The 143732-nt window shown below is 49.1% G+C and overlaps 1 protein-coding gene and 1 long non-coding RNA gene across 2 annotated transcripts; one reads left to right on the top strand and one right to left on the bottom strand.

Annotated features, from left to right (window-relative positions):
- Positions 1–27768: 27768 nt before the first annotated feature.
- LOC139079214 (uncharacterized) lies at positions 27769–84854 on the bottom strand. The gene is made up of 4 exons (XR_011532591.1): positions 84746–84854; positions 47880–47959; positions 38947–39771; positions 27769–36580 (listed from the first exon to the last, which is right to left on the bottom strand). It is a non-coding gene; the product is annotated as an uncharacterized lncRNA (long non-coding RNA).
- Positions 84855–84860: 6 nt separating this feature from the next.
- Positions 84861–92720, top strand: GSC (goosecoid homeobox). The gene is made up of 3 exons (XM_008534054.2): positions 84861–85395; positions 85831–86090; positions 86409–92720. The coding sequence occupies exons 1-3, from the start codon at positions 85041–85043 to the stop codon at positions 86562–86564; spliced, it is 771 nt and encodes a 256-aa protein (XP_008532276.2). The 5' UTR covers positions 84861–85040; the 3' UTR covers positions 86565–92720.
- Positions 92721–143732: the final 51012 nt, after the last annotated feature.

The raw sequence follows: 143732 nt of genomic DNA, 5'->3' as shown, positions 1-143732 counted from the left end.
AGAGAAACGAAGATGGGTTTCTCACTCTATGAGGTATTGACATCCTACAAAGCCATTGTCCCATGAACAAAACAGGGCTGATACACCAGCGAGGCACAGAGGGAGCTCAGAGAGAGATGCATGTGTGTATGGAACTTAACATACAATAAAGGGGACCCACGTTTCAAGGGGGAAAAGAAGAGCTGTTTAGGTGTTGGGAAAACTGGTTCACCACAGGGAGAAAAATAAAATTATATCCCTACCCAGTGGTATAAACAAAGTTAGACTGTAGGTGGATTAAAGGCCCAGATGCGAAAGACGAACACAATAAAGGAAATTGTAGGAGATTATCTTTGTGACTTGTGGTTAAAAAAGGACTTCCTGTACAAGACCCCTAGAATGCAAACTATGGTTTGAATGAAGGATGGGAAAAGAATGGATGGATTTTGAGTACATCGACATTAGGGATTTCTGCTGAGTGAAAGGCAACCTGTAACAAAGCTAACAGATAAATGACATGAAATTATGTGCAAGATCTAAAATTAATTAGGAACAAATATCCTAGAATATGTGCAAACTGCTATAAATCTATCAAAACAAAAAATAATACAAGAATCCCAATAGAAAAATGGTCAAGGAACATGAACCAGTAATTCACAACCAAAGGAGCCCCAAATTCTAACAAGCATATGAAGAAAGTATATGAAGTTACTAAAGAATTGTAAATTAAATCAGCAATATGATATCACTTTATGTCTTTGAATTAGACAGCAGGATGTTGGGGGGGGCAGGTGGATGTCACCTTTGGAGGGTCATCCAACAGGACTCAATCAAACGAATCATGTGCATCTCCTATGACCCTGCAATTCGACTCCTGAGTGTTTGGTCTAGAGAAATGCTCTCACATATCCCGATGGGATATTTATGAGGATGTTCATCACATCGTTGGTTAGGTCTAGGGGCTTTGGAGGCAACTTATATGCCCATCACTGGGAAAATGGATAATTTAAACATACTGGATGCATACACTGTGGAATACTGATACCGACCCTGATATCGGTTCCCCCACATTAAAGCCAGCATATGTGGAATTAAAACCAAAACACTGGTTCCCTGCTTGCTCCCTGCCTTCCTGGCTCCAGAATCCACTAACCTCCATGGAGGCAGACACCACCAAGGACAACAACCTGGATTCATTATCTCCTCCCTGCAAAGAGATACAGGCTGGTGGGAAAGTGCTGACCAGCAAGGTCATGGGCTCCCTTCTCTCTGCAAGTAGTCTCAAGGCCAAAGACAGGCTGGTGGGAAATCTCCGACCAGCAAGGCCATGTACTCCCCCTCCCCTACCTAAAATCCCAAGTAAAAACCTTTCCTTTTAGCTTTTCGGGGAGTTTGGGATTTCAGTGCTAGCTGCCCTCTCTCCTTGCTCAGCGCTGTGCAAAAATAAAATTTCTACTTTCTTCCACTATACCCAGTGTCAGAGATTGGCTTGCTGTGCAACGGGTGAGCGAACTCACTTCAGGTTCGATGTCAATGCCACGAGCAGTTAGAAAGAAGAACCAGCACATCTATAGCACTGCCATATTTACATGTGCTAAAATTGCATGCACTTAAAGCAATAAAACATGTTTTACAATAAATGGCAAGGTTGGGAGTGGGGAATGGGAAGAAGGGGTTACATGGATTCCTCCACCAATCAGTCAAGATGGGAAGCCAGCAGGGGCCAACAGTGACTTTAGCCGTGGACAGAGGAGTGTGATGAACTCGGCCCTCTGCACCTGAGGTCCCATGACAATTCAAAGCTGGGCCTGCAAATCTCAAAGCATGTGTCCTCAGGCAAGGTGGCTAATCTCTCTGGGGGTGGCAGGACTGCACGGCAGGGCTGTCACAAGACTCAAAGTTAAGGTATGTGAAGGCCTTAGTCCATAGCCTGGCACACACAGTAGGTGCCTCTTCAATGGATACAAGAGGCGGGGTATCACGGAGGGGGTGACCAAGCATGTGGATTCTGGGACTGAACAGAGCCTTAGCTACTGTGTGAACTTGGCAGGTTACTTGACCCTTCTGTGCCTCAGTGTCATCATCAGTTACTCAGGAATGACAAGAGGCCTGCCTCGTGGGGCCATGTGAGGATGAACTGAGTTGATATACATAGTACTTAGAACAGTGTCTGCCACAGACTAAATCCCCAATCCGTGTTTGCTTTTATTTTTATTATTATTCAACCCATTGTTAAAAGAAGGGTCCTCCTTGGGTTTCTTCCAAAATCAAGAGTCTATGCTTTCAAGAGCCTATGAAATGCTTGTAACATGCTCAACAGATGGAATATTAAAAGTGTGACTCAGCAGGAGAGAGTGAATTCCCAAGCAGGGCAAATTTTCTCCCATCTGTCATTCCAGAAACCCGAGCGAGATGGTCAGTGCTTCTGAAAGAGGCCCCGGCTGCGTGGCTGGAGGCAGGGAGATGCGGCGACAGAGGGTGGGGTGGGAGGTGCTGCCCTGACTCGGCAGGTGTGTGCACCTGACGTGGGGCCAGCCCCACCCCACCCTCCCTAGACCGGGCAGAACCTCCGGGCTCTACCCCTGCAGGCCCTGGAGAGAGGCCTCGCCCCCATCGCCGGGGGCGTCCAGAGTGTCTCTCCGTCATATGGGAATGATTTAAGACTCTGGGTTGCAGGGTTCTTGGGGCAGGAGCAGGCTAAGATTTCCATAAACACGAGCACCGAGCCATTTATGGGTTTTACTAGAAATTTTATTGGCATTTGGTCGTGTTGGCATTGTGTGTGCCTTCAAATGTAAATTAGATTACTGGCAGTAGATTCAATTTAGTGGTAAAAACGTAAAGGGAGTCGAATCAGGCTGACGATGAAACAATGCAATGACTGTTCTTGGGTCGATGAGCGGTGAAATCACCAGGCGAGCAGCCGCACCGGAGGGGAGAGATGCGAGGACCGGAAAGACCACGTGCTCTCATCCCCGGAAGTGAGACGTACTCTGGCTAAACGGCCACCTGAGTTCCCTGTTCCCCTGGGAGTTTCAAGGCTCGGTGTAAATGCCATCATTTTGTCCCCATAAACGTGAAAAACAAACTGCACAGAATCTTGAGGAAATACGGTAATTGCGAATTTGGAAAGGGGCCTGCACATCCAGGGCTCAGAGGTCTGGTTCATGAACTGTGCCTCTGAGAGCTGGTGTGTGTCGAGGACTTCGCATGTGCCATACACGGTGCCGAGGGATCCTCACACAAGCTTTGAGAGAGGGGCTGCTGATGGCTCCATTTCACAGATGAAGAAACCGAGACAGGGTGGCAGTGATTTGTCCAAGAGTACCCAGTTAGTGACAAAGCAGGACTCGAACCCGGAGCCTGTGCATCTAACCGTTACATTTCAACTCTCACAGAGATTCAGTGTACTCTGTCCTCTTTACAAGGGCTTGCATTTGTGTGTGCAAGTGTGTGTGTACTTGTGTGTGTGTGTGCTGGTGAGTAGGTGTGTGTGCACATATGCTCAGGTAAGTGTGTATGTGTGCAGGCATGTGGGTGTGTGTGTGTGTGTGCACGTGCACGGTGCTAATGGTACTAGATTGGGGTGTTTGGGTGGGGGTGGAGCTGTGGGGTCTTTGCTGCAGGCAGCTGGCCCTTGATGCCACGCCCACATGAAGGTGGGTGGCATCGTGGTAGAGTCATGGTATCTGACCTTGAGCTTGGGGCTGTTGGTTCTGGCCCAGCCGCATGCTTGTGTTGTGACCTCAGCTAGGCCAGCTCGGCAGTCCAGGCCTCAGCTAGAAAACTGGGGGGAGATGCCATTTCTGGAGCCAAGATGCAGGGACTCTGTAAGAGAACCGGGGCCTGGAAAAGCGGAGAGCGCGTCTCTGCCCGGCCCCCTCCCTTCCGCGCTTCCTCCCTCCGGGGGCCCCTCTCCTCCCCATCGGCAGGGACGCCCTGCGGTCTGTGCTTTAGTTCCTCTGGATTAATTCCAAGATGATGACTAGTGCGTTGAATAAACACATCGGTGCTTGTGGAGCAAGGCTGGAGGGGGCACCCGGGCTCCACTCCGCCCCTGTTTTCCTGGGGTTTGGGGGAACGCTCCAGGCTTGATGGCCCAACATGTGGTCTTTCTGGGGTGAGGGCATCGCTGTTGCCAGCAACCCAGGCCAGACCAGGAAGTTGCCTCCACCCCTCCCTGTCTCATCTCCCATAGTCTAAGTTCTGTCCACCCACCTTCATCCCTGTGTCCATCCCAAAAGCTCCTCCATGCCCAGGAATTTGCCCTCCTCCTGGCCCAGCTGGATTCCTGGGAACACAGGGCATGTCCCAGGAGTGAGGCTGAAGGGGCCAGCTAAGACCATGTCATTGTTAACTGCCTGGATGTCAGGTTGAGGGACTTGGGTTTCCTTCTAGGGGCCTGTTCAAGGCATGATGAATACAGAAGGGGTAGAATTTTATATCCACTTCACTTTTTTTTTTTTCTTTGCTGAGGAAGATTTGCCTTCAGCTAACATGTGTTGCCAATCCTCCTCCACTTTATATGTGGGTCACTGCCACAGCATGGCTGCTGACAAAGTGGTGTAGGTCCACACCCATGAACCAAACCTGGGCCACTGAAGCAGAGTGCACTGAACTTAACCACTAGGCCATGGAGCTGGGCCTTGGCTTCATTTTTAACTCAATTCAGAGAATGTTTGTTGAGCACCTACCACCTGCCAGGCTTTGGGAGCAGAGCTGTCATCCTCACTGAGTGTGAAATTTAGATTGAGCAGTCAGGGGAGTCTTCCCTGAGGTGGTGCCAGCGAAAGTGTGCCCTGAACGATAAGAAAGTACAGGTCCATCTTTGCCTACCTGTGTGTGCGTATACTCGATTTTATCCATCAGGCACTGTCCTAGCCACTTATCTTCACAAGGACCCTGCAAGGTGGGTGTTATCCCTGCCTCACTGAAGAAGACACTGAGGCTCAGAGTGGTGCAGCGATGCATCCAAATTCACACAGGCCTGCAAAGCCTCAGCCCGGGAAGCCTGAGGACTTCTAAGGAGCTGCCTGCCGGGGAGAGCATGGCTTCCCAAAGGCAGGGCCTGCGTCTGTCTTGTTCACCACCATTTTCCCACGGCTGAACCAAGGGGAGCTATGGCCGTTGGGGTTGCAGCTCACCCTAAGCCAAGAGAGAGCTAATAAATGGCTGCTTATAAATCTATGGCAGTTTCCAAAGATGTGGCCTGAGGATACGGTGCCTTGAGCCCCCGTTCTCTCTAACGGTAGACCTCAGGCATCATGCAGGCCCACGGGAGCCGTGTCTGCAGGCAGAAACCTTTGCCAGAACCTTCAAACCCCCTCCGTTGTGTGGCCTTCCGTCCCGAGCCCCCTCTTTATGAAACGGGTGTGTCCAAAGGAGGTCTGACGTCAAGTTGCCGGTCTGCAGCACACCAGGAAGTCCGGGTTTGGGTCCCTGCTCTAGCGCAAATGACCACATGACCTTGGTTGGGTCGTCTTCCCACTGGGGGCCTGGACCAGCTTCCCGGTACCACGGAGGCTTACATGTAGACTCTCTGAGTGTTACCTGGAACCAACAGAGAAGTAGACGTGTCCAAACCCTGAGGACAGGACCAGCTACATCATTCACGGGGCCCAGGGAGAGTGAAAACGCAGGACCCCTTGTGCAGAGATTCTTGAGAATTTCAAGATGGCGGCAGCTGAGCCTTAAGCCGAGAGCCGGGTCTTTCTGTGCATCACCCGGGAGTCCAGCCCTGCAAGGACATGGTTCGGAAGAGGTCGCTGGCGGCCCCGTTGCCGTGGCAGGCAGAGACTCGAGTTTTAGCTGGTCAGCATTCTCTTTTGCCTCTTCTCTCTTCCGGGGTAGGCTGAGCCATTCCGAAAACCAAAGTTCAAAAGACAAGAGGCAGTTTTAGCCCTCAGTCTTTGGGAGAACAAAACTGCTTGCTGGCTAAAGAAAAAGTAATGTAGAGATGCAACCTCCATAGGCATTCTCTTCAAGGCCCGCCTGCGGCCGAGGCAGAACCCTGCCCCGGCATCTGGATGAGCTACTGCCCTGCTGGCCAGCGTCCGGGGTTCAAGTCCCACCTCAGGCACTTCCTCGCCTACAGTCTTGGCCAAAATACTTCCCTCCTCCAGGCTCGGTTGTCTCATGTGCAGAATTGGTGGTGCTGGGAGGGTCACTGTGGGTGGACTAGATCCTGACCTTTTGTTCCAAAGTGTCTCTCCTCCTCTAAGTGTGTCCTAGACTGATTCAGTTATCAATACACCAATTCGCGTAAAATTCCCCCTAAATTCATTAAAGCTTTTTATTATTCTGTTGTGGGTTTTTTTTTTTTTTCCCAGCTTGTGCCCCAGGTGGGAGTTCATGACATTTTCAAGATTAAAAATGCATCAGTCATCCTGCATACGAGTGTGGGAACCTAGAGAAGCCATCACTCTGGGAGCAGCCAAATGAATTCAGGTTTCCCCACAACGCACGGCTATGGGGCGGCAGTAACTGATAGAGGAGAACAATTAATGGCATAGAAAGATGCTGAGGAGACGTGGACGAGTACAAAATAGGTTTAAAATGGTGTGCGTGACATAATTCTGTTTGGGGAACAAAACATTTACCTAACATTTATAAATTTCCACTATATATCACCATAAAGAATAAGCCCCAAATATTAAACATGGTTATTTCTGGGTGGGGGGACTTTGTGCTTGTAATTTTTTCCCTCCTTTTGTTATCTATATATTTTCTTAATTTTTCACCGTAAACATGTATTACCCTTGTAATGAGCAAAAACCATCAGCGTTTGCTTATTTTCTTTGCGAAGTCGGGCGCTGTGGGTCTTCATCTCAGCCTCCACATTGTGCCGTTCTGTCTGCGGACTCGTTTTCAGAGCAGACCGGGGTTGCAGAGGGGGGAACGCTCCACGGTCTGTTAAATAGCTTGATCTCTTTTATGGGGTTCCTGCACACACCCTGGCTTGGCTCGACGGGCCCCTTGGCACTCGTAGGGCACCTGCTGCCACAGACGTCCCGGCCAGCCTTGCAAGCCTCACGGCTGGACATGCTCCAGCCACTGGCCCCAGGCCCCCGGCTCTGAGACAGCTCCGGGTCACGGAGGCAGCCCGGCCTCCCCACCGGGCCTCCACCTGAAAGAGATTAGCTGGGACCACCAGAAGCCTGCCACCCTAATCACAGGGATTTTGTTTCTTGTTTCCTTCGACCAGTTCCTCCAGGTGTTTCAAGTGATTAGGTGGGGGCCGGACTGCCGGTCACTGTGCCACCATTGTGTCCCCAGCCCTGTTCCCTTGCCACGTGGCCTTTGGGAACGACCCCAAATAAAAATGGCAAAAGCAGACTGCCAAGCGGCTGGACCATTTATAGGTGGGACGTGTGAGGACAGGGGAGACACCCAGAGGGCTTTATGGCTCCATCTCATGCCCCCACGGTGGGGACGCGCCGGCTCCCAGGGGCCTCGCCGTTCTCCTTTATGGGGCGGCGACACCTCGGTGACGCAGGCCTGGCTTTTGGACGCTTTTCTTCTTTGGGCGGCTTGGTTTTCGCTCTCCTGCTGGGATGGCCTCAGTAAATCCCCGCTGATTGCCACCGAGCGATGAATGAGATGGTCTGTTGCACAGGCAGCTGGCCCCCAATCCACAGATAAAGACGGACGCCTTCTCAACATCTTGGGTTTCTCGTGCTGCCTCTTCTGTTGGTATGGATTACGCTGTTTTCTCGTAAACATGCTCTCCCCCGGCCCAGCCAAAGAAGGCTTCTTCTGAGTGGTGGAAAAGACAGAGAAAACCTCAAGCAGAAATGGGGGTGGGTGTGTGGGGGGCGGTCCAGCCTAGGTCACCCTCTGCCCTGAAATGGGGACTTTTTCTAACCTCACGGTTGCAACAGGGCTTCCAGAAGCAGGACATAAAGAAAGGGAGGAAGAGACAAGACAAAGGCAGCGAGGAGGCACTGGGAGCCAGCCCTGGCTCCCACCACACCCGCCACTTCTTGCCAGAGCTGGTTGGCAGCTCGGGAGACCACAGACCCTGGAGCCTCAAACTGAGGCTCACGGGCGGGCTTTGGGCCTGACGAAGGCTCAGCCCACGTGAAGAAGCTTTCTGGACAGTGTGCATGGCTTCCCTCGCATTCTCAAAGGCTCCCAACTCCTTAGGGTTCAGAATCACGGACCCAGTTCAACCTCATCTTATATATGAGGAAACTGAGGCAGAGAGAAGGGGGGTGACCGTCCCCAAAGTCACATAGCGGAAAAGTGACAGAGCCAGGGTGCCCAGGACCATACAACCCAAAGTCAGGTTAGGACTTCCTTGGGGGGTTGGCCCCCAGTTGGAGGCCATGCCTTACTTAATAACAATAAAGATCAGAGCATCTGCTGTGCATCAGACACTGCTGGAAGCATTTTTCATGGACTAATCTGTTAATTGTTGAAACAGCCCTAGGAAGTAGTTTAATATTTTTATCCCCATTTTATGGATGAGAAAACTGAGGCATAGAGGGACTAAGAACTTATCCAAAGTCACAGAGCTAACGGGATATGGAGCTGGGACCCTGGGCCGGGCAGTCCGGCTACAAACACCATGCTTTCAAGAACCACATCGGGGTGCCCACGTGAGGGAGCCTGAGCCAATGAAGGGAAGAGCGCGGGTGTGCTTGGGAGATCCAAAATCTGGTTCCGGTACTTACTTTGGGACATTCCTCCCCGTCTCCGAGCCTCAGCTTCCTCATCTGGAAAGAGTACCATCATCTCTACCTCTCGAGCTTGTTGGAAGCATGGAAGGAAATAGAGACTGCCCCTCGCTGGGTGCTGGGAGCATGGGAGGTCCTCAGAAATGGACCCTTGAGTTGAAGGAAAGTGAAAGCACAGCGCTGCCAGCATTTCCCAAACTGGAGATGTGCCCCCGACAACATAGGGCGGGCACCCAGGAGGACAGAGAGAGGAGACTGGGGGGTTGGAAGGTAGAGTTGGCCTCTTATCCGACCCCTAGGGTCTCCTGGAGGGTTTTGGGCAAAGAGGCAATAGGATTTGATCACGTTCCACAAGGGCATCTCATGAGGATCCGTGCTTGGTGTAGTCCCACCCACAGGCTGACACTGCTGTATAGACCCTCCGTGGAGCTGTCAGTCAAGTGGAAATCTTTGTTCTGGCATCTCAGCGGCACTTTCCTGCAACCTGAGTGAGTGCAGGGCTTGGCTGTCCTGGTGCAGGAGCCCCTTCTTGTTGGCGGTGGTCTTCCTTCCCCTTGGCCAGCCTCCCTCTTGCCAACCCAGAGATACTGGCCTGTGGGTGACCCTCGTCCCTCGAAGAAGTCTGGAAACAGATCAGTAGCAAGCTGGTTAAGATCCGAGCAGAGGGCCCAGCACAGTGACACTATTCTGTAGGCACAGGGTTGGAAAGAGCTGTCTTCAGATCTAAGGGGAAGGGCAGCTTGAAAGTCTGCAGGCAGGTTTTAACAATCAGCTGCTTGGTTCTGCTTCAAGCAGTGAAGGTGGGACCAGCCCGGCCCTCCTGGAACTCCCCAGCAGCCAGGGAATGTCCAAACCCCTGGCCTTCAAGCTCTTTGAGGCCTCACCCCAGCCGACATCCTGCCCTACGTGCCCATCACATCGATGGAGCTGCTCTCACCTGTCCCTGTTCAGAGCCCAGACTTTTCCATCTCCAAAGGCTGTCCTTCCTTAGCATCCCGGAAGGTCCAAACCCAAACCATCCTTCAAGGCCCTCACAAACGCCTCCTTGCTCAAAGCCGTCCTTGACCCCTCCTTTCCAATGTGACATCATCTCTTATGAGCAGTTCTCGTGGCATTGACCGTTTCTCACCCGTGTTAGAATTACTCGTCAATGTCCCCTAGCTAGAATTACTTATCAACTCCTGGAGGGCCAGGCCGTGGATTGTAAACTCTCAGAGGTTCAGGGGCCTCTGGATTCACTTGTTCAGTGCACGGACTCTGTCCATGCCACCCAGGCACACATTTCCCCTGTCCCTCTGTCCGCACATTTCCAGGAGCAGAATGTTCCCTGCTTAAGGAGGGCCATCTCACGCTAGACACTCCCACTAGACCATACTAGGAACGTCCTTCACAGGTGAGGACACTGAGGCACAGAGAGCTTCTGAGCTTTCCTGAAGTCACACAGCTAGTAAATGCGGGAATGGAACTTGAGCCCGGGTGGCCTGGCTCTTAACCAATATACTGTATCCTCTCCGCTAAGGGAGGCACCCGGATCAGAAAGTTCTTCTGAGGATTCAGTGCAAACCTACTTTCCATTCATCTGGTCTCTTTTATCCAAGATCCTCGAAGGATAAACTTGATCCTGAGTCAATCTTTGTATCTCCTACCACTAAACCTAGCACACAGTAGGAGAGCAATCATGTTTATTGAGTAAATTATTCATTTCATGCCAAAACTCAACTTTTTTTTTTATTGAGTTATTGATAGGTTACAATCTTGTGAAATTTCAATTGTACATTAATGTTTGTCAGTCATGTTGTAGGTGCACCACTTCACCCTTTGTGCCCACCCCCACCCCACCTTTCCCCTGGTATCCACTAAACTGTTCTTGGTCCATAGTTTTAAATTCCTCATATGAGTGAAGTCATACACAGATTATCTTTCTCTCGCTGGCTTATTTCACTTAACATAATTCTCTCAAGGTCCATCCATGTTATTGCAAATGGAATGATTTTGTTCTGTTTTGCAGCTGAGTAGTATTCCATTGTATATATGTACCACATCTTCTTTATCCATTCGTCTGTTGATGGGCACTTAGGTTGCTTCCACGTCTTGGCTATTGTAAACAGTGCTGCAATAAACATTGGGGTGCACAGGACTTTTGGGATTGCTGACTTCAGGCTCTTTGGATAAATACCCAGTAGTGGGATGGCTGGATCGTATGGTAGTTCTATTTTTAGTTTTTTGAGGAATCTCCATACTGTTTTCCATACAAAACTCAACTTTTTAATAGCACCTTAAAGTCGGTGGAGTGCTCTTACATACCTCAAGCACCCAGTGGCCTGAGAAGGAGCCAGGGTGGGGGTGGTGGACCCATCCGGTACTTGAGGAGACCCAGGCTCTCAGACGTAAATGACTTGTTCAGAAGGCGGCGCTAGTGAGCGAGGGAGCTGGACCGGGCAGCGTCTTCACAGTCACCACTCGGCTCATCCACTCGATTTTAGACATGACCATGGGGATGCTTTTTTATTGGCCACCGTATTAGTTTCCAAGGACTGATGTCACAAAGTGCCACCAACTAGTATTGTTTCACAGCTCTGGCGGCTAGAGGTCTGACATTGAGCGTCAGAGGGCCGTGCTCCCTCTGAGCGGTCCGGAGGAGAATCTCAGCTTCTGGGGTTCACCGACAATCTGTGGCCTCCTTGGCTTGTGGCTGCATCCCTCCAGCCTCCGCCTCTGTCATCACGTGGGCTTCTTCTCTGTGCCTGTCTCTGTGTCTCTTCTTCTCTCTCATAAAGACACCAGTCATATTGGATCAGGGACCCACTCTGTATGACCTCATCTTAACGGCCCTATTTCCAAATAAGTTCTCATTCTGAGATGCTGGGGTTAGAACTTCAATACGTCTTTTTGGGGGGACACAATTCAACCCATAACAGACACATTATTCGAAACAAGTATTTGGTCATATTCTTATTCAAATATAGATGCAACACAATCAAGAAGAAATAACCAACAAAAGACATGGACAGACAAGTCACACACAAGGGAACCAAACAAATATATCCAGAGGTATGTTTACTATTATTAAAAGTAATGCAAATTCCCAATAGAGTGGCAAACATTCTTAAAATGGTTATATCCATTGCTGGTGTGGTTGGAACAAAGACAGCAAGTGCATTTATTTGCTGGTAGCTTTCTAAATCACTCTAAAGTTTTTGCAAATCCATAAGTCACTATGTAGCAAAGAGAGCCTAGAACTGAAAAGAGACATGCACAAAGATACCATCACAGCGTTCTCTGTGATAGAGAAATCTTGGAAACTACTTAAGCACCCAAAATTAGAGAGTTCCTTTAATAAATGATGGTGCACCAAGAAGATGGCCATAAAAGTAACTGTGAAAACTAGGAAACTATGAAAATTAGGAACGGAACACTCTTTTATTTTGTTGTTGGTTTTTTTAAAGATTACACCTGAGCTAACATCTGTTGCCAATCTTTTTTTGCTTTCTTTCTCCCCAAAGCCCCCCAGTACACAGTTGTATATTCTAGTTGTAGGTCCTTCTGGTTGTGCTGTGTGGGACGCTCCCTCAGCGTGGCCTGATGAGCCGTGCCATGTCCTTGCCCAGGATCCGAACCAGCGAAACCCTGGGCCGCCAAAGCGGAGAGCGTGAACTCAACCAACTCAGCCACAGGCCAGCCCCAGGAACATTCTTGATATAAAGCATGTGCAAGTGGCGGTAACAAAATGCATGTCTCTTGTTACAGCAGGTGGCTAATTACACCTGCGGCAGAAGGTAATAAACAAGAAATAAAGAGAAAAGGGAAAGTTGTGCTTGCCGTAGCACCGTGAAATTACGGAGATTTTTAAATATTGTTTTCACTCCAAATTTCTTGAATTTAGTGTGTTTTAATTTGAGCTCCCCTCAAATCAATCTGGGGCACGCACTTGGGTGCAGGTGACTTATTTGGGAGGTGACCCCAGGAAGCAGGGCTGGGGAGGAAGGGAGTGTGAGACAGGGTGGGGGAGGAGCCAACATAAGGACGCCCCACCCAGGTTGCTGCTTAGACTAGGGGCCCAGTTCCACTGCGACGTCCTGCGAAGTGTGAAGAAGGCCTTCCAGAATCACCCACGTGGAACACGGGAGGTGGGGGTGTTTATCCACTCGTCCCCGTCCCCATGGGTGGAGGGCTGGACCAGGGCAATCACTCCTGGCGGGCAGCTCCCCCTGCACCTCTGTGAGGCCGGAGGGGCGATGCACAGTGACCCTAGAGGGCCGCCTGGAAGGGAAGGGAGTCTGAGTCATGGCGGGGATGAAGATCAGAGGTGGGTAGAGGGGATGTGAGGTGTGCACCAGACGCATCAGCGACAAAAGGAAAAAGAAGAAACCACCACAGTGGAAACACCAGTGCCACGAGATATTCACAGTAATAATCAACTCCATGACAACAATAGCCAAGGCTTGCTGGTGTTCACTTTCTACCCCTTCTGGGCTAGGCGCTTGGCATCATTGACTGATTTCATCCTCACCATGGCTCTGCGAGGTGGGGACAATTATTATCTCCATTTCACAGTTAAGGAAACTCAAGCACAGCGAGGTTAATGTCCTCGCCTCCATTCCTCCAGCCAGAAGGGACACGACTGGGATGTGGACCCGGGAATTAGATCCTTTACCCTACGGCGTCCTCTGGACAAGTGCTGTCACTGTTTCCATCTTCCCCTGGGGAGTGAGGCTCAGCCAGGGGGCCATGAGCTCGAGATCCCAGCAGAGAACTAGAAGAGCCGTTCGTTCTGTGCTCTGTGCATGGTAAATGATGTGGCTTCGGTAAGGCACGAGAGCTCTCAGCACGACCATCCCCCGCCGCACTGTCCCAGGAAGCCAAGGGGCCAGCAGGCTAACAGGGGTGGATGCTGGGCTTCCCAGAGGAAGGGCAGTGTTTTAGCTCCTCAAAAGGGCGGGGCGTGCCTCGCAGAGGGAAGAGTGGAAGCAAAGGCAGGGAAGAGAAAGCCAGCCTGGGCGTTCACAGGAGGGCCTTCCAGTTTGGAGGGGTATTGGGGGGCATGGGGTCGGGGGTGGGGCTGACTCTGGAGGAGCCATATGTGTAAGGCATCCAGCTCAGCATTTGACCCTTCGCTGTGACCACTGGGCAGCCCAGGGTGTCCAGGCCACCCTCACCAGCATCTCCGAGCTCCTCTCCAGGCCTTTCAGGTGAAGCCCCTCTGTGGACAGGATTATGCTATTAGGTGTGGGAGGAGCAAAGATGACTCTGTTGTGCCAGCCAATTGTGAGCCTATGTCAGGCTGGGTTTAATTTGGGGAGATGTGTAGCTGGCTAATTCTTCTCTAGTAGCTGCCACATGTACTTGACAACTCCCTGATGCACAAACTCTCTGTGCCCTGCCCGAGCCTGGCACTGAATCGGCCTGTGCCTCAAAGGATGGGGGTGCTGCAGCCTCTTGAGGTCCTCCTGCTGGCTGGGTGTGGTCATACCCCTGGGCACTGGGGCCAGCCTGCCTGGGTTCAAATCCCACCTCTGCCTCTTGCAAGCTGTGGCCCTTGGGAAAGCTGGCTTAATCTTTCAGAGTTTTATCCCCTCATCTGCAAAATGATGATAATGATGATATGCCCATCATAGAGTCATTAAGATTAAATGAGCTGCTATGTGCAAAATGCTTAGCACAGTCTCGAGCATTCTATGTGTTTGTTTACTATTATTTTTATTGTCGTTTTAAGCCAGCGGAAGTAAGGATGAAATGGAAGAGACACATCTGAGAAAGAGACACATTTTGAGAGGCCTCGGGGTCTGCCTGGATCTCAGGATTACAAATACGGCCCGTGGAGGAGAGGAAAGTTTGGGGGTGGGGGGTGAGGCTGGCTCCGTTTTGCCCATGTTGGGTATGAGATGCCTGACACGGTCCATCAGAATGGAGACCCAGGGGGCAGGTGGTCATGGGCTGTGTGTCCGGAGCCGAGAGCTGGAGATGGGAACCACTGGCATCTTGGGGAAGCCAATGGCCCACAAGCTGCCTCTTCTGTTTATGGCTCATTTGGCTTATGACTCCATGTGTGTTTTGTTTTACTGCCTAACATGACTGTGTTTGATTTCATACAAAAATATCACGCCCCTCACCCCCACCAGCCTGGCCCAATGGGAAGGGGAGCAGATGTAGTAGGAAGCTGTGCTCCCTGCCTCCCGGAGCGCGCACCTGTCCCCAGGGCCTTCCTTCCCTTTGAGGAGCTCCAGTAGTCCCAATCCTCCCCGTCCTTGAGAGGCCTGTGTCTTTGTCCCCATTTAGAGGTGAGGGGATGGAAGCTCTGAGAGGACCGTCAATCACTTAGAGTCACAGCTGGCGAGCGGTGGGGCAGGGGGCACGGCTGGTTCTTTCTGCCACAGAACCTTTGCCCCTTCCGCCGTAGTGTCCACCTCAGACCACCTAGAGAGGGACCTGCTTATTCTGTTCGGTTTGCTCTGCCTGAAGAGGCAGGGAAGCGCTGTTCCTCTTCTGGATATGCGCGCAAGAGAAGACCCCGCTGGTGGGTGACAGGGGCCGAGCAGGCGATCGTTGAGAGCGGCACTGATGGTCTGTGTCCCTGAGTCCATGTGCTGAAACTCTAACCCCCAGTGTGATGGCGTCCGCAGGTGAGGGCTCTGGGAGGGGTTTGGTCATGCGGGTGGAAACCTCAGGAATGGGATTAGCAATCTTACAAAAGGGACCCCCGAGAGCTCCCTCGCGCCTTCCGCCATGTGAAGACACAGTGAGACGACGCTGTCTAGGAAACGGGAGCGGGCCCTCACCAGACACCAAATCTGCTGGAGCCTTGATCTTGGCCTTCCAGCCTCCAGAAATAAATGCCTGTGGTGTATAAGCCGCCCAGTCTGTGGTGTTCTGTGATAGCCCAAGTGGACTTAGACAAGTGACTTCAGCAGAGCGGACGCTGACAGCTGCCCAAAGCCGAGCACAGAAGCTCGGGTGAACAAACGGCAGGACGCGCTCACTGTGGAATATGATGCAGCCAGGAAAATGAGCAAATGCAAAACATGAACGGGTCTGAACAACAGAATAAGAAGTTTAAAAAGGTGCCAGAAATAATGTTAAGTAAAAAAAAAAAACATAGTCCCAAAGATTGCATACAGTGTGATACCTTTGAATACAAATAAATGCAAATCAAATAAAGACATTTTTTAAGAAATCGTATACACACAAGAAAACTGTATAAAACGGAAGGCAAGGTAACGGTGAATATAAGCCTGGGGCTGATTGTTTGGAAGGACCAAATTGTTAAACGGTGGTTATTGTTAAGATCTTAGCTGTGTTTAGGGTAGTGATCAATGGGTGCTTATTATGCTATTAAAAATAACTAGTTGAATCAATTAAATAAAAGTGTGCTGTGCCTGGACTAATGATGACAGGTGTATGGTTATTTTTTGATGGACAATAGAAGAAACAGAGAAGTGGGGGAAAATGGACCTTGCGCCTGAACTGGGGCTCTGTAGGCAGGGGGAGGGCTGGCTCTGACCAAGGCCGGGTAGTGCGGCCCCGGGGGGAGGGGGTGGGAAGAGACGGGGCCAGTGGGGGCTCCCCCTCACGGATGAAGGTGGAAGGGGTGTGGCGGTTCTGGCCTGCAAGGACACTGACCCCGGGACTGGGCCCGCCCCGACAGTCTTGATAGCAGGCGAGGTTCTGGGAAGCAGTCGTGTAAACGAAGCTGGGTGCGCAGGCCTGTCATTGGCGTGCAGCACGTGGGGCTGAGCAGAGCACAGAGGGACGGCAAGTTCCTCTCTGCAGTGTCAAGGAGCCCTCCATGGTCTGGGCCCCCTTCGTGGTGACACCTCTGGGATCGCTCAGCCTGCACCAGTCTCCTCGCCCTGCTGGGGTGACTGTGTTGGGGAGGTGGAGGTCGCATCCGTCCAGCCACGAGTCTCGGCCTCTGGCTTCAGGGACAGCACCATGGCACGTTCTGGAGAACCAGTTCTCCACCCATCAGACTCAAATCTGCCTGCCAACAATCAGTTTAACCTCGCCTTTTTCCTGAAATAAAAATTCCTAGATCCCATACCGCGACTACACATATAATTCTACAAATCAATATAATGCCCTAAATGTTAGATGAAGAAGAAATGGGAAGATAGTGATTTATGATAGAAGGAGCATGCACTCCAATAGGTAAATGCGTGGACTTGACTGCACTGGAAGACAGGATGAGGTGGGGGGTGCTGGCATCTCCTGGGCTGTTGATGTGAGAGCCGCCCTCAGCAGAAGGACACATGGACACATGGCTTTGGGTTGGCAACTCACAGAGCAATAGCTTTGGTCCCCAGGTAGGTGATTTTCTGAAAGGAGAACAATTCTTAATCAAGTTCCATTGATTTAGGTGATAGTTTCATTCCAGAAAAATTTAGGACATATTACAACCTTGCAGAAAAGACTGAGTTTGTTCATGAAACAGAGTAAGGCTTCAGATCAGGATTTGTCAGCACTGTTGACATTTGGGGTACAACCCTTCTATGTCATGGGGCTGTCCTGTGCATTGTACGATGTTCAGCTGGATTCCACCCATTAGATGCCAGGAGTACCCCCACACCCAGTGTGACAACCAGAAATGTCCCCTGACACATCTAATGTCCTCTAATGAGCAAAATCGCCCTTGGTTGAGAACCACGCCTCTGAGCTCGGATAACTGCATAAAGATTTTTACTTTTATTCATTTACATGAATGTCTGCTGGGGAAATGCTTTGCTGTGTGAGACTGGCCTGTGCCTTGGCAGGGGCTCCATCCACCCAAGAATGCCAGTCATGCCCCCTCCTCAACTGTTGTAACAACCAACCCCACTGCACAGAAATCCAAAGGGGTCCTTTAGAGGGATGGGCGCCACCTCCTGGATGAACCACTGACTAGAGCGACCGCAAGCTGGGGGCGGTGTGGAAGTCTCTGGTCCCAGAGGTTCTGGTCCAGATTTGCATCTGTGGCTTGGCAAGGGCGGCCGGGATTGGCTCTTGGTACATGAAGGAGTTCGCCTGAAGATTCTTGGGCATATTAGGGGAAGGGGCTCCGGGAGATGTCTCTGTTCTCTATTGCTGAATAACAAGCCACACCACACTCACTGGTTTCAACGGCAGTTTAGTGACTGCTCAGCCCAGTGGCTCTTCTGCTCTGCTGGGGCTGGAAGTCCAAGATGGCGCCACCACTCTTGGAGCCTCAGCTGGGCGCTGGAACCACAGGTGGCCGGCTGAGCATCTCTCGCCACATGGCCGGCTTGGGCCTCCTCACAGCATCGTGGTTTCGAAGTAGCGTTACATGGCAGCTTCCTTCCAAGGGGGAAGACACTGCCAGTCCTCTTAAAGGCTGGTCCTGGAACTGGCACACAGGATCACTTTCTCTGTCCCCTATTGATCAAAGTGAGTGGCAAGGCTATACCCAACTCAACTCAGCAGATGTGAGGAGCAGCGTGTATGTACAGGGAGGGAGAACCCATGGTGGTCGCGTGTCGAGAACCGATGGAAGTGACCACAGGGACCTGGAATTTCTCACTGCTGTGGGTTGGCAGAGGCCTAGGTTCTGCCATTGGATGGACGGGTACATGTGTGTGATATATGCGAGAAACACTTCCATTAAAAGGCATGTTTCCAAAGAAGGGCTGCTTAATAGCAACTTTTATTACACGTGTAGCACGTGCTGGACCCTGTTGGTATCATCCCATGTCACTGTCCCACAATCCGAGGACATGGGCAGTGCTATTATCCCATTTCATAGCTGACGAAACTGAGATGCAGAAAGAAACTTGTCCACTAATCCCACCTCTGGGCACTTATTCTAAGGGAAATGATTCTGACTTAGTTATCAGTGTTCATTGCAACATAGTTTATAATAGGAGATTGGCTCAATAAACCACGAGATATCCATATAATGGAGTACTGTGCGGCAGGAGGAAAATATTGACGTGCAATGATCTTCTCGATGTAGTAGTGAAAATATGGGTTCTAAAACATTGTGTGTAATATGTTCCCATTTTGGACAAAAATATATGCAAAGTCTTAAAAGAGTTCATGTCCAGAGAGGGATTATGAATAGGAGAATTTCGTCTTTTTGTTATCTTGTGGCTTCTTCTCTTTCTACAATGAACACATATTGCCTTTGAAGGAAGAGTCAAACAGTTCAAGTTGTCACCTTTAAGCCTTGAAAAAGAAAAGAATTAGGTTGTCTGCTTAAACGAGAGAACTTCAGGTAACTGGAAAAGTCAATGAAGCAGAAAATCACCCTTGGCAGATGGACTCCCCTTGACCTTGCTGAGCAAATTCAAGTTCTCACAACTGAGCAAATGTGGCTAAACAAAGTCCAGCCACCGCTGGGGTGGGGATTCTCCCCAACACCGGCTTCTATGCCTCTTCGTCAGCTGTGTCCACTTGGCCAGTTTCGTGTGCCGGGTGCTGGACTTCGGCTGTGGCTCCCGGAAGCCTGCATGGTGTGCAGGACCCATCAGTGCCTCCATGGCAGGGATCCGTGGATGCAGGAGGGTCAGTAACAACCCTCCCCCTCGCCGCTTTCAACGACAATCGAATTTATGGACCTTCTGCTCCATCCTCCATGACAGCCATTTGGCGGCCTTTCAATCTCTCTCTCTCTCTGGTGGCGGAATTCTAAGTGTCCCCTCCCCACCTAAATTCCTGACCCCTGGTGTACACATGCCTTATCCCAGTTATTCAGTCAAACACGAGCCCTGGTGTTGCTGTGAAGGGCTTTGGCAAATGTAATGAGGGTCCCAAGTCAGCTGACCTTTGGCTAGGGAGAGACCTCGGTGGGTGTGCTCTAATCACAGGGGCCCTTAAACCTGGGTTGAGAGGTCTGAGACAGGAAAGCTGGAGCCTGGAAGCACAGGGGAACGTTCTCCGTTGCTGGCTTGAAGGTGGAGGGGCCACGTGGCAAGGAACGTGGTGGCCTCCGGGAGCTGAGAATGGCTCCCCATCAACAGCCAGCACAGAATCAAGGATGCAAGGCACCGAATCCTGCCAACAAGCAGAATGAGCGTGGAAGAGCTCCAGATGAGACCACAGCCCGGGCCAGCACCTTGATTTCTGCCTCGTGAGGCCTTTTGCTGACCCATGCCCAGACTCCGGACCCCAGAAACTGCGAGATAATAAATTACGTTGTTTTAAGTTGCTAAATTCGTGGTAATTTGTTACGCAACAATAGAAAACGAATCCACTTTTCTCATACCCTCCCTCCCTCTCGTCCTTCCTTCTTCACTTTCTTTTTAAACATATCATGGAGCTCTTCCCCTGTTATTAAGGATTATGCATAAACAAGTCCCAGAATAGATTTTTGTCTGTGTTCTCTGTAAAACGAGCGTTGGTGGAATTTCACTCAGAGGGGACTGTTAGCCTGGCCTTGGAGCATGTCCAACATGGAAGGCGCACGCTCAGCCCAGAACTTGGTTCTTTCAGATAGCCATAAGACAACTTTTCCCCCACCAGGGCATTTTTGCCACATTCGTGTCCTTCGATGGTGAAGCCAGCTTACTACCTACAATCAAAGAGAAAAGCTCCCAAGAAAAGAAACGATCAGAGATGTGATATACCCGGAAGGGCCCACCCTGTTCCCAGGAGCGTCTGTTGCCTTAACTTACAGCCTTGTTCTGGTGCATTGCGTATGCCTTTCCTGTTATGCGTGTGTGTGTCTTATCTCCCTGCTGGTTTTTAGCTCCGTGAGGGCAGGGAGCACATCTTGAGATCTCTCTGCCGTCGGGCACCAGGCACATGGTGAGCTCATGGATGTGTTGGCTGAATTAAAGAAACTCGATCCGCCACGATAACGGGGTGTGTAAGCCAAGTCCCAAATTCCATCAATCTGTACTCCGGTCCTGTTTTCATCTGGGTGCCCAGGTAGCAAAGAGGAAAAATATTGCAGACAAACAAGTTTGATTTGATTCCCAGCCTTCCGGCTAAACATTCAAATTTCGTGACCTCAGCCTCAGAAGGCCCCTCTGTAAAATGGTTCACCGGAAAGTGAACAGTTGTCAAATCTCCGGGTACACAGTAGGTCTTCAGTGTCTGTTAAAGCTTTCCTTTTTTTTTCTGTCCTTTGATCTCATTTTACTTTTTCCCCCCTCTTTAAAAAAACCAAACAGGTTTTTGGCCTCCTGTCTAAGACTCTTCTAGAAAGAATTCATGTTAGAACCGCAATAATGAGGTTTGGCGTTAGCCTTGGCGGCTGTGTTTGGATGTTTTCAGGCCGTGGAAATTCACTCTGACAGTCATTTACGACCAGTTTCTGGCCTGGGCAGAGACCAGGCTGGGATAAGGGGGGAATCTGATGAGAGCGGGTGGGAGAAACAACCCTTAGGAAGAAGGGTGAGGGTGGCCCGGGGGCGGGAATGTCACATTTCCTAGCATTTGTCACAAACTCCAGGCACCTGTCCGAGTGACAGTGCTTCTGGGGCACACCAGCTGGTTAAGTCAAGGTGAGTCCCTAACCTCCATCATAGCCCAGACATTGGAACGAAAGCCCCCCGGAGGCGTCAACCCCGTGCAAAGGATCCATCAGGCGAGGTCTGAGCGGAGGGGTGAAATGCCCTGGAAGTCAGGAGGATGCTCAGCAAAATGGGGAAGTCAGAGAAGCTTATTCTTACAGACTGACGGGAACCTTGGAGACTTGCTGGATTTTCAGCTTCTTAGGGCGCAAGGTGTATCTCACCCATCTCACTCCCCAGCACGTGGCGGGCACAGTGGGCACCCAGAGTTGTTGAATGAAAGAGTAAAGGGTGGGGAAGAGGAGACAAACCCTTCCACTTTACAGAAACAGGCCAATTCGGAGAGCGTAACTTGCCTAAGTTTTAGTCTCAGAAACTCTGTCCCATGCAGGAGTCAGGAACTGAGAACAGGTTGAAAGGAGACCTCTCTTGGGTTGATTTTTCCTTCAAAACTTACACGTGCCTTTGGGGAGGGAGTCCGCTTCTAGGAATGGATGTTGAGGCCTTCCCAGGCGACGGAGGGTCTCAGGTCTGTCTAGCGCTCTGTTAGCACTTTATGTAGGTGACCGCTGACTAGGCCTGTGTTAAAAGCTGACAGCACCCATGGCTCCTTGGTCAGCCTGATGTGGCCCCAGAGTTACCTGATGTCCAATAGGGTGGCTTGGACAAGATGCCATGAACATCCCTCCTGGCTTCATTTTACACCCTTATCCTGGTGTCACTCATCATCCTCTCTCCTGGACTACTGCAAGAGTCCAATCATGCTGCTCCGCTGCCTCGCTGTCTTGAATCCATTTACAAATGAGAATGGGCTCCTGGGCTCCTGGGACCCTGTGCCCTCTATTTGCCTCGACTTGTAACTCTTCAGTGGCTTTGATTTAGAACAAAAGGAAAACAGCTCACTGTTTCCTGCTCCAAGCCCAGCTCCTGCCGCTGTCGCCCTCTACTTCAGCCTTCTGGTATTTTTTCAGTCCCTTCTAAACAAAAAGAACTCGCCCATCTCAAGGACATGCTGTTCCCTTTGCCAAGAATACTTTTCCCTCAATCATCCCACTCTCATTCTCATTCTTCAAGTCTCAAATTAAACACCACCTCCTCCGAGAGGCATCCTTGCCCACTTCTCTGAAGTAGGTCCACGGGTGGTTTCTAGCACAGGGTTCTATTTGTGTCCCTGATGGGGCATATAAAACTTTGGTAATTACATATTATTTTGTTTGTCTATAGCCTATTATGTAGCTCCACCACCAGCCAATAAGCTCCATGAGGAGAGGGACCATGTATGTCTCGGCCACCTCTGTGCTTCCCACTGTGCCTGGCATATAGTAGGTAGTCATTATATACACATTGAATGAAAAATGAATGAATGAAGAGATGAATGAAATACTCAAGTCCCTGGTGGCAGACTTTATGCAGAGAATATTCAAGGAGAACACCCTGCTTGGTAATACACTTAATAGGGCCTGAGTTTAAAGGGATCTCAGGCGGAAACTGTGAGCAAAGATGCTAACCAAAGAAAGTATCTGTGCCAGGCAGCCCAGTGTGGAAGGAGAATGCAGACTTTGAAAGGTGAACCATCCAGATGGGGCCAGCCCCACAGTCAGCCCCTCAGTCAGCTCTGGCTGAGAGCAATGGCTGGTTCCCTGGGAAAGAGGGAACTAGCATAAATGTGGCAGCCCCAGCGGTCCCTGTGTGGTATGGATCACTCGAGAGTGCGCCCGGAAGTGTCCATCCCCACTCTGCAGTGTGGGGACCTGCCATCCTCAGCCAATCACGTTGTTGTCTTCATTAAAGGAGGTTAACCAGCTCTTTGGGAGACATCAGGGAAGGGGTCTGGTCTGGCGGGTTCCACGTCCCCACTACCCAGGTCGTGATTCTAAGACCTACTCTCACATGTTGCTGGTGGAGATGCACCATGTCGCAACTTTCCTGGAAGGAAGCTGGGCAACATGTATTAAGAGCTTTAAATATAGTCACACCCTTTGACCCAATAACTCAACTTTGAAGAATCTACCCAAAACTTAGGGTCAGAAACATGCACTAAGACCTAATAGTAAGTTTCTCATATAAGCATATTTTTATTTTATTTTATTTTTGAGGAAGTTTAGCCATGAGTTAACATCTGCTGCTAATCCTCCTCTTTTTCGCTGAGGAGGACTGGCCCTGAGCTAACATCCGTGCCCATCTTCTTCTACTTTATGTGTGGGACACCTGCCACAGCATGGCGTGCCAAGCGGTGCCATGTCCGCACTCAGGATCCCAACCAGTGAACCCCGGGCTGCTGAAATGGAATGTGTGAAGCTAACTGCTGCGCTACTGGGCCGGCCCCATAAGTGTATTTTTAATGGCATAAGAATGGAGAAATGAAATCATCAAATATCCAACAGTAGATTGGGTAAGTAAATAATGGTCTATCCATATCACGGAATATTATTTACTGATAAAAATCATGTTTCCAAGGAAAATGCAACAGCATGGCAAAGTGCTCACAATGTAATTTTGGGGGGAGGTTACGATTTTTTTTGCCTTCTATTAAAAATAGGAATGCTAAAATAGTAAAAGTTTATGACATAAGAAACTTTTAGTTCAAAGCAACGTAGCCGTGCACACATTATCATTCATGAGTCCGGAAGACTCATTTGTACGGTCTTGAAAGTTCTCAGGAAAGACACATCCATTGTAGGTCCAGATCTTTTCCTATTATAATCTCATTCAGACTTGGTAGGCACTGCGTGGATTTATTTTACATCCAAATGTGTGTACTAATGGTGACATTTAAAACATACACACCATATAGCATCTGTGCTTCCTTTGTTCAAAAGATAGGTTTCACAATGTGATTTTAAGTGAAAAAAAGTTCATGAAATACAAAACCGAGTATATAGTATAGTCCTCTTTCATAAAAGGAACATAGAGACACGATTACTACAGGGATATATCATCAAATGCTTAATGGAGATTACCTACCTCTGATGAGACTGTAAATTACTTTTATTACTTTCCAAAGTTGCTACCATGACCAGGCACTACACTTATAATTAGAATAAAACAATAAACAACTTTTAGTCCCAAGAGAAAAAACTCCTGTTGCTCTAAAGAGACACATGAGGGGAAACCACTTCCCAACACCCCCGTTACAGAGATGGTCTGAGCAAAACTGTCCCCTTGGGTTGGCCTCTAATGCTACACTGTCCCTGTGCATGAGTTAGGGTGGCGCTAAGCTGCTCTAACAAAGAGACGCCAAAGTACGATGGCTTAAATGAGAGAATTTTATTTCTCTTTGTGGTACTGGTGCAGAGGTAAGTGGGTGGTCCAAGGCTGGCAGTTGGTTGTATTCCACCAAGTCTTCAGTAACCAGCTGGTGGGACAGCTCTGCCGTCCTCAACACACGATTCCCTGCCCTCTATTGGCTGTGGCTGCTCCACTTGTTGCCAGTAGAAGGGAGGAAAAGAGGCCATGAGGACAAGCGCCTTCCTTTTTAAGGATCTGCCTGCAAGTTGCATACCTCCATTCATATCACATTGCCCAGAATGTAATCACAAAGTCACATCTAGCTGCAAGGGAGTCTGGGAATATAGAGTCTGGTTGAGTAGCAATAGCTGTGCTGATGGATAGGTGAGTGTGTGTGTGTGTTTGTGTGTGAGCACATGTGTGTGTCTAGGGGAGGGAGTTGTAGTACTTATAATTACCAAAGAAAAGAAGGAGAGAATGGATGTCAGGGTGTAATTAGCCATTTAAACAAAGTAAGGGAAACAGCCAGTCAATGAGCACTGAACACTCAGCTGTCTTTTCTGAGCATAAAATATACAATATCCATCCACTTGGGGCATTCCCTCAGGATTCCAGGCACAGCCAGCCTGGAGACCGTGGGCCTGTCGTCTTCTCTCCTCACAACTGCCACAAGACTGACCACAGAGAGCCTACGGGAGGCCCTCCCAGTGGCCGTGGCAGCCATTTTGAATTCAGAGATTTTCTGCATTTTTCTCACATTCACAGAGCTGGAAAAGCTCCTCTCACAAATTCTTCCCCAAGACTGTGTGTACTTGTCTGATGGTTTCCAGTTCAGTAAACACCCCTGAAGCACCCCTCTGAGGCAGGCACACCATCTCGCATGTTATCCTTTGACTCCTTACAGTAACTCAGGGTCAATGTGTTATTATCTGCACTTCGCCTATCAGGAAACAGAAGCCAGGTAGCGAGAGGCAGAGCTGGGACCCAAAGCCAGGTTTCCAGGCTGCAATGCTGGCAGGCCTTGCACCACACCACAGCTGCCTTTTTGCTTCTAAGCCTGGAAAAGTTGATGAGCCCTGCACCCTTCTGTGAAGCTCTGCAGAAAGGAGCTGCCAAGCCTGCTTGTCTGAAATAGTTGTGGTCCTCAGCTTCCTGGAACAAAAGTACACTCTTTCCTGAGTGGGGACCAGCTCATTAACCCATCCTTTATTTCATGCAAGGCAACTCCCCACCACCCATAAATCATTTTCCAGGCCTTTCCATGAGGCAACTCTACTTTGGAAATGCAATGTCCCATGCAGGGCGAATGCGTCGTCTTCTGGACCCCATTAGTCAGGCAAAGCAAAGCAGAAGTGTCATGTGGAGCTGCAAACTGAAAGTAGATTACGAGCAAGACCCAAACACACAACACGGAGAGGAGGGGAGGCAGACACACAGTCTCAAAGTGCAGTTTTAAAGTTTCCAGGCCTTGCCAATGATGTAAACAGTGCTACGACCCACTGGGCCGTCCATGAGATTCCCTGCTGTGCGAGCTGGTTCACAACAATGACTTTTTTCTTTTTAATTTTTGATCAAATTCTGGATGGGGCATGGAATGGATCCAGAGAAGCTTCATGCTGGAAGTTTGCCTGGGCCAATCACCAGACCCCGCATTGATGAAAAGGATGCCTTCACTGGAGTCTTGATCTCTCTGAGAAACAATGCAGGAGAGTGGGGATGTTTCGTTTGATGAAACACAACATCTCTTGATCCCCGGAATAGATGCTGAAATAGCAGGAAGGAGCAGCAGAGGAGGATAATTTGCCATTTATTCAGGGCCTGCCGTGTGCCACACATAGTGTTAGGCATTTTACGAATATTGTCTCATTTGTTTGTCAGAATCGATATCGTCATTTTACAAAACAGGGACCAGAGGGTTGACAAGTAAAAGGCCAGGCTCGCCTCACATGGAAGGAGTGGAATGTGGATTGTGTAATAAAAATAATAGTTGCTATTAATTGAGGGCTTGCAGCGCGCCAGCCCGTGGTCTAAGCCTTTTTAGGTGTTAACTCTGTTATTCTCCTCATCAACATTGTGAGATGGGTACTCTTATTACATCTATTTTACAAATGGGGAAACCAAGGCCCAGCAGAGAGGTGCAGCATCTTGACCCAGGACACACAGGTGATAACTTGCAAGGCTGGATGTGAACACAGGTAGTCCACCCCAGACCGTGCAGCCTTGACCCCTTCACTGCCTCCCTGGAAGACAGTTTATAATGCTGCTTTAACTGGGGAAGGAGGCAAGGTCATGTCAGAGCCACATGTCCTTTGAGACCTGAGAGAGGCCTTTGGTGACACTCTCCCCCAACCTCCCTGATATCTAGGTGAACTAACTCAGGTCTGGACAGGGAAGAGACTGGTCATAGGTCTCTAGGCTGTTCCGCGACAACACTGGGACTTGACCTTGGGACCAAATTCCACGCCCCAACACCATCTCTTGGTTCTTGAGTCAGGTGCCACTTAAACGTCGATAGCCAATAGAAATATAACGTGACCCATGTACGTAATTCAGTCCTTTGTTACTGGCCACATTTTAAAGAAGTCAATAGGAACAGGTGAAATTAATTTAAATAATATATTTTATTGAACCCAATACATCTAAAATATCATCACTGCAACATATAGTCAATATAAAATTTATTAATAAGATATTTTACATTTTTTTGGTGCAGAGACTTTGAAGTCTGGTATGTAATTCATAGTTACAGCATATTTCAATTTGCATGAGGCACATTTCAAGAGCGCAGTGGCTACATGTGGCCAGTATCTGCCATACCAGGCAGCTTAGCTCTGGATGCTTGTTATTCAAAGGGTGGTCTGTGGACCAGAGCATCAGCATCCCCTGGGAGCAGGTGAGAGATGCAGAATCTCAAGCCCCACCCGAGACCCACTGAGTCAGAATCTGCCTTTTAACAAGGTCCCCAGGATATCCGTGCACATACTCGTTTGAGAAATGCTGATCTCCAGTTCTTAGACTTTTGCAAGAAGAGCTGCAAGAGCCCTTTGCAATAGTTGAAAGCCATGGGGTCTTCTTCCCCCCAAAATAGAAATATGCAAATGCACACAAATTTCTGCTTAGGATTCTAGAAACGTCCTCCTGCTCTTGGAAGCCCAGCCAAGGACCCCATGGATTCCGCGTAAAGAACTCTAGCTCTGGAGCAGTGGTTTTCAAAAAGTGAAAATAAAAATTGTAAGCAGGGCAACCTTTTCTCTTGTTCACCAATGAAACGTTGTTCAAAGCCCCACGTACAAAATGGGCTGAGAGCAAGCCACAGTGGCTGAACAGGGAGGCAGCCCCAGTTCCATGTGTCTGTCTTTCCTCCATCTAACCCTGAAGACTGAGGGTACCTCAGACCCAGGGTAGGATGCCCACCCCGACCCCACCCCAGCCCCGCCCTGAGTATGCTGACCATGGCCCGCTGGCTGCACACAGGTCATCTGGAAGTAGCTTGCTTGGTTTGTTTGTTTTTGTTTTCAGACTCTCTGGGGACATTCTGAGGACCAACTGGATTTTGGAACACTGGGGCATCTCATCTGCCAGGCATGTCATGTTATCATGAGGTCACTTCCAGCACAAAAGTCTTGGAACCCAAAATGGCCTTAATTGGCTTTCTCTGCCTCCTTAAATCACCAAACGACAGAGGTGGAAGGACTTAGTAGACCATGTCTTCTTTCCTCTCTCTAGAGGAAGAGATTAGGACCCAGAGGGCAGATGTAACTGTCCCAGGCCATACCCCGACACCTCCATCCCACATGACCTCCTTGAGTGGCCAAGGAATTCTCTTATTACCACACGGACTGTGGAAGTTTCTGATGGAGCACAAGATGCAGTTTCCCATTTTTTTTCCCCATGCTTTGTCATCATCCCATTTCCCATCTCTCTCCCTCACATGGAGAGCTCGTGCCGGGGCCACAAGAGCTTCTCTAAGACTGGTTGTGACCAGCTCACTTCTCTGCTCAGCGGAGGTGACTTCCCCCGAAGCTAGTGAAGCTTACACTCATTCTGGCTTGAATGGACCCTTCCGGGACTCATGAAATGGGATTCTTTTTTTCTTAAAGAGGGTCCCTCCAAATTGCATAAACTTCAGAACCCACAAAACCTGTGTCTGACCCTGCTGTTCAGACCCTTTGAGGTCTTCAGGACAAAGTCCAGATTCCAAAAAGCCAGCCTCAACGGCCCTCCCCTCGCTGGCCGTCTCCTCCCGTCCTTGTACACAGCATTCCAGTCTTAGGATGTGAACATCTCCAGCTCAGGCTGGGTCCCCATCTGGTGCACCCTTCTCACCTCCAGGTCTTGCTTAATTGCCTCCGCCTCAGTGAAGTCATCATGGTCTCACGAGCCACCCCTCTCTCTTGTCCTCCTGCCTCCTTACCACTTGCTTGTGATCACTTCTGGGTTAATATTTCTAAAGCTGTGACAACAATGCCTGGTACAGAGCAAGCATCCCGCATTTGTTAAATAAAATACAATACAAATAAAAATGGGAGCTTCAAGTCCTTTTTCACCCTGAGCTCTTGCTGTGGAAAAGGGGTCCTTGTGTTCCATTTTGCCCAGGGGGCAGAGCTGTTTTAGGTCCTTTGTCCCAGTCATCATTAGCAATGCCCACTGTCACTCTTGATGGTGTCCTGGTTTCGATGCTAAATGACTGGCCATCCCTTCCATGGAGTTTCCTCCTGGGTTAATTCTCCAGCATCCCTGAAGACTCAGCTAGGGAATCTGGTCCTTTGAGAATATAAACTGAGATGTCTTTGCCTGCAGGTAACCGAAGGTTTATTAGGGCACGCAACCAGAAGGCCAGAGAGGAAGTCGTTCTGGGTCAATTCTGCCAGCAGTTGAATGAGCAACAAGACACAACATCACCTACTCATAATGAAGATCAGAGGCAGAAAAATTGGATGATTCTTCCCAAGAGAGTTTTTTTTTTTAATCCAGTGAGGAAAATGTTCCCCAGGAGCTCTGCTCCCCACTGACCCCAGGTGACTTCCTTTCACATCTAAGTGGCCAGAATGGATCACATACCCACGGCTAAACCGATGACTCGCGGGGAGCAGGAGCCTCTTGATTGGCTTGGACCAACCAGGAGTCATCCTCTGGAGCTGGGGGGAGGCTCAAACGTCCGGCACACATGGCCACCATTTTGAAAATAATACTGCCCAGGACGGCTTGGCTGAGGGGAGGGAGGGAGGAACATGTGTCGGCCAGGCCACCAACAATGTCTACTGCACCTTCCCTGAGCCCTCCGGCTGGAAGGGTCCTTCCCCGTCTGGATTCCATAGGCTGTTGCACTTGCTCTATTATAGCACTTTATCACTTTTCAACTTGTCTCTTGTCCGCCTGCCGCCAGATATTAGCTTCACAAGAGCAGGAAGTATGCTTTATCACCTCAGTCTCCTCGCAGCTCCTAGCCCAGGACCTGGTGCCTTGGAAGAGCTCAGAGAGTATTTAAATGAGTACATTTCCTCCCTGGCAGTGTTCCTATCAAGCATAATGTACTCCTTGTTTGGGATACACTTGGTGAGACGCTTTAGGTTGGGGAAACGTAGGATGTTTCACAGCTGCTCTTAAACTGTGCACTCCCTGAGCACAAAGCCTGCGCTGGGCACATCGCTGTATTCCCTGGGACCTGGCACAGGGTCTGATCCACAAGCCGTACTCATATTTTAAGATATAACACATAGGAGACAGGTGTCCATGCAACACAGCAATGAAAGAAGGAACTCTGCTATATGCAATAAGGATGGACCTCTCAGACACAAGGTCAAACGAAAGAAGCCAGACATAAAAGAAGAATGGTGTAAGATTCCATTTATATCAAGTTCAAACATGGCAAAACTAATTCTTGATGATAGAGGAGAGAAGAGTGGCCACCTGCAGGGGGTATGACCAGGGGAGCCTGGTGTGCACCAGAGCTGTCCTATCTCTTGACTTGGGTGATGGTTACATGTGTGTGCACATGAAAAATTAATTGAGCTTTAAGCTGTGGTACATCTAGACAATGGAATATTATTCTTTTTTATTAAAAAGAAATGAGCTCTCAAGCCATGAAAAAACATGGAAGAAACTTAAATGCACATCACTGAGTGAAAGAAGCCAGCCTGAGAAGGCTGCATACTGTAGGATGCCAACTATGTTTCTGGAAGAGGCGAAACTATGGAGACAGTAAAAAGATGAGTGGCTGCGAGGGATGGAGGGAGAGGAGAGAGATGAACAGGCAGAGAACAGATTTTTAGGGCAGCGAAACTATTCTTGATGACACTATAATGGTGAATATATGTCATTATCCAAATCCACAGAATGTGCAACATCGAGAGTGAACCCTAGTGTAAAGTATGGACTCGGGGTGACGATGTGTCAGAACAGGTTCATCGACTGCACAAATGGACCCCTCTGACGTGGGATGATAGGGCGGGAGGCTGTCCATGTGTGGGCCAGGGGGTATATGGGAAATCTCTGTACCATCCAGTCAATTACGTAGGGAACCTAAAACTGCTCTAAAAAATAAAGTCTATTTTAAAAACCATTATTGAGCAATTTATTTTATGTACTGTACAGCATATCTCAATAAAATAGGAAAAAGTGTTCTCCTTCAAAATAATATCAACCAGCGTTTACTAAAGGCTTGTAGGAAGCCAGACCCTGCCCCAGTTCTGTGCCCGTAGGATTTCTACAAGGCAGGCGGTGGGAAGGCAGGGGCTTGCCTGGCTTGATCTCCATCCTGTCCTCAGTGCCCAGTATACAAGAAAGGTTTGTCAGGTGGAGAAATGTGCTCCTTGAAATGTCACAAAAGTCCCACGCTGTAGAAACAGGTACTCTCTCCATTCCACAGAAGAGGAAACCAAACTCGGGAGAGACAAGTGACTGGTCCAGGGCCACCCAGCTGATAAGTGCCAGAGCCAGGGCTTGTGCCAGGCTGTCTTGATGGAAAAGCCTGCATTCTGAACCCCTGTGCTGTGTCATCTCCAATTTTCAAGGAAGTTGAACTCCAGAGAGCTCGAGGTGTTTGCAAGTTGTGCTGGTAAAACTATTCGTAGGAGTTTCCACTGTGGTTGGGTTTTCCCTAAATTAATTGCTATTGTCTCTGGTGTATGGTTAAAGCCCTGATTGTAGCTCTGATAAAGGGACAGTCCAAGCCCACGCTCAACCGGTGAGCCTGTCAATAACTTTGACACCCTGAGTCTCTGTCACCTGATAACTACTAAAAGGTGTAATATTCTGAAGCCTTTAATTTTACCTTCCATGGGAGAGGAAAATTGATGGGGAGAGGTAGGATGCAATTTGAGACGTGCAAATTACCTTTTGACTCTCATGAATATCTATTCTGCATCTGATGCCCGCCTGGGCAAGAATCTCTGTCCCCAAGACGAGCCAGGTTGACGGGCATCAGCGCATAATTGCTGGGTTCAGGCCCGTCTCCCCCGCTGGGGAGTGAAACCTTGCTCAAGGTCAGCAGCGAGGTGTCAGTCTGAAAGTTTCCAACGCCACGTGAGCTGCATCAGGAACAAAAGAGTCTTCAAAGATGGCAGCTTATCCCAAATGCAAAAAGATGTGTGTGTGTTTGTGTGTGTGTGTGTGTGTGGTCTGATGATACCTTCAGGCCAGGTAGGATGCAAAGTGAAAAGGTGACGGAGTGGGGCAATTTCGGGGGCTTCAGGTTGTGGCTGAGTGACACGGAGGGAGCCTATGCGGACGGCTCTTCTGAGAAGTTCGGCTGTGCCAGAGTGGAGAGAGAGAGAGGGTAGAAAAAGCAGCATCCTGAGAAATACATTGACGATTTAAAAGAAATATATTTTTCGTTGTGGTAAAACACACATAACACACAATTTGCCATTTTAATGCATACAATTCAGTGGCATTAATGCATTCACAATGACGTGCAACCGTCACTGTGATGAAGTTCCCGAACTTTTTCATCACCACCGAAGGAGACTCCATGCCCACTAGCAGCCCCTCCCCGTTCCTCCCGCCCCCAGCCCCTGGCAACCACCTGTCTGCTTTACGGTCTGCTTTACGTTGCTATGGATTTGCCTATTCTGGCTATTTCAAGTAAATGGAATCATACAATATGTGGGCTTTGTGACTGGCTTCTCTCACTTAGCACTATGTTTTCAAGGTTCATCCATGTTGTAGCATGTGTTGGTACCTTATTCCTTCTTACAGCTGAATAATACTCCACCGTATGGGTGTAACACACTCTGTTTATCCATTCATTCCTTGATGGACATTTGGGTGGCTTCCACCTTTCGGCTACGTGGCTAGTGCTGCTATGAACATTCACGTCCAATATTTTCTTGAACACCTGTTGTCAGTTCTTTCAGGTAGATTCCTGGGAGCAGAATTGCTGGGTCATGTGGCAATTCTGCGTTTAACTTGTTGAGGAACCATCCAACTGTTTTCCACAGCGCCTTCGCCATCGTACATTCCCACCAGCTGTGTACAAGGGTTCCAATTTCTCTCCATCCCTGTCAACAGTTGTTACTTTCCATTTTTTTGGATTTGAATTGTTTTCAAGTGAAGACTCATTCTTCTCTGACTGCGTGCTCACCGTGGGCTCACGGGCTTGTGAACTGGGGTGAGCGGACAGCCCCGACCCCGCCCTCCAGGGGCTCCGCCTGGTGGGACCCTGGGAAAGTCAGGCCCGGAAAGAAACTTCCGAACTCTACCCTGGCCTCTCAGAGCTTCCCTTCAGCTGCTTCTCTCTCCAGCTGCCGACAGGGAGAGCTGAAATTTAGACACAGAATTCCAAGCCCCTTTTAGAGAAGCAAGAGGGGAAAGAGCAAGATTTTGGTGTGAGAATCCTTTAGGTTCAGACCCCGGCTCTGTCACCTGCTCCCTGTGACCTTGAGCAAGTGGTTTAAACTTCCAGAGCCTCAGCTTTCTTGTCAGTAAAATGGGATAGTACTATTTACCTTGGGGAGTTACTGTGAGATTTACGTAGGTAAGTGACAAAAATGAAGGCCTAGCTCGGTGCCTAACACTTAGGAGATGCCCCATAAAAAGGCTTTTCCCCTCTTTGGGTCAATGGAGAAAAAGGGATGTCAAAATAACAGGAATGTGTATTTTTTCGTAATCCAGCATTACCCAAGGCAGACCCCGACCAACAGACGGGGATGTTTGCAGACTGAGGAGCCATCTCAGTTGTGGGCCAGGGACATGCCACCAGCGTGCTCTCTCCCATGGATCTGGGCCCTCACTCACCTACCAGCCTCCTGCTGGCCACCCTGGCCTCCCCAGTAATTCCAGTGCTCAGCAAGCTTTGGGGTTCACTGGCCGTATTGGTTTCCTAGGGGTGCTGTTACAAAATGACACGCACCGGGTGGTTTAAAACAACAGCAATTCATTGTCTCACGATTCCAAAGTCTAGAAATCTGAAATCAAGGAGTCCGCGGGACCGTGCTTTCTCAGAAGACTTTAGGGGAGCTTCCTTCCAGGAGCTTCCTCTAGTTTCTGGTGGTGGTTGGCCATCCTTGGCATTCCATGGCTTATCGTTGCCTCACTCCAGTCTCTGCCTCTGTCTTCACATGGCCTTCTCCCTTGTGTGTCGCTCCCCCCGCCCCCAATTTCTCTCTTCTTATAGAGACATCAGTCATGGGATTAGGGCCCACCCTAATCCAGTAGGATCTCATCTTAACTGGATTGGTATTTGCAAAGACCCTTCCAAATAAGGTCACATTCACGGGTACTGGGGGTTAGGACTGCAACATATCTTTTTAGGGAACACAATTCAACCCACAGCACTGGCTTATGGTTAAATGCAGGCATGAAATCAGGTTTTATGACACAGAGACAGTTTTGGGGGCCCTCATTAGGGAAAAGAACACAAAATTATAAATACCAGTTTAGGTACAGGGCCCTGGAAGGGGGTGAGCAAGTGGGGGGTCCTGTAGCTTAAGCATCATTAGCTTCATGGAAAATCTACCTCTGAATAAACCTTACTTTATAAACCCAATTCAGTTTCTAAACTCATTACACGGACCCAAAGGAATAAAACAGTTAAAAATGACAAACCATTAAAACCTAAATTTCATACACAGACATACATGTCTGCATGTATATTGGAACAGATCCGAAAGGAAACACATCCAAATTTCAACTGATTATTTGTGACTGATGGAGAAGCGAGTGCTATTTATTTTTTCTTTTTGCTTATCTAAATGTGCTAGTCTTCCTACAATGAACATATATTGCCTTTATAAAAACCATAACCATCTTCTTGCAGGCTTGATGTGTCGATTAGAGCTGGGATGTGTCTGCCGCCCTCACAGAGAGCTACACTGCTGGCGTTGTCATAGACAGCTTTCCCGGGAAATGCTATTTCCTCAAGGGCTCCACGGAGCCCACAGGACCTCCCCTTGGGTTTCCTAGGTCCCCCTATCCCACCCCCAGAAGGCTGCCTGGCTCAGCTTGGGAAGGTACCCAGAGAGCCACTGGCCAGTCCACACACAGGAGAGGCCCCACCACGGAGAATGAGGTGTCGTGGCTGCCGATCTGTTTCCCTGATTTACATCAATTTACATTCGGCTCTGAGTAATCTACATGAAAATCAGGCAGCTTCCCTCTATTCCACTGAAATCAGATGAGGCCGCCTGGCCCGAGGATGATACAAGGAGATGCTCCCTCGCTTCCCAAACCCTGGACAGATTAATTTTTCAACCAGAGCAAGGGCTGGCATTGTAATCATGGCCACCTAGCACTGTTTTACGTTCTCCAAATTGGATAGATAAATGGATATTTGAGGTTTATTAACCTGAATGCTTTGTCTAGCTTCATTTTCCATTCCTTTCCCTTCTCTCAGGAGCTGGTAGGTTTTTTCATGTGATTATCAATGCTATTCACTCATTCACTCCTCTCACAATAATTTACTGAGGTCTTCTATGTACCAGCAATTGTGCTGGGTCCCTGGGTGAGAGGTGACCGCCTTTGTCCCTGTCTGTATTTGAGGTCCCTGCTGTTGACTTGTTTTTTAAAATAAATTTTGATGTAGGTATCACCTACATACAGTAAAATGCATACACAAGTGTACAACTTGACAAATGTTAACATATGTATCAAGGAACCTCCATTATGATCAACATATAGAAGATTTTTAATTCTCCAGGAAGCTCGGTCAGGCCCCCTCCCTGTCAATATCCTTCTACCCCACCCAAGGTAACCATTTCTGACTTCTTTCCCTATCAGTTAGTTTTGCCTGTGTTTGATCTTCCTGTAAATGGAATTAGCCAGTATAAGTTCAAACTCCGGCAAAACTTATTTGGATCATCAGTACATTGGTGAAATTCACCCATGTATCAATAATTTGTTCTTTTTTATTGGCATGTAGTATTTAATTACGTGTATACACCACAATTTATTCATCTATTCTCTGCTTGATGGACCCTTGGGTTGCCTCCAGTGGGAGAAGCTTATGAATAAAGGTCCTATGAACATTCTCACACACGTCTTTTGAGGCTCCTGTGTGCTTGTTTCTCTCGGGTATATACCCAGGGGTGGAATTGCTAGGTCAAAGGGTGAGCCCATTTAGCTGTAGTAAATACTGCCCACTCTTGTCTTTTAAATTCAGTCCCCTTGGTCCATTTTCCCCAGAGCCTCTTCTCTATTTTGTTTGTGCCGTCCCTACCCGCCCTTTATTGCAATCACAGGATGTAATTCAGATTTCTGGCTTGCAATTTAGGACTGGTGCAGCAACAGCCCTCAGCCGAGAATCACGAGATCCAGTCCATTCCCAGCTGTCCCAGGGATTCACTGTGTGTATCCAAGAACACTGGCTTGTCTCCCTTGAGCTCGATTACCTATATTAGATACATAACGTTTGAGGTACTTTCCTGTCCTGACACTTACAAAGACCGGGCTCAAATCTGAGCTTAGCCAGTTTCGTGACCTTGGACAGGTTACTCCACCTCGCGAAGCCTCAATGCATCTTACCATGACATGGGGACAATAATGTGCCCACTTTCTAATTCTGTTGAGAGAATTAATGAGTTGGTTAATGTACGATACCTGGCACAAAGAAAGTGCTCAATATATCAGGGTATCTACTGTGGCAAGACCGCCAACAAGCTACTCTCTGCAGAAGCAAAGACCTTGCCCACCTGTCTTGCCGGTGTTCCCATGGTTCTGTCGCCTCGCGCCCAGGTGGGGTCTTCCTTGGCTGGGTGTTGCCATGAACCCTGGCTTACATGTTGATCTTCATCTCTACTTCTTTCTCAGTTGCTGGGAGGGGGTGTAAGGACATTGGGTTAAAAACACATTTTTTCCCCAAAGTAACAATATTTTAAACAGGTTTCCTATATTTGTCAGAGGAAACATCAAACTGCACTTTGCAAGACTTTGAAGGTTGATAGTGCACCTGAGCTCGTCTAGCTAATAACGTGCTCTGAAGCAGCAAAGGCATTATTTTTGTCGGTTCAGTAGACAATGTGACACATTGCCACAGAAAAATGCCATTTGGAAGACCACGGAAAGTGTTTCCTAGAATTTCATGAAACTGGTTTTCCTACTTTCATGCAATGTTTAATATAGAAAATAGAGCTAAGTTTGATCGTATAACTCACACTTGATATTTTTCTCAAGATGGAGACAGTTTTCTTACGATTTCTGATTTATTGAGGTGTGGCAGACACTACTGTTTACCTATCCCAAAGCCTTCTCCCTAAAGAGACTGGACAAGGTCACCCCGCTCTTTCGCATCTCCCTTCTTAGAGGATCCTCCCAAGGGCATCGCCCAGCATCACAGTCCTTCTACAGAATCTGCTGAAGCTAGTCCGCAGTTTTCCCAACACACTCAGAACCCCTTCATTGTGCCTCGCCCTCCCCACAGACTCCACAGGAGCCCTCCTCCGAGGTCTGGGGCCCAGGCTGCCTGGACCCAGCTGTGAACCTGTCGGCTGTAATAATTCCAAACTCTTTCCTGTGTTCCCCCACCTGAGAGGTAGTAGCTGCTACCTCCATAATGTCTCCGAGTTCTCCTTTTACCCTTTCAGTTTCCCAGGGAACAACTTCATACCTGGTTAGCCATCCTGTACACCAAATTCTCTCTGCTCACCTTTGCCTGGTGTGGTTTCTGTCCCCTGACTGGCCCCCGCTGACACCCCCACACCAGGCTGTCTGCTCCTCAGTTCCAGCCTCCAGTGAGTTGCTGAGCATCACTGAGACTCAATTTTCTGATTTTTAAAGTGGGAAGAATTTTAACAGAACGCCCATTAGCACAGAGTGGCTTCTTACGTTCAGCCCAGGAGTCCTCGCTTCTGGAAGCTTCCTGCACCCTCCAAGCTGGTAGGGTCCTCCGAATCCTGATCATATGACTCTTGACACTTTGCCCTTCCATGCGTTCAACAAGCATTTGTTTGCAGTACTATGGACCGAATTGTGTCCCCCGAAATTCATGTGATGAAGCCTTAACCCCACAATGGGACTGCACTTGGAGATGGGGCCTTCAGGGAGGTGATTAAAGTTAAGTGAGAAGGCGGGTGTCTGAAAGCCAGGAAGAGGGCCCTCCCCAGAAACACAGCCCTGCTGGCACCTTGCCCTTGGACTTTCAGCCTCCAGAACTGTAGAAATAAATGTCTGTTATTTACGTCATGCAGTCTGGTGTCTTGTTATGGCAGACCGAGCAGACTATAACAAGCACCTACTATGTGCCAGACAGACGTAGGTGTTGGGGATTCAGCAGTCATCGAAATAAACTGAAGGCTCTGCCCTTGGTTCACTTCCATTCACAAGTGGGGGGAAAGGAAATAAAGAAAAGGATGCCAGTAAACGTGTCACAGCAGATGGCACTGAGTTCAAGAGGGGAGAATAGAGCTGGGTACAGAGTAAGGAGGGGCAGCGTGTAGTATTTAGGTGGTCAGGGGAGGTGGCATTTTAGTAGTGACCACAGGAAGAAGTAAAATAAGAAGAAGCCATAGTATAGATATCTGGACGAAGGGTGTGCCCTGAAGAGGGAACAGCATGTGCCAAGGCCCTGCGTGAGAAAACACTTGGTGCAGTGGATGAACAAGGAAGAGGGAGCTTGGCGGTGGTGGAGAGGGGGACAGAGAGCACAGGGCCTGGGGACCATTGTAAGGACTTGGGCTTTTATTCTGAATAAGATAGGGGGCTTGCATCAGTTAGTGTTCTCCAGAGAAACGACCAATAGGATGTATGTGTGTGTGTGTGTGTGTGTAAAGAGGTTTGTTTCAAGGAATGAGTTCATGTGATTACAGGGGCTGGTAAGTCCAGATTCCATAGGGCAGACTGTAAGGCTAGACCCTTAGGCAGCAGCTAATGCTTCAGCCTTGAGGCAGAATTTCTTCTTCTTCTTCAGAAACCTCAGTGTGGCTCCTAAGGCCTTCAATGGATTGGATGAGGCCCACCCATATTATCCAGGGTAATCTCCTTGACTTAAAGTCAGCTGATGGTGGATGTTAATCACCTCTATAAAATACCTTCACAGCAACACCTGGATTTGTGTTTGATTAAATAACTGGGTACTGGAGCCCAGCCAAGTTGGCACATAAAACTCACTATCGCCAGGCTCTTGGAAGGTTTTAGGAAGAGGACATCCTCTGTTTACTTACCTGGGGTAGTTTCTGACTTACTTTGAAAAGGATCCTCCTGGCTTCCTCGTGGAAAACCATCGGTAAGGGCACAGCTGGCTGCCACCAGAGAGACAGGCCAGGAGGGCGCTGCAGGCATCACGTGACACCGCAGAGGACGGGGGCCTGGCCCCGGTGGTGGCGTGCAAGCTGCACACTCGCAGGCTCTCGTCTGCAGGTGGAACTGGCAGAGGCTGACTGTTTCTGTTCTCCCAGAAACAAATCCGTGTGGGTGGCACCTGGCACGCCGCAGGTGCACAGTCAGCGTGTGCTGACACGGAACGTACGAAAAAACGAATAGCAAACTGTAAAGCACTGTCCACAGGTTCTCTGTTAGCACCCTTAGGCCTTCTCTGCCCTGGCCTCTCTCCTTGGGCCGAAGCACAATGTGTGAAAACCCCAGTTGTGGCCCAGATCCCAAATCCTACTGCATCCTGGAGCCCAGCTCGCCCGGGCCCACATCCAGCAGTTCTCTCTGGCTTCCCCAGACCACCTTGGAGTGCAGTGGAGCAAAGGTTATCTCCCAGGGGAACTTCATGCTGTGAAGGCCCCGTGGATGGGGCAGGAATTACATTCTCTACAATGCCCCAATTCTCATCCCCTTTATGCCAGAGAATTTGTGAGAAAGTCACATTGCCTTCTGCGGTGTTTCTAGAATCTGGGAGCTGAGTGGACTCCATCCTTCTTATCTCCTTGGAGTTAATTGGAGCATGAGGAAGAGCAGTGGGGTCTGGCAGAGTCCCTCACCCCCAGATCCCAACACTGAACCACACAGGGGGTGACCAGCCCCTCATGTTCATGGTGAAACGGGTTCTTCTTCAAAGAGTGCTAAAATTAAAAAAAAAAAAAAAGTATGAGAAAGAAAAAGAGAAGAACCCAGTGTGTTTACATGGAAAGTGGTTCCACATTCCCGCCTTAGGGAACACAGAGTGTCCTGGAGCCGGCAGCCACCTGGCTCCGTTCCCCACCGTATTGTAGAGTGGGGGAGCCAAATTTCCTTCGGGATGTCTATAAATAAAGTGCTTCGTCCACAAGCAATTAGGTGGAAGCATTTTTCCAACCAGTGTGCATATGAGTCTCATTTCTCCACAAGAGGCACAGCGGATCAGAGCTGTTAGTTTAAGCCCATTGCTATGTGTAATAATAATAATTTTTTCACAGCATCTACTTCCCTTCTTTCCAACCTTCCCCTCCCCCTGCCTCAGTCTAGGTTTTATGTAGAAATTCTATTTAGAAACAGGCAGGCACAGCATTCCAAAATTCTTCCAAATTTAAGAAATTCAGAAAGGTATGGGATTTAATCTCTTCTGTTACAGGTAGAAGGCTCTTTTCTGATAAGAAGAGGTATGCAACTGATCACATTTCCCTTTTCACTTTATCTGCCAGGTAGCTCAGTGCCAGCAACCGCTTATGCCTTATGGTTAGTGCCTCTGAGTCCTCTATTTTTCTAATTCCTGATTTCACCTGTGATTATCCTTACTGAAACTAAATTTTAACATACGCTTACCCACAATGTCTTCAGAAAGAGGCAGGATGCAAAGAAATAATATTTTTAAATAGTTTTTATTTTTAGTGGCTGCTGCCCTAAGAATGGAAGCTCAGGATGGAAGAAGCACAGAACGTGGACTGACAGAAAAAATCATGACGGAGGGAAGGAGAGGAGAAAAATGACATTCAATAGGAATGGACTATCTGTCTTACATTATGTGAGCACTTAAATTTTTAAAATTTAAGATGCACAGCAGATGCTCTGAGGCAGAATGGCTGAGTCGAGCTTGGACCCAGGTCTTTCTGATTCCAGGGTTAGTGCGGGCTCCACACTATCATGCTACTCCTCAAGCAGCTAGTGGGGAAAAGGCTGGCCAGGGACAGAATATGCCTGTGAACAAAACGGTGCCATGTACTAAAGGGCAGAGAGCAGGTTAGGCTGATGTCAACAGGGAGGACCAAAGAGAGTAGACTTCAGGTGAACAGGTTAAATATAGCAAGCCCAAGGCATTCCTTCATCCATCCATCCATCCATCCATCCACCCACCCACCTATCCATCCATCCATCCACCCACCCACCCACCCACCCATCCATCCATCCATCCATCCACCCACCGACCCACTCACTCATCCATCCATCCATCCATCCACTCATACACCCAACCATCCATCCAACCACCTGTTCATCCACCCATCCATTCATCTATTCATCCATCCATCCATTCATTCATCCAAGACTTTTGGACTCCACCACACAACAAAGGCCTCATACCTTCCCACAAAGAGCTCTGGAGCTGGGATAATCCTTCAGAATTGTCCCAAATTGAGCCAAGGCCTTTTTACCCCCACATCAACCAGTCATTGGATGCAGATTCCCCCGGGAAGTGATCATGACCTCGCATGAGGTGGCTCTCTCAGGTGAGGGCAATTGGTAGAGACAGGCTCTGCTGAGAGCTGTTGGCAGCCGATGCCCCCAGCGGGTGGGGGAATGCAGGTGGTCATGCTGAAGAAGGGGCATCTGGGTGACACAGCACGAGCCCCACGGCGCCCTGCTCTGCTGTTCTCCATTTGACTATTTCCCCAGAGTCTCCCCCTCCACTGGAACGTACGCTCCACTCTCCTGTTTGTTCACTGCTGTGTCCACAGCCTAGAACAGCGCCTGACCCAGAGTACGTGCACAACCAGCATTCGAGGAATGAAATGCAGGATTGGATAAAACAGCAGCCAATGTTACTGAGCGCTTACAATGTGTCAGATACTGTGCTACACGCTTCGTGTGAAGTATCTCATTTAATCCACAGGATGACCCAAGAAGTGGGTACTGCTATCTTTGTCCTACAGAGTTAGGAAATGGGGCTTAATGAAGCCGAGTCATTCGCCCAGCAGCACACGGAGAGCAGGTGAAGTCGGGATTTCAAGGATTCTGAAGGGTGGCTGTTTGGCTCTGGAGCCTCTCTCTTGTTCACTAAGTGACACCCCTCAGGGCAGGTCCAGAGAGAGTAGACTTTAGAACCTGGATAGCTGCTGGGAGTTCAGGAGGACGGAGCCAGAGGGGCCCCTTCCGGCCCAGCCATCGGTCGCCCTTGGGGTAGCTTGGGGAGTTCCAGGGGGCATGCAGACAGGACCCAGCTCCTGCCCGGGAGGGGCCCGCATCCCATCCTCTGCAGCTTTCCATATCACGGGCCTGCTGATAACTCCCAAGTCCACACCTCTAGCCCAGGCCTCGCCCCAGACTCTGGACCCTTTGACTCTCAGTGGCTGTCTCACAGGGATCTCAGATTTAACACGGCCAAACTACAGCTCATCAAATGCTCCTCCAGCAGTCTTCCCTCCTCATGGAGTCCCTGCCATCCACACAGCTGCTCAGGCCACACACCCGAGGTCACCCTTAATTGCTCTCCTTCCTTCATCCCCTACATCCCTCAGCAAGACCTAACAACTCTGCCTCCAAAATAAATCCCAGGTCGGCCCACTTTATTCCATTTCCACAGTCAGCCTCCGAGGCTGACCCCCCCCCCCCACACCTTTCATCTGGACCAATGCAGGAGCCTCCTGACTGGTTTTCCTGCTGCCCCTCCATGTGTGCTGTGTCTGCCCACCTGCCAAAAGGCGTCCTGTCAAGATCTGTGAACAGGCCGAGATTTCACCCCACTCGGAAGCTAACAAATCAGTACACCAGTTTCATGGATGCTGGTAGAAGACATGAGACTCCTGGGTCAGAGACAAAAGACTCTGTCACTCACAGCAAAGCAGTGGGCAGAGTGTCAGCAGGCTCACCAAAGGTTCCTTAGCCCCAGTTCCCAAGGGCCGACATGGGTGGGCCTAGATGACTGCCTGTACACGCAGTGGGTCTGCATTATAGGAGAGGGACTCTGAGCTTGGGGGACTTGCCATTTTATAGCAAGCAGGAAGTAAATCTGCTCCTCCTTAGGGAGGGGACATTACTTCATCTCTCAAACTTGCTCACTGCAAACACAACCTTGAGAAATGGCTCAAGTAAAGAGTGGTCAGAGCCTCGCATTCATGGGATACTCGGTAAGAAGATGGCCCCCACCTAGACCAAAATTCAAACTACTTTACTTGGCCTTCAAGGCCCAGAGCGACCTGGCTTCTGCCTGCCCCTCTGACCTCACCTCCTCACCCCACTCCCCTCATTCACTCTGCTCCAGCCACACTGGCCTCCTCAAGGCCTTTGCACCTGTTCTTCTCCATGTCTTCATGTGGGTTGGTCCTTTTCACCCTTTGAATGTCACCTCCTTAAGGAAGCCTTCCCCACCCATTCCAGCTAACGTTGCCTCCCACCCACATCATTATATCAGATACACCATATTCTTTTCAAATGCTATCACATTGTGAAATGAGCTTTCCTTACAGTCTTGTTTCCTCTACTTGTATGGCAGCCCCACGAGGGCAACGACCTCCTCTGTCTTGTTCCCTGCTGTACCCCCAGAGCCCAGAACAGCATCAAGGTGCTAAGCAAATATTTGGGGAATATATAAACGCAAGGCAGGGAGAATCCCAAGCTTAGGAGGCTGGAGGCTCTGACTGGGTCCCGGGGGGTGGGAAATGCCAACCAAGAGCTTCTCAGTGCTTTGGAAACATAAAACCTGGCGTGACTCAGCCTAATACCAGGGTGCAAGTGCTGTGGACTCAATGTTGTGCTTCAAACATGAGGCTTCTCTTTGTAGTGGCCTCTGAGAAAATCAACAGAGACCCTGTGGCATGACTGTATGGGAAGCCAAGTGATGTGTGGCCAAGTGATGGAAAGTCTTCCAAATATATATATATTTGTTGTTTAAAAAAACAACCAACACTCTCGTAATGATGCATCTGTCACTCTCATGGAGTGATTAAGAGCTTAAGTCCTTGAGCTCTGGACTCAGACCAACCTGGGTTCTGGTTCTGGCTCTGCCTGTCCCCCATCCCCATTGCTGTGAGTAAAGGGAGGGAAGCTGTTAGCTAATAGCACTTTCTGGAAGGTGAAGAAGAGGACAGACTTTAGTGGGAAGATAGCGAGGGAGCTTTCAGATACAGTTTCCAAGGATGACGGATCCCTCCAAGGATGTTGCCCGGGAAGCAGCTATGAGTTCAGGGCTTGGCCAACAACCAGCCAACCAGGCTGAAGGCAATGGTGGCTCAAGTCATCAAGATGGCGAGGTGCCCATGGGAGGGTTCGCAGCCTGCCTCAGAGGGCCCACAGCTGGAGGTGGAAGATAACCCAGAGCCAGAAAAGAGGACTGAGGAGGAATATTATGAAAAGTTGAAGACAGAGAGAGATGGTGGCTTCTCAGAAAAAGATGACAGAGGAACCAAGGGACAAGAGGGCTGGTCAGTGGAGGGTGGGGGTGGCGGTGGTGGCGGTCAACAGTGTGTGATGCTGGAGACGCCACAAAGAATGAGGCTTCTCATTAGCTGAGTGAGCGTGGGCAAGTCCCCTAACCTCTCTGAGCCTTCGTAAGTGATAACTATTAATAGCTGTGATAGTAACAGCAGGAGGAACAATAAACCCTGAGGATCCCTTCTCCTGGACCTGGTTTGGAGGGTAGGGGAGGTCTTTTAACTCAGCTGTTGCCCTTCTCAGCCACTAGAGGATGCCTGAGAATCGGCTACAAAATGGTGGCTGGGTTTCCATTGGCTGGTGGGGCAGGTGGGTGGACTCTGTTGCGGGCTGGATTCAGGTCAGGGAAATAACACGTAGCTGTTCTCAGGGGCTGGCAATACACAAGGGAGGTCCAAGCAGACCTTGTGTTTGTCTATTTGCCAAATACAGCCTGATCCCCTACTGGGTTCCAGGCTTGTGTGGGGCTCTCAGGATAAAAGATAAATGAGACCCAGTGACAGTGTATGGAAGACAGAGGAGGCCAGCCCTGCGCTCACATCCCGGGGCCCAGGGCTCCAGTGGAAGAGGGAGCGTTCCTCTCCTGCTGCTCTTGAGGCTTGCTAAGGGCCGTGGGGCCTGGAGGCCTCTTGGGAACACAGTCTCCTTCCTCCTGGAGGTCATACCTGGGTGCCCCCCCAACCAAAGCAAGAGGAGCCAGGCAAGTCTCCCCAGGGATTACAGGCTGTGGCTCATTATCCTGCCTGCACCCTTTGCCACGGAGTCCTGGTGGGCGGGGTGTGGATGCATCATGAATCCATATAAACTCATCCCTTCCTCCAGCTTCGCTGCCATTCGTCTTGCGTTCCCAACATCAGTGACCTCCATCAGGAGGATGGTACAGTTCACAGACCAATCAACACAGAGGGCAGCCAGGCACCTTCGGGCAGGTTACTTGATCTCTCTTGGCCTCTGTCAGCTTCAAAGAGCTGAGGTTTGTCAGGAGCTGAGGGCCTGGACCGTCACTCCACAGCAACCCCCATCCTCCCTCAACCGCCCCCAGGGCTCAGGTAAGAGTTAACGGGCTGGCTGCTGGACCGGCAACTGCACACGGTCCACTCAGGTCAGGAGGCCCCCCGACCCTTCTGTTTACTGATGGGGAACTGACACCTGCAATGTGGAAGTGTCTAGCCCAAGGCCACGTGGTGAAACTGGGAAGGGACCAGTTTCAGACCTCCCAGGGACCTGAGAAAATGGCGGCCCCAAAGAATGCCGGAACTGTGCTGACATCGCTCTTAAAAATCACCCCGAGCACTGAGTTTCAAAAAGCAGATTCTGGAGACACACCACAGGCCTAACTCAGAACATCTGTGGTGGGGAAGGGGCCAGAGGATCTGAATTGTGAAACTCAGAGGCACCCTGGGGGTGACTTGTATGAGGGGTCAGGGTGGGCCTCTGCTCTACTGGAAGCCCGAGTGCTGGACTTTCTCCACTTGCCTCCCAGCCCCCACCCCTCCTTCTCCATCCTTCTCGGCACCCCTGAGGCTGACCTGTGTGGAGCACCTCACCCAGGCTCAGTGCCCGCCCTGTGGGTTTGGCTGCCCAGAGGCAGGGCTGAGAGGCCAGGAGGCAGAAGCGGTGGAGGGCGGTGTTTCCCGCTCATGCACCCTCCCTGCTGGGCAGCAGCCGATCAAGGCCACAGCTCCTGCGGGCAGCCCTTGCTTGGAGCTGCTCCCCCACCCCGTCCCCTGAGACCTGGCAGTCGTAACAGCTCCCCTCCATTGCTAGCCCTGGGGTGCCCCAACACCCTTTGGAGGTTCCCCCGCCCACACCTCCCTCCTCCATCCCTTCACTCTGCAGTCTTCAGTGAAGCCCCGTGTGTGCCATCCCTGTCTGCGCAGCCCTCAATCTCTCTCAAAGTGTAGTTCACCTCCTCCTCCAGCCTCGGGGAGAAGGTTCTGGAATCTGGTTGTGAAAGGAGTACAGAGGAAGGTTGCCCCACCTGGCCTATAGGGTCAGGGGAGCTTCCTGGACAGGGTGACTCGTGAGCTGAGCCTCACAGGGACAAGTGGGGAAGAGGAGCAGGCCAGGGGCCTGGCATTCTACCGGGGGGAGGGCCTGACAAGCAATGCAGACCCTCAGGAGTCCCAGAGGGCTGGGCACGAGGAGGAAAGATCAGGGTGACTGGGAAGGGGTCCTGAGGATGACTTCATTAGAATTCCCAAACCCCTGGAGGGCCAGTTCTGACAGCCCACCCACTAGTAGGAAGGCAGCGCCTGCAAGTGGAAAGCGACTCTAAAGATGGCCTCGAGGGATGGGAAGATGTGTGGCAGGTCACCACCGGGCTGCCTTGCGTGAGCCTGGGTTCCCTTATCCACACCACTGGGGTGACAATCCTGCCTGACCCCTCCCGGACACGCAGGGAAGACTTGCGAACACAAAAGCGCTTTGCAAACTCTAAAGTGCCGGACCCCAGGGAACACCGATGACCATTATTTAGGCAAAAGAAACAAATGGGGTTGTCGGCTTTCCCGGAAACGAAGGCTTCCTCAGCACCCCGAGCTTTCTCCACTGCTGTGGACGCCCCTGATGGAATAACCAACTCTCCAGCTGCTCCCCAGACAGACGGACACCGGCTGATGTCTCCACCAGGCCCCGTCTCCCAGGGCGGCTGCACCACTGTTCCGGAGCAGAAGCGGAAGGTGCTGAAAATCTATTTGCAGGCTCTCTGATTAGGTGATGACAGCTCTGGTTTTAGCCAATTAAATGCCATTTTCATTCACATACATCAGGCCCTGGAGTGGGGGTATTTGGTTTAGGAGGACTTCTGCCCTGGGTTTCTGTGTCCTCCACATTTACCTTCCAACCGCTGCTTTAAGGGCGTCAGTCTCTCTGTGCTACACCTGGGGGCCAGGGACAAATCCTGATGGCACAGGGTTCAGAGTCTATCGGGGAGACAGAGCCATGTGACTGTTACCCTAATGGTACTGAGCTCGTCCTCACCAGCTATGGAGACATAACGCTCGACACCCGGGTCTGGTCCCGGACCTCAGGGAGGCTCCATTCCAGCGAGGAAAAACAAGTAAGTGAAAACCGATCATTACTCAGTGCGCCGAGAGATGAGAATGACGACGTAAGAAGAGCATCGCAGCTGGACAATCCCACTCGAGCCGTGTGCAGAAGCTGCGGCCCATGGCCTGTGTCCCTCTCAGAGGTTCTTGCAGCAGAACAGGACACCTGAGACGGTGAACTCTAGCCAGACACAGCTGCATTGAAAGCCCCAATTTATAGGATACTAATAATAGTCGTTGCTTTAGAGAGCTGTGATGAGGATGAAATGAGGTACTTCGTGGACTCGCTTTGCACGGGCCCTGGCACCGAGCAGATGCCCAGTCAACGTTCCTTGCTAGTACTGTTTTTATCCCTCAGCTGCCGTGGCTTCCCCAGGTCTGCCGGGCTGGGCACGGTCTCTACAAAAGCTTGGCTTGATGAGAGGACCAAAGAGAACGTGCTGAATGGCTCCCAGGGTTTGACAGCCCAGCACTGAGGTCAAGAGCACAAGCCAAGAGCCAACTTATGTCACATCCCAGTTCCACTTCCTCCTGGCCTCTCTGAGCCTCAGTTTTCTTACCTGTAAAATAGGATGACGAGGGTCCTTGTCTCCAGTCTCTGCCTCCATCTTCACATGGCCTTCTCTCTCCTCTTCTGTCTCTGTAAAGGACATTTGTCATCAGATTTAGGGCCCACCTGGACAATCCAGGATAATCTCATCTCGAGATTCTTAATGTAATTACATTTACCGAGACCCTTTCACCAAAGATCTGTCCAAAAGATCTGGACATGCCCTTCTGGGGACCAGCCTTCCACCCGCCAGCGTTGGGAGGGCAGAGTGGAGGCCTGTTCTCCGGAGGGCCCTCATGCAGCGCTGGCTCTTAAGGGATCCTAAGCACTTACTGAATGAAGTTGGCAACAAAGTGTAAGCACAAGAGGTGCGAGTTGGGGCTTCTGCTCTGCCCTGTTGGGTGGCCTTAGGGTAGCGGGCCACTGTCCTATCAAGGTCTCAGCCTTCCTTTTGTAACATCCCGAAGCTGGGTGCCATTCCCTCTAGGTGACATTCCAAATTCTAGGCCCAGATGTGTTTCCGGAGATAGACCTGCTGGCCTACAGGTGCCAGTGACCAGGCACCTGGGCAGCCTGACTTTTCTCCTCGCCAGACCCCGGATTTCCTCAGAGGAGGAAAGACAACTCCTGACCAGAATGTGGGGAGAGGAAAGGAATGAGTGTGAAGCCGCAGGCACCTCGCTGAAGTTTTCATCTAATATAATTTTGCCAACAGTTTTTGAAGATAAGTATTCCCATTTTACAGCTGTGCAAACTGAGGCTCAGCGGGATCAAGTCATTCACCAGGAGCCACCCGGCTGGCAGCTGTCTTGCCTCTCAAAGCCCGTGCTTTTGGAGAAAAAAAAATCTGGCTGTGCCAAGGATACTGGTGGAAAGTTAGCCTTTGGGGCTCCCATGCCTGCCCTTCGTGCCAGGCATTGTGCTAAGTGATTTATTTCGCTAGATCATCTCATTTATCCTTAGGAGACCCTGAGAGGTTTGTGCTATTATGATGGTCCACATTTTACACATCAGCGACTGCGGCTTCAGCAGCTTCTGGAAGTTGAAGAAGCCGGGGGGCAGCTGCTGAACCAAGGAGCACTCTGAACCCGGAGCCCAGAGCTGAGCTGTCTGCTTGCTGCTCCCTGAAATGTGGGGGTGCGAGGAGTGAGGAAGGAGGAGCGGAAGGGGGAGGAAGATGCACCAAAGGGGAGGCACCAGCTGGCACCTCTGTGCCCCCTCCTCAAAGCGGACTCCCGTGCCGGGCCAGCACTGGGTCAGGGATGCAACAGTGGGTGACACCCCATCCCACTGGCAAAGCTGTGTCAGAGTCAAAGACTAGAATGAACCGCGTGATGATGTCCACGCCACTTGTTTGATGCAACACTGTGGAAACCGACCAGCAGCAATGCTCTCAGCTTAGTTATATTCATTCCAGAACCATTCTGCGCCACCATATAAAATTACCTACACCTGAACAAACCCTTCCAGTTAAGGCACACCCTCCCCTATCCACATTCTCTTTTGGGGTACCATTAGGGGGTCTCAGCAAAGGTCAATCAGGTGCCTTTGGGTACGGGGGTCCTGGCGAGGGACCCAGAGCCTCCAGCCAGCCTCACCTTGCAGCGCCAGGAGGAGAGGCACGCACCCCTGCAAGGGTCTTTGAGCTCTTAAATCTGGGGATCTTCATACTGAGGGAAGTCTAAGGTGTTGGTCCTCAGGCTGATTGCTGCCCACACTAACTGCCACCCCCACCTGTCGACCTGTGGGGACATCTACGCAAATTTGGCAAACCTATTTGCTGATCCTAATAAGATGCGTGTGTGTGTATGGGGGGGGCGTGTATTAACTGGAAGGTTCAGTCTAGAAAGATTAGATCATTGAACATTGCTAAGTGGAATAACTGTAGCTCTGGTACCTCTGGTTGCCTACACTGGGCACAGGCAGCCCTCCTGGGTTGGCTCTGATAAAACCTGGAGCCAGATTGGGGCATTAAAGGTTTTAAACAAGGAGCCATTAGGCTGGGGTGGCTCTAACTCCTTGGTAGTCTCTGTAAGCCAGCCAAAACCTAAGCCAGGGTCGGTGCATGCAAACCCAAGAAAATGAAGCTGAAGAACAACTAACCACAACCGCCAACGAGCCTTTTCCAGACAAGGCAGCCACTCAAGCTACTGCCAATCCAATAATTGCGTTGCTTCAGCGTCTCCTCTGTACAAACCTCACCCCAGCTCCTGTCGGGGGAGAGCTCCTTAACACCTTCGGTTTGGCGCTGCCCGATTCAAATCGACGTATGTGCAAATAAATTCTTGAAAACTTTAACGTGCCTCGGTTTATCTTTTAACAGGGCTAGAGCCAGTATTCACATACGCCTGGGGCTCTCAGCCAGGCCTCTGTTAGCATTTCGGCGTGGGTAATTCTTTCCGGCGGGGGCTGTCCTACACGTTATAGGATGTTTAGCAGCATCCCTGACCTCTACCTTCTAGACACCAGGAGCACACTGCATCCTGCCCCCAGTCGTGACAACCAAAAATGTCCCCAGATGTTGCAAATGTCCCCTGAGGGCAAAATCACCGTGGTTCAGAACCACAGGTCTGTGCAAATGCTTTATGCCTATGCTCCAGAAATTCGCTTTAATTTGGAGGACTTTAGGTGCAAGCACCCTGCGTAGAGGGTTTTAGAGCTGGGACCTGTAGTAGCTTCCTTAACAAAGTACCACAATCTGGGGGGCTGAAAACAACAGGAACATGTTCTCTCCAGCTCTCGGGGCTGGGAGTCTGAAGTCAAGGTGTCGGCCAGGCCCTGCTCTCCTGAGGGCTCCGGAAGAGGATCCTTCGGGTGTTACCAGCAACCCTTGGCTTGTAGCCGCATCACTCCAGCCTCTGCCTCCATCGTCGTGTGGCCTTCTCCCCTGTGTGTCTGTGTTTCCTCTTCTTGTAAGGACACCACTCCTATTGGATTAGGGTCCCTCCTACTCCAGCATGACCTCCTCTTAACTTTTTACACCTGCAACAACCCTATTTCCAAATAAAGCTGCACTCAGGTTCCAGGAAGGACATGAATTTGGGGGGGCCACGGGGGGACAGGCCACCCTTTAACTCAGTACAAGGCCTTGAACAGATAATGGAGTCCATCCTCATCTTTACAGAAGGGAACTGAGGCCTGGGAAATCAGGTCACTTCTTCCAGGTCCCAGCATCAGACGGAGGGCACAGCCAGGCAGGATCGGTGCCAGGATTCCTGACACCACATGCAGCCTCCAACGGTACACGGAGCAGTTGGAACCCAAGTCCTGTCCACGGGAGTTGGCAGCTAGCCCACTGCCCAGGTCCCTGGGCCGCGCCCACACACCTGCACATCCCAACCTGATGGCACCTCCTAGGACGGCCTCTCAACACCGGCTCCAGCTCTGCCTTCCCAGGAAAGTCTCACTCCTTCCTACTGCCAACTGAACCCAATCACCATAGGAGACAAGCCTTGTTGGTTAATTTTTTTCCCCCTTCCAAAAAATAAATTCATAAATGGTCCTTGGCAAGCTGTTTACTACCCGGCTTTAATGGCCTGTTTATTACCTCGAGCCTGCGTCTGTTAACACGCCCCCTAGTCATTTTCCCTCATTAACTGTCAATTTGGAGGCCAGTTTTGGCATTAACCATGCCTGGACCTAAATGGCTGCGGACAGTTGATTTTATGACGGTGGCTTGTCTTGGAAACGCGGGGCCTGTCATCAAAGACGGAGGCAGCAGGCGGCGGGGATGTGGGCTGCTGGCGGGAGGGCCAGGCCAGTGGGGATGTGGGGGCCTCATTCACAGGAGCGTGCGGGTCCTGAAGATGGACAGCCCTTCTTTCGGCTGCTGAGGGCTAGGGGCATATTTAGGAGGAAGTTTAACTTCTAAGAGGGATCGTAAAGAACCTCTGATCCAGAAAAATTGCACTCTTATGAGGGCAGGAAAGAAAACACGTCTTTGGAATACAACCCTGACGGCTCCACCCATTGGCTCTGAGATTGATTTCTCAGGCTGCCCACTGCTTGTCCCCATCCACTCTGTGCACTCCTTGCCAGGAGAAATGAAGGACGGATGGTCCTAACCCCAAAGAGGTCCTGTACAAGAGAGAGATGGATGTATCCACAGGTCATGACGAGCCATGAGCTGGGTGAGCACTGGGAAGCTCAGGGCCTGGGGGCCGAGCAGGGACCGGGCAGTGAACTCCTCAGGGCGGGTCGCACATGGCTCTGTAGAGGGACTGACGTGAACCTGGAAGGATGGGATGTTCATCACAGGCAAAGAGAAGTGTAGCGATATAAAGACGTGTTGGAGTGGCGGCAGCATCGCTGTCATGCTTAAAACCCTCCACAGGCGGAGAGTAAAGTCCAAATAGTGTGGCATGGGATCACAGCTCTCCGCCTGCTTTCCAGCATCTTCTGCCACCCTCTCTGTGTCACCCCTGAGTTCCAGGCACATTGTCTATAGCTTAATAGCGTACCCCCAGGGGCAGGCCCCATAGCCTAGTGGTTAATTTTGGCACAGTCTGCTGTAGCGGCCCAGGCCCAGTTCCTGGGCGCGGACCTACACCACTCGGTGGCAGCCATGCTGTGCCAATCACCCACACACGAAATAGAGAAAGACTGGCATAGATGTTAGTCAGGGCTGATCTTCCTCAGCAAAAAAAAAAATAGTGTCCCAGCAGAATTTGCGTCTAGTCAGAATGTGACCTTATTTAGAAATAGGATCTTTGCAGATGTGATTAGTGAAGATGAGGTCATATTAGAGTAGGGTGGGCCCTAACTCCAATGATTGGTGTCCCTATAAGAGGAGGAGAGGACACACAGAGAGGCAAGGAAGAAAGCCATGTGACGATGGAGGCAGAGATTGGAGTGACGCAGCTACAAGGCAAGAAACCCCAAGGAGGGGCCGGCCCCGTGGCCCAATGGTTAAGTTCATGCGCTCCGCTTCGGCAGCCCAGCGTTTCACTGGTTCGGATCCTAGGCGCAGACACGGCACCGCTCATCAGGTCATGCTGGGGTGGCATCCCATATGCCACAACTAGAAGGACCCACAACTAAAAATATACAACTATGTACTGGGAGGCTTTGAGGAGAAAAAGGAAAAAGAAAATCTTTAAAAAAAAAAAAAAGAAACCCCAAGGATTGCCAGCACCGCCAGAAGCCGGGAAGAGACAGAGCAGGATCCTTTCCTGGAGCCTTTCGAGAGAGCAGGGCCTGCTGAGACCTTGCTTTCAGACTTCCGGCCTCCAGAACTGGGAGGGAACGCATTTCCGTTGTTTTAAGCCACTGGCTGTGGTTCTTTGTTACGGCCACCCCAGGTGACCAACACGCCATCCTTCTCTCCTTGCACAGCTCCGGCCCTACAGGAACGCTGTTGCCCAGTGCCCTTCTGAACCTTCTGTATTGTCCAAAGTCCTGGCCAAGGAGCTCTGGGTTGAGAGGGCAAGCTGAACACACTTCTAATTTCACTCGCCTAAAAGATCCCACCAATTACAGTAGAGGGATTTATAAAGAAGATGTTTCCACAAGGATGAGAGGAAAGAGGAGAAAACCATGAAAGTTCGAGTCACACTGTGCTAATCTGGCTGGCTGTCCCTTTGACCTGACACATGAGCTCCATCCTGGGGCCTCCAGAGTAGGCTGTTGAGGGTGTCATCCTGGGACCCGGCCCTCTCGGTCCTGGTGTGGCCAGCCTGGCTGACCTTATGCTTGCTCTTGGCCAAGAGCAGACAGAGTTCCTGCCCTCCCTGGCAGGGTCCAGATCCAGCAGAGACTCATTCTTACCCCCCCCCCACCCCCACCCCCCCCCACCCCCTGGAAGAGTCTGCTTTGACCTACTTCTGACTTTGTGAGCAGAAGATACAGGTCAGAGGCTTGCTGACCCCCTACCTGGTTCACATGGCGGCCTCTCCACATGCCCCACAGGGGCCCTCATCCCAGCTTCCCTTCCAGGGGACCCACGGGGAAGCTGTACTGAGCTTGTCCAGAGACCAGGGTCAGCTCTCAGCCCGCAGCGAACACACCGCCCTCCTGTACACAGCCAGATTCATGCTGTTTTTCAAAACTAAACAATATTTTGGGGAGGTACGGACACAGGTGGTAAAGCTGACTACAGGCTGGTTAGAGAATCTTCTGGTGTGGGGGATGGAGGTGGGCACAACTGAGACTTGCACGTGGGACTCAAAAGCAGGCCTTCTCCAGCTCTGAGGTGCACACAAGTCACCTTGTTCCATCGGTCTGGGAGGGACGGGCTGGAGATGCCGCATTTCCAGCAAGGCCCCAGGTGAGGCCGATGCTGCCGGTGGGGGCACCATGCTGAGTACCAGCTCTCCGAGTCACGGGTGATGTTCAATTTCCCAGCCTGAGTCGGAGGTAAATCGGTGTGCGTTTTCTTATTGTTCTTTAAACTAGGTAACTCATTTTATGCTCTTCAGTACAGATGCTACGTCTTATAATTTTTTTTAAAAACTGCAGAAATGTCACCTTCTCCTTGAAGCCCTCCGTACCTTTCTCAGACCATACAAGTCACACCTTCTGTGTTCCTGGGGCACTTCCTCCAGGGTTTACAAATTCCAACGCCCTAGGGACCAGGCAAGTGACAGTCCCCCACTGAGGCTGGCAAGAAGGACCACATATGCCAGCTATAAAGAGATGACTAATTGTCACCTACAGGAATATCGGCCCAGGACTGCCAGACGTAACTTTTCAAGAGAAACTGGCATATTCAGATTTTTGTGTAAAATCTGATTCTTTTCCCCCCCATCCATGGGCTGGACGGGGTCTGGGTGTCACCGAAGCTCTGACCCAGATCAAGATTGATTCATATGATCCCCAACAACACTGTGGGGCCTTGATGAGGGCTTGTCTCTAATCTGGATGGTCCTAGCATCAACAACAACAATAATAATACCAAGCACATAGACAGCGGTTACTCTGTGCCGGGCTCAGCTCCAAGGACTTTATGTGTATTAACTCATTTAATCCTCACAAATCACGTGCCAGGCACTGTGCAAAGCAGTTTAGGTTTTTTTATCTGATAGAATTCTTGCAAAAATGCTCTGAAGCCGGTGTTAGCCTCATCATACACGCAAGCACAGCTGAGTCTCAGAGCTGTCACTTGCCTGAGGTTCCAAAGCTGTTTGGGGGTAAGGCTTGAGCTGGGAATGTCAGCCGAGGGACAGCCTCCCAACCACTCCACCAAATCACACACAACCACTGAGCACAACTACTGTGCTACGCTGACCAAAGGGTCTACAGGAAAGAAACGATTTCCACTCCTGCAAGCCTTACGACCTTGGCAAGATATGCAACCTCTCTCTAGCCTCAGTTTTCACATCTGCAAAATGGGCTTGACAACAGCGCCTGGGTCCTAGGGACAGAATGAGGATTAAATGGGAGAAAGTCTGCAGTGTATTTAGCCAGCCCCTGGGCACAGTTTCATTACAAATGGCAGCAAGTGTCATCGCTGTGATCATTTATTTTATTAATCTTCATTTTTATCACGACCGTAGCCCCTAATTCCACAGCGGCCCCTTCCTTCTCTCCTAGCTGCAATGGCTCTGTGCACTGGCATACGTTCACTCGCAGCCCCATTTGGGGTCTGGAAATCAACATAGACGGGGAAACTGCTGCTTAAATGTTGATGGAAAGTGGGAAGGGGAAAACTGGGGAGCAGAGGAGAAGCAAAGAGTGGGGGGTGGGGAAGGAATTGAAAGCTCAGCAGGAGGTGTGTTGTTGGGTCTCCCAAGAGAGAAGGAGCCCTCGGAACTCGGAACTCACTCGGCGGAGCTCCTCCTGTGTGCTACCCAAGTGACACAGGTCACATCTCATCACAGCCTGGGAGGATGGTGTTGTCACCTCACTTTTACACAAGAGGAAGCTGAAGCTTAATGTTCCCAACTGCCCGAGGTCACCCTGCTGGCTCCAGGCATTGATGCCCTTGGGTCCCACCACCCCGGCTTGCAGGCTGGACTGCTGCGAGCTGGTCAATGCTTCCACCCCAGCACTCACTTCACGGCTCCATGACCACTGCTTCTCCAGGGCGTCTAGCTCACATTAGGACCAAGTCACAGAAGCCGAGAACTCGTCCCCGGGGAAGGGACCCCACCCCACCATTGATAACATCGCCCTTCGTTTCCAAAATCCTTGCCCATATGGTAATCCCATTAATCTAATTATTCTAGAAGGCAGTAATAAAAGGAGAAGTTTTATTTTCCTGTTTACCAAACAGTTTGCTTTTCTCACTAATCCACTCAGCAACACTCTCTCCTCAACTGATGGTCCTCTTCGGTCATGGTCACATTACTGGCAGCCTCCTGGGAATTTGAGTTTGCTGTCCCCGCTACAAAGGACTCCTCAAAAAGCAGGAGTGACCCATTTCCTCAAGTCAGAGGACTCATGTAAAACATTTTTCGCTTTCTCCTAGCCCAAAACTCAGAGACCACGGAAAAGCAAGAGAAGCAACGCCACGCTCTGCTTATATCTTGGGAGATGGGAGGGTCCCTTTTCAATACCAAAATTGTTTCTATAAGTTGTTTGCTTTTTTCTCATTGGATTACAGGCATTGTCTCTGCATCCTGGATGGCACTCCTTTGTTAAAGTATTGCTATCGTCTTCTCCCAGTTTCCGGTTTGTTTGTTGAAGGTGAATCTGAGCAAGGGATCTTGATTTTAATAAAGTCACATTTACCCATCTTTTCTGACTGTCTTTTTCGAGGGTTGCTTAGAAAATACTTCCTTACTTGGAGGGCATAAGTATATTCTCTTGTACTTTCTTCTAAAAGGTTTTCGACTGTGCCTTCTTATTTACATATTTAATTCACCTGGATTTAGTGTTAGTGTTTAGTAAGCAACAGAGTCAGGGAAGGACCCAATTTTGGTTTTTTCCCCTAAGGATACTGGTGGCGCGAGCATCGTCTGTAGACTAGCTCTTTCTCTCTTTGGTGGCCTGAAACGCTGCTGCAGTCATGTATCAGGTTACCAACTGTGCTGGGTTTGTTTCTGAGCTTCTTATTCTGCTCCACTGGTCAGTTTCTCAGTGCCAATAACACACTGCCGTTAATCCGCAGGCTCTCTAATAAATCTCAACATCTTCTGGGCAAACCGCCCTGCTTCATGCTTCTTCAGGAATGTCTTGGCGACTCTTGGACCTTTGTTCTTGCATATAAATTGTAAAATCAGCTTGTTCCGTTCCTTAAAAAATCCAGTTGGGATTTTGAGTGGCATTGTATTAAGCCTACGGCTCAATTTGGGGATATTGCACACCCTCAACATCGTAAGTCTCCGTAGCCAGGAACTAAAACTATTTCTCCATTTATTTATCACCTCTTTAGTAATTCTAACATTATATACTTTTCTCTATAAAAGCCTTCCACATTAGAAAATAATCTGTAGGTGCCTCATACCCTTTATTTTTTTGCTATTACAAATGGAATCATTTTTGAAGTTACATTTTCTAATTGCTTGTTGTTGCTGGTACATAGAAATGCAATTTTTTTTTTTTGAGGAAGATTAGCCCTGAGCTAACATTGGCCACCAATCCTCCTCTTTTTGCTAAGGAAGACTGGCTGTGAGCTAACATCCGTGCCCATCTTCCTCTACTTTATATGTGGGACGCCTACCACAGCACAGCTTGCCAAGCGGTGCCATGCCCTCACCCAGGATCCGAACTGGCAAACCCCGGGCTGCTGAAGTGGAACATGTGAACTTAACCGCTGCGCCACCAGGCCAGCCCCAATTAAGTTTTTTATTATTGACTTTATATCTAGATATTTTCTTGAACTCTCCTTAATCTTAATAGTTTGTAGAATCTTTTGTATTTCCTATGTAAATAATCATATCTGTGAATAATGACAATCTTATTTCTTTTTTTCTAATCATTACATCTTTAACATCTTTTTCTTGCCTTATCGCACCAGCTAGGATCTCCGGGGCAATAGTGGTGACAGAATGCACTCTTGTCTTAGCTCTAATTTCTAAGGAAAAGATTCCAATTTACAACCATTAAAAATGATGATTTTGGGGTCAGCCCAGTGGCACAGCGGTTAAGTGGACATGTTCCTCTTTGGTGGCCCAGGGTTCGCTGGTTCGGATCCCAGGTGCAGACATGGCACCACTCATCAAGCCATGCTGTGGTAGGCATCCCACATATAAAGTAGAGGAAGATGGGCATAGATGTTAGCTCAGGGCCAGTCTTCCTCAGCAAAAAGAGGAGGATTGGAAGCAGATGTTAGCTCAGGGCTGATCTTCCTAAAAAAAAAAAAAAAAAATGATGATTTTTATACATACTTTTACGTCGTTAAAGAAGTTCTTTTCCATTTCCATTTTGGTAAATATTTTTGTGTTTGTTTACTGATTGATTATAAATGGGTGTTAAACTTTCCAAATTCTTGTTTCTATACATATTGGGATGGCTTGTTTATTTCAGTCTGTTAAAGTAGTGAATATTTATAGATTCTTCCCAATATTAATCACCGTTGCATCTTTGGGATTAAGCCCAACTTAGTTCTCACGCATTACCTTTTTCATATACTGCCAGATTCAGCGGGGTAATATTTTAGGTAGGACTTTGGCATTCACGTTAATGAATGAGATTGACCTATAACATTCCTTTCTCATACTGTCCCTGACTGGTTTTGATATCAGGGTTATATCACCATCATTGAATGAGTTAGGCATTTTTTGTGTAAGATTGAAATGAGGTTGAAAGTTTGGCTGAAATCTCTTGTTTAAAAAAAAAATCTGGGACTTGTAATTATTTTTTCCTGTTGGAAGAGTTAACCTCTTAGTAATTTTTTAAATGGATATAGGAAAATTTAGGGGCCAGCCCCAGTGGCCTAGTGGTTAAGTTCGGCACACTCTGGGTTTGGCTCCCAGGTATGGACCTATACCACTGTGTGTCAGTGGCCATGCTGTGTCAGCGGCTCACATAGAAAAAGAGGAAGATTGGCAGTAGATGTTAACCCAGGGCAAATCTTCCTCAGCAAAAACAAAAACAAAAGAAAAAGAAAAATAGGGAAAATTCGGGCTTTTAAATTCTTATTGAATCAATTTTGGAGTTATATTTTTCTAAGAATTTCACTATTTAATCTAAGAATTCAAATTTTTGGTATAAAGATTTTTACAATATTCTATTAAATTTTTGTTGTACCTATAACTTTGATCCATTTTCATTCCTTATATTGTTACATGTGTGTGCTTTCATTTTTTTATTGTCTTATCAGAAGTTTGCCTACTTTATTAATCTTTTGAAAGAACCAATATTTAGCCATTATCTGCCCTATTAAATATATATATTTTTTCTATTTCATTAGTTTCTGTTCTTATCTTTATTATCTCCTTCTTTCTACCTTCTTGGGGAAAATTCTGTTCTTTTTAGTTTATGCGTTTTCAGCTTTTCCTTTATTCTAGTATAACATTTAAAGCTATGGATTTCTCTTGAAAATACCACTTTTGCTGCATAACTAAAGTACTGACGTAATATTTTCAGTATCATTCAATTCTAATTATTTCAAAGTTTAAATTATTATTTTTCTCTCATTCATGAGTTATTTTGAAGTGTACTTTTAAATTTCAAACATGGAAGATTATTAAAATTTGCCTTTGCATCATCTCTATCTACCTTCTTAATTCCATTGACAATTATTTTAAATACAATGACAAATGTTTTGTGGCTTAATAAAGTCTGTATATTTAAACCATGTTTTCTGACCACAACGCAATTAAATTAGAAATCAATTTTTAAAAAGGGTAAGAAATCTTAAAACACAGGTTAAAACGTCCACATTGCTTGAGAAGAATGGGCATTATTTGTTGGGAAGTTTTATATACGTCCATGAGATCATGGCTGCCAACTGTAACCCAAACTCCTGTGGCTTTACTAACTTTTTGTCTGTTTGACCTCTCGATAATTAACAAGGTGTGTTGAAATTTCCTGCCATTGTGGTAGATTTGTCCATTTGTTGCTGTAGTTATTTCCATTTTTGTTTTATATTTTTGAGGCTGGATTAGATGCACGCAAGTTTACAACTGTTATATCTTACTGGTGAATTGAACTTCTTATTATATATTGACTCTCTTTATCTTTAACAATGCAATTTTTTCTTAAAAATTATTCTATTTGATGCTCCTTGTTACTTGCCTGGTGTATTTCTTATCCTCCTTTTACTTACAATCTTCCTATGTTTTTAGTTTCATCTGTTTCCTATAATTAATATATGGCTGAATTTTTAAAAAGCGAATCTGACAATCTTTGTCTTATAACTGGTAGCTTTAGTGCACTTAAATGTATTGTGATTATTGAAATAATGGGACTTTGTTTACATCACTTTGTACTGTTTCTTTGCTAACTTTTTTCTTTTCTTGCCTGTTTTGAGAGAATCCAGGGCTCAATACAGATGTCTCATGTTTAGCTCCCCCGCCTTTCTTTTTCTTTTCTGAGGAAGATTAGCCCTGAGCTAACTACTGCCAATCCTCCTCTTTTTGCTGAGGAAGACTGGCCCTGAGCTAACATCCATGCCCATCTTCCTCTACTTTATATGTGGGACACCTACCACAGCATGGCTTGCCAAGCCGTGCCATGTCCGCACCTGGGATCCGAACTGGCCAACCCTGGGCCGCTGAAGTGCAACCTGCGCACTTAACCACTGCGCCACCAGGCCGGGCCCTCCCCAGCCTTTCTAACAGCCTGAAATTTGGTTTCTTGTTGGTGATGCTGATCGAGATCTCTGACCTCAGGGCAACCTGTCTCATAGTTGTTGCTCAATTTACTGGCTGCTATTTACTACTCCTTGCTTTGGTTTCAGCTCTCTGATCTTTGTTTATTTATTTACTTACTTGCTTATTTATTCATCATGGTCCTTGAGTTCCCTTACTTCCATGAAGCCCATCAATGCATTAAAATGTATCTTTGCTATAATTTAGCCAGGATCTAATTGTGATCAAGAGCCCCTCAGAGGATCTAGAGTGCCATAGTGCCAAACTGGCACATTTTGAAGTCTTTACCATATTTCCTTAAAGTGGAAGTTATGGGTCCACAGAGCTAAGGCACATGTCTGAGCCCCGACGTGTGTACCAACAGGTGCCCACCAGGCGAGCATGTGACATGGGCCCATGAACAAGTAGGACTATTTTCCAAACGGTTGTGGGTAAACAATGTGTTGAAGGAAGTACACGTTCCTTCCTCAGGGTTTCTGAAATCATGGTGATTTTGTATCACACGCTATTTTGGTCAATCAATATTTACTATATACAAACCTCCTAAGGTGTGAGGACCATGAAAATTTTAGAAGTCCCACATCCACTAATGTGAACATTGCTTTGCTCTACATGTCGGGTGTGTGGGTGATCTTTATTATCTTCTCTTGCTTTCCCGTGTTTCTTGAGTCCCTCTGTGAGCATGTATTAGTTTCAGGATTAAAGGGAAAAAGTTATTTTATAAAGGAGTCCTCATACTTCAAAGAGTTGGGAACCACTGTTTTGAAGGATTATTTAGAGCACTAGAGCAAGAAAAGCAAATTCAAAGGCTGACGGGGCCGGGCCTGTGACGGGAAGTTAGGAAGTGGGCCAGGTGGGCTTAGAGCGATGGGATAGCAAAGGCCAGATCTAATGAGAGCAAACAGGAGTCAGCTCCAGCCAATTTTTGCCTGTAAAAATGCAGGCCTGATGTTGCCAGATCTTTGGGTTACGGGAAAATAGATATCTAAATCTGTTATTTGAAATCTTTATAGAGATTTTTTAAATGTTGGCAACTAATTTCAAAAAAAATGATTAAACACGGGGCAGTTCAAAGCAACCATCTGTGTAGAGTGGATATGGCTCCCAGGTGGCCCCTTTATAGCCTCTGTTTTAGGATTCCGTCTCCTTATCTTTTTCACTTCCACTTGCAAACTGCACAGTCAGTCACTAAGATCAAATTCAGCTCTGAAATATTTCTGAAGTAGGACTACACCAAAGAATATTTCCATCTTCAGTTCAGATTATGGGTAGCCTCGCCATGGCCCCTAGTTTCAATCACATTGAAACAGTCACTAAATTTGCCTATTCATCCACCCATCCATCCATCCATCCATCCATCCATCCATGTATTCACTCAGACAACAACTATATTTTGGACATCTACTAGATGTCAAATTCAGTCCCAAATGGTGGAGAGAGAACAGGGAACAAGACTAAGCCCTACCCTTAAGGAATACATTACATTCCAGGGGAGGAAATAGACAACTACCAGCAAATGACGTGATTTTACATGGTGGGAGGTGCTGCCTAAAACCACGATGAAACAGGATAACAAGTTGGAGTTGTGAGGAAAGAGGAGATGAGAAGGTGACAGTGCTACAAAGTGTGGTCAGGAAAGGCCTTTCACAGGTGGTGTTTGAATAAGACCTGCTTGCTGAGCAAGGGCAGCTGCGCAAACATGGAGACTGAGCTTACCTTCTAGGTCACAGACGGGAACAGCAAGTGCGAAGGCCTAGGCACAAGAATGGAATGATCTAGATTGCTTCAGGAAATTTGCTAATTCTCTCCTTGAGGACCCACCCAAGCAGCCCTCCTCCCTAACCCCAATGTCAAATAGTTTGGTCTTCTGTTATCTCTTAAATTTAGATGGAGGGCCAAGCCCCTTCTCCACTGGTCCATCCCACAGGGCTGGTTTCCAGGAATCTGGTTTCCAAGAAGACAGAGCCTGGTTCTGGTTCTTACACTCCCAGCTGAGTCCCAGGGCAATTCTGGTTCATCTTCCTCTTTGATCCTTATCCATCGGCTATCTCCCCCTGACAGTGGCCCACTTCTGCCGAAGGGCCTCCTTCTTGCTCCCGCAGGGCAGAACCATTTAACTCCTTTCTAATGCCATCTGATAAAAGTCCAAACTCCCTTAATACCTTTATTGGGCCCTTCAGAGTCCAACCAGCCTCCAGCTCCGACCACTCCTACCTTCCCCCAACCCACCCTTCCAGCCTTGCCCAATCCCCAAACTCCCCAGGCTCTTTTCCGATATTTGACCTTCACAAGAGTAGGGTTTTTTTCTCCCAGAAAAGCCGTCCACCTCTCCTTTACTCTTACTTGTGCAAGACAGCACTCAAATGTCCACTCACCCAAGAAGGGAGCTGCTTCCTCCGTCCTTCCTGGTCCTTTGGTCCTCGTGTGTATTGTCTCCCATCTCCTCACCGAGGGCCTCATGCCATTTCCCTGCCTCTCTCCCAAGTCTTACCCATCCCCAGAGCCTTTCCCCGCCTCCCACATCTCCAAGCTCCTTGCCTGGCCCACCTTCAAGCTCTCCTACCCTCGTCTTGTCATCTCTTCTACCTGCTATTTCCTCCCACAGTTCTAGGCAGAACTACTCAGTGCAGCAAATGCTTGTAGGGTGAAGGACTGTCAAATAATTAAGTCCCTAGGCTCATTAAGGCGCTCAGAATGGTCCAGCTTCGAGCTAGGAGTCATCGCAATTTTCAGGCAATCTCCGAGAATGCTGCTCCTTCCCGGCATCTTTAACACACACTTATCAACGGTGGGGCATTGTCAGCTTTGGTCCTAATCTTCACTTGCTTAGTATAAACAGAACGATGCCTGGAGTGCTTGCTGCCTGCCGGCTGCCCCACCTGGAATGAATGGGGTGAATGGACGAATTACTGGTTGAATGAATGAATGAATGAGCACACTCCATAAAGCACTTCACACAGATCCTTACCTAAATCTTCAAAACAACCCTAAGAGAGAGGTTCCCTAGTCAGATCCTATTTTACACTTTAGGAAACTTTAAGACTTCAAGTGATTAAATGACGTGCCCAAAGTTGGCAAAGCTAATAGGTGGCGAGGCTGGGATGTGAACCCACCACTGTCTTCTTTCATGGTCTAATCCTCTGCTCTTCTAAGTGGTGGCCACCAGCCACAGGTGACTACGGAGGACTTAAAATGTGGCTGGTCCAAATTAAGATGTGCTGCAAGGATAAAACACATCCCAGATTTCAAAGATGTAGTATGAAAAAGAGAATGAAAAATATCTCACTAATGATTTTTATATTGAATAGATGTTGACATGAAAATATTTTAGATATATTGGGTAAATAAAGTATATTATCAAAGTTAGTCTCTGGGCCAGCCTGGTGGCATAGTGGTTAAGTTCACGTGCTCTACTTCAGCAGCCTGGGGTTCACAGGTTGGGATCCTGGGTGGGGACCTACACATCATTCATCAAGCCATGCTGTGGAGGCATCCCACATACAAAATAGAGGAAGATGGGCACAGATGTTAGCTCAGGGATAATCTTCCTGAAGCAAAAAGAGGAATATTGGGAATAGATGTTAGCTCAGGACTAATCTTCCTCACCAAAAAAAAAAAAAAAAAGAGAGAGAGAGAGAAAAGAGTTAATGTCATTGTTTCTTTTTACTTTTTTAATGCTGCTAATTGAAAAATGAAAATTGTATTGTGACTCACACTATAACATTATCTTTCTATTGGACAGCACTATCTAAGCTCTTAGCAGCTATATTCTACTGATTCTCGGGCAGATGCCTTCATCATTAATTAACATCCTGAATAAGGTACACACAGGACTGTTAGCCCGAGGCTCGGTACCTTGTTCCGGGTTCTGTCTTCCACCCACTGGTATGATTCAGCCTCAAAACGCCCCAAACCCCAGGGCTGTTGCCTCACTTTTTGGCTGAAGGTTGTTGGCAACACTTACCCTGGAGATGCCTCCTATGTGAGGAGAGGTTCTAAAGTCAGAACAGGAAGCAAAAATCTTTCTAGGTGAAATACCCCTGAAAACCCCTTACCTTGGTGTGAAGTAGTGTGCGCCTGGCATTGTGTATGGCAATATGTACGCAACTGTGTGTGATACACTCAACAACAGACAACAGTACAGAGCAAAAAGGATGTCTACATACTTTTCTCGCCTATTGTGACAATTTTGATTAACCATTTGTGAGTAAGTTGAGCTATTATGACTTTTTACTCCTGAATATTTCAGGAGGATGTATTTCTTAAGAACAAGTTCATTCTCTCACATAATAGTTACAACCATGAAATTCAGGAAAGTTAATATTTTTACAATACTATTATCTAATATGCATTCCATATTCAAATTTCTCTGATAACATGCTTTATAGCAACTTTCCCCTGGTCCAGGATGCAAACCAGGGTCACATATAGCATTTGTAACTATTATGTGAGAGAATGAACTTGTTCTTAAGAAAGACATCCTACAGAAATGATACTGGGTCCCTCCCACCGCATCCTGCAGAGGGGCTCGTGGTGTCAGTCAGACCCATCCTGGTGAGGGTAACTGATCACTGAATGAGGTGGTGTCTGCCAGAATTTCTCCTTTTAATTATTAAGAAATTGGTGATCCCCTTTTGTAATTGATAAGTAATCTATAGCGTGAGGTTTTGAGTCTGTATAAATATCATGTTTCTCAACAATTTTCACCCAAAGATTGTAAAATCCACGGATGATTCTTGCCCTGAATCAATTTTTTTTTAACGACTAGCTCTTTTTTTTTTAAAGATTGGCACCTGAGCTAACAACTGTTGCCAATCTTTATTTTTTTTTCCTGCTTTATCTCCCCAAATCCCCCCGGTACATAGTTGTATATCTTAGTTGCTCGTCCTTCTAGTTGTGGCATGTGGGGTGCTGCCTCAATGAGGCCTGATGAGCGGTGCCATGTCCGAGCCCAGGATCTGAACCAGCGAAACCCTGGGCAGCCGCAGCGGAGCGCATGGACTTAACCGTTCAGCCACGGGGCCGGCCCCATCCCTGAATGAATTTTTATTACAATGGTTGCAAATTCTTTTTAAAGATATAAAAGAGAGAGGGCAGAAACGCAGGTGAAGGATTGAGTCTGCTTAAGACGAAGATCTGGAAAATGTTACTACATTGTATTGAGAACTTTGAATCTGCAAAGCATGGTTTGGGAGGAGGGGACAAAGATAACCAAACTTGCCACCAGAGCAGCTCGTGGTCAGATGCGGGAGACAAGGCAGACACAGCATAGAGGACACGGACACTCACACACACACACACACACACTCCGGAAAGGAGTGGCTTTACAGGGAACTCAGCAGCCTGGACGTGCCTGCTGGAGCCTGACTTCTGAGTAGAGGAAGGTTCCTCCACCCCCAATATCACGGTTGCTGCATCCCCCGCAGATCCATATGTTGAAACGCTACCCCATCCTCCAGCACCTCAGAACATGACCTTATTTTAAGATAAGGTCTTTACGGAGGAAATCAAGCTAAGATGACATCATTAGGGTGGGCCTTAATCCAGTAGGACTGTGTCCTTATAAAAGGGGGAAGTTTGGACACAGACACACACACAGGGGGAAGATGAGGTGAAGATGCAGGGGGAACATCATGACAAGCCAAGGGACACATGAGGCTGCCAGAAGCTAGGAGAGGGTCCTGGAACAGAGATCCTCCCTCACGGTCCTCAGAGGGAACCAGTCCTGCTGGATCAGAGGGAACCCTGATCTGGGACTTTTGGTCCCCAGAGCTGTGAGGCGACATTCTTCTGTTGTGTAAGGCTAGGAAACTAATACACCCATCCTTGGTGTACTGACTACACGATCCCAGGCTGCAAAGCATAAGGGAAAGGGGTTAGACCAGGCAGGGGTCAGAGCCCTGGGTCACGGCCTGCTTCTACCATTTAGTAGCTGCATAAGCTTAGGAAAGCCTCTTTCGCCCTAGCCTCAGTTTCCCCATTTCTCAATAACAGGAGTGACACTGGATGTCTCCTTGGAGCTCCTGCGGTGGGGGTGCCTTGCAGTCCATCGAGGTGGCCCCAGCGATAGGCGGACATCACCTGGTCCAGCCCTCTGCTGGTGGCAGGACTCCTTCACAGGGATCCCCTCCCAGGGCTTCACTCCACCGGGTGTGGTGGGCATTTTTACTCCCTTTCACACTCAAGGACAGCTGCTGTGGGCAGAACAAGACAACACGGGTCAGTTACCCCAAATGGCCAGGTGCAGACCCCTAGAGGACAGGGTTTATTTACTCACTGACCCTTCTAAGATTTAATGTGGTCCACTGTGCGCCAGGCACAACAGACCTTGCCAGTCACTGCCATGGCAGCTCCTGAACCCGGGACATCACAGAAGCCTTCCTGGTCTCCCCAGGCCCCTGGGGAAATGATCTCTACTTCCGCTCAATTTCTCAGCTCTACAACTGCTCCCCTCCGAAGGCCCTGGTCACCTTCCACTGACCACTGCCCCCAAGCAAGGGGAGGCGGCAGAAGAGGGAACTATGGAGGGGCTTGCCTTGGAGCCAAGCTGCCTGAGTCTGAGTCCTGGCTTTGCATTTAACTAGCTGTGTGACTTTAGGCAGTTTCCTCAGCCTCTCTGTGCCTTGGGTTCCCCATGCGTGATAATGACTTGATCCTAAGTTGGTTGTGAGGATTGAATGGGGCCTGGCACATAATAACCACTCAAGAAATGTCAGCTATTTTTGTCAGCACTTCACTTATCAGTTCATCTGATCTCCCCACTTGTCATGGGGATCCAGGATTTTTGGGATAGGAAAAAGAAGATAGAAATCTAAGTTTAAAAAGGTTAAATATAGCCTGAATTAGGATTAGAACTATCAGTACCAACTCATGATATATTTTATCTTTTAAAGAAATTTGTATTTTTTAACTGGGCTAACTCTAGACCCACTGAAAAGGCCTAGAAACTGTATCTAACCAGTATAAATGAGCATCCTCAGGATCCAGATTATGGTCCCTAAATATCGTTTCTCACTAAAGAAACCAGGAATGGTTGATTCTAGGTCTTGGGCAGGAAATGGATAGGATGAATTTGAAGCATCTTGTGATACAAGAAAGCAAGGCAGCTGTGAAAGACTACTGGGGCCGTGTCAGCTCAGAACTCAGGAGCAAATTTGGAAAGGCTCCCATTCATCAAAGATGGGAAAATGTGAGCATCAGTAGAAAATTAATTTTGGTGTACTGAAACACACAAAATAAATTTAAATCCGTGAACTCGTGATACTCAGAAAAAGAAAAAGAACTCATTGGGTCACTTTTGGAGTATACTAGAGAACCAACTTATTCATTTGAAAACTGGTAAATAAAGGTAAGGAAAAAATATATAAATATACATTGTTGAGGGGAATGCAAAATGGTACAGCCACTTTGGCAATAATTTTTGACACTATCAAGAAAGTAAAAAGAACCCACGGCATGAGAGACAATATTTGCAAATTATATATCTGATAAGGGACAGTATCCAGAATATACAAAGAATTCTTACAACTCAAAAATAAAAATCTAGCGGGCCGGCCCAGTGCTGTTGTGGTTAAGTTTGCATGCTCTGCTTCGGTGGCCCAGGGTTCACAGGGTCGGATCCTGGGCGCAGACCTGCAAATCGTTCTTCAAGCCATGCTGTGGCGGCATCCCACATACAAAACAAAGGAAGATTGGCACAGATGTTAGCTCAGCAACAATCTGCCTCAAGCAAAAAGAGGAGGATTGGCAATGGATGTTAGCTTAGGGCCAATCTTCCTCACCAAAAACAGTAAGTAAATAAAAATACAAACAACCCAATTAAAAACTGGGCAAAAGATTCGAACAGATATTTCTTTTTCTTTCTTTCTTTCTTTTTTTTTTGTGAGGAAGATTAGCCCTGAGCTAACTACTGCCAATCCTCCTCTTTTTGCTGAGGAAGACTGGCCCTGAGCTAACATCTGTGCCCACCTTCCTCTACTTTATACGTGGGACGCCTACCACAGCATGGCTTTTGCCAAGTGGTGCCATGTTCACACCTGGGATCTGAACCAGCGAACCCTGGGCGGCCGAGAAGTGGAACGTGCGACATTAACTTCTGAGCTACTGGCCTGGCCCCTGAACAGATATCTTTCTAAGGAAGATATACAAATGCCAATAAACACATAAAAAGATGCTCACTTTTTATGACTAATGCTATTTAATGACTAATGCTTATTAGTCATTGGGAAAATACAAATCAAAACTACAATAAGATACCACTTCACTCCACCAGGATAGCTATAATTAACAGACAGACAATAACAAGAAATTGGAACCCTCATATACCGCTGGTGAGAATGTAAAATGGTGCAGCTACTTTGGAAACAGTCTGGCACGTCCTTAAATGATTAAATCTAGAGTTACCATATCCCCCAGCAATTCCACCCCTAGATAAACACCCAAGAGAAATGAAAACATAGCTCCACACCAAGATCTGTACAAAAATATTCATGGCATTATTAGTCAAAATAGGCAAAAGATGGAAACCACCCAAATGCGGCATACCCACACAATGGAATATTACTCAGCCTTAAAAAAGAAAGAAGAATTGACACGCTACAACATGGATGGAACTTGAAAGCATTATGCTAAATGAAAGAAGGCAGACAGAAAAGGCCACATATCATACGATTGCATATATACGAAATGTCCAGATAGGCAAATCCACAGACATAGAAAGTGGATTCGTGTTTGCAAGGGGCAGACGGGAGGAGAGAATGGGCGTGATCACTGACGGGTATGGGGTTTCTTTATGGGAATATGAAAATGTTCTGAAATTACATAGCACTGATGGTTAGGCAACCCTGAGAATACACTAAAAATCCATGGAGTGCACACTTGAAAAGGGTAAACGTTATGGGATGTGAATTATATCTTGATAAAGTTTTTTTTTATTGTCTTTAAAGACACTCCAAGGATATTATAAAAATGTGACCTTGAATAGGCCCCTTAAGCTCTCTGTGCCTCAGTTTCCTCACTATAAACTGGGGTAATAATAATAATACCTACCTCTGAGGACTATTATGAGGATTAAATGAGAATATAAAGACCAAGCCTCTGGCGAAGGCCTCGCTCATTGTAAGCGCCCAACAAACAGCAGGTTTCCTGACATCACGGTTCTAATCAGACCCCCTGGCTCTGGGCTGGGGAGCGGGGCGGCATGGAGACGGAGGTATGGGGAAGACCGGTTCCTTCTCTGGAGATGTCACAGGAGCAGGATAGAAAAATACTGATTCAGAGAGCAGAGACATGTGACACACACTGTAGTTGTGATGGGGGCCCCCAGGCACAGCGGAGGGGGGCGGGCGCGGCGACTCATCCCAGCAGACTGACGGTGCACACGGCGTGCCAGCAGAGGGCAGGTGGCTCAAGAAAAGCAACCACGGAGTGTATTCCTTCCAACCAAAGGTGCCAGCCAACGTAAGATGCATGTTATCTTATGTACACAGAGAAAGGAAGACGTGCTGCCAATTTCATTACGGCTCACCATCAGGTGTAAGTCAAACCCAACATCAGAGGGGTTAAAATGGGGATAACAAAAAACGCGCATCTCAGAATTGATGAAATACTGTAAATGCCAAGCACTTATTCTGAGTGATTTATAACTCTACAGCAATTCTGGGAGATGCCCAGTCGTTAAGATCAAGCCAAACTAATTCTAAGACTCATCAGCTCCCCATGGTGGCCCCTAACTCTGACCTCACTCCAGCCCTAAGCCTGACACTGAGTCGAACCTGTAGTGCCAACACCAACGTCAGTCATAACTCCGCTCCAGCTCCCACGGAAATGTTTCTATTCCCACTTCAAAGATGAGCACAGTGAGTCTGAAATGGATTTCAAGGGATTCATCCACAATCCTACAGCTTAAAGCGGCAGAACTGGTATCTGAACCCAAAGCAGTCTAACTCCTCGGAAGTCTGTGCAGTTTTCGGCTCTCCAGGGAACCTGAGCCCACAAGAGAGAAAGAAACACAAACCGCTACCCAGGCTCTGGGTATGCCCTAGGGTCACACCCTGCTCAGACCCTGGTGGGGAAACAACTGGTTTACCCCAGAAGGTGCTTCCTTTGGCCAACAGAGCATGCCACTTACACTATGCAGGGTGCTCCAGGGTGCTTGTTACTTATGCAAAGTATGTTGGAGCCAGGATCAGAGAGCGAAGTTACCCAACACAGGAAGAGGGGACCGACCCTCCAGCAGGACCCTCCTCAGACTGGTGCAGGGGAGGCCAGGGGGAACCCAGCCATCATTTCCCAGCCCCGGAGGCCGGTGGTCAGCAACGTCTCAGGGAGCGGAGCCTGCTGCTCCACAGAGGGCTGCCCATGTCCCAAGGCATGAGTGGCGTTGCGTGAGTTTCCAGCACATTCTTCCATTGCTGGAAGCAGCCTTGCTGGGCCTGGTTCCCAGCTCTGCACAGTGGGCCTGCCCCACCAGCCCTCCAGGCCCAGGTGCCCCCACAGCTCTCTTCCTCTTCCGGAGGGTGGGAAGCTAATGGGATTTGGCCACATGCACACCTGCAGTCAGCCTTCTCCTAAACAGTCCCATTGTCCCAAATACGGCAGAGGGGAAGGGCGGGGACAGCGAGTCTCAAGGTTGCATCGCCTGGGGCAATTTGCAAAGCCCTGCCACATCTCTCTCCTCAACTAGGCTCAGCAGCAACCTGGGAAGCAGAATGTTCTAGAAGGCAGCCGGGCAGCTACCCACGTCTGTTCAAGAGTCAGGCTCCTGGTTCAAATCCTAGCTTTACCTGCTCACCATCTCACTTAATTGACTGCCTTAGCACCTGGGGAGCGCTCAAGTCTCACGTGGGTGCACACGCGCCGCTCAGCACCGTCGTTCGCCTGTGACGGGCTCTTTAGGCTTATGCAGCCCTAAAGCAATTTTTATCACATATCACTCTCCTGCACGCATAAAAGGAAACACAAGCAACTTCCTCTAACGACAGAGTCCGACTTCTGTGAATTAGCCCATGTGTTTCCACAGCATCCTCTCTGGGACAACACGCCTGCTACAGCCATTCCCACTTCACTCCTTTAGTCTTCACAATAACTTACGTGGACAGGACTACAATTAACCCCATTTTATAGATGCAAAAACCGAGGGTCAGAGAGGTTTAAAAACTTGCCAAGCAAGCTAACCCAGACAAGAGTCTTGCTGACTCGCAAAGCCCTTTCTGGCAATTTCCACTCCACTGCATCTCCTGGCTTAGCTATGCAATGAGTGAAAAGAATACAGACTTTGGGCAGGTACGGGTTTGCATTATGCTTTTGCTACTTTCTTACAAGCTGTGCGATCACTTAATCTCCCAGGATCTCATTTCCTCATGTGCAAATGAGGATAATAATGCAAGTTAAAAGGGCTCGGACCATATTAAAGATAAGGAAATACTATCAGGATTCTCTTTATCTTTCCCCTTGAAGAGGACCTAGGTTAATTTTCTGAGCCTAATTGAGTATACATACAATGACTTGAGTCTTAGAAGTGTTTAGGGCCTTGGAAAATGCTAAATCTGAACACCCAGGGGGCCTCCCCGGGCCACCACTTACTGACCAGCCTCTGTGGGGTACAGGTGTCTTGCTGCCCCTCCTGTCTAGGACAGAATGCTTCTGTGGGCTGAACACCTTCTGTGTGCTGGTGACCGGCGCCTCTCATCTGTGCACCGCCACCCTGAGAGCAGTCCTAAGAAGCAATCTTATACAGATGAACCCTGAGGCTCAGAGACCCCGGTCACTTGCTGTGTCTCCCCAATTACCCAACTGGGAGTTGGTGAAAACGGGATTTGAGCTCAGGTCTGTCTGAGTATGACGGTTGGTACAAAATTTCATGGCATCACAGTTACATTCCCCAAGAATGTCAGACGAAGATCTGAAGATGGAGCAGGCTTGTTAGAAAAAGCTCGAGCAGGATACAGGAACATGTATACGTAAAAATCAAACGATTTCTACATTTGAGTGATGGGTCTACATGACTCCCAGTCACTCGGACATTTGTGCTGTCCATTGCAACACTTTGACAATAATTGCCTGTCCCTGTTCACTGCACCAAGCAGCTGAGATCACCTGTTTTATTTCCTCCTTAGCGGTAGCTTTCTATTGCCGGAAATCTCTTTTGAGTGTAAGCTCCATGAAGCCAGGGACTTTCCCATGTTCATCATTTTCCCAGCACACAGAAGGTCAATGACAAATATCTCTTGAATGAGTGCACTGTGACTATGAATTTGAAAGATCAGAATGTTAATTTCAGGCTTTATAATAGCAATTCCTTTGTTATGATTTTAATTCCTTATTAACTATTTTCAGCTAAGTTTCACAAATGGCCACTGACCACCTACGATACCAAGGGACAAAGATCATTATAATTATAATTATGCTCACACACACCCTGCCTATTTCTCAAGAATTAGGGGCAAAGATTTGGGTCCCCATGGCAGAGACGAGAAGAAGCGACTTACACATACAAGGGGCAAGTTTTGGGATGAGAATCCAGTTTTAAGATTTTAAACCCCTAATTTGTCCACTCAGAACCCTTCCCACACTCCCAGCTGCTGCCCAGGAACCCAAGGGAGTGAGTCATTAGCAAGGGGACTCATTTCCAAGGATCCTGTTTGCCTGGGATGAGGTGTCAGTTGAGGAAATGGGGATGGGGTGGGGGCGGGCGGGTCTCTTGTCCTGAATTATTAGCGTCAACTTGGTGCTGTTTCCCTGGCAGGCTGCCTGTGCAGGGGAGCAGAGGCGGTTCCTATTTTGGAGATGCTGGGTTTGGTGATGTATTTAATTTCAATTTCACAAATAAAACATGAATGTCATGTGTTTGTGCAAAAGTAAAATGTGAGCCATAAGGCTCCAGTCCCTTTAATGATCAGCCCAATCCCGGCCCCTCCTACGAAGAGGTGACCACTACTGTTAATTCCATACTGGACCCTCCGGATCTTTCTTTCCCCCATTTATGTTTCTCTCTCAAATGTGATAACAGTGCTTACCATGTTCCAGGCGTTGCTCTGCCTGCCAAACACTAACTTATTTCTAATTATGAAGCCATAGAAATTAGTGCTGTGTCATGAATACGTGAACACGCACACAGTGCCAGAGTTCTACAGCTTTCCTTTGTCACTCAATGACACATCTTGGAGATCTTTCCATATCAGTCCATTCAAGATGGCCTCATTCTCTTCAATGACTGCCTGGTTAGCCATTACGCGTGCCCTGGTTCGCTTCATGAATTCCCTACTGGTGAACATTTAGGTTCTTTCAATGCCATGAACATCCTTCCACAGACCTCGTGTACAGTAACAGTGGAGGAGATTTCTAGGGTAGATTTACTTAGGGGACCTTACATCTTAACCCGTAGTAGGTTAATCTGTGAATAATATACGCTTGGGGCCGAGTGGTTAAATCTGTGGTGGGGAGGAGGAGGGATGGAGTGTAGGGTTACGATTGAACTTTGACCTAAAGACTGGTCCCTTCCCCATCAGCCTCTCTGGGAGGCAGAGATAGGCTAAGGCCGAGGACGACCTCCACCTGGGGGCGTGTGCACAGCTTTTCCGGAGGACCCCACCCTCCCAGCAAGTGGTCCCTCAGCTTCTCAGACTCAACACAGCTGGGAGCCCCCTTGATTTTCACCAAAACCAAGTTGGAGTGGCTCATTGCTGGAAGGAGCAAAAAGCCAGGCTGCGCTAGTCTAGCTGGTGTCCGGTGGACAGATGCCCCAGGGCGACCAGGAGGCCCAGCGAGGAGTGATGGTGCCATGACTTCCAGGTCTGAGACCTGGAGCAAGTCATTGGACTTCTCTGGCCCTCGGTTTCCTCATCAGGAAAGCTGAGTTATGGTTCCTGCCCTGTGGCCCCACAGTGCTTTATAATCTGAGAATCAAATGATGGAGTGGAGAATCGCAATTCCTAATCAAAGCACCATTTTCCTTGGAAATTCCCCGGGGATAGGATTAGAGCCTTTTGTTTTGCAGCTAGCAAAGCCCAGGCCCCCTTCTAAACTGCTCCAGACATTTGGGCTTCTCTGTTCCTTGATGAATAACTTCCTTAAACTGTTTGTGTGGGAGAGCTAAGGGCCTTAATGGTAAAAATCCCTTAATGTGCTAAGGACTTTACACCTGCAAAAATTCCTGCAGCTGTTTGATGAGCTCTTACTGTGCGTGCACCCTTACAGGCTCTGAGAAGGGGGTCACACCATCCCCATTTTGCGGAGTCGAAGACTAAGACTCAGAGAGGTTACAGGGCTTGTGCTAGCTCACACAGCTTGTAAGCACCAGAACTGAAGTCAGCCTAACAACAAAGTGTGGACTTTAAGCCACCATACCACCCACAGGGGAAGCAGCCCAGATGACTGTCCCAGGCTGCCGCTGTGGGGGTTAGGAGCTCTGGAATCAGACACTGGCGGCTGAGCTTTGGCGGCCCTCAACGTTATTCTCTCACTAGATGTTCTGCAGTGGCTGGAGTTCCACTGCTGGAATCGCTCCTTTGGCTCGGCCAACCAATATCTTTTGACTTGCTTTGTCGATGCGGAGGGGCAGGGAGTGGTAACTATGATCTTAAAATAGGTCCCCCAAATGGGGAGGAGAGCCCACCAACAACATATGTCACCGTGTAGGTCTCTAAGAGGCAGTCTTTTTCAACTATCCTAGGCCAGGAGGAAAGCATCATGCAAGCCACTTGTGTCCAGGCAGTCTGCTCATACACCCCCATATAGCCTTGAGCTCGGTCCACACCCTTTCCGCCCCTCAGGCTGCACCACCCGGAATCAGAGATGTGCCTTCCCTGAACACAGCCAGAACTCAAACGAATGCTGAATAGTGGCAGGTGTCTGAGCTAAGAGGGAACTTAGAGTTCTTTTCCTGATTGCTCCCCCATTTCACAGATGGGGAAAGGGAGGCTCCAAGGGGGACAGAACCCATGAAGGTCTGGGGAGTCTTCAGCTTTCCCTCATTCAGGACCCACCCCGACAACTATGGGACACTCCACCTGGACGTGTCAGTCCTCAGGTTCAAAGGTGACAGTCGGGCTGCCTGTGTACACAGGTGTGGCTGGAGAGACCCAGGTGTCCCCTGCAGGCTGACCAGCTCCTATGCGCACACTAGCTGTATGATGACCCCAGCCAACTTCTGGGGGAACTGCCTGGGCTGACAGATGGACAGACTTTCGCCCTCCCCTCCTCTTTTATCTATCTCAGGAGAGCACCCACTGTGGTTAATTAACACTCTCCTGCTAATGGTCTTTGGCCTGGAATTTGGGGAGATCGAGAAGCAAGGAGGTGGGGGCAGGGGCAAGGGTGAAAATACATCCTTTCCTTAAACAAAGAGTCACATAGCACACTCATTGTGCCAAGGCCTGGGGTCAGCTGGTAGGAGCTGTGGAGCTGAATCAGGGCCCGTGGGGTCCCAGGTCAGACACCTCTGACTCCAAGACTTGTTCTGCAGCACAGGAAGGCCCCAACAATTACCTCCAGCTCATCAGAGTGGCAGAGGCCACGTCCACACAGCCGGACAGGGGAGCCAGTGTGGACAAACAGAGCCGGCAGGGGAAAGCCATGTAGGAGGAGAGAACAGAGACAGCACACAGCGCAGAGCCATTCAGATGGCTAGAGCCCTGATGGACGATGATGGTGGGGGAGGCAGGAGATGGACCTTGGTGTCAGGGAACAAAAGGTCTTGCTTGCCAGGCTGAGGAGCGGGGCATTTCACTCGTCTTACAAAAGCTGGCATAGCATGAGAGCAAGAGGGCGGCTTTTGGACCGAACAGAGCTGAGTTCAAATCCAGGCCTCAGCTGGGAGACCTTGGGCAGCTAAGGACCCCTATCTGGTCTTGGTGTCTTATCTGTAACAGGAGACAGTAATACAACCCACCTCCCAAGAGTATAGTCACCAGCCACTGAGCACACAGATGGTCCTCTCCGCTCTCCCTTTTGGGTCAGACCTTCAGGATTTTAGGCCAGGTTCACTTGCTCCATTTTCTAGAACAACTGGACTAGGAATTTGCACTAATTTAGTCATGGTCATAGCTGGCCCTCAATACTAGTTTCTATTGCTTTATGCCCAAGGCTACAGATGTGTGCTCTCATTTAGAACACGAACCCATAAAAAGGCAATTTGTTACCAGGTTGGGAGACCGGGTCAGCCCCGACAGAGATCCGAGGAGCGAGATTTCACAGTAACTCCAGCTTTGTGAGCGAGAAATATTCAATAAAGAATTTCCTTGAAATATGGAGTGGTGTGCATTCGCCACACATATTCAATATCCATCTTTCGTCGGAAGTGCCAGAATTCCTCTGCCAAGCAGAGCTTTGAAAAGCAACTCGTTCTGCTGCTGCTCCTTTATTGAAGGACTTGAACGGTGAACAAGTTATCTCAAAAATTATTTCAAGTCAGACTATTCACTTGATCACCCCAGTCTAGTTTAACTTGGAAAGCTACTTTCTGAGGGTTTTGGGAAAAAAAAGAACGGCCACGGCTTAAATCAGAATGTGGATAGCATTATCAAAAACTTATGTTCCCGTCTCAAAGTCAACTGGAGAGACTGTAAGATCCAAATAATTCCAGAATTCTAGAGTTTCAGAGAGAGTATTGTCACTAGTTGGGCATGAACGCCTTTTGACGTCACCATTTCATTGTAGATACTGGGTTGACCTACCAGGCTGAGCTGAAAATGGCTATATCCACAAACCTTATGACAGGGGGATAAAATGTTCTTTTGGGACCAGTTAAAAAAACCCTGCGAGGTATCATGTAGACAAGAGGGGTTCTTTTCAGTTCAACTGTCCTGCGTTTGGCTCATAGACTGAATTCCCCAAGCTATCATTACTATGAACAGACTACTTTTCCCCATAATACATAAATTACAAACAACCTAATGACATGGGAGATGGACTCTTGTGATTTTAAACCCAAGACCTTCTGGTCTGCAGAAAGAATTTCGCTGCTAAGTGAAACCAAATCCACCTTGCGGATCAAGCATCATTCCGTTTTCGTCCCTGGCTGTGGGGAGATACCCCAAACAAGAAAATCAACACAACTCCAGAAAGGAGGTGAGCAGGGAGCTAGTCTTGGGATTGATCGGCCCAGAAATGATCAAGTGAGCAAAATGGAGCAGTGAGGGGTTGGGAGAAGAGGGGTGCGGGTGTGTGTGTGTGTGCGTGTGCATGCGTGTGCGTGCATAGAGGGTGGTATATTCCAAAATTCCTGATCTCCTGGCTAAGAAAAGGCCAAGAAAGCCCCAACACAAATCAAACAAATTAAAAGTTGAGGAATTCTGGGAATTCTCCTCTTTCTCATTGGGGACAAGCAGAGAACTGGACTGAATGATCCCGACGGGCTGGGGAGGGCTCAGCTTCCTCAGCCCATGGCACGGCCAGGCTGTAGCTGAGTCACAGCCTCAGATCCTGTGGATGGGGGAAGTGAGCGGATGACACAACCTGTGACCTTTAAAGTGGCATTTTTTTTTCCTATTTCCCATCACTCTGCCTGACTCTTTAGGCTTCAGAAGGCTTGATGGCAGCCCAGAAGCAGTGGGCAAGAGAGTCTGGCTGCTTCTTTAAAAGGCAGACAGGAATGAACGGGCCCAGGAAGTACCCTTCTAAGACTTCGGGAAACTATTTAAAACCACCACTGACAGTGATGTTGGAGCAAGTCGGAGTCTCCTTAGGTGACCAGTTTGAAGGACGACACATCTGTGGATATGTTGTTCGTTTCCTCACTCCCATGTTTAGAAAGTATCAACAATGCTACCTGTATAAATTTCACATCTGGATCTCAAGATGACTCCATCAAATGACCTTTTATCAAGTCCTCTTTAAAAAGATGAGTACACTAACGAAGTTCCATGTTCCATGTTACACATACCTCCACCAATACCAACCTTTCTAGACCCAAAGTGTTAGACATGTAACACGGCTACCCAGGCTGACTATTTTTCCCTATAATTTTCAGTTGTGTTTTATAATATTCTTTCCTTCAAAAAACCAAAATCCTCAACCTCTCAAATGATCTTTTCAGTCTTGTGTCCCTCTTTTACCCAAAACACATATCTTGCTTTGCTAATTTTGATCACAAACACATTTTTGGGGTAAGTTTCTCAAAAGTTAAGCAGCTGAAAGCTACAGAACTATTTTATTAGCAAATCAATTGTTTTTCCAAGAGCTTTAAACCTACAGCTAACGAAAAAAAAGTTACCCTTACTCATTTCAAAATGGACAGAAAGGTTAGATAGGAATGCAGAACGCTTAGAAAAAACAAAAAAGTGCTGGTGCCTTCTTTCTGTCGTGAATATATCCTTTCTTTTCCGGTTTGCTGACCACAATATGATGTGTTGGAATGCATAAGAATGTAAATAAGACACCTCCTCTTGTCTTTCTCCGAGAGTCTCTTTTCTTAATTACATTGCACCTCAGCATGGTCTTTAAAAAGAGGATCCGAAGGTTCAACTCAACAAAGAAACAGGTCTAGGATGCTTCCTGAATGTTCTCTCTCCCCCTCGATTCCTCCAGAACCTCACGGAAGGGGCAATGTCTCTGGGAAAGACTGTATATGACAAAGCTGACATGTAACATAAATATGGGCAGGACCGGGAGAACGGAGGGGAGACAGGGGGCTCGCCCTGCCACAGTGCACAGCGCACACGAAGTCAAAATGCAGCCCTGTCTAGCACTCTGGGCAACCCCTAGGGGCCACTCTGTCCTCCCCTGGGTGACCGGCCTTCCAATCCACATTCCAACACTTATTTATGGGAGACGGATATATTAACAACAAATGGGTTTATGCAGATTTACATGTGTTTCAGAAACTCTGGCAGCCCGGAGCAGTCTCTGAACTGTGCCCCGCACCAACTTTGCATCTTCCAGCAACAGCCACCCACCCAGAAAGAGCCCCGTGCATGGCTCAGATATGCCATTTGTGTCCAGTGATTCTGTGCCCAGGTTGAGTCTCTTTGGAGACAGTGATTTTTGCATCTTAATGGGTTCTGTGACACGGAGCCATTTCGATGGTAACATCCTGAAGTGATACCCAGATTTTTAACACCTATTTGTGTGTTGGACTGATTAGCTCTGCCCTAAGACAAGCATTTAATGACATGCCAGTCAGTCCCAGCCCTGCTTAAGTGTCCCCTCAGACGGGCTGGCTTAAAGAAAAATGACAGAAAATGTTCTTTAATAACTATGGTTTATCCATTTCTTTCAGATAGTAAGTGGTATGCTCTCACCTCATTTACAGCTTTTAATCCCAAATGGACATTGCTTTTGAAATATCCTCTTTTTTTCTTTCTTTCTTTCCCTTTTTTTCTCCCTGAGGCTGCCACTTGAAAGTTGAAATCTAGCAAGAATGTAATGGTAGGTGCCAGCTTTCTGAATTACAGGGTGACTGTCTGAGTTGATCCTAAAAAGCAAGTGTCTTTTTTATACCGCATAAAAGGCTGAAATGTTTACATATCAAAAGGCTATAGGCCAATTTCTGTCAAAATTACACATGAAGTTAAGCAGTACAAGCAATTTATTTAAACACTAGTCATTGTAGAAAAATTCAAAACCATATGCTCTTTTAGCAGTTTTTCACAAATGCATTTGACCCATGACTTGGCTAGACATACAAGCTTCATAATTTACTCTAAATTTCAAATCCCCTTGACGTTTAAATAAAAGATCTTCATTAATGAGGTTTACATGAATGAAAACTTTAGAAGCTGATATCGGTTAGCGAGGGGCTTCACAAACTGTCTGAACATTCGCTCTAATTTTCAAATGACTGACTTTGCTAATCATTTCAAGAGAAAGTTCCACCGAAAACAAATTATCATCATTTGCATGCTGTGATTTGCAAGAGCAACGGTGCAGTCACTTTGAAACAAACTTCGGTAAATAGTTTGGCTGAAAGCGGGTTTCTGCAACCCTGGAAAACCGGAGCTGTTTTTTTCGGATGCCTTAGGAACACGTCATTCTCCGACACCCTCTTCTTCTCCCCCCCATCCAGTGCTGTGTTGAGTTTTCCTAACACCTTGATTATTTTGTCCTCAGGGGGCTCGGTGGGTTTATTTGGAATGTTGCAAAACTGCGGGCAAAACTCAGCTAGGAAGCATCCCTACGTCCCGCTGAACGCGGGAGACCCGCTCTGGTGCCCGCTGCCCCTTAGTGGGGTGGCAGTGGCTCCTTAAACTCAACTCCATCGACCCAACCTCACACGGAAAATCACCTACGGCCACCAGAGGTGTCCTCAAGGGAGCATCAGGGCCGTGGAGCGGGTTTTGAGACGCTGGATTTTTTTTCCTAAAGCCCAAATACAAACAATAAACCCGCTTTGCGCTTTGAAGACTGTGCGGGGTCTGGACGCTGCGCACTGGCTGCAGCCCGGGCTGCGCACGGCTCCTAATTCCTCTGACCGGGCTAATTCTCCCTGCGAGGGGAGCTCCGTACCTTTGAAACGGACACGTCTGCTTTTTGCACATGCCACGAAAAATCCTACTTTAAAGCATCCGATTATGAACTCTGCTCTGTGCCCGGGCAAGAGGCTGAAAGAATTAAGGAAAGAAAGTTCCTGAAACCAACCCGAACCGTAAGAAGTTGGGGCCGCATATGCATTTTTTTTTTTTTTTTTTTACAGCCAGGGGTGTGTATGTGTGTGTGCCTGTGTGTGTAAGGATAGTGGGGCCACAGTTTTCTCCATGCTGAAAATATCTTGGGTTGGGAGGAGATACCCAGACGCACACTCCAAACTTGGGCAGTGTTTTAAATCAGAGAAGCAATTTAATCTACACTCTGCGAATCAATTGAGCGGCGACTGCGGCGCAAAAGCGTCTTGGTGGATGCGGAACCGCAAATATACCTTATGCATGCAGAATCCGCGGATCTAATCTTTAACATCTTAAAAATGAGGGCTATTACCGGGGCGACTGACTCCTCAACAGACACATTTCATAGACTTCTGCGTGGTGATTGCTTTGTGTGAAATCGTGTTTGGGTGATAATAGGGAAAATCAGCGGCGTGTTTACTGCATTTCCGACCTAAGCGCTGGCGGGCAGCCTGTGGACGCTCCTGGTCCTCCCATGCTGAGCGGTGCGTGCGGGGCCGACAAACAATCGCTTAGCAACACGAGGCGGGCAATTTGCGTGCGTCCTATTTGTTATTCCAATTGCACCAGGCAAGGCGAGGCCGCTGATTGTTTGTTTAGCGCTTTGCGGACACTAGTGGGTTTCCGCCCGCGGAGGAGGCGCAGCGCCCCTGACTGCCTTCCCCAGCTCCTGCCTCTCCGAGGACACAGTGGAGCGCCCGCAGATGGAGGGGCAACCTGGAGGCGGAGACCCCGCGGCGGGTGAGTCCAGGAGAGCTAGCTGAATAACTGGATACAGTGGCCTCGGGGTCCGTGTGACCTCTTCCCGGAAAGACAGCCTCCGCAGGGCGGACAGAGCTTTCGGACTGGCTTTCCCTTATCTTGGTCCCGGCTGATACAGAGACCCTGCCTTCGGGTGGGGGTGGGGACCGCACACTCCTTTGTCCCAATGAAAAGGACTAAAAAATGCACCCCCCCCCCCCCCAGGTCTCCTAAGCGAGCGGGCGACAATTACCCAGCCTCATTAAATATTAGGGTTGTCAGGGACTCAATGAATGTTGGTGTTGGTTAAAACAACTAAAAAACCTGAGGCCTAGACAGGAGGGATGAATTGCAAGGTGGCAACATTCGGTCTAGATCTCTGACGCTCAGACTCGCTGTCAAGTGCTCTTCCTTCCAGGAGTGGAATGGCATGGTGGGGGGACTGAAGGAAGGCAAGGGGCGAGGTCTAGGGATTTGCTAAATCTGCTTATTAAAAAGAACAATGTACCGAGTGGACGAAGTAAGACGGCGTGTAGCGGGGGGAGGTTGCCTTATACTTTTAAAAACTCGGAGGCACTCCAGAGCTGCGGCTGAAGTCGGTGCGCCATCAAAGGTCAGGGCACCTTTGCAGAAACGGGCTAGGAATCCGCCCCGGTTTCCTGCGGCGCTTCTGCCTTCGACCGGCTCAGCAAAGGTCTGAAAAGATCCACGCAACGCGCGCAGCGCCGCGCGCGCCCAGCCGGGATCACAAACGCGGCCGGAGTCGCTGCAGAAGTTGCAGCCTGTAGTTGTCTTCCATGAAGTGCCCTTGTAGAATTAAACCCGGGAAATGCTGGCGGGGAATGTGTGTGCCTGAACCGGGTGCTTTTTACGTCTCTGAGAACCAAAAAAAAAGAAAAAAAAAGCCTCTGTCCCTAGTTAGTAGGAGAGAGAAGGCGCTACACTTCTTTCTCCAGACCTGACCTCTCTGAAGGGGAGGGTCACACTCCTTTCTTTGGGAGAGGTTTATATTGTAAAAAAAAAAAAAAAAATCCATCGCCTCCCCAAATTGAGACCCATCTCCGTCCTGTCCGACTCTCCCCCTACAGCCACTTCTTAGTCTGCTCAGCACTCAGAGAAGCAAGGCTCCCAGGCCACGAGCGGGTGGGCGTGAGGGCGCGGAGGTCGGCGCCGGGAGGCCTAGGCGGAGAAGCGCCGCCGCCCAGTTTCTCCCCGCCGCTCCTGCGCGCCGCCGGGGTTCTGCGCCAGGGCAGGACCAAACCGCCGCGCCACGGCTCCTCCGACCCGGGACCTGCGATTGACAAGGGCCCTTTACCCCTCTGCCACGGCGCCCGCGAGGAGGCGGCCCACAGACGCAGCCTTATTGCGGGGACTTCAGACACCCCTGCGGGGAACCCTGTTAATTAGCCAGAGAGAAATAGAGAAAAATGGGCGTGAGTTAAAGGCGGCCCTCCTTCGGGAAACCCGAAGTGCCCCCCACCTCGGCCCTCGGCGGTCGGTCTCGCCTGGGCCCAGCACTGCCCCAGCATCTGACTGGAGTGGCCAGAGTTGCCTGAGCGAAGGGCCCAGAAAGGACAGCTCTGCAAGATGCGGGCTTGCGCGGGGCCCGCAGGTCTCGGCGGCTGCTTTCGTTCCGCGAGCACCTTCGCCTACCTTCTCGCAGGGCGCTCGACCGCCCGCGCGCCGTCGTGGGCTGGATGCGCCTCCCGCGGCTCCGGCGGGCCGGTCGTGCCGCGCCCAGGATCTCGCAAATCACGGCGGCCGCCTGCCGCGAGCAGGGCCGGGCTTCGCCCGGGCCGCCGGGGCCCGGGGAGCCCAGCCTGGGCCTGCCGGGTGAAGGACAGCCAAGGGGCCTGTCCCAGTCAGGGCCCCGGCAAGTCAGAAGGTGAAAAGGCGACTCAATTGTTGGAGAAGGGGGTAGGGAATCCCCAAAGCTCCATTTTTGGATTTTGGATTGAAAACAAAAACAGTTTGAGGGAGAAGACACCCCGTTTCCAAAAATAATACTCAAAGAAAAGAAAGAAAAAACACAAAACCTACCAACACCCACGCAGGGAGCAGCTGGGGGCCCCGCTTCCGAGTGCTACTCTAGGTTGCGAATTTTAAACAGCGGCTGACTTTGGTCTCCGCTGTGTAAGGGCCGGGGACTGCTACGGTACTTTTCAGACCCAAAGTGACTGCAAAAAAAAAAAATATATATATATATATATATTTAGGAACCACGATGCACCTCTTTCGTCGTTTTTGCGCTTACAGATTTTGGCCTTTGCAAAAACAAAAGGGGTTTGGGGGGTTAACCAGTTCCATTCGGGAGAAAACCTAAAGATAAAAAAAATAGAGGCGCAATTAGGCGGTGAGCGCGCGGGGGCCGCGAGGAAGAGCGAAATTTTCCGTCTTGCTGGAGCAAGGACGCAGCCCCTTACATTTTCTAAAACAAAACAAATTCCGAAAGAAAAAAAAAAGTAGCCCCAGAGTAAAATCGGCCACAATGAATTTGAGCTTCAGGCAGAGGAAATCGCACCCAATAATAGGACCCAATCTGAGAAAAACGGGTCGGGGCGGAGAGGCCGGGCGGAGCGAGCTGTTAACTGCGGCCGCACAATGGAATTAATGAGATTAACCGGGGCAATTAGGACGCCCGCCCAGCTCGGCCGGCCCGCGGCGGGGCGGCGGAATGGAAGAGATTAGGTTAATTTCATTAATTCGCAATCCACAATCTCTCTTCAGGCCCCGTAACCCCTCCCTTCGGCACCTCTTCCCCTCCCCCTTCCCTGAAGCCCCCCACCCCCCCTCAAAGGCACAGAAAGGGCCCAATCTGGTTCTGTTTGTCATCTGCATATTACCAGGAACTAAATCCACGATGACGTCGACTCAGTATAAAACCAACAAGAGGTTCAGCTGGTCTAAACTCCGTCCTACCCGCGGGTTGAGTTCAGCGAACGCGGCGGCGAGGGGAGGGCGGGAGGAGGGAGAGCGGACGCTGGGGGCGGGGAGGGGCGCGGGGCTGCGCGCTCGCCGGCGCTCTCTTTCGGTTTGGTCCGCGGCAGAAGGAGAGGGGATCCCCCCCTCCACCCCCTCTTTGAAGCTTTTTCCTCGGCGCGTCCCCGCCGCCCCTCGGTCCCGGCGCGGGGCTCGGGGATGCCCGCCAGCATGTTCAGCATCGACAACATCCTGGCCGCCCGGCCGCGCTGCAAGGACTCGGTGCTGCCGGTGGCGCCCAGCGCCGCGGCTCCCGTCGTCTTCCCGGCCCTGCACGGGGACTCGCTCTACGGCGCCGGCGGCGGCGCCTCCTCGGACTATGGCGCCTTCTACCCGCGCCCCGTGGCCCCCGGCAGCGCAGGCCTCCCGGCCGCGGTCGGCGGCTCCCGCCTCGGCTACAACAACTACTTCTACGGGCAGCTGCACGTGCAGGCGGCGCCCGTGGGCCCGGCCTGCTGCGGAGCCGTGCCGCCGCTGGGTGCCCAGCAGTGCTCCTGCGTCCCGACGCCCTCAGGTAGGTCCCGCTCGCGCGGGCCTCGTCCCCCGCTGCGGTCTTCAGCACCTGGGCGTGAAGGGGGGGTCGGGGGGGTGCCTCCTGTTTTTCACTTTGCACAAACTTTTCCTCTCTTGCAAACCTGGCTCCCCCGCTTGCCCATCGGGCGCAGAGATTTCCACCCTTGCTGCAAACTTTAAGCGAGTTAGCGGAAACTGTAACTCAGTGCCTGCATGGGGAGACACGGCTTTTAGAATTCCCTCAGTGGCTTTTGGGAATGTGCGGGTGGACGCTCTGGCATGATTCCCCCACTTCCCTGCATCTTCGTTTTCCGCGCACCCCAATTCGCGGCACCCCCTTGGCAGACGATGTGAAAGTCTGGAGTAGGTCGCAGGCGGGCGGGCGTGTGCGCAGTGGCAAGGGAGGCGGCTGACCGTGCGCCCCACTCCGTCGCAGGCTACGAGGGCCCAGGCTCGGTGCTGGTGTCCCCGGTGCCACACCAGATGCTGCCCTACATGAACGTGGGCACGCTGTCGCGGACGGAGCTGCAGCTGCTCAACCAGCTGCACTGCCGGCGGAAGCGGCGGCACCGTACCATCTTCACCGACGAGCAGCTGGAAGCGCTCGAGAACCTCTTCCAGGAGACCAAGTACCCAGACGTGGGTACGCGCGAGCAGCTGGCCCGGAAGGTGCACCTCCGCGAGGAGAAAGTGGAGGTAGGCGCGCCTGGCGGCCCTTCCCAGCGACAGAGGGCCCCTGGCGGGGTTTGCTTAGCTTTCCTTGGGTCCCCCCGTGCTTTAAAAACATCCCAATGGCGGCCTGGAGGATGCTGGAGGGCTTTAGGCCCAGGAAGTTGAATGAAAATGCGGAAGCGGGAGCGAGTCTCCCCTCCTTTTGTTGGCGCGCGCGGGGTCCCCCGGGTCCAATTCCACGCGCAGGTCGCCCTGCCGCCGCCCCGCGTCCAGGGGGTGCCCGGGCTTTGGGGGACCGCGCCGTGGATCTTAACTGTTGTTCTGGCCTCCGTTGCGCCACAGGTCTGGTTTAAAAACCGCCGTGCCAAATGGAGGCGGCAGAAGCGGTCCTCGTCGGAGGAGTCGGAAAACGCCGAGAAGTGGAACAAGACATCGTCGAAAGCCTCGCCCGAGAAGAGGGAAGAGGAAGGTAAAAGCGATGTGGACTCGGACAGCTGACGGCTGCGGGCCGGCCGTGGCGCTTGCCTAACTCGAAGGACTTGCACAGACAGACGATGCTACTTTCTTGCACACGCGCTGCCTTGCGGGAGGGGGTCGAGAAAGGAAGGAAGATCTGTAAATAGTGTACAGAGCCGGGAGGGTGCGCGCCTGGGGTCGCCGTGCCGCGCCGGGGCTCCGCAGCCCCGCAGTCCGAGGCCGCGCGCGGGCGCCTCGCTCCCCACCGTAGTATTTATAGCTAAGTTAACGGTGACAATACAATAAAATGATGGCGATGTAGACGGGCCACATTCTGTATTTCGTACCCCACCACCAGTACCATCTGAGGCCTGAAAAGAAATCTATTTAGTCTGTAGCTTCAGAAGAAAAGTTGAGCAGCTCTGACCTGTCCAAAGGAGGGGGCGGGGGGGGGGGGGAAGAAAAGAAAAAGGAAGAAACTCTGGGTATAAATCAGGCACAGGACAGACGGGTGTCCTAGTTTTAAAGTAAACTTAGTCTCTCATCTCCGGGAAGGGGTGGAGAGTGGCATTGCCGGCGTTGGGAAGGCAGCATTGCTGGTGAGAGGGGGCAGCCGGCAGCTGGGGGTTCCTGTTCCCTTCGGGATAACCGGGACTCTTTTCTTCCTCGCCACTGACCCGAAGCTGTAGCGGGAAAGCAGGGTCCACCGGAGTTGAGGGAACCTGGGGTTCTCTCCTGAGCCCGCGATCCTCAGGCCTCCCGCGAAATCCCCAGACTTAAGGCTGCGGATCCAAGGGTGGAAGCTGCGCCCTCTCTCCGGACGCTTTCCTGCCTCTGTCATGGTCACTCCCGTTACCCCTCTTCTCCAGGGCCTTTCTGCCCCACAACCATGCTCGGCACCTCTCCCGCCAGTCGGCTCCCAGCAGCGCACCCCTGGGCCGCCCAGGGACCTGGCGGCGCTGGGGCGGGTTGTCCTTCCTCCTGGGTGTCTGGGGTGGCCAGGGCCTAGCCCTGTGTTCTGACGTTCTGTTTGCCAGCGGGGTCTAAGAGCAGGCGGGGTGACAGCATCACGGCCAGGTGGGAGTGCTGACCCTCCCTCTTTCTCCAGCGACTGTCTCCCTGCTTCACTGGCTGGGGCCAGAAGAGGAGCACCCCGGGAGCTTGCAAAGGCCTGGAGAAGCTCCCGTGTGCGGGATGAGCTCTTGGGACCAGACCTTGCATTCTGTACGGTTGCACGGACCATGGTGGGGGAGGGGGTACGGGATGGAGGCCAAGGGCCAGTAGGAATGGCTTTTATTTAATGCGTTCATCTTTTGATTTTGCATTAAATCCATTTCATAGACAAGGAAGCTAGGGCTCAGAGTTTCTGCTGCTGGGGCCCAGGTGACCTCGCTCGTGCCCTGGGCTGCCTCTGGTATTTGGTGGAAGGTCCCTGCCGGGGAAGGCTGTGCATTCTTGCTGTGGGACATAGTGCCCCAAATAATAGCTTTTTACAAGAAGTGGTATTTTTCCACTGCTTGTACTTTTAAAAGGTCAAAGTGACTCCTGGAGCAGGTGAAATGACATTTAGGACATCTGGAGCGACACCCAATCCTGCCTTTTTCATGAGGAGCATCTCTAAGGGAAAGAAGGAGGCAGCTGTTTGGAGGCCAGGTTGGCCTCAAGGGGCAAGATGGCCCATATCCAGCCTCCGTCATTTGTGACCTTGGGCAGGTTACTAACCCCTCTGCTCCTTGCTTTTTCTGCCTGTAAAATGGGCACAGGAAGAGCATCTGCATCCCAGGGCCGTTGGGAATATGAAAGGCGCAAACTCGTGTAGAATGGTACCTGTGTAGGGGAATCCTTCAACACAGCTACTTATTTTTTTAAAACGTTATGATTTATATTGTGTCAGTCTCAGCACTTCCAGATTTATGTACATCATCTCAGTTTTACCTTTCAGGAACTCTGAGATGGGGAATGTTTTCACCATTTTGCGGATGAGGAAATTAAGATTCAGAAAGGTTAAGCATTTTAAAACATTCAGCTTGTAAGAAATAGGGGGCATCATCTTTGCCCAAGTGAGTCGTAGACCGTAATTGGGAATGTTGCCACTAATACCAGTTCTGCTGAGAAGTACTCAAAGGAGCCGCTGCATTAATTTCAAGAGAATCTTGCAATGGCTGTTATTTTCTCCCTCCCTTAGACATCAGACTTCCAGGTGCCTGCCCTGCACCCCTACCCCTTCAGCACTGTTTTTGGATGCTGCCCTCTGTCCCATTGGAGAGGGTGAGCCTGTAGGGGAGTCCAGGATGAGCCCTGACTCCCACTCCTCCTCCAGTACTCCATTATTCTAGAACATTCTAACACAGGACAGAAGCAGGCAGCAGCATTCTACCCTGAGAGATCTGACATCTCCAGAACTCTTTTTATAAACTTCTGCCTGTCTCTTTGTCCATGATCTACTCTCAGACTTCCTATAAAAAGGATCCTGCATTAAAAAAAAAAAAAAAAAAAGCATTTGTGTAGTCTGGAGAAGGGTCACCGGGAACTGACAGGGAGAGAGGGATTGAGGGGCAGGGGGGAGGGTTTTCAGAAATGAGCACCTGGTGGAAATCCACGATGAGTGGGTGTGCACGGGGTGGGGCGAGAGCCAGAGAGCTGCTCCCAGCTTGGCCCTGGGCAGGCCCAAGGTGGCAGGAGCAAGCTGCTTCCCTTCCACTCTCCACGTCTCCACGCGGGAGGCCCTGCGAAGTGCTTCAGTACTCGCCCAGCTCACAGGAAATAAACGTCTGGAGTGAAGAGGGAAATGTCAGGATGTTCTGTGTAATTATGGTCCACCCGCCTCCCGCAGGCCCCAGTCAGCCGTGGGGCTCACATCTCTGTCTTAGCCTGGCTGTTGGAGCTGGGGAAGGCCGAGTGGCGTCACGGAGCAGAAGGCAGAGGGGCTTTAAGAGTCATCTTTGGGCCTTGTCATCGCGGGTGGTGGGAATTGGGATCAGGGTGGTGGAAAGTGGCGAGTGTACGTGTTCAAGCAGGCAAGGCATTAGCCAGGGGACTGCCTAAGTGGTTTCCAGTCTGGACCACACCTCGCCCCCAACTGATGGTGTTCTCCCCATTTCACAGTTGAGCAAACTGAGGCACAAAGTTAACACAAAGGGTCCAAATGAGAACTCACCTGCAAGGGGTCAGGCTCTTGTGATCTCCGTAAATCAGGCTGCCTCACAGAACCCAGGCCGTTCTTTTTGGTGGTGGTACAAGCTGTGGATGAAAGTTCCCCAACAACGAATGACTACAGGAGTGAGTGCAGCCACCCCAAGGGACACAGGAATTAATCTGCTAAGTGCCAGGCAGACTCTGGCAAAGAGCATCAATGACAATTATAACCCCTTTTGTCAGTCTGGCACTTTCCACTGCAAAGCCCTTCCACACACACACGCCTCGGGCCCTAAGGAGGTGGGAATCGCAGCCCATTTTGCAGATGGGAAATGGAAGATCAGAGAAACGCTTTGCCCAAGACACATAGTAAGTGGCAGAGCAGACCCTGAACCCCCAGACCTCAGCAGATTCTCCCTGCACACCTCCTGGGGTAGTGACACGGGATGGGGTAATGGCTTCTGGGTGCCCCAAGTCCCCCGGGCCAAGGAGAGCCCTGGCTGGAAGGAGCTCACAGAAGCTGGGCGTGTGTGGGAAGAGATGGGGATTCCTGGCCTCTTGAGTGCTCTGTGGAGGGGCCTTCCCACCGTCTCAGCAGTCAGCCCTGCGTGGTGAGGCAGAAAGGCTTGAAAAGAGTTGCTTTCCAGACTCACAGAGTCTCTCTCCATGACAGTTCTTTAATCAAGTTGGCTTTTACTGACTTGAACTTTGAGCTAAGGTTGTAAGCCTGGTGTGAAGGATGTCGTTTTAATGGGCGTGTGTGAGGTCGAAGCTGGCCGATTCCTCCTCTCTGTTTCTTGGCGTGTGGAGGGCAACTGGGGGCTGGGAAGTAGAGGCGACAGGGGGCCCTTTTTCTGAAGTGCATGAGATTTTAAGAGTGAGTCAGGTTAAATAGCTCAGGCACCAAGACCCCACCCAAGAGCCTGAGGTCCATTTCTCAGGTCCCCAAAATTCACTCTCCTTTTCATTGCACATCCCATCAGTCACCTCCTTAAGTGAAAGGAGGAGTGTAAATGTGAGCTTCCACTTTCGTGAAGATGGGGTTCCAGCCAGGGGAGGGCAGGGCAGCCTGACGTGATGAGTGGACAGCTGGGTGGCTGGCGTTGAAGCCACACCGGTCCAAGCCTCCATCCAGATGGGGTGCTGTGCTCTCCCCGAGAGCTGGGAGAGGTTCCTTGTTGTCTGTGTGTGTCCCGTTCCTTCTCACCTGGGAAGTGGGCTTGGGTGAGGATTAGGGAGGGCTTGACATATTTATTATTGTTCTTTGAAAGACACCCTCAGATCCAGCTTGATCATGCCTTGTGTAAGTAGAGTGGAATTTGGAATTAAGGAATGTACCTTGTTTTTAATTGTTGTTGGTTTAGGAGTCTATGCATGACCACAGGACACAAACTCTAACAAAATTAAATGCGATTGCCGTGGATTTAAGACAAGGAAGCATCTGATAAGGTACAATAGGTTGCATTCTCCCCAAGCGGTTTAGGACGAGGAGATTTAGAGCAAAGAAGGAGGGGATGTGGAGTGGATTTGGATTCGATTTCCAAGTTTTGTGAAATGACCTTGAAGTTTTTCAAAAGTAAAACGAAAACAAAATGTCACAGCCAGTGCAGGGCTCCTTGAAAGTTCTGGAAGAAATGGATTTGGCTGAGTCTTTTGGCTGATGGGGGCCTCTCACAAGTGTTAGGGGGCCCTGGGACATCCCCGAGGCCTATCCTTGGAGCCGTGTGACAACATGGAAGACCTCTGCTGGTCATGGCTTGGTTTTAAATCCGGGAAATATACAAAGCCGTTGTCTTTGCAGTCCAAATGACCCATGGAACAAACAGGATGAATTATGGCATGTTGCGGCATTTTAAAGTGAGTCTATAATTTCTGGATTCCAGCAGACCTCATTCGTTCTCAAGTGTCCAGCCCTGGGAAGCATCAGTGGAGGGAGATCTTAAAAATTCCTCTCGCAGCCGCTCCTCCTCTCCCTAGGAGCTCGTTCCATTTATACCTTCTGTTTTCTTAATTCGGAGGTCCTCCGGAGTCTGTTGACCAAATCAAGCAGCAGGGTTGAGCGGAGTGAATTGCATTTCACGGAGCGCGGGCACCCCCTCCCTTAACCTGGGCTGATTTATAGAAGCTATAATTAGTGGGGTAATTTTAGCTGTGATGGACAGAGTTTAAAAGCGTCCATCTCGTTTCCTCACTGATTTACTAGTTGTATAACGCTGAGCCCAGGAAATGCTTCAACCCTGTTGCATTATCAGCAAGGCCGACCCCAGAAAAGGCCACTGCAGGTTAAAGAGACAAATTCTCCTTGTTGAACTGAGGAAGGCTGAGTTTCTCCAGCATGAACATTCTTTCCCCACGCTCGCAGTACTCAGAACTAACACATGGTAACTTGTTTAACATTTTTAGGGGGGAGGGTGGGGTAGGACAGAAATATCTTAAAAATAAGAATTTTTCGGAGAAAAGACCCATGTTGTTCAGCAGCCTGTGGTGAGAAAGATGGTGTGGCCACAGGTGCAGTGTCCCAAACAGGCTGCACAGGGGCAGTGGTTCCCCGCGGCCGCAGAGTCGCACGGAGAATTGGCGTGCTGGCGCGGGCGTTCCTCCTGAGAAGTGAGTTTGCGGGCTTGGGGGCCCCCTGCACAGCCAGGCAGCAGCTCACTACTGGGACAGCCTAGGGACCAGCGTGGTCTGAATCACACTGGGTGGTGTATGACCAGCCAGCCTCACGGGGACTTTAATCGTGTCCCAAACGAATTATCGATATCACCAGGCAAAGCCAGGAGAAACTTTCCAGATGGAGTATGGCTAATCCTGCTTTGAAAATCCTCAAAGTGCTAACTATGGGACCAGAAAAATAAAACTGCCCTTTTCCAAGAGACAGGGAGGCCCAGAGCATTTGGAAAGTCACCCTCCGAGGCAAGGAAGACTCAGAACTCTGTGAAGTCGGGATCCCAGCTGGTTGTTTCATCTGAAGATGATCCGAGCACAGCCAGATGGCTGGGACATTAGGGGATGCGCGTGTTCAACGTTGTTTTGTATTTGAGGAATAAATATTTAAATCTGAAACCAAGCGAATCACTTTCTACTGAAGTGGGCAGGAAGGAAAGTTGTGTGTGTGTGTGTGTGTGTGTGTGTTGATGTCATGTCCCGCTCCCCGCAATGTAACCCTAGCATGCACGATTCCTGCCACACCCGGAACCTTCCAAGAGATTGTCCCCCCTCCATGGGCGCAGGACGCCAGGAGCGTGGTAACACTTCCTCTGGTTTTTTAGGCTCACTGTTTTTCTTTCGTGTCTGTTTTCTCTGCGAGAGGACAGCGGACGTGCATGGACTGAAACGGAGACCCCGTCCCCATGTCCTCAGTTTGATGAGACCCTCTTGGTTTTGTTTCAGTTTTGTCCTGTGTGGTAACTGGACTCTGATACAAATGTGAGCGGATGAAAACTTAACCCTTTTCTTGACTGCAATTAAAAGACTCTGAAGAGATCAAAGGTCTTTGTGGTTTATTTTTGTCGTTATGGAAGATGTTCATGTGTAGTTTTGTTTTGTTTTTAAAAGAGGGGAAATAATTTCTGCAATGCCCAGAGGGTGTTGTAAAAAAAAAAAATGTGTCTTACATTAGTTTGGGGATTGACAGTTTCATAATCATTTTCCTGGGCATGTCCTTATCTAATCCCCTCTAAGCCTTGTGGGGCAGGGTGGATGTAGTTACTGTCGTCTTGTTACATAATAACAGCCAGCTCAACAGCCTTAGCCCTGTGCCCCGCACTGCCCTGAGTGCTGTATCGTCTGTATTTTATCTAATCTCATCCGTGCCCCTGTGAAGTTGGCATTATCGTCGTCATGTTTCAGAAAGTGAAATGACGTGTCCATTCAAGTGAGGTTGAAGGGTAAACTCCACATCCCGTGATCTTTCCACACTGCCGGATCACCTCCCTTCAGGACCAGCCAGGTGATCTGGGTTCGAATCGCTGCCTGGTCACCAGCAGGCAGTGTCTCCTTTGAGCTTCAGCCCCCTCATTTCCCAAAAAGGGAGGATTATGATCCTGCATCACATGTCAGTTACCTGGGGCTTTGCAAACGCAAATGATCAATCACGGTAAATGGACCAACACATTAACCATAGTCATAAGTACATAATCAAACAACATATTTATTGAAGACCTCAACAACAACGACAATAATAATAATGGCCTCTATTCAGTCCACAGATGTTAAAGGGTGCCCAGTCTGGGCCAGGTACCGTCCTAGGTGCTGGAGATGCAGCCTCTGCCCTCCTGGAGTTTTCCGTTCTGGTGGGGGAGACAGTCACCAGGAGACGGGTTATAATTTCAGACGTTGGCGAGTGCTGAGAAGGAAACCAAGTCTGCTGAAGAGATGAGCGTGCTAGGGGCTGGGGCAGCATTTGGGATGTTTCACGGTGTGGTCTGAGGTCTGTGTGGAGAGGGGCTTAAATGCTGTCTCAAATAATCCTCTAAAGCAGAGGTGGGCGGACTATAGCCCATGGGCCAGTCTGGCCCACTGCCTGTTTTGTCAATAAAGTTTTATTGGAACACAGCCGTGCCGTTCATTTGTGTATTGTCTGTGATTGCTTTCCCCCCTGTGAAGGCAGAGTTGAATAGTTGCAGAGGTGACTGCAGGGCCCGCAAAACTCAAAATATTTCCTGTCCCATCTTTCAGAGAAACTTTGCTGACCCCCTGCTCTCTCTGAAGTTTAGAGTTTAAACCACAAGTGGAGGCTGTTGCTAATAAGGGATGGGGCAAGGATTTACTCCTGTTTGCTGAATGCTTGGTTTCCTTTCTCTGTGGTCTCAGCACAGTGTAAGGCCCCTGTGATGAGGGTGGAGGGTGGGTATAGGGCTGGATATGGAAGAGCCCAATATGGCGCCTGATGCCCGGGAGCTCCTTTCTTGTCGATGTCATCTGCATGTACAAGGAGCAATTTTAGTGCAATAGAAAACAGAATGTCAACAAGTGCTAAATTATGTAGCATTGACTAGGAGACCAAGAGGGAAGACAGCTGCAACCCCAGCGGGCTTCCTGGAGGAGGTGGGAGTTGCAGGGCCATTAGAATTTGGCTGGCAAAAGAAAAGAAAAAAAAGACTATCTGCAAAAAAAAAAAAGATTTGGGCCAGGCAGAGCTGAGTTGTGGAGACCACCTAGTCAGACCAGAGAGAAGGCTGCCTGGCTGTCACTCCAGCGTTTCTGTACGCGAGCTAGCTCCCTCCGTTGGTCCAGTACGTGCCAAGCCCCTGCTGAGTGGGGCACAGGCATGAATAGAGCAGTGTCCATCCTCAGGCATGTGAGTTAGGCGGATCCAGTACTAGACGGCCGGTGCTGAGGTGGAAGGTGGGGGTCCCCATGACACGCTGTGGTTGGGCAGAGGGGGGAGGGCTTCTGATGGTGGAGCCGCGGAGCCGTGAGGTTTGGGGCATGTGGTGATGGGCGAGGTGGAGGGGAGAGGAAGAGAGCCTTTCAGGGAGAGGGAAGAGCTTGAGCAAAGCCCTGGAGGTGGGTGGGAAGGCAGGATGTGAAGAAGAGCCATGGCAGTAGGGTTTGCCTGGGCAGAGACGGGAAGGAATTGAGGGCAGCAGCTTGTGGGGACCCACAGTCTGGCCCTGGGTAGCGCTCAGTTCACTATTTCAAAACCAACCTGCAGAATAGGGTCCCCTCCCATCCCAGGGGATGGAAGGTAGCCGAGGACATGGCCAGGGGCATGCCAACACGGCGTTTGCGGCCACAGTCAGCCCCGGGCCTTTCTGGCCTGGAGAGGCCTGCGGGGCCCTATCTCGTCAGCATCTGTTTGGCGTCCCCTCCATCTGCTATCACAGAAGGAGAGAAAAACATCTCCCTCAGCCTTCTGCAAAGGGTTTTGTTTGTTTTTTGTTTTGGAAGGGGTTTTAAAATGCAGTGATTTGTGGCTGGTAGTCAAGTTCATCAAAGTGATTTTTCCAGATGCTGTAATTCTTGGGCAGCTGACACGTCAAGGCTCCCCACCCCCGCCCCCACACGCCAAGTCTGTCTCCAGCCTGAAGCACCAATCCTTCCCCTTGGGGACTGGCCCAGGCATGCGTGCAGCATGTTACAGATATAGAACGCCCCACAGCTATGAACTCTGTCCCTGCGACAGCCATGGCATGTGTGTATGGCAGGGACTGTGCTTTCCATTTTACAGAGGAAGAACTGGATCAGAGAGGTCACACTGCTTTCCTAAGATCACACAGCCTCTGGGGGAAGAGTGGAAGAGCAGAAGTCTTCTAAGCCCTGGAACTTTCCATTTATATCCAGCTCTATCTGCTCTCAGGGGTGTAGCTGCTCTTCCTGGATATGGCAGCATGTTGGTTTCACATGAAGTGAGGCCCAGAGTCATACCTTTCCTGGTAACCAAAGCCTCCAAATGCTGCTTCCTCCAGGCAGCCTTCTTGGATCACTCCAGACTTTCTTAGGCCTCAGAGACCTTGGCCTGATCTCTTGGGGATTCTAAGAGTTTATAAAGACCCTTGGACATGCTTAGAGTTCACACGGCATGATATCCACCCCAAAATAAGTCAAGCTTTGTGTCTGCCAGTGACCACAAGATTCTCATGCTTGTAGAGAGCAGATCTGCCCCCAAATTCCTGTTGCCACCAGCCTCCCCCACCCCTGTCCAGATGTCCACGGTGTTCCCATAGAATCTCACCCCTTTCGTGTCAGGAGCGATTATCTCCTTTCAAAACTTCTGGCAAAAGACAAACCTGGGAGGAGTTATCTTAAAGCAGTGGCATGGATTTATTTTTAAGCTGCTTCCTCTCAGGGAGTGGGACACAGGTCAGGTTTGATCATGAAGACAGTGAGTGTTCATAAAGCCCTTTGCAAGCTGTGAGTGATTTTTGCATGCAGCTTTCTCGCTGTGCAAGTCTTCCTTCTCCCATCACAGGTGGGCGGGGCGGGGCCCTCAAGGCTTCTGGGGCTGTGAGTGAGCACAGGCTGAGGGGCGGGCAGGGGCTGATGAGCTGGGTCCCCTGTGAGCCTCCAGCATCGGGAGGCCGTGGCTGGGCTGCGGCAGCCCGGAAGCAGCTGCCTTGCAGCCCTCCCTCTGTACTTGCTGAACACGCCGACCTTTCCTCTGGATAAGGCGGCCCCGGAGCAGCTACTGGACTCTGCTCGCCAGGCTGAGCTCTCCAGGCCCAGGGGAAGTGCTGTTGTCGGCTGGCGGGAGCCAGACGCTTCGTGGAGCTCAGCAGCGGGGTGGGGAGCATGGGGCTGCCTCTCTGAGCACAGAGCCGGAGGGCAGGAGGGATCCTCCTCCACCTGACCCGCTGCTCCTCTGGAATGGAGGTCAGGAGAGCATCCTCAGACGTGCTCCTGCGACGGGGGTTCTGGCAGCTCGCACCCCACTCGCCCTCTTCATCTCTTTCGTTGCTGATGCTTGCAAAGCTCGGCTTTGAATGAGGGCTAAGCATGGGGCGGGAGGAATGGAGAGCTGGATTAACCAGCTGAAGTTAGGCCTCTGCCACATCCTGGCTCAGTGACCCTGGGCCGCCACACTCAAGCCCTGGGCCTCAGTTTCCCCATCTGTTAGGGATAGTTATTAGTCTGCCTGCCAGGAGAGGTTCACACAATTTGACGGACATGAACACGCAGTGTGATGGGTCCTATAACTGCGCGTTGATCCAAGTCCCCGGCTGCACGAGGATGCTGGGTTATACCTGTCCGGGTCCCTTCAGCTCTGACGTCCTCTACTTCTGTTTTTTGGCCTCTCCTACATCCAGCTTGCTTCATGGAACAGTGGAAGTATCTGTTTTTCATCCAGCCTGGTCACTGGGCTGGCCTGAGACACACAGCCCCTGCCACATGCTAGGTGGCTCCCTGACAACGCAGGCCACAGAGCTGGCCGTCTCTGAGAAGGCCCTTGCGGGCCATTAGTTTATGCCCTTTGGGGAAGCGTAGACCTTTTTTCTTTTCCTGTTGTGGGTTGAATTGTGTCCCCCAAAAGATATGACCACATCCTCACCCCTGGAAACTGTGAGTGTGACCTTATTTGGAAAAAGGATCTCTGGAGGTCTATAAGTCAACCACCTCCAGATGAGGTCAGCCTGGATTTCGGGTGGGCACTAAATAACTAAATCCAGTGACCGGAGTCCTTGGGAGAGGAAGAAGAGGGCGATATGAGGCAGAAGGGGAGAAGCACACGAGGGAGAAGCCGGAGGCAGAGCGGAGCGATGCTGCCACGAGCCGAGGAGCTTCTGGAGCCCGGGGAGCTACCGCGGCCCTGCTGACACTTACATTTTGGGCTTCTGGCCTCCAGAGCTGGAAGATAAGAAATTTCTGTAGTTTTTTTTTTTTTTTCTGCTTTATTCTCCACCCCCCCCCGCCCCGGTACATAGTTGTATATCTTAGTTGCAGGTCCTTCTAGTTGTGGGATGTGGGATGCCACCTCAACGTGGCCTGATGAGTGGTACCATGTCTGCGCCCGGGATCCGAACCCTGGGCCGCTGGCAGCGGAGCGCGCGAACTTCACCACTCGGCCACGGAGCCGGCCCCCAAATTTCTGTAGCTTTAGGCCACCGAGTGTGCAGTAAGTTGTGGCAGCAACAACAGGGATCGAATACACCTGCTTTGCCCAGAAATGATGTCCCGGAATCCAACTCGTTCTACAGTTGTCTGTAATGACACTTACTTAAAGCGACTGGGACCTGTTCTTTCCTACCCCCCAGCTTGAGTGTTTCAACATTCCATTTAATTTTAGGGTCTGTAAGAAGGCAGCAAGGAAAACTGATGACTCTTTTGAAGTTAGGAAATTTTCATTATTTTTCTTCTGGAAACAGTACAGGATGACATTTACAGGGAAAACATGTAAAAGCCTTTGCAGCTCAGAGAGTCGAGCATCTGACCACCAAGAGAGGAGAAGAAAGGCCAGACTGGGCGGGTCCTGCCTCCAGGTGTGCCTCATCATTTCCTGCCTCTGTGCGTCCGTTCATGCTGTTCCTAGTCAGGGATGCCTCTTTTCCCTGCAGTGCTGCCTTTTGAAATCCTATCGGTCTTCCAGCAGCGGCACAGGAAGCAGTAAGGTGAGCAGGGAAAGAAACACTGGCGTCAGATTCAGAGGCTCGGCATTCTAGTCCTGTGTGTGAGCTGGGGTGAGACGCCATGCTTTCTGGGCTTCTGTTTACTCATTGGTAAGTTCAGTTCGGTTCAACAGGTATTTATTCAGCATCTCCTGTGTCATGTATCAGGTAGGGTGTTGGGAATTAAAGAGCACACAAACTAGCTGCGTAGTTACTACTCATTTTAGGACATGGGAGAGGTCTGTGGAATGAATGAGCCAGAACGTGACGATGAGTAAATGCCTCTCACCACCGGTTTGCGGCTCTTCTTCCCGGGCCCTACTGTGTGCGGGAGCCATCCCAGTGCATGTCTGCCTCTCCCCCCACTTAACCGTGCCGGGGGTGGCACCGACTGCAGAGTGAGCAGCAGACACACCCGGAGGGTCTGCGAATGCCACACCATTTGGATTTTTGCTGAATGATGGGCTCATGCCAGGGGACCACGTCTTTGATCCAAAGAGCATTAGGATCAGCTGCCCAGCTGCCCTTGAATGTCCACTGAGATAAAATCCTGTCACGACAAATCCCAAAGAACTACCGCTTCCTTGGCTGTGCTGGGCTTTGTCCCGTCAGCTCCCACTCACGGTCATCATGTCACAGGATGGGGCTTACGGAGCGCTTTGTTGCTGTTACCTGGAGATCTGACTCAGCATCCCGCTGGCTTTGCAGTTGGACGGACTCAGTTCTCATTCCAACGCTGACGCGTGTAAGCTTCGTGACCTTGGGCAAGTCACTTAACCTTTCTGAGCTTCGTTTTCTTCCTCTGGAAAGAGAGAATGGATGTAATACACTTAGTCCATGGTCTTCAAGGAGCAAATCCTCAAGAAACGGGAGCTGTTGTCATTAGAAATTTTGTATTATGAGGTTATTTGCTACTTATGTTTTCACCCGTCCATTAATCTAAGATTAGGGGTTAACTAGTAGGCAAAGGGGCGGCATATCCATTTCCTGTGGCTGCCGTGACAAGTTATCACAAACTGGGTGACTTGAAACAACAGAAATGTGTCCTCGCACAGTCCTGGAGGCCACAAGTCTGAAGTCCAGGTGCTGGCGGGGAGAGGCTCCCTCCCAGGGCTCTTGGGGACATTCCGCTGCCCTCCTCTTCCAGCTGCAGTGGCTCCCGGTGCTCCTGGGCTTGTGACTGCACGGCCCCAGTCTCTGTCTCCGTTTTCACGTGGCCGTCTTCCCTGTGTCTCTCTATGGGTCCGATCTCCTCCTGCTTTTCTCTTAGAAGGATACTTGTCCATGGATTTAGGGTCCACCCTAAATCCAGGATGATCTCACCTCGAGATCCTTAACTTAATTACATGGGCAAACACCCTTTCCCAAATAAGGTTCCTTTCACAGGTTCCTGGGGTTAGGATGTGGGCATGTCTTTTTGGGGGTCACCATGGGACCCACTCCAGGAGGTAAGGAAAGGAGGAATTGCTGGGACCCCGTTTCTCAGCAGAGGATGAAATGCTTCCCTTACTTGCTTGTCGTTCTAAGAAGGTCTTCAGCACACCTGTCCCCCTGCCTGTTGCCATCTGGTCATTGCTGAGGGTGACCTGCACGTACCTGTGATGCTCCGAGGCCAGAGTGCCGTCCCTCGGCACCCACGGGGCAGGCTGCCATTGCCAGGGAGATACAAACCCTGGAGGCAGCAAGTGCCGGGTGGGACTGAATTCTCTCTGCTCTGGTCAGCTGGGGCTGCCATAACAAATATCGCAGACCGGCTGGCTTAAAGAACAGAAATTAGTTTGATTACCATTCTGGAGGCTGGAAGTCCTTGGTCTCTTGGCTTGCAGATGGCTGCCTCCTCTCCTTGTCCTCAAAGGGCCTTTCCTCTGTGCCAGGCAATCCTGCTATGACTTCCTCTGCTTATAAGGACACTAATCCTATGGGATCAGGCCCCCACCCCTACACCCTCATTTTGCCTTAATTCCCTCCTTAAAGGCCCTCACTACAAATGGTCACATTGGGGACAAGGACTTCAACCTGTGAATTTTGGGGAGACACAGTTCGGTTCATAACACCCAGTTTGATTAGCTTTGCCAACGGAACTCATATTTTGGCAGATCTGGCCTACTGGATGCTGGATTTCTTAAGTCATATGTGGTTTTTCCCAGTTTCGTGAATCAACGCCGCCCACCACAGCTTCTGCCACGTGTGGATATTTCATTAGGATCTTCGTGAGCCTCTAGCTGTAATGTTTTAGGGGCGGCCACCACACTGAGTGCTGAATGCAATGCAGGGGCCATGCTGGGCATTTATACGCCATCTGTCCAGGCCTCACTCCAGCCTCACCCTGTGAATGGGGACAATAATTTGTTCCATTTGATTGATGAGGACCTGGAGGCTCAGAGAGGGGAGAACCCCCAGCTAGGAAGCGTGAGAGAGGCCCTGTGAAACCATGTCTGTCTGACTCCAGAGGCTGTGTTTCACACTAGCATCAATGCTTACCTCTCTCGATTGAGGGGAGGACCATGAACACCCGACCTGGGCCCTGCCACCCATCCTTTTATTCCAAAAAAGTCCTGCTTTTCCCTATTCCACAACTTCTCTGTCTCTCTTTGAAAGGTTACAGGCCTGGCCAGATAAACTGTTGTCTTCTTTGCAGTAATCCAAAAGCCAGCTCCGTGGGGACGCCCGCTGGCACGCGCGGCCTTCCCACTGCCTGCTATTACACTCAGCGCTTCAGGGAGAAACCTTCCCCACACATAGCAACGGTTTCCAGGCTGAGCCGAGCTGAGGGCTTCCAAGTAGAGGGGTCATTTGGCTATCGACCAGCATCTTCATGGGATGGAGGTGACCGCCAGCCAACCAGCCACGAAGGGTGGGTGTGTCTCTCTGCAGCGAAGGGCGGTTGACCTCAAGGATGCTCATTCTTTCCAGGGCGTGGGGTGTTCTCATCACTGCCCCTGGAAATCTGGGTGCGTATGCCTTTGACGAAGTGCGGCTTATTTTCAGAGCAAAGGTGAAGAGATCCAGCGTGCAGCAGCCTCCCGCACACCCTTATCCCCAGAAGCATCTCTTGCCAGAAGGATATGCTCTCTGGCTCGCTCGTGTTTTGGTTTTTGAATCCTCATTGGAAATGAGCGATTTTCAATCATTTCGACCCCATTCAGCTGAATCGTTGAGGCTGACTCTATTTTTACTGTCCTGAGGGGTTGGTCTGCATTTGGTCCAAATTATGTGACTGCCGACAGACGGCAGTAAAAGTACTTTAGCAGGGAGGGCAGGTCGGGGTGGTGGGAATAGCTCTCGTCTGGGGATGGAGAGCGAGGCAACCTGGCTTTGCTTCCCGAGGTCCCTCGAGCCTGGTGACACAGGCCAGCCTTTTAATCTCTCAGAGACATGGTTGCCTCGAGTATAAAACAGAGCTAATAACTCAGGCCCCTTTGTTCTCTCCAGGGCAATTTATGGCAATCTTGGAAGCACAAAAGCAACTTTTTTCCCCCTTTTCCCTCAGAGAGGGACGGATGAGCGGACTCTTCAAGTGAATTGAATGTGAAATGGCAGAATATGATGTTGATAGCAGTCCATATTTTTGCCTGTGGAATATTGCATCTAAGTATTCTTTTCACAGACCCATGATGGGACATCTGGGAGGCCAAATGCAAGCTGTATGAAAATGGTCTGCGTTCCCGAAAAAACAGCCGCTCTCAACAGTTCGGCAAATATGAGGGAGGCATTTTCTCTGTTAATGCTGGTGATAATGGCTGAGATAGAGCGAGGAATGTTCTGGATGAGGAACGGAGGCTCGGGGAGGAGAAGGGCCATGTCCAGGATCTCCCTGTAACTGGCCACATCTGTGAGGTGAGGCGAGCGGAGCGCAGAGTCCAGGACAGCATGTCCCGGGAGCCCCGGGAGGTGGGGCAGAGCAGCCGTTGGCTGAGCGTCACGCTCCAGAAGAGAGCCTAAGCCTCCGGGTTGGAGGGTCAGGAGAGGCCAGGATGGGGACCAAGGCCTTCAGTCTGGCCCCAGCTGCCCAGGACGGCTTTGGAAATTGGGTGTGGGCACACTGGGGCCAGTGGTTCGGGATGGCGCTGGAGCAGAGCGAGCAGGTCAGGAGCCTGCTCCTGCGAGTGCTGGCTGAGAGGGTAGGGGCAGTCCTGCAGGATGGAAGACTCTGGGCCTGAGAGGCACTTAGGCAGCACACGGCAGAGCCTGAATTGACATCCGCATCCCAGGTCCACATAAGACTCCTCCCTGGGGGCTGTGTGAACACAGAGTCCCATGGGAGCGGCATTATTTTTAGCCAACACTGGAACGAAGGTCCATTATGAAATGTGACCATTTCTTGTCTTGACCTCCCACAGGGCCGTCCCCATCTGCCCCCTTCAGCCTCGCTCTCAGGACCCTACACCATGCCCTCGCTTCTTTGTCCTTGAACTTTGCTCCTTCCTCCTCTCTCCCTTGCTTCATTCCTTCCTTTCCTTTCTTGCTTTTCCCTCCTCCCACACCTTTGCCCTTTGCTAGGAGCTGGGGAGACAGACGAACAGGGCAGAGCTCAGCCAGGACAGGAGACAGACTCCGACAGGTACATTCCGTGGAGGCAGTGACCCATGCAGAGAGAGCCTTCCCTGGTAGTCCTGGCCCTGCCTCAGTTTCCACATCTCTGCAATGAGCCTACTGATAACCACTGCTGGACAGGGTGCCCCAGGAGTAAATGGGATACTGTCTGTAAAGAGAGCGCTTGGCTCAGGCCTGAGCAGGACACACGCCCGGCCCCTGCTGGCTGCTCCGTCATTGTTATTCTACCTGGGAAAAGAAAGAGATGTCAGCAAAGACTTCGGAATTAATAAAGGTTTTAAGGATTCGTGCCCTAAAGCCTTTTCCAAGGGGACCACACAAAGAGTGTCCAGGTGGAGTTTAAAGAGGCTGCGGTGGGGGAGGGGAGGGAGGGGAGCAGCCTGGGGCGGACAATAGAGGAGCCACATCTAAAGGGTGGAGGTGTAGGGCCAGATTAGTGGGGCTATAGTGGGACAATGCTCTTTAACAGGGGCTGATCCCCGGCTTTTCTTCCTCTGGGAATGGCATTCCCGGTGTCCGCCCTGAGACAAAGGTGTCACCAGATCAGGCTAATGAAGCTGATTGTGCCTTAAATTGGTGACTGCTTAGGACACACACAGCTCTGGGCAGGGGGGGCGGGGGGGGTGTCCCTTGGTGGCAGGGGGCTCCTAGGTTTTAAAGACGGTGAATTTTAAAACAGAAAGTGGTGAGGGGGTTAAAATCTATGTATCTATATCTATACCCAAATCTATCCCATACTAAACCACAAGTATTCCTTCACTTCCATGTTTATTTTCTTTCTTTCTTTTAGGATTACATAGATCTACAGGCCCGTGTAAAATTTTAAACTGTGCAGAAGAGTGTAGGGAGGGGTGGAAATCCTCCCCTCTGCTTCGAGGCTTTTCCCAAGGGGTAATCACTGTTCAAAGTTTGGAAGTCCCGGGCACATTCTCTCTCTCTCTCTGTATGTGTGTTTTCATTAAACATCCGTCACGAGCAACTCACGGGGTGCTCTCCCTGTCAGTCATGTAGATCAACGTCCTGCTTTCACTGGGTACCGACATACCTTCATTTCTTGACCCATTTCCAGGCTGAAGGGTGGGGGCGATGGCATCTCATTTTTGTTGACCTGCCCCTTACTAATAGAGAGGTTGGCATTTTTTTTTTTTTTTTTTTTTTTTTACTGTTTGTTGGCATTTCTCCCTCTCGTGTGAATTGCTTGTTCCTACCCATTTTTCTCTGGGATGGTTGGCCCTTTTCCTACTGTCAGAGCTTTGAGTAAGTCAGGGCAACTAGCCCTTTGTCCCTTATATATGTTACAAATATTTTCTCTCAAGCTGTCATTTGTGTTTTAACTTTGTCTGTGGTCTTTTGCTGCCTAGAGCATTTCAACTTTATGGAGTAAAACTTGTGAATCTGTTTCTTCCTGGCTTCTGGATTATGTCTGACTTGGAAGAGCTTGCTTCACCCAAGATTTTGACACTAGTTGTCTGCACCTTTTTTAGTACTTTTATAGTTTGATTGATTACATTTAAGCCTTTAATCCATCTGAAATTTATTTTAGTATCTAGGGTGATGTAAGAGTTTAATTTTATATTTTTCAAACTGATAACCAGTTCTGATGCTAATTACTATATAATCTATCTCCCCACACCATTGGTTTGTAATATAGCGTAATCTCTGTCTGTGGCATCGTATCTATGTATCTATGTACCTATGTATCTATGTATCTGTCTTTCTGTCTGTCTATCTGTCTATCATCTATCTATCTACCTACTTACCTATCATCTTTTTCTGCCCCCCTGGTGGTGTTCTCTTGGTTCATTCTGTTACCGTGTTGTGTAACTATCCTAATTTTATGGTAGTTCTTAATATCTGATGGAGTAAGACTTTTTCCTCCTCTCTTAGTTTTTTTCAAAGTTTTAATGGTTAATTTTGTTTTACAGTTTGTTTTTGAAATCCCAGGGAAATAAATATGTTGATATTTTGATTGGACTCACACTTACTCTTAGATTAATTTGTAGCAAATGTACATCTTTACGATGTTGAGTCTCACCATTCAGGAGCATGGTGCTTATCACTTAGCTCTTGCTGTGTAATGGACTATCCCAAAACTCAGTGGCTTAAAATACATCTATTTATTATTGCTTACAAGTCCGTGAGCTGGCTGGAGACTGGCTGATTGGACCTGGGCTTGGCTGGGTGGCTCCGCTTCCAGCCATGGATGTATCTGGTGAGCTTAGCTCTTCACTGAGGCTGAGGCTCAGGTCTGCTCCCTTTTTATTCCTTTTGGGCACCGATCTGAGCAAGCTTCTCTCATGGCAGTAGCAGAGATGGAGGAAGGTAAGCAGAAGTCTCTTAAGACCCAGGCTCAGAATTGACACATTGTCACTTCTGCTCACATGCCGTTGGCCAAAGCAAGTCACATTGTTAAGCCTAGAATCGGGGGAAGGAGGAATATACTCTGTCCACAGTGAGCTCAAGGTAAGGAATGGATGCGGAGAAGGGTGAAGAATTGGGGCCAGTAATGCCATCAACCTCACGGTGTGTCTTTATATTTCGTTAGTTCTTTTTTGTTCTTTAGTAAAGTTTTATGGCATTTTGCGTATAAATCACATAATGCTCATTAGGTTATTTCTTAGATATTTTACAGTTCTTGTTGCTATTTTTAGTAGATTCTTTTTTCCATTATACATTAAAATAGTTTCTTATTGGCATACAGAGAAATAATTGATTTTTGTTTTTTTATATTGTATCCAACCACCTTACCAAACTCTTATTGGTTCAACATGATTTTCAGTTGACTTTGTGGATTTACTAGGTAGATAATCATATCATCTGAAAACCATGATAATTTGCCTCTTTTCTGACACTTGTTTCTCTTGTTTCTTTTCTTGCCTTATTGCATTCTCTAGGACCTCTAGGACAACAGTTAGTATAATAGTGTTGATAGCAGGCATCCTTGTTTCCTTCTTTAAAGGGATTGCTTCTGGGTTCCCCTGATGAATATTATGTTTGCTGTTGGTTGTTCCATGACAGATCATGGTAAGTACTTGATGTGAGTGAAGATAGACCTCCTTCTTGAAAGTTAAAGAACTAAGTTTGGTGGAATATATCCATGCCTTAACAAATTATTAGTTTGTATTCTTTTGGCTGCAAGTAACGGATATCAACTCAATCTCACTTTCATTAAAAAAAGAACAACAGCATTTATTATAAGGGTGTAGGGCAGGAACGCAGCTAAGCTTGATGAAGGCTGGGAAAGTCACTGAGATTCTCCTTTCATCTCTTATCTCTGTTCCTTTCTGTGCCCCTTCTTTATTTTTATGTGCCTGCAGACCAATGTTTTCTGTTCCCCAAGTCGTAGGTCAGACACTTGGTTATGAACCACATGAACAAAGTCTCACTCCTTCTTTCTCTGTCTCTGATTGGTCTTTCTATTTCTCTGTGACCCAACTCCAGATTCTAAGGGAAGGAACTCTGATCAGCCCTACCTGAGTGAGATGCTTCTCCCCCCTCCCCCGTGGCCCAAAGCACCTTGGTCAGAGGACAGAGATGCCTCATTCTACATGGCCGAGAGGGTCCCCCTTCTGGATCTAGGGAGGTAAGGGGGGGCTGTTTTGAATGGGGCGGACATTCCATAGATGTCACTTGTGTAGAGTGCCCTCCACTCAATGGCAGGAGTCCTGGATTTAGAGCTGAGAGACCTCAAGTCAAGTCCTGATGCTGCCTTGGACTCTCTCTTTGACCTTGGAAATGTCAACAGCCTCCAACCCTCAGCTTTCCCATTTTTTCCCAGCGTTATTGAAGTATAATCGACAAATTAAAAAATGTGTATATTTAAAGTATACAACATGATATTTTGATATAGGTATATGTTGTGAAATGATTACCACAATCAAGCTAATTAACACATCCATCACCTCACGTAGTTACCTTTTTTGTTCAGTGTGGTGAGAACACATATGATCTACTGTCAGCAAATTGCAAGTATGCAATACAGAGTTATTAACTATGGTCACGTGCTGCACATTAGATCTCTGGAACTTATTCATCCTGCGTAACTGAAGCTTCGTACCCTTTGACTAACATCTCCCTGTTCCCCACTACCCTTAGCCCCTGGTAACCACCATTCTACTCTCTGCATCTGTGAGTTCGACTTTTTTAGATTCCACATGTAAGTGAGATCATGCAGTATTTGTGTTTCTCTGCCTGGCTTATTTCACTTAGCATAATGTCCCCCAGCCTCACCAAAATTGCCCCACATAGCAGGATTTTCTTTTTTAGGGATGAATAATATTCCACTGTATATATATATATATATATATATATATACCACATCTTCTTTATCCATTCATCCCCTGATGGACACTTAGGTGGATTCCATATCTTGGTTATTGTGAATAAGCTGTTCCCCCATTTTTACCATTGGATTTACAATGTCTGTGCGTCTTCCTTGCAGGGCTGTTGGGAGCAAGGGAGGTAGTAGTTAGTGTGAAAGTATTTGTTGTCCCATAGTTACATAAGTGCATAATTGCTATGGTTGTTTCTTTTGCTGTTTTCTTCCCCTCCTCTCCCTCCTCCTTCTTAAAAAATAGCTTGTTTCCTCATCATTATAAAAAATGTACTTGCTCATTATGGAAAAAAAGGGTAAGCCAGAGCCGAGAAAGAAGAAAATAAAACATCCTTAATCCTGTTGTTAACACTATGTCATGTACTGGTCATGACCTCGATTTATTTTCCTGTTTTCTTTTTTTTCCTACTTTCACTTTTTTACACAAAAATAGAATCATTTAAGAGAGTTCTCGGTCCCAAGTGTTTCGTCCTCTGGGGATTGAGTGGGAGTGGCGTTTGGAGGTGGAACCATAAGGGACCCAACATTCTGGAGAGGAAGTGAAGGAGAAAGGGCAAAACCAGGCTGGGCTCTCCCACTGCCCCTCCCTCCATGGCCTTCCTCTCTCCTTCCAGGCTTCCCTGGGGGGCCAAGGGGCCTCTGCTGGGTGGGGGCAGGGTGAGGAGCATCGCCAACCGGGGCTGCACGCCGCCTGCCTCTCCGTGCATCTGCTCAGGCTCCCTCATCTCCAAGGCTAAACTCACCTGCCTCTCTCCCACCTCAGGACTCTGCCATCTCTTTAGGATGTTTTTCACCATCAAGAGCACCTGCCATATTTATTTTAACCTGCCTAAATGTGCATGTGTTCAACTTAAGGACATTCACTGGAGGGGGCTCTGCAGGAGACTGGACTTGGGGCACCAAAGCCCCCACTACCGACTGTCCTGAGGAGAATGAGCTATTGGAGTCCATGGGCACTGCCTGCCGGAGACCTCAGAGCATTATTTAGGTCTGTAATTTTGGCTGCTACGGGAGACAGGGTGGGATCCCGGGGCGGGGGGCGTTGTTGGGGAGGGGGTTGCTTTCCAGGAAGGTGGGTTGACAGTCCCACCACAAGCCTAGGAAGGGACACAGTGGGGGCACAATGTACCAGTTGGTTAGAAATCTGGGCTCCTGCGTTAGCTGTCTGGGTTCAAACTGTGGCTCTGAGATCTTGGGAAAGTCATTTACCCACCAAACCTCAGTTTCCTCATCTGTGAAATGGGGATGTCAAAGGTTTGGTTGGGAGGAAGAAGCCCTGATTTGTACTGTTTGCCAATTTCTATAGTTTAAGCACCCATCAAGGATGATTCCAAGCCAGCAACATGAAGTCATGGAAGGAGAGTTGGGCAGAGATGTCAGGCTACACGACATTGTATGTTATTTCCAATATACTGATACAATGGATGTGAATGGCCCCCGGAGCATAGATGAGAGTAAAATGTACAAAATAATTAGGAGGTGATGAGTTTTAAGTGTGTATTAACTCTGTTTTTAATATAATTGACTTAATTGTAAGTTCATATAATTTAATTTTTAATAACAGCTGTGTTTAGCAAACGGCTCACAAAATTTCTGAAAATTTAACAGTTTGCTCTTGAGAGCCCGTGGGAGCTGGCTCAGGCGCAGGCACGGGGTCGCCCCAGAGGGTCAGTGAAGTCAGCAGAGCGGTCAGCATGGTGCTTGCTGTGGAGCAGGGCTTCTCAGATTTGGTGGGTGTGGCCTCGCCTAGAGGACAGGTGAAGGACACGGAGGCACAGCCTGGCTGACTTCAGATAGGGACTGGGTCTTCGTATTTTTACCAAATACCCAGATGATTTTGATGTGGCCTAACTTGGAAAATCTCTGTCAGGATATGAGGTTACCCAATAAATATTAGGTTGAGCTGTATTGAATTGCCAATATTCTACTGTTCTTGACCTGTACGATTGTCAGTGTCACATGGTTCAACTTAATTGCTCTTCCCTGCCCCTGCTTGGAAACAATTAAGAAACTACAGAGTAAAGCAGATGCGAAATTGACATACTGATAAGGCTGAGACTGAGGACGTGGACTCTGTCTGTGGGCTGGTGGCTTCTTAAGACTGCCTGCCAGGAGGAAGCCCTTCCCTGTGCAGTTACAAAGCACACTGGACACCCGCAGTCCCTGCCCGCGGGGATGTGCCCAGAGGAACGGAGCAGGTGTCCCATGGGGAATGACCACTGTGTCAATTCCCTTCTGAAACTCACCAGTCAGGTACCCAGGGCTGCTATGTAAGAAAAGATGCAACAACTGATGTTGGACATGAAAAATCTCCTTTCCTCTCCTTCTTCCCAAGATGCAGTGCAGCCTTGCTACTCAAGGTGTGGTCTGTGGGTTGACAGTATCGGCCTCACCTGGGAGTTTCTTAGAAGTACAGAATCTCACTGCATCTGAGAGTCACAGGCTCAGACTCGAGACCCCCAGGGATTCTCACGCACGTTAAACGGTGATAAGTTCTGTGCTAGAGGAGGCAGACAGTTTGATTCACGTGAAAAGGAATTGGGACTGTTGCATGATGAGAAATGAGCGTTCCCCAGAGTAGGGCTGGGGCTGGGTTTTTGTTGTTGCTATTAACAGCTTTATTGAGGTATAATTGACATAATATAAAGTTCATCCATTGTGAGTATATAATTCAATGATTTTTAGTATGTTTACAGAGTTGTGCCATCATCACTACGATCTAATTTTAGAACATTTCCATCGCCCCCGAAAGAATTCTCGTGCCCATTTATAGTCACTCTCCATTCCCACCCCCAGCCTTAAGCAAACACTATCTACTTTCTATCTCTATAGATTTGCCTTTTTTGGACATTTCATATAAATGGAATCATACCATGTGTGTTCTTTTGGAGTTTTTTCCCCCAGGCTTTAATGAGATATAATTGACATGTAACATTGTGTAAGTTTAAGGTGTACAATGTGTTGATTTGATACACTTTTATATTACAAAGTGATTACCGCCATGGCGCCTCCTTAATTACCATTTCTTTTTTTGTGGTGACATTTAAGACCTACTCTCTTAGCAACTTTCAAGTATGTGATACAGTGTTGTTAAGTATAGTCACCATGCTGTACAGCACAGCCCCGGAACTTTCTAGTAACTGGAAGTCTGTACCCTTGACCAACATTTCCCCATTTCTCCCACCCCTACAAGGGCTTGGTCTGGCTTGTTCCCTGCTTTCTCCTTAGCGTCTAAAACTGTGAATGGGGTAAATGTGGGTTTGTATATTTTTCTGGGAAAGGGGGGCCAGGATCTGGGGCCCCGGGAAGGGATTAGCCTCCCTGCTGGGCTGCTTGACGACTGTGGATTCTTGGACCAGATACTTAGTATCTCTGGGGCTCAGTATTCCTGTCTGCAAAATGGGATTGGCAACAACGGCCTTGACAAGCTGTTGTGAGAAGAAAGTGGGACGATAATGCAGCTGAGAACACCTGGCACAGAGACTGGGTGTCGGATACTTGCAATCTGGTCTCTAAAAACACTTTAAAATGTGCGGTTATCCCTGTGCCCAAGGTACGTGTGTGTCTGTGTGTTTCCATGTGTATCTGTGTATGTCTGTCTGTGTGTGTTTGTGTGTGTGTGTGTGTGATGGGAGGGGGAGGGCAGGAGTGGGGGAAGGCCAGAAAGTAGAAGTCCCCTAGATTTGGGTTTGGGAAGCCCGCACTTTAAATTCACATCTCTAGGGTGACCTTTGAGTCCAACTGCCTCTTTTGGGATTCTACCCGAGACGTTTTGCATACTTTCGGGTTTTTCTCCCTTTCTGGTTTCTGTCTTCTCTCCTGGACCACAGAAGGCCGGCCGCGGCCGATGTTGCAGGCCTGTGCGCGGACCCGCTGTTCTGGCGCCTGCATCCCAGGGATGGCGTTCTCCCTGTGTTTATGCAGCAGTCACACCTGATTACTCTAAATCAATTTGCAAGTGTCTTTATTTACATGGAAAATCCTTTGGCTAAACAAGAACTCCTGTGATGCAGTACACGCTGGAACGAAAAATCCCAGCTCCTCCTTTAAAAAAATTTCCTGACGTGCAGACTGCAGGCCATCCCCGACCCTTTCAGTCTGGCCAAGTGGAATCTGTGTGTGCTCAGCCTGATGCGAACACGGAACGAATCCTTTGCAAGTTCCTCTGGAACCTGCTCCTCCGACCTCAGATCGCCAAGGTCAAGGTAAATAATCAGAATCAGGCCTGTGTGAGCCCCTTGGGAGGTGAGCACTCGAGGGGATGGTGGTGTGTATTAGTTTCCTGGAACCGCTGTAACAAAGTACCAGCAACTGGGTGGCTGAAAGCAACAGAAATTTATGCTGTCACATTTCTGGGGCTAGAAGTCCAAAATCAAGGTGTCGGCAGGACTGTGCTCCTTCCGATGGTTCTAAGACCTCTTCACCTCTTCCTAGCTTTTGGTGGTGGCTGGCAACCCTCGGCGTTCCTGGGCTTGTAGCTGCGTCCCTCCAGTCTCCGCCTCCATCGTCACGTGTGCTTCCCTCCTGTGTGTCTCTCTTTGCGTCTCTTCTTTTCTCGTGAGGACCCCAGTGACATTGGGTTAGGGACCTATACGATTCCAGTGTGACTTTATCTTCACTCATTACATCTGCAATGACCCTCTTTCCAAATAAGTTCACATTCTGGGGGTTAGGACTTCAACATAGCGTTTTGGGGACACACAATTGAACGCGTAGAAGAAAGAGGTTTGGGGCAGGAACGTCTGGTTTCACATCCCAGCCCTGCCTTTTGCTGACGGTGGGTGGACCGCTTTCTCCCTGAGATGCTGCCTGTCCCTTACAATGACTGACAGACCCCGCCTGGCAGGACTGACCTGGGAGCAAGTGAGAGCATGGAAATTACTTCACCCAGAGCACGTCCTTCAGTGTTGCTTCTGTCTCCTTCCCACAGGCCAGGTTGTGAAGTAGGAATGCTTGTCTTCTAAGCTTCCAATTAGAAAAGTTTGCACCATCTGGAAGGGCTTGTTTTCAGAACACACAGTGGCATGTAGGTCGAACAGTAAGGAGAGTCGATCTTTAAGTGCAATCCCTAAACTGATGATCACCAGCTTATTTGTGCTGGTTGTTGCGCAAATGCAACAGGGAAGCCAACTGGATTCAGTGCATTTCAGGAGTGGTTTAGTCTCGTAATGTTTTTGCAGATGAGGCTGCTGTTATTAAATAAAAGATTTTTTTTTTTAAATACAAGATGTGAGATTCCTCATTATTCAAATCTGGAAGTCAGAGTTAGTCTTCCTCTGGGCTTGCTCTGAACCCTGAATGCGTTCCATAGAGTGCTAAGATTGTATTGAAATTGTGACTCTGTCTCCCTATAAACTGTGATTCCTGAGAACCAGATGCCTATGCTGTTTATTTCTCTACCAGGAATGTTCCAGTTATTCATTGCTGCATAACAGATCACTCCCAAACTTAGTGGTTTAAAATAACATGCTCTCATCTCTCATGGATCTGGGGTTGACCAGGCTCAGCCGGGCGGTTCTCACTCGGTCTCTCACACACTTGTGATGGGGCGGTGGCTGGGGTTGGAATCATCGGAAAGTCGCTCGCTCGCATGTCTGACTGGGAAGGCTCAGACACCTGGGGCTCCTTGGGCGTTTCTGTCTCTCTGCGGACTCTCTACATGGTTTCTCCAGCATGGTGTTCCCAGGGTAGCTGGAGTTCTTATGGTGGCTCAGGGCTCCAAAAGCACGAGTCACAAAAGAGAAAGAGCCAGGTAGAGCCCGTGTTGCCTTCTATGAACGAATCTCCGAAGTCAAGCCAGGTCATTTCCAAGAGCATCACCAAGGCCAGCGCATATTCAAGGGAGGGCAATAAGACCCCACCTTTTGATGGAAAGAGCATCACAGAATTTACAGACATGCTGTAAGCCCTCCGTGGAAGGGACAGGGGGTTGCTGTCTTATTTTTTTTATTAAAAAAAGGTGACAAGAGGGGCTGGCCCTGTGGCTGAGTGGTTGAGTTTGCGCGCTCCGCTGCAGGCGGCCCAGTGTTTCGTTGGTTCGAATCCTGGGCGCGGACATGGCACTGCTCATCACACCACGCTGAGGCAGCGTCCCACATACCACAATGAAGAATATACAACTATGTACCGGGGGGCTTTGGGGAGAAAAAGGAAAAAAATAAAATCTAAAAAAAAAAAAAGGTGACAAGAGTGCCTCTCAAGCATTTGCATATCCAAGCATTATGTATAAATTAAACTGTTGTTGAAATTCTGACGATGTTGACTCGTGTTAGTGTGCTAGATCCTTCTTTTTTTTTTTTTTTTTTAAGAAAGTCAGCATTAGGCAATTAGTTAGGTCTTAGCCTCTTAGGAAATCAGCACACAAAAAGAATTGTGTATTGCAGCTGGCAGCTCACTGGGTCGTCTTATCACCCAATGAAAGGTGTGTGTTTATTAAAAACACTTGAAGATTAATGTGATATGAAATTGCTACAACTACAAGCATAAACTTTTTTTTTTTTTAACCTTATCTCAAGATTTTCCCTTTTCTTTGTCATTATAGGAGAGGATTATTACTGGTGGGAGGAGGGGCCTCACAGAGAGCACACAGTAGGTGCTCACTACATGTTGCTGAGTTGACCTGCTGCAAACCAAACTCTAGCAGTCCTCCCTTATCTGCGGTTTCACTTTTTGCGGCTTCAGTTACCCATGGTCAACCACAGTCCAAAAATATTAAATGGAAAATTCCAGAAATAAAACAATTCATAAGTTTTAACTTGCGCACTGTTCTGAGTAGCATGATGAAATCTCACGCCTCTCACTGTTTTCCGCCCCAGGGCGGGGTGATGGTATTCACATTGTATACACCACCCACCTCCAGGCGCTTACTAGGCCTCTTGTTATCAGATGACTGTCATGGCATTGCAGTGCTGTGTTCAAGCAGCCTTCATTTTACTTAATCGCAGCCCTAAAACACAGGAATAGTGACGCGGGCAATTCGGTTATGCCAAAGAGAAGCCATAAAGTGCTTTCTTAAGTCAAAAGGTGAGAGTTCTCAACTTTTATAAGGAAAGAAAAAAAATCGTATGCTGAGGTTGCTAAGATGTACAGTAACTTTTATTACAGCATGTTGTTGTAATTGTTCTATTGTTACTCTTGTGAATCTCTGACTGTGCCTAATTTCTAAATTAAACTATGTCATAGGTATGTATGTATAGGAAAAACCATAGTCTATACAGGGTTCGGCACTATCCGTGGTTTCAGGCGTCCACTGGGGGTCTTGGAACACATCCCCCGCAGGTAAGGGGGGACTGCTGCATGGTTCAGCAGACGCCATTTAGATGATGGCCACAGTAACAGCTGGCATTAGCATATACAATCGAGGCTCCAAGTTTCAGCTTTACCATAGAGCCACACTGAGAGTGGACGTGGTATGTTAGTCAGGGTTCTACTGGGGAAGCAGAACAGCTCTGAGTGTTGTAAGGGGTTTATTGTGGGCGTTAGACCTTCTGGGACCCAGTTAAACAGCCTGTGTCAGTGTGTCATCCCCGAGTCTGTTGTGGGTCTGAGGCCAGCAGCGCTGGGAGAGGGAGGAGAAGATGAACGTGCAGTGGGGGAGTGCAAGGTCCACCTGGAACCCAGGAGGACAAGCTGGACCCCACCAGGAGGCTGCCTCTCGGTGGATCCCGAGTTGGAGTCTCATTTCCTCCAGGCCTGTGACCTTGAAGCCTTGAGGTGAGCTGTGAAGAACTGCCTGCTTCCTCGCAGAAGCATCTGGCCCAGGTGGACATGAACATGGTCATACACATGGCCTGTCCCAGGAGCTGGAGAAGCTGTGGGCCTGGATGCTGCCACTCCAGCAAAGTGGGCCAGGAGACCCAGGATGATGGGCGTCTGCCTCTGCCCCGACCGTGGCAGTGCGCTGGGTGTTCTTCTCAGGTTGAATAGGTGGTGTCTGCTTCCTGTGCAGGGAAGAAGGTACGTGCACCCACTGCTGGTGGATATGCGGTGGTTACAACCTTTTCAGGGAGTGATCTGGCAAAATGTATTAAAAGGACAAGTACAGCCCCTTCGAGCAAGAACCCCACAACTGGGAACCCTTATCATGCAAATGATGTAAGGATATATAGTCAATGTTGAATAGATGATGGGTAATATGTAATAATTCATGTAATTCATTAATGGTTATAGTAATGGATAGTTCTTAATAAATCATTAAAACTAATGAATTAGCATTATATCTGGGGACCTGGAGTGATCTTCATGAAGTCTTAAGAGAGAAAAACAAGCTGAAGTAAAGTATGTATGGTATGAACCCATTTTTTCTGAAATCAATGACAAAAGTACTTTGTACATGTATATATATAGGCATGTGTATACTCATTATATGTACAGAAATAATTTTACAAGCACAGGGAAAATATATAAAGGATAAATACTAGGTTGCTAAAATTGGGTAAGAGGGGTGGGGTGAGGAAGTGGATGGGGAGCCACATAAAAGAAAAAAAGGCAAATATAAGACTGGCACAATGATAGACCTATCACCATTTGATGAAGATGATCTCATTCAGGCCATTATTCAAGAATATATATGTGTGTATATGTAATTTGTCTCTAATAATAAATTACTATGTAATTTATCTCTACTCTCTTCTTTGAAGTTTATTTTGCCTGATATTAATATAGTCACTCCATCATTGCTAGGCTTACTTCTTGTCTGGTAAATTATTTTCCACCCATTTAATTTCCATCTATCTGTCTTTATAATTAAAGTGTATTACTTTTGGACAATATATGGTTGGGTCTCTTTTATCCATTCTGACCATTCTACCTTTTAATTGGAGTATTTAGACCATTCACGTTTAATGTGATTATTGATATGATTGGATTTAAGTCTACTGTTTTATTTATTTTCAGTTTGTCCCTTTGTTATTTTTAATTGTTTTTTAGAATAATTTTAAATTTATGGAGAAGGTGCAAAGTAGCTATGGACTGAATCTTTGTGTTCCCCCCAAATTCATATGTTGGACTCCTAACCCCCAATGTGGAAGGAATTTGGAGATGGGCCTTTGGGAGATGATTAGGCCATGAGGCTGGAGCCCCCGTGAGTGGGATTAGTGACTTTATAAAAGAGGAGAAGACACATGATCCCTGTCCTTCTTTCTGCCATGTGAGGATGCAATGAGAAAAGGGCCACCTGCGACCCAGGAAGAGGACTCTAGCCAGAACTGAGCCGGCATCCGGATCTTGGACTTCCAGCCTCCAGAAAGGAGAGAGAGAAATGTCTGTCGTCTAGAGGCCACCCAGTCTGTGGTGTTCCATCATAGCAGCCCCGACTGACTAAGACAGCAGCACGGAGAGTTCCATGTGCCCCTCACCCAGTTTCCCCACTGTTGACATCTTTCATTATACCTTACCGTGGTACATTTGTCACAAGTAAGAAACCAACACTGGCACCTTCTGTCAACTAAACACTAGACTTTATTAGGATTTCACCAGTTTTTCCGTTAATGACCTCTTTCCCATCCAGGGTCCCTTTGCATTGAGTCGTTATGTCCTCTGGTCTGCGATGGTTTCTCAGTCTTTCCTTGTTTTTCATGACCTGGACAGTCTTGAGGAGTCCTGGCCAGGTATCCTGTAGAATATTCTCCTACTTGGGCCTGTCTGATGTTTTTTTCCTGATTAGACTGGGGTTGTGGAGTTTTGGAAAGACCGCCATGGACCCTTCTCATCACATGATATCATGTTACCAACGTGGCTCATCGTTGGTGGTGTTGCCCTTCATCGCTTGGTTGAGGTGTGTTGGCCAGGCTTCTCCCTTAAAGGTGCTGTTTTTCCCTTTTCTGCCCAGCTCTTTGGAAGCAAGTCACAAAACCTAGCCCACCCTCAAGGCGGGGTGGGAAGGGGAGGAAGCTCCACCTCCTAGAAAGAGGGTATTTACATATATTATTTGAAATTCTTTTGTAAGGAAGATGTGTTTCTTGTCTCTACTCAGTCGTTTATTTATCTAAGTATGGACCCATGTGTATTTATTTTATACTTTGGGTTATAATTCAACATAATTCAATCCTATGTTATTTTGTTGTTCAGCTTGTTCCAGCTTTGCTCATTGGGAGCTCTTTCAGGTTGGCTCCTGTGTCTCTTTCACTTGACCCTACTTTAAGGTTTTATAATCAGATCTACCCTGACTTTTCAACTTTTCTGTTACATGAGCCACTAAGGTTCCCCTCCCCCCTTTTATTGCTTACACTAATTGGAGTTGGATATCTGTCAGATGCAAGCAAAAAGAGACCTGATATAGTATATACCATATATAATATATCTGATATATCAGACTAACGTATACTAGACTCAGATATGACATATACTAGACTCAGATAAAATAGGACTGTTAAAATTATTTGAGATGCAAGAAAACATATTGAACTAAGTATAAAAATAGTCATTGTCAAAATTTAGACCAATATAGTTACTGGCATTAAACAGATAATTTAGATTTGGGCTTCCTGGCAGCCAAAGGCAAAATTATAACACTTGTTCGATTAGAGGAAACATACCAACCTCTTAAGGGAGATAAAGTTATCCTTGATCCAAATGTTACAAATAGTTTCTCCTGAGTATCCTTACTAATGAGAATATTAACCAGCATAAGGATTTTTCTAAAGATGCCGTAATATTCCAATATAAAAGCAAAGGACATTATTATTTCAGTATAATTTAGTAAAGGCATTTCTGTAAGAAGTTAAGTTCTTGTGGTCTGAGAACCAGCTTTCTCATGTTTTATCCTGATACAGACCGAGAGCTTAGGGAACCAGAGGAATGGATGTCTTGGACTATCTATTTCGGGTATCCCTGGGTATTTGAAGGATAGCAGCCAAACTATTTCTTTCAAAACAACACACACACTCAACACACATGTATTAGTGAGAAGGTCGTGATCTATAAGTCAGGATTCCAACTCCAGTATTTGATCTGGAGATTTAACTTTGCCATTTCCACCGATGCTCATGGATTTTGCGTCTATTTCTCTACCTCTCGGCCTAGCAAACTCCTTCTGACTACTCTGAAGAGTTTAGCGGGATTCTTCCTGAAGAAAGTGCTCCTTAACACGTTAAGAATAACAGGTTTGGAATGCAAGGGGAAGTGAGCCCAAGGGAAGTCTTTGCCCAAATATTTGCTTTTATTCCTGTTGCGTTCTCCCTTCCTTGTAACGTCACATCTGCTGCCCTTGGCATCTGCAGACTGAAGCAGTGACTGCTGAGCATTCCGTCCCTGGCCTCCGGATCCACATCAGTCCAAACCCACATTCCGTTTGCATTAAGGAGCCCACCCGGCCGCCGGCTGACCCACCTCCTGACGCGGATGCTGTCTCCAGAAAGCTTTACCTTCCAGCAGCCGAGTGAGTTAATCTGCTTACCAAGGGTTTGGCTGCCTTTTGACTTCCAGTGGTATTTTCCTGCCACTCTCTCTGTTGTCGTTGAGTTTCTGCAGTGCTGGAGGATGTAAAGTGGGATGGATTAGCCTCAGCGAAAGGCTCCAAGTCAGGCAGCTCCAGGAGAGCACATGAATTCCAGTCCCCGGAGAGGCTGGTGGCTTGGAAGAAACCCCAAATAGCATCCTGAACCCAGCCATGGGGGAAGAATTTGTTTGAAAAGCTTGGGGGCCTGGTCTAGGGCAGTGTGGCCAAAATGTCAAGCAGTCACGCTCTGCACATCAGCCGAACACCTATATGAGGATTTACTTGATGTTTCTTTAAATCGTTTCATGCTTTGAAACTTAAATGCATTTATTTAAAAATGAAGCATCCTGGGCTTGATCAGCCAGGCTCTTGGCCCTTCCATCTCTGTGGGGCTTGGGCTGGGAACTGGAAGGCCTTCAGGGGCTAGGCATAGAGGTGGCCACTTGCTTGAGGCCCCAGGTGCCCCTCCTCAGAGCCCAAAGGGGGTCCAGAGGGGAAACGGGGAGATGCCAGGCCAGCTGGGCCTAGGCAGTGGCCCTGTCACATCTCCACAGGGCCCTGTCACATCCTGCTCCCACACCCAGCCTTGTACGGCCTACCTAGACCCGACTGCCAGACTCAGGGACCAGTGGGAGTGGCAGAACATTATAAAGCCGGTGAACCTGCAGTAATGGAGGGGACGATGCTGGAGGCCAGCCCTTGGAAGAGATGCAGGCCTCATCTACCATACGTTTGAAAAAAGAGTTGGCAAATGTCTTCCCTGGTACCACTTCCTGAAAGTCCACTAGAATTTCCCAAACATGGGGTGAGGCAGGGTGACACAGAATCGAAAGCATAGCTGCCTCCAGCCCCCAGGGCAGCTTTGGGGAGGTTGCCTGCCTCACCTGTCCTGGAGCATCCTCACAGATGAACAGACACCTTCAACAGCCCTGGGAGTTTGTAGATGGCCTTGTCACATCAGGGGGCTCTCAGATGCTCTAAGCTCCCATCAGGGCAAAACCGAGTGTGTCTCCAGAGGGGTCCAGCTTCCTCCGTCTCTTCCTGCTTTGTTTGTTAATAGTAAAGGACAAGTTTGAGATGGAATATTTCTGAATTCAGAAACATTCCTTTGCCTCAGAGTGATTTGGCTGCCCCAGTGTGCACAGTATTTGCACACTGAGCGGCCTGTGGTGGTGGAGTGTGGTGGGGGTTTGAAGCCCGTGATCTTGATCCCGGCGTTTTCCAGCCCCTGGATGTGGGGGAGGCTGTGCTCCGAAGATCAGTCCCCTCGACTCAGCCCCTTCAGTATTTACCCAGGAAAGCGGGAGATGTGGCTGAATTCACAGAAGCCTTGCGAAGAAGGGTATTGTGAGCTTTTCAACATGAACAGGTGATGCCATTTTTTGGACCTAAAAGGAGACTTTGCAACACTGGGCCAAGTTTGGAAGGCCAGGTTGCACGGACTCGTTTCTGCAGTTCTGAGGAGTAAAGATGCCCCCATCAAGCTGTGTGCCTCTTTCCCAGGAAATGACCCCTGGCCCCTTGGTTTGTTGAAGTGGTTGAAACTCTGTGCCAGCGGAAGGGCTGCATTGCTTCCATCACAGTGCTAGACTTGAACCCCTGTGATAATGTGTGATCACACTCAGCCAGATATAACTAGACCAGTGGAGGGCTGCAGTCTGTGGGGGTCGGGGGTGGGGAGGATGCTGAAGTTCCCACCTCGTGCTGGGGATGTATGGGGTGACGTGGAGGGGTGGACGGCCAAGAAGTGACTGCCTTGGGATCATTTGAGACGTTCTCAGTTCAGGGTATGGTGTAATTTTCACCATCTTTGCTTTTGTGATTTTTGTGACTATACAGACCACCTGTAACACGTCGGTTTTCACTAACCTCATGATAACGCAGCACATCTTTTATGATTGAGTGCTTGGACCCTACCTGCCCCATTATGGCGAGGTTTTCAGTTTTTCTGTAATAGAGAATCTCAGAACGCTGTGAAGGGAGATGTGGTTAGACCTGAAGTCCCGGAAGCCTCAAACCCAGAAATAGACGTTTACAGAGGCACCTTCTGAAATTCATAGAAAAGGAAGAGGAAATGAAAAGGAATCTTTACGTCACTACAGTCAATGGGAACTTGCCGAGAGGAAGACAACCACAGAAGAAATAAACATAAAGGTGAACATGACTAACGAAAGTAGAGTGGTGGTCAATTCTTGCTCCGTCTTTTGTCTGGGGTGAGTTCCCGGTCCCCTGCCTGCCTTCTCTTACTTCTAAAGGACCACCTTTCTTCCAGAGATGGTCAGAAGTACTGTAGGGAGTAACAGGGAAGACCTCTGGCACTGTCATTCAAGGCTGTTTAATGCCTTCTTCCCTGTCTCAACTCTGTGGGGCACCCTGGGTGCTGGAAAGAGACCAGACTCTGCCCACCTTCACGCTGGGCTTCAACCCCGACATTGCCCTTCTCAGCCACGTGACCCCGGGTCAGTTCCTTGCCCTCTTTCAGTTTTTCCATCTTTAGAAGCTATGTCGCTGATTCCTCCCTTTGAGGCCTGCTCACCGGGGATTGGAGACCCCCAGTGACATGGCAGAATGAGCCTTGCACAGTGCCCAGCTAGCACATAGTAGGTCCTTAGGTGGCTTCCATTATAAAAAGTCCAGAAAGCCTGTGGCTGGACAAAGAGTGAGCCCGCCGTCTGAATTTCCACTGGTGTATAGAACATGGCGTTTCTCCTCAATGTGTGTGTACTATAAACATCACAGAGAGGAAAATTTAAGTCTGCCCTAGTCTCACTGTTCTGGCACAGCCTTCATTCTCCTTTTGTTCCATCAACACCTCTGTAACATTTTTTATTTTGCTTTTTGCATTTAACATTATAATGTGAACATTTTTCCCCTTGCTATCCAGTCTCTGCCAACACCACTGAGAGAAGGCACCTCGTTCCTATACAGTCCCCACTGCCAGCCTGTCGCTTATCTTCAGCTCTTCACAGCCGCACGGAACACGCAGTGGACAGCGGCAGCCTGACCCTTGGACCTCACTGTTCAACCCCTTACTGCGCATAATTCTAGAAAACATTTGTAAAGCATTTTTCTGACTTAGGTAGTGAGTTCACATCCATTACTTCTTTTAATTTTTTTTTTCCTACAAGTTTGGGTCCTTAGAAAAATTCCTGGGAGACAAGCTAGAAAAAGATAATGCAGACTTTTAACGGCTTTTCAGACAATCACCAAATTGCTTTCGGCTCAACAGTTCAGCGAACATATTTTGAGAGCCTGCTATGTGACATGGTTTCTCTTCTGTAGTGTCAAGGCAGACCCATCACAGCATTGTGCGTGTATCCATTTTACTACAAGTAGGCCAGCACCAGGTGTTATCGTGTTAATTTTTTTCTGCTTAAATAGTGCCCTCTTGTTTGTCCTGGAGACCTGTTTTTAATAAGTTTTCCCTTGTATCTGCTCAGTGGGTTCACATCTTAACTAGCCATAGGAACCGCCCAAAGCAGGGACATGTGACAAGCCAGTTCTCCTGACCAAGCTTCAGTTTTGTCATTGATAAAACAAGGGCGTTGGGATAGAAGCCCATTAACTCATGTGCAGCCACCCCGGAAGTAGGTGTCATTGTTATCCCATTTTTCTGGGGAGGAAACTGAGGCTCTGTGACATTGGGTGACTCGTCCGAGTTTGCATGACTGGTCAAGTGCCAGCTCTGTCTAGATCATGCATTCTTCACCATGCTGCGTGGTTTGTACTGAAAGACACTTTGGAGAGAGAATTTTGTCAGCATACGTAGAAGGCCTGCAGAGATTAATCGGGGAGGGGCCAATTTCATCTCCAGGATGGGCCATAGTGCGATTATTTCTTAAATTTTTGTGTCTGCAAGGCACCCCTGCATCACTTCTCTAGATCTCCTATGTCCTGAAGGTCTACCTCTGCCTGGTGGAAAAAGTTGGGGTCCCCCCAGTAGGGACGGATTTGTACGGCTACGTGATGTGGTTGTGCCCGGGGAAACTTCTGGATCACCAGGTCCCTGGGAGGCATCCCGGCTCCCCTCCTGCTCAGCCCTGCATCTGCCCACTGTCATCGCGGCTTTGCAAATCAAAGCACCCCTTCCATTAACTTTAACAAACTGGCTGTGGATTTCTTCAAAAGACTCTCCTTCCCTTGTCTAAAAACAGAATCCGAGTCCAGGAGAGCTTCTTTGTCAAATAAAGACTGTAGTTAAGTCACCAGTAGTTAGAGCCTCCTCTGGTAATTTATCAAGGAACTTTCCTCTTTGAGTCACAACTCCTGGTTTCTAGGATTCATAGACTAGGAGAGATGAAAGGCACCAGGGAGCCCATATTTCTCAAGAGTTGTAAAGCTAAATGTCTACAGGGCCCAGAAATTATCCAAGTGAGTGGAGCAGGACAATAGGGATTGGTGGGGACTGCAGTGAATTGAGAGTATGTGTCCCATGGATGAGGTAGTGCTGCTCAGTTCCCCCAGACTGCGGCCGTGAATGAAATAGGGCCAGTGTTGCTACACCCTTTATTCTTTAGGAGATGCGAGAACTCGAGACTTTTGGGTGAAATCTGACCACTTGTATAAATGAGAAATAGATTTGAATTCCAAGAGGAAAAAAATGCAGGCCAAACACCAGACATGTCTGCAAGCTGACTTTGGTGGAGGGCAAATAGTCTGTGAGCTTTGAGCTGGCGGCACCATCTATTTTACACATGTGGAAGCTGAGACCCAGAGAGAGAGAATGACCATTCTTTATCACTCTCTGCCAATAGTGTAAGGGCCTTCAGATAGGAGAAGTTATATGATCAAAGTGCAGAATTTTAAACACTGGGAAGCAAATTTGGGTGCAATGAGGACTAACTGCAAACGTTAGCATTCACTGACCACCTGCTCCATTCCAGGCCCTGCGCCGAGAGATATCTTGCGCGGTCCTCGTATTTGTTCATTTTACAGATGAGGAAACTGAGGTTCAAGGATGCTAAGTCAGAATAGAGGGTGGGCCAGTGTTCAAGAGAGCCTGAGTTCCCCCATGTCTGTGAGTTGTCTTCTTAGGTAGTGAGCCTCCTGTCCATGGATGTGCCCAAGCAGAGGCTGTATTGGTACAAAGACTCTTTTTTTTTTTTGATTATTATTTTTTTTATTGTGGTGACAGTGGTTTATAACATTATATAAATTTCCAGTGTACATCATTATATTTCGATTTCTGTGTAGGTTACACCATGTTCCCCACCCAAAGACTAATTATAGTCCATCACCACACATGTGCCTAATCACCCCTTTTGCCCTGCGCCCCCCGCCTCCCCTCTGGTAACCACCAATTTAATCTCTGTTGCTATGTGATTGTTTGTTGTTGCTTTTGTCTTCTACTTATGAGTGAGATCATACGGTGTTTGACTTTCTCCCTCTGACTTATTTCACTCAGCATAATACCCTCGAGGTCCATCCACGTTGTCACAAATGGCCGGATTTCATCATTTCTTATGGCTGTGTAGTAGTCCATTGTGTATATATACCTCATCTTCCTTAGCCATTCGTCCCTTGATGGGCACCTAGGTTGCTTCCAAGTGAAGACTCTTATATGGGGAAGAAGGCAGGACCAGGTACCACTGGAGGCTCCTTTGAGGCGGGGTTTCTCACCTTCAGCACTACTGACACTTGGGGCCGGGTGATTCTTCGTTTGAGGCTGTTCCTGTGCACTGTAGGATGTTTGGTGGCGTGCCCGGTCTTCACTCGGGATCCTCAGCTTCTAACCCTCGATGCCAGTGGCACCCCTCTCCTCCCCTAGTTGTGACAACCAAAAATGTCTCCAGACATTGTCAAATGACCCATCACCCCCAGTTGAGAACCACTTCTTTAAGGTTTGAGATTTTCAAGAATCTGTGATTAGTGGTTTTCTAAGTAGCTTTGGAGCAAAGGAAGGGAAGGGAACCAAGATTTGTGGCTCCTTCAGGTGCCTCCCGTGTGTTATCTCATAATGTCCTCACGAGAGGCCAGGAGAGCGGGTCAGCAGCCCCATTTCACAGTTTAGGATAGAGACACTTGGAAAAGTGGGGTGACTCACCCAGTCACAGGGCCAACTCACGGGGGATGTGACACACACATGTCTATGGCCTAATGTGCTGGGCTTCTTATGGTACTAAGAATTTCAACATGAAACAAGCATGCTAAGCATTCAAATGAAGACATCAGAAAAAGACACCAAGAAATGTGTAACCAGAGAGAAAACAATCATAAAGGACAGAAATCAAAGAACTAGAGGATAACTACAGCAATAAGAAAAATAGAGAAGATGTCCAGACACCCAGATCTCTCGGACACGTAGATATTTTCTTTATGATTTGAAAGAATGCAGCAATGCCTCTCCACATCACTCCTCTCGCCACAGGAGGTTCGGGCCAATATTGCAGGAAAACAAACACAGAAAAATGTCAAAAGAAAGAGAAGCAAAACAAGAAGTGTACGAAGAGATAATGGAGTTTTTTTCCCAGAAGACGTGGTCATCTTCACTGAAAAACAGCAGAATCAAATAAAAACTAAAAAGAGATATAAGATCAACTTAAAAAAATCAATACCGTATCTCTACATCATTAATAACCAACCTTAAAATGTAATAATGTATATAAAGTATACTATTAAAATTATATATAATATGTTAAATGATATATATACAATATGATAAAAGCAAGATACCAATAGCAGTAAAAACCAGGAATTAACAAAAGAATACACAAAACCTCTATGGAAAAATTTCAAACGTTTGATATTAAAGAACAAAAAACGGGCCGGCCCTGTGGCCACGTGGTTAAGTTCGTGCACTACGCTTTGGCGGCCCAGGGTTTCACTGGTTCGGATCCTGGATGTGGACATGGCACCGCTCATCAGGCCATGCTAAGGCGGTGTCCCACATGCCACAACTAGAGGCTCTCACAACTAGAGTATGCAACTATGTACTGGAGGGATTTGGGGAGAAAAAGCAGGGAAAAAAAAAAAAAGAATATTGGCAACAGTTGTTAGCTCAGGTGCCAGTCTTTAAAAGAACAAAAAAGAAGATCTGGAAAATGGAGAGACATTCATACTCTTCAATAGCATTACTTACTGATATAAAGATGTTAATTGTCCCAAGTTAAGCTATTGTTTCAATGTAGGCCCAATCAGAATAGCAGTTGGAGTTTTTGGGGAACTCCATAAAATTATTCTAAAATTTTTTTTAGGAATAAAAGTCCATGAACAGCTGACTCAACTTTGAGAAAGAAAAGCAGAGTCAAGACTTTCACTCTCCAAGGACGTGGTAATGAAAACAGCGTGGAGAAAGAGTATCCCCTCTGGCCAGGGGAACAGAATAGAGAGCTCAGAGACTGGCCCGTGTGTGCATACGGAGACTCAAGACGCAATAAAGGTGCCCCCACAAATCAGCGGGGGAAAGGATGGACAGGTTAGTGACTGGAGTTGGGAAAACGGACCCACCAAATGGAGGCAAGTAGAACCCTAGATTCGCTGCTTAATGCCCCTTACAAAGGCAGGTTCTGATGGACTGAGACGTAAGTCCGAAAGGTAAAGCTGGGCCGTGGATAGCATTTTTGTGGCACACTACTGCTTGTGTGTGTGTCTCAAAAGCACTAACTATAAAACAAAAAAAAAATAAGAATTTCATTATAATACAATTGACGATTCGTGTTCAGTGAAGGACGCTAGGAGCAGGTTCACAGACAGATAACAGACAGCAGGTGTTCTCAATGTCAGAAATGGATAAGGGACTAATATTGAAAACATCCAAGGAATTTCTAGAAGACAGGAAAGAAGAGGAACTGTAAGGGAAAACTGGGAAACAGGCTATGAACAGGCAGTTCACAAGAGAGGAAGCTGAAAAGACGAACAAGCAAATGAGGAGATGCTCGAACTAGCAGCAAACAGAGGTGCAAATTACAACAACAACGAGGTATCACGTACACCTATCAGATTGGCAGAAACAGGAAAACAGAAAGCAGGATAATACGAAATGCTGCCAGGATGTGGGGATATAGAAACCTAGTGCACGGCTGGTGGGAATGTTCAGATGGATGGAGCCATCCTGGAACGTCAGCTGGCTGGCCTCTGTATGATGGGGGTGTGTAGGTACACGCCACGACCCAACAATTCCACCCTCGATATTATTTCTCAAAGAAATTCTTACATGTTTCCATAAGGTGACAGATACGGGATACTCACCATAGGCTCGCTGGGCATTCAGAGGCCATCTAGGTGTTCTTTCTGGGGGAACAGGTGTGTAAAATGGGGATGACAGACGCCGTGGAATACTCTGCAATACTTAGCAGCATAATTTCAGATCTTTAAAAACATGGGGCTGAGTGAAAAAAAGTAAGAAGTAGGAGACTTATAGCCCAAACCATTTATGTAATTCAATACTTTTGCACAAATAGGATGTGTACTGGGCACACGCATTAGGATGCTTGCCATGGGAGAGGGGAATGGGGGAGAGAATGAGGACACAAGAGGAGACAAGCGAATGGCTCAAGACCGATGTGTTTAATGGACCAATGGTGACAGTGAGCCATGGAATCAGTGGTGAGATGAACTCCACCAACACTTTTCCCCAAAGTTAAAGAAAATCTATTTTTAAAGAAAAGAAAGCCCTCTGCCGTTACGCTGGTGGAGAGTGGCCAGATCCCTCAGCCCGCTTGTCGTCGACAAGCCTGCCTTTCTCCGCCCGAGCCGAAGGTCTGATCCTGATTTTGCGTCTTCCTACCGCAGCTCCTTCCGACATCCCCGCTGTCGTGTCGAATTTTCCTGGCCTTGCGTGTCATGTGGAAAATCAATGCCCGTGTCTGCACAGCGCGGGGGGTGTGTTGTCAGGAACAAGCCCAGGAAATTCAGAGTGATGTCATGGCCGTGGGCCTTCTGGGTGAAAATGAGAAAACGTCCTCACCTCACATCCCTGCCAACATTTGCAGACCGTAAATAGGAGCGTTGGAGGTGAAAAACAGGGAATCCCTAGGTAGCCGCCATGGAAATCTTTGGCCTGGGAGGCATTTGGAAGGATGGAGTGGAACAAAGGACTGTAAGATGGAATTGCATGGACATGAGATTTTTTATTCCTCTCTCCATCGGGGGCCTTTGATCCTGTGCGTTGCAGCACAGACAACTGAGCCTGGAGGCTAGAATGATAACGATAACAATAGCTGCTGCTATGCATCTATTTATTACCCGATTTGTGTCAAGTCCCAGGATGGGACCGTCACTTAGCTTGTTGCTGATTCTTATGACCCCCCGTGTGAGGAAGGAGTTTGGATCCCCATTTGACCTGAGAGATGAAGAAAGCAGATTCCCAACCTCTTTAAAGACCCCTTGACTCTCCCTTCCCTGGGTCGTCTACTCCCTGTGGGGACAGCAATGGCAGGAGGCCTGGCTCGAATCCCCAAAGCAGAATGCTGTGTGCCCGTGGCTAGGCACTCAACCTCTCTAAGCTGCAGATTTGTCACTGATCAAATGGGCATAGGGTGCCTGCCCTGGCCACTTCAGCAGGCTGTTAGGAGCGTCACCTGGGGGCCTGCAAAATGTTCTATGAAAGGAGATGCTTACTGTGCACCAGGCACTTTGCAAGAGCTCATATAGTTATTGTAACAAATACCATCATTCCAATATGCACAAAATATGCATGTACTAATAGGCACCTTATATGCAGTATCTAACTATCCCGAGTGTGCGTATGAGCGTGTGTGTGTGGGTGTGTAAGAGAGCAAGAGGGAGGCCCTGCTGTGAGAGTGTTGGGGGGGAGGGGAGGGGGAGCAGACCTCACAGTGACTGAGAGGCGAAGGAATCGCCCAGGGCTCATAGCCCGTCCGTGACTCTGGTGTGATGCTCTTCCCTCTGTCCGGGCTGCCTCTGTCCTTCCTCTGGTGTCTCCCCGGCAGCTGGGAGCTCGATAGAGCACGGCTTTGGGCTCAGGAGAGACCTGGGTTTGAGTCCTGGCTGTGCCGACAACCAGCTGTGACAGCCTGAGTAAGGCACATAACTGTCAGAGAGGACAGTGACATCCCCCTCCTGGGGCTCAAGTGAGAGCCACGTGGCATCGTGTTTGCAAAGGGCCTGGTGCACAATAAGCACTCAGTGAACACCATCTGCCTCCTTTTGATGTGGAACCTTGTGTATTTTTCCTTCCAGCACAGTCATTTATCAGTCTCTCAGAAAGAGAAACAGAGAGGCAACTGAAAATTAAAACAAAATTTAGCCCTTGTGTTGGTTAATTTTATGTAATTTTAAGTTGACCCTTGTGTCAACCTGTCTGAGTCACAGTACCCGGATATTTGGTCAAACATTATTCTGGATGTGGCTATGAAGGTGTGTGTGTGGTTTTTTTGGTTTGTTTTTTGTTTTGGGGTCTTTTTTTGTTTTGCATGATATTAACATTTAAATCAGCGGACTTTGAGTGAAGCAGATTGCCCTCCATAATATGGGTGGGCCTCATCGAATCAGTTGAAGGCCTGAATAGAACAAAGACTGAACTTCCTGGAGCAAGAAGGGATTCCGCCAGCAGAGGGCCTCTGGACTTGAACTGCAACTCTTCACTGAGTCTCCAGCCTGCCAGTCTACCCTGCAGATTTTGTACTCATCAGTCTCCATAATTGCATGAGCCAGTTCCTTAAAATAAGTCTCTCTCTCTCTCCCTCTGTATATGTATATGTATATATACATGTGTGTGTACATACATATGCACACACACACATCTTGTTGGTTCTGTTTCTCTGGAAAACCTTAACACACACCCTGAAGTCAAAACTCTGTTACCCGACGCCTCTCTCAGAAGCATCAGCCTTGACCCTGACTTGGGAGCAGGTTTGAAGCCAGGTGATGGGCGCAGCATCAGGACCTCTGAGCCGCCTTGCTGAGCAGGGAGCTCTGTTTCATGATAACGAGAAGCTGACACGAGGCAGGGGGCGTCACAGGATTTCCCCAATTTGCCTGAGTAATGAAGTGTGGCCTTGCCTGCATAGCTGACTAGGAACAAAATATGTGTTCCGTGCTCTATCCACCATTTGGAGAAAAAGAGAAGAAACACATTTGGGTTTTTTATGAATGCTCTTGTGAAAGTGTGTGCTGTGTTCCGCGACTTCTCCCCCGCCATAAAACCCTGTTAATTACCAAAAGTTACATTCTTCCCGTGTTGCATTAAAGTTGCTGCGGGAGCTCAGACATTAAGTTTCCAGGCATCTACATTCTGGAGTTTTCCTTTATAACAGGCTTCTCAATCTCGGCACCACGGACATTTGGGGCCGGATCATTCTTTGTTGTTTGGGGTTGTTCTGTGTATTGTGGGATGTTTAGCAGTTTCCCAGGCCTCCCCCCAGGGGCCCACTTACCCATTAGCCACAGTGGACCCAGTGCCTAAGCCTCAGGATACTTTTAGGGGCCTAAGAAAATGTTTTAATTGTAAAATCAGAAGAAAAAATAAACATAATAATAGAGAATATATACTAATGACTCCAACCTGGATTATATCCCTCTGTACACCAACTCAGTTTTAAAATATAATTTTTAATTTTCAGCAATTTTAAAATATAATATTTAGTATTTTTTTATGGAGGAAAGGGCTCATGATCGCGAAAGTGTGCAGAGTCCACAAAAGTCTTAATGTATAGCCCTTCTGCACCCACTGGATGCCACTGGCAGTCCCCACCCCGACTGTGACAACCCAAAATGTCTCTAGACATTGCTGGGTGTCCGGGTCAGAGGGGAAGTTACGCGAAATGGGCCGGGTTTACACTATACTATGTAAGTACTATATGCTATGAAAGTAATAATTATTCAGTCAACAAGCATTCAGAGGGTACCTCCTGGGTGCTGGGTCTTGCTCCAAGGACTGTAAGAAGAATAGAATTATCAGGTATTCTTCCTGCCCTGGGGTTGCTTCGGGAGTGGGGAAGGAACCAGGTGGGGTCGATGAATGGGCTAGGGAGGGACAGGGCCCCATCAGACCCTCCATCACCCAGGAAGGAGCAGCAGCTACCTTATGAGCGGCGTCTCAAAGGGTTCTCAGAAGCGGACACTGAACCGGGTCTTGGAAGCTGAGCAGAAATTTTTCAGGTTGGAATGAGAATGAGGAGGGGGCCTTGGTCTGTGAACAAGCTGGAGGGGTGAAAGGGCACCCCAGGGTCTGCCTTTGGGGTCACTGCACAGTTTTAAGGGCCGGACATAGGCCCCTTTGTAATAAGTAGAATAGGTGGGCATTTAGTTCCCTGAGATCACGGAAATATTAATTTCTTCTCGAATCCCCTGAAAGATTCATTTCTTCTGTCGACACCAACAATAACATACGACGTGAAATACCAGCGGCTCTGACACCACGTCCAGCCCCATGAAGTCCAATTAGAAAATTAACCTTGATTTCAGATTTATCAGATTCGAGTTTTGACTTTTGTCCAGAGGAGAACAGGGGCACGGTGTTATTACAGGCTTGTATTTCACCTTCTCGAGGAAGGAAAGGAAAGACACACGTCGTTTTGACGGGATCCAGAGCCCGGCTCGGAGAGAGGCGCCCTATTTTATAAGGGAGCTGCTGTCTAGAAACAGTCCCGCCCTGTGGATGCTGTTTAGTTTCTGGGCCCGTCATGCCAGAGATGTGAAATAGAATGCAGCCACTGGGCCCACGCTGGCTTTTCCAAGACTATGGGATCTGCTGGCTGCAAGGGCTAAGTGGTCTTGGCACAATGAGGGCTCTAACTGGCACTCGGGGGCTGGGAGGGACCCATACTTGTGGAACTGTGAAATTAGCCACAGTTTGCACTTGCCTAAGAGGAATGTCCTTCTCGGTGCACACGTAAAGACAGGCCCGGAAACATCTCAGCCTCCCTCGGTGGCTATTAATAACACAGCAGCCCCCTCCCCATGCCCCACACCCCCTCCCTGAGGAGTGCAATGCAGAAGGACAAGGATTTGGGGGGTTGAGTCCCGTCCCTTGTCATCCCCTGATGGGGTGCATGCAGAGAGAGGCGGGGCTGTGCAGGTTTGGATCCCTCTTCTGCCACTTAAGTCTGTGGCCTTAGAACAATTGCTTGACGCTGTAGGATAATGGGGGATCCAAGCGCTGTTGTATGTGCTTTTTGTGTCTTCACCCGTTGCAACCTCCTAGGAGTGGGTGCTGGGCACAGAGTGGGCACTCAGGACACATTAGCTCTTGGAATCATTTATTACTTTGAACTGTCATTACCGTGAGCATCAGAGAGAACCTGCATAAGGAGCTGAGCACCCGGGCAGGCGCCCTAGAAGAGCTCATGAAGCAGGAGTTGGTATTAGTATTTATGGAGCTATTGTTAGCTCCTTTATTATGATGGGGATTATGGCTGCAGGCATCTGGACCAGGCAAACGTGGGCAGGGAGAGGCGTCCAGCCTGCGGGGTCCTGTGGGGAAGGAGGGGGCGCCCCGGGGTTCCCCTGTGGAGAATGGGGCTCCAGAGCGCATGTGACTTACCCAAGGTCACACAGGGAATTGCAGCAGAGCTAGGGGCAGACTTGGGGCCACCTCCCCCTGTCCCAGGAGGCCTTGCATGTGGAGGAATTTGCCTGGCTTCTCAGCCACTCTCCCCCCACAACCTCCTCCCGACATGTTCCCCAAAGGAGATTTGGACAGATGCCCTTTGAAGATGCCCTTTGCCTCCCTCCCAGGCTGGGGGCTGGTGACTGTCACTCAGGAGGGCCCGGTCCCCATCTTCCCAGGTCCTCCCTCCTGAGCGCACCGGCAGCCCCACTCCGCGCCACGCTGCGGCCGCGGAGGGGGCAGAGCCAGCCGCCTCCGGCACCATCTAAAAAAATGAAAATAATTTAATACTTGCAAACGCAGCCCTCATTATCTCTCCGAGCAACAAGATCTGTCTACAAACCTGAGAAGTTCAGATTACCAAGTTTCCAGGCCTTTTTACCAGCCCAATCCAAAAACAATCCTGGTTTTATAACTCAATAAAAAGGACTCAAGAGCTTTCTTGCAAGAGCAGAGCAGGCGGGAGGCAGGCCGAGGGCAGATGGGGGAAATGATCAGTCTCCTGAATTAGGGAGGGGGTGGGGGGGGCGGCGGGGGGGGCAGGGGGGCAATCTTTAGGCCCGAAATCCTTGTTTTGGGAGAAAAACATCCAGAAACGTCTGCTTCCACGTCCTTTTTTTTTTTTTTTTTTTTATTTATTTTTTTAAAGATTTTATTTTTTCCCTTTTTCTCCCCAAAGCCCCCCGGCACATAGTTGTGTATTCTTCGTTGTGGGTTCCTCTAGTTGTGGCATGTGGGACGCTGCCTCAGCATGGTCTGACGAGCAGTGTCATGTCCGCGCCCAGGATTCGAACCGACGAGACACTGGGCCGCCTGCAGCGGAGCGCGCGAACTTAACCACTCGGCCACGGGGCCAGCCCCTCTGCTTCCACGTCCTTGATGAGATTTATCCTCACAACAGGCCCAAGAATCAGGGCAAATCACCCTCTACTCTATCTGACAAATGGGGAAACTGAGGTAGGGAGCAGGTGCCAGGCAAGGCCACCATACATGGTCATGCAGGTTTCCTGGAAGGGGCGTCTGGTTTTTACTCAGCTCCCCAAACCGCGCTCCCTGTGTGGGGCTGGAGGGGCGCCCTCTGCTAGTTCATACACTGTGCCCCGGGGGTGCCCATGCGGCCTCCCTTCTGGGACGCAAGCTTTCTGCGGGGTTTCCATGGAGTCCTCACGTTTGGACCGAGGGCAGCCAGAGCATCTTTGGTCTGGTGCTTGGACACTTTTTCCTGGGGTCAGAGGGCCCTGGGTGGGTTGTGAGCGTGGTCGCATCTCTGACTCGAAGGATTTAGCCTCTCTCCAGCCTCAGTTGCTTCAGCGCATGGCGGAAATGAAGCTTTCTCTTGCAAGGTTAGCAAAGGTTCAAACGAGGGCACGGGGCCAGGTGCTGGCGAAGAGGTCCTCTCCTACACTGTGAGCGGCCGTGGAAATTGGTTCAACCATATCGACTCGGTGATTCGAATCAACAACGCTTCTACCGTTCCACCCAGGAATTCCGTGTGGTGAAATTGATCCCGGGGAGTAATTCGAGCAAAATGCAAAGATGTGTGGAAGAGGAGATTCAGGACCACTCTGTATAGGAGTGAAAATGCAAACATCCAGCCCACTGATAGAGGAGGGCAGGTTCAACAGAGAGGGAGCCCCCAGACAAATAAAGCCTCCTGCAACCAATGAAGAGAATCGGGTAGATGTACAATGAGTGACCCGGAGTGAAATCTAAGTTAAAACACACACACACACACACACACTCACGCATACCAGATTATGGAACACTCTGGAAGGTACTATTCAATTTTTGTAAAATCTTTATAGCATGAATTGATTTATATATTTTCTTAATATACATAGATAAATCCGGACGTACACACCAACCAAGTTATTCAGCGTTTATCCCTTTGAGATAAGCCTATGCGGAATGTTTGCAATCTACGGAAGCCGTTTTATAGTGCTTGATCTTTTCAAAATGTCACCTGCATTAATTGTATAATTAGAACAAAAGGTATTCCAGTTTGCTAAAAGAAAAAAACCGAGAGAGCGTAGAAAAAGCCGAGAACAGCGGCCAAAGGCAAATAGGTGCTCAGTAAACGAGGCTCTGTCCACAGGGCATCTTGACATCACCGGTCCCAAGTAGCAGCTTTGAAATTTATGTGAGCGTTCGTCCTCTACCGAAAGCCCACAGGCCCAGCTGAGCACTGTTTGGCCAAATTAGAATGGAAATATATGGGCAAAGTAAGTCTCATGAAAGAAAAAAAAAAAAGAAAAAACCTGACTATACATGTATATAAAATCCATATTACAACATGCTGGGCTAAAAACCGTAAATTGGAAACATGTGAAGTCGCCCTGTGTTGGCCTGTAGATCGTGTTTTTAATACCTTGAGTTGAAATTGAGCCATCTTCATAAAGCACCTGAGGATGGGGAGGTGAGCGCCGGCCTTGGGGGGCCGGGCGAGGGCACGGTGCTGCCCGGTGCTCTGGGGCACATTTCTGGCCTCTTCCTTCAACGCAGAGAAGTTAAAAAGGCACTGACTTGGCACCCCCCCTCCCACCTTCCCAATCGCACAAGGCAAATGCCAAACAGATGTCCTCAAAGGGTGGAAAAATGAAATGAAAGGCACATTTAGGATTTATAGAGCTGAAAACCAAAAACCAGTGGAAATTAGGACTCTGATGAGCACAAAGCTTGCCGTTAATGCATAATTTTTTTCACTGTAGCACTTGCAAATTGGCTTCCAGATCCCCAGGCAGTCAGCAGGAAAGAGGAGAGTGATGTGGCCTCAGTTTGATGACGTGATGGGTCTGAGCTGGGTATTCAAAGAGGAGGATTGGCCAGGAACCTACGTGTGCAGCCTTGACTACCCTCCCCTGTACTCTTGATGCCCCACTTTCCAACACTGCCGTCCTTGATTTTCCTACTCTCTAGCATACTTATCCTTGATTTTCCTACTCTCTAGCATACTTATCCTTGATCCTCCTACTCTCCTGTATACCCATCCTCCATCCCCCCACTCTCTAACATTCCCATCCTTGATCCCCCCCTTTCTAGCATTCCCATCCTTGATCTCCCCCAGCATACCTATCCTTGATCCCTTCACTCTCTAACATTCCCAACCTTGATCCTTCCACTCTCTAGCATACCTATGCTCAATCCCTTCACTGTCTGAGATTCCCATCTTTGATCCCCCTACTCTCTAGCATTCCCATCTTTGACCATCCTTTCTCTGGACTATCTAACATTCCATCCACATTAGCCCAGCATTTAAGGCCCTGCACAATGGGCCCCTTCTCCCTCCCATCCTGTTCTCCTCTGTGCTGAGTTGCATGCAGGCTCCTATCTGAACCTGTTTTACTTTATAATGTTGTTGCCTATGTTTAAATGCTCTCATAGGCTCTGAAAATCCCTCAACACCTTCAAGACACAGGAGAAAGCCACCTCATCCAGTGGGCTCCCTTCAGCCCAGGAGAGGCCTCTCTGTGAAACATCTTGCCCCATATCACCTTTACTGTTCAGACCTGTCTCGCCAGACCGGGGCCCTAGGAGGCAGGGACTGTAGTCATTCTAACTCTGGCCTGGAAGGTGATATTCAGGAGAAGGATCCCCTACAGGCTTCTCCTTCCCACACAGCACATAGTTTGCACTTATTGAATGAATGAATGAATGAGATAGGGTGTCTCCCAGATGCCCCTTCCATCCTCCCCATCCCCCAAGAGAACATCAACGGACCTTTGGGTGGCAGAAATAAAACAATTCCAGGGGAAGCAAACTGCCATTTATCAAGACCTACTGCGTATTGCCCTCCCTCTAGGCACTTAATAGTCATTAATCTCGTTTAATTCCATTTCCATTTGACAGATGTTGAAGCAGAGACCTAGAGAAGGGAAGTACTTTGCCCAAGGTCACCTTTTGTCAGGACCCAGGACCCTGGGGGTGGGGACAGAGGTGGGGAGAGATTGAGACCCTGGGCAGAGTGTGTCGGAAGCTGAGGGAAAGGGCAGCCAGCAGGCCGGTGCTCAGCAAAAAGACCGCAGACCGCGGGAGTCAAGGTCAGCGTTGTCTTCGTGAGCCGACGTCTGCTTACCGGCCAAGACGAGAATTCCGGGGATCCCTGACTTCCCTCATAATAGCCTGACAATAGCCCAGTGATATTTTATCCTCATAAACACCCAAAGAGGTAGATATTGTCATTATCCCATTTCAGATGAAAAAACTGAAGCTCAGAGGGGTTATTAGCTTCCCAAATAACTGTAGGTCATTGCGCCAGGATTTAAAGCTGAGGAGTAGGGCTCCCAGGCTGTGTGCTCCCACCTGTCCCTCCTGGCTTTTATTTCCCTCTTCAAGTTTGACGGCCCCAGCTGGGACAGTGTGGAAGCCACAACGTGGTCGGGCAGGTCACGTGATCCTTGCCTTGGAGTTGGGGTCAGGGTAGATGCGGTTTCAAATCCCCCAGCAGGACCGCTATGCCTTTCAGGGTTCACTCAGTCGGTCCATCTGCAAACGGGCCCCCAGTGTGGGCCAGGCCCTCTGCTTGGCACTGGCGAAATGTCCTGGTCTTGGTACCCATGGCGCATACAGATGATGAACAACTGAACGGATACACGAACAAGATCAGTGCAAGGGGCAGTAGGTGCTACGAAGGCACCTCATCCCAAGTAACCCAAGCGATGACTTGGTGACTAGATTGCCACCCTGCATGCCAAGGGTCCCCAGGGTGCCCCTTCCAAAGACCAGGGCATGTACCGCATCCAGGACCAAGAGCAGAGCCGAGCTCATCCTGAGCCGCCTTTGTGGTCTGTCTCCTGCCAGCTCTCCTGGAGGGGTCGTACCAGGTGGGCTGCATCCCGGAAAACAAGGCACGGCAGGCTCTGCAGGGGAGGGGAGTAATACGGGCATTGACAGCCCAGAGGATGGAGGATGGAAAGAGCTAAAAGGAGCACTGAGCTGAGTCCGAGGTCAACGCAGGAAGCGGCTGCCACCCACAGGGACGGGAGACGAGAGGACTGAGACTGGGGACCTGAGAAACCAGGAACTTGGAGGAGGGGCTTGTGGAGCTGGGGATCAGACCCCTGAGATGGTGCAGGAAATGAGGCTGCGTGACTGTGGAGCTGAGGTGAGGGTGATGTTGATGGAGATCTGATGGGAACAGCGGACAGCAGGAGGCAGGCTGTGCCTCTCACTTCCTCCCGCGTCCAGGCTCCCTCCAGTGTCCCTTTTGGCAGAGCCCATGGGAAGCCAGTTGCCTGAGGGGTATGAGAAATGAGGTTTGATACCCCAGACACCAGCATCCCTGAACATAGTGTGGACGGGTGGATACAAAGCTGAGAGAAAATGAAACTGATGCTGTCACTTCCTAATTGTCTGACTTCTGGAAGTTTCCTTAACATCTCTGAACCCGATCTGTGAAACCGGCTAGTGCTAATCATTGGTTGCCATGGGGATCACCTGAGGGAGGGATGCAAGCTGCCTGGCGCCTATGGGCACACACTGAATGGTAGCTAGTGTTTTTCTGTTTTTGTTTTTTGTTGAGGAAGATTCACCCTGAGCTAACATCCATGCCAATCTTCCTCTACTTTGTATGTGGGTTGCTGCCACAGCTTGGCTAATGAGTGGTGTAAGTCTGTGCCCAGGATCCAAACCCATGAACCTGGGTTGCCGAAGCAGAGCATGCTGAACCCAATCGCTACACCATGGGGCTGGCTGTGCTAGTGTTCTTTTTAATTTTTATTTATTTATTTTGCTTGAGGAAGACTGTCCCTGAGCTGACATCTGTGCCCATCTTCCTCTATTTTCTAGGCGGGATGCTGCCACAGCATGGTTTGATGAGCGGTGTGTAGGTCTGTGGCCGGGAACTGAACCTGTGAACACTGGGCTGCCAAAACACAGTGTGAAAACTTAACTGCTATGCCATGGGGCTGGCCCTACTAGTGTTCTTTTTTTTCATTTTTATTTTTTTTATTTATTCGTGTTTTTTTTGAGGAAGATTAGCCCTGAACTACATATGCCACCAATCCTCCTCTTTTTGCTGAGGAAGACTGGCCCTGAGCTAACATCCGTGCCCATCTTCCTCTACTTTATATGTGGGATGCCTATTACAGCATGGCTTTTGCCAAGTGGTGCCATGTCCACACCCGGGATCCGAACTGGCAAACCCTGGGCCACTGAAGTGGAACGTGTGCACTTAACCGCTGCACCACCAGGCTGGCCCTCCTACTTTTATTTTTAATTGAAAAGGACTCAAGTACAGTTCCATGCTATAGGATTTTATAGCTGCACAGCAGCGATGCCCTCCCACCTCCAATTCCACTGCCTGAGCACCTCCCCTACTTTTATTTTTCTCAGTAACACTTATCACCAGCCAAGTGACACTGTAATTTACTTTAAAAAAATCCTCCTTTACTTATTGTCCTTCTGCCCCCACTGGGATGTGAGTTACAGAAGGGCTAGGATTCTCACCTGCTTTGTTCTCCCGGGACCAAGAACAGGGCCTAATGTCTAGTCGGGCTTCATAGCTATTTGGTTGAATGAATGAAAGAGCAGAACTGCCGAGAATTAATTCCATCTTTCCTTCCTTCTTTCCTTCCTTCCCTTCTTCTCTCTTTCCTAGAATATTGATCGATGGCTACTGTGTTCCAGGGGTCATTTAAAGCACCGGAAATTGTGGGCATTTTAACTTTCAGCTACCAACCATTTCATTGCTTGTCAGCCCCTGGGCCTCAGAGGCTGCGTCTCATTCTTTCATGGCCGTCAGACCATCTGGGTTCGGGTTCCAGCCCCACCACAAACCGCTGGTGTGCTCTCTGGATAATTTATTCATTCTTTCATTCATCCAGCCAGCCAATATCGAGGAAGGTTGTGTGTCCAGTACTTTTTTAGGACTGGGACTAAATTGATCTGTTTTCTCATTTACTCTTTAGCCAATTTATTTAGCAATGGCTCTGTAACTTACCATCTCTGAGCCTATGGTTACTCATCCATGAAATGGGAATAATAATAACGGTTGTCAAGGTTGCTGTGAAGACAGCTACTGAGACCAGTGACAGGCACAGCCCTATTGCCAAGAGCAGTGACCATGACGGGCTGTGGGTTTCTGTAGTACGAGGTAGGGTGTCATTAATGAGTCACTTAACAAACCTTGCATCTCACTTACAATATGCTGTACTGTTCTACATGCTTTCCTGATATTAACTCTTTTACCCTCAGAACAGCCCTGGGAAAGAGATGGTCTGCTGTTATGCCCATTTTACAGATGAAGAAACTGAGGAAAGGGGGGATATGTAACCTGCCCACGGTTGCACAACCTTGAGGGCAGAGCCAGGATTCCAACCCTGGCCCCTTGACCCCAGAGCTCTGGCGATGCTATGCTATGAGGAGCAGGCGTGACAGGGCCAGCATCTCTGGCAGCAGGAGTTCAGAGTGGGCAGGGAAGGTGGTACACAGTGGCTTGGACCTTTCTCTGCGTCACTGTACATCAGACTGAAAAATTGTCCATATCAAAGAGTGGAGGGGCCACAGCGGGTGGAGGGGAGACCCTGGCCACCTCTTGCCACCACCTCCACCCGGGTGGAAAAGCGAGTGGAGGGTCTGCAGGGGGGTGGCTGTGGGGGAGCCCAGGCTAGAGGGAAGGCTAGGGGGAGGAGAGCCCTGTGGAGGGTCCCAGCACCCCACAGTGCAGGGGTCTGTGGACCAGCAGCAGCAGCCTCACCCAGAGCTTGTGAAGGATGCAGAGTCTCGGGCCCCCCAGGCCCACTGCATTCCACCTCGCCTTTCACAAAGTCTCAGGACACAGGTGCATGCGTCCAGGCTGGGGCGGGGCTGCCCTGGTGTGCGTGTGAGCACCTGAGGAGGGTGGGCTGGGGGTCTAACAGCAAGTCTGGAGAAGAAGGTCTCAGCTGGAGAGCCCTTCCCCGCCCACCTCCTTCAAGGCCCACCCCTCTTTATTTCCTTCTTCTCACTTCTTGAGCCCAGGGGTGCGTGCACACACACACACACACACACACAAGGTATAAGCCCCCTGAGGGCAGGGAGTTTGCATTCTGTGTTCAGCGTGGACTCCCCAGCTTCCAGCACAGTGTGAAATATGATGGAATCCTCGACTTTAAATACAAAATGTGTGGGATGTCAGAAATCTCTTCTCTGAGGTTGACATGTCCTGGGCGGGGGCCCTGGTGATCCGCTGGACCCAGGAATTTGGATGTAGGCAGAAGGAAATGGGAGTAAAGCTATCTGCACTGGGGCTGCTCAAGATGGAACCAAAGGAAAAAGTAGAAAATGAAGTGAAGTCCTCGCAGGCTTGGCGGGATCCAGCGGAGCTCTAGGGAGAAGCGAGAGAAGCCATCACAGCCTGCACTCTGGGTTAGGCCCTGCCACTTCCTTGCTAGGTGATCTTGGCCAACTGACTTAACCTCTTTGAGCCTCAGTTTTAATTATTTTTTTTTTGAGGAAGATTAGCCCTGAGCTAACATCTGCTGCCAATCCTCTTTTTGCTGAGGAAGACTGGCCCTGAGCTAACATCCGTGCCCATCTTCCTCTACTTTATATGTGGGATGCCTACCACAGCATGGCTTGCCAAGCGGTGCCATGTCTGCACCCGGGATCCAAACCAGGGAACCCTGGGCTGCTGAAGCGGAACGTGTGCACTTAATGGCTACACCCCCAGGCCGACCCCTGAGCCTCAGTTTTATAATCAGCAAAATGGGGAGAATAATATCTGTCTCATTTTTATCTATCTCAATACCTTTTGCTCGCCCCTCTCTACACAGAATCTCACCTCCTGGAAAGCAGGGGTTCCACCTGTCTTGTATTTGTCTTTTGTTTCCCTTACCACCCATGTTCAGACTCAGTTTCAGGTAAGGTCTATTGAGATCAGTTCGATTCCACGCATCCGGCCTGCACGGTGGAAAGCCTATAGTAGGGTGGGCCCTGGTGTCATACTAGGAGGACAGAGAAGAGAGGAACCAGATGCTGGTCCCAGGGAGGAGGCAGGCAGGTGAAGGACACCAGCCTGGGAGGTGGTCATTTCAATACAATAAAAGAGGGAGGCTTCAAGCTCTGCAGCTGCTTTGAAGTCTCAGAGCAAGGTCCAGGAGGACTTCCTGGAGGAGGTGACCCTTACAGGATGAATAGGAGCTGGGCAGTGGAAGAGAGACCAGTGTTGTTGATGACGATTGTTGACAAGAGAGCTAGCTTCTAGGGAATTTACCCTGTGCACCAGGCACCTGTGCTAGATCCTGGATTCTTTTGTCACCTGCACAACAACAAGACAAGGTAGGCACAAATTTATCCCCATTTATAGATGAGGAAATTGAGGCACAGAGAGGTTAAGTAACTTGCCAGGATCACATAGCTCATTAACCTAACCACAGGTATCATTCATTGTACGCTTTTTACACACCAATTACAAGGTTAACTATTTTCCAACTTTCACATTATTCAATATTTTTCACCAATCTTGGGAGGTACGTACTGTCATTTGGCTCATGTTTGTGATTCTTATTTTACCAATTTGGAAAATGAGACTTGCCCACTGTCATACAGCCAAAGAGCAGGGAAGCCGGGACTAGAGTCCCAGTCCTGTCCTCGGAGCCCTGGCGTGAAGCCCTGCTGTGCTGTGTTGGGACTCCCGGCCCTGTGTGGGGCCCTGGTCTGGAACCTTATCCCTCCAGCCACAAGGCAGGTGGCCGCGCGTTTCAAAACAATCCATGAAGCACCCACTGTGTGCAGAGGCCGAGAGCCCCGTCGCTCCCCCGCCTCCTCACTGCACCCCAGCTCCGAGGATTTCCTAGCCTCTCAGTTACGATGGGGGGCCCCTTCTCACACCCTTCCTGCTCTGCCGTTTCTCTCAATTGTCTGTCGATGCCTCCATCTCTGTGCTCCCGAGGAGCGTCCGAGCGTTTCACAAGCCCGATGCTGGACAGACGCTTCTAAACGTCTGCAGAAGCGCACCGAGGTGTGGCTGCCGTAATGGAGGGGGAGAGCGCTCAGAGTCCACGGCCTCTAGGGCTTGATTAGCAGAGGCTCGCACTTTGCTGCAGAATGGGCAAATAAAATGTGACTTGGAACCAACACCGGACGAATTTATAAAATGTTGGAACGTTCAGTCGGGAAAAGCTAGCCTTTGGCCAGCCTGGCAGGAACCCAGACAGAGCCCCGGGAAGCTTGGCGACCCCTCGCAGGGTCTGCTGTGAGGGAGTGGAAAGACCTCGAGGATGGAGGTTCCAGTATGGCCCCTAGTGACTCTTTGCTGTGGTCCTTTGGCCAAGTATCCGACCCTTTCTGAGCCTCAGCTTCCTCATCTGTAAAAGGGACAGACGTCTCCTACCTCAAAGCATCCTGGGAGGATTAAATGAAATCCTGTACATAAGGCTGTGGCCTGGTCAGCTTTAAAGGTGCTCTTCATTCAGCTTCCTGCCGGCCTGCATCCCACCCACACCCCCACCACTGTCCAGATCCACTCCGTGTTGCTCTGCTGCTGGGAAGGTTGCCCTGTGGACTTCATTTCCCAGGTTCCCTTGCTCTGTGTCTTCAGCCAATGGGAGGCCCCAGTAGGAGCACAGGGGCGGGCAGGGAGAGGCTGGGGTATTTCTTCCCCACCACCTCCTTGCTCAGTGCTGGCATTCAGGCCGAGTCTAAGGCCCTCTAGAGCTACGGCTCCCACCAGGAAGCCCCTCTACCAGGCTCCAGCTCTCGCTGCGCTCTAATAACAGTTTTCTCAAAGTCCGATTGCAGCCATAAGGGGTGGTGATACGTCCTCTTTTGCTGGTCTGCTGGCTCAATAATGTCAGGTTTTCTTTTCCTTCTAATTCAAACTCTGCCACCAACAGCCCACGGGTGATCTGGGATGAGCCTCTTCTGTTAATGCCTCCCCCTTCCTTGTGTGTCCCCAGAGGGGAGATTGGTCACTCTACCCTCTGCAGGATAAACTCAGTCTCTTCTGTGGGAGGAGGAGTAACTTAGCTAGTGGTGACTTTGGGATGGGGAACCAAGGGGTGCAACCCAGGCCTCCTTTTGGGAGGAAAGAGGCGCGTGGGTGTGTGGTTGAACTGAACTCTGGGAGGGACGTCTCAGGGATCGGATTTGGCCACAGATCTGAGTCGCTCTCCAGCCAGCTGTTCCAATAAAGCTGACATTGCAACCTACGGTCACATGATTCCTGTACCTACTTTCTGCTGCTTCCCAATTCAGGAGGGTGGTAGTTGTTGGCCCCCCA

This window comes from Equus przewalskii, chromosome 25, assembly GCF_037783145.1.
Source record: "Equus przewalskii isolate Varuska chromosome 25, EquPr2, whole genome shotgun sequence".
Classification (NCBI taxonomy): Eukaryota; Metazoa; Chordata; class Mammalia; order Perissodactyla; family Equidae; genus Equus; species Equus przewalskii.
Note: the sequence above shows the minus strand (reverse complement) of the source record. Positions and strands in the feature narration are given on the sequence as shown.

Excerpts from the sequence above, each read along its gene's own strand:
- GSC (XM_008534054.2), top strand. The coding sequence starts at position 85,041 with ATGCCCGCCAGCATGTTCAGCATCGACAACATCCTGGCCGCCCGGCCG. Across the intron at positions 85,396-85,830 it reads CTGCGTCCCGACGCCCTCAG|GCTACGAGGGCCCAGGCTCG; the intron begins GTAGGTCCCGCT and ends ACTCCGTCGCAG. Across the intron at positions 86,091-86,408 it reads TCCGCGAGGAGAAAGTGGAG|GTCTGGTTTAAAAACCGCCG; the intron begins GTAGGCGCGCCT and ends GTTGCGCCACAG.